Source organism: Pelodiscus sinensis, chromosome 2, assembly GCF_052426305.1.
Source record: "Pelodiscus sinensis isolate ZL-2025 chromosome 2, ASM5242630v1, whole genome shotgun sequence".
In the NCBI taxonomy this organism is placed as follows: domain Eukaryota; kingdom Metazoa; phylum Chordata; order Testudines; family Trionychidae; genus Pelodiscus; species Pelodiscus sinensis.
Genome location: NC_143053.1, coordinates 52,269,689 through 52,413,867, shown reverse-complemented (window position 1 = coordinate 52,413,867; position 144,179 = coordinate 52,269,689). Strand labels below are relative to the sequence as shown.

At 42.5% G+C, this 144,179-nt stretch overlaps 1 protein-coding gene across 2 annotated transcripts; it reads left to right on the top strand.

Annotated features, from left to right (window-relative positions):
- Nucleotides 1–78,171: 78,171 nt before the first annotated feature.
- On the top strand, nt 78,172–139,318 carry PKIA (cAMP-dependent protein kinase inhibitor alpha). 2 transcript variants are annotated; one of them, XM_075920487.2, is made up of 4 exons: nt 78,172–78,616; nt 132,202–132,379; nt 132,608–132,677; nt 137,517–139,318. In XM_075920487.2, exons 2-4 carry the CDS (start codon nt 132,229–132,231, stop codon nt 137,521–137,523), a joined length of 228 nt encoding a protein of 75 aa, XP_075776602.1. In that variant the 5' UTR covers nt 78,172–78,616; nt 132,202–132,228; the 3' UTR covers nt 137,524–139,318. The 2 variants fall into 2 exon arrangements, with proteins under 2 accessions (XP_075776602.1, XP_075776601.1); XM_075920486.2 differs by lacking the exon at nt 132,608–132,677 and having other exon boundaries at nt 78,209–78,616.
- Nucleotides 139,319–144,179: the final 4,861 nt, after the last annotated feature.

Here is a 144,179-nt window from a genome sequence, read left to right as displayed (position 1 = left end):
GACCTGTGTCATAAATAAAGATACTACTACCCTCTCAACTCATCTGTGAGGTCCTCTGACTTATGCATTGTGCTTACTCTCTTTACCATACCTCATCTTACAAGCATGACCTACATTTTTTGGTTCTATATGTATAATCTGGCATTTGGTTATATTAAAACTCATGTACATCCAATGAGTCAAGAGATCTAGATCAGACTATATTACTTACCTATAGTTCTCTTTGAGGGAGAGCCATCTATTTCCACAGGTAAGAGAGAAGGCAGGAGGGAAACTGTCTAGCCTAAAACTCTGGCAGGTCCTTGGACTCACTCACAGAAGAAGTGAGATCAGACCAGACACAGGAGGGCATCTAAGGACGTCTGTTATTCCTCAAAATCTGTAACTCTAGTACTTTTTAAAAGTAAAGTGACAGTAGCTCAAAAATTTATTGGCTAAGGCTACATTCCTTGCTTTCCTGTTAGATTGTCCCCAAAAGGGTCAAACTAGAAATCAGAATACCCACAGATACACAGAAGTCTAAGTGAGCATTTGAAAGCAAACAGGAGCTCCGAAGGTATGTGGCATTGAATCCAGGTCTTAGGCTATGTCTAGACTGCAGGCTTCTTTCGAAAGAGGCTCTTTCGAAAGCATCTTTCGAAAGAGCCTCTTTCAAAAGATCGCGTCTAGACTGCAGGCGGATCTTTCGAAAGAGAAATCCGCTTTTTCGAAAGAGAGCACCCAGCGAGTCTGGATGCTCTCTTTCGAAGACAGCCTCTTTACATTGAAGAACGCCTTCTTTTGAAAGAGGGACTTTCGAAAGAAGGCGTTCTTCCTCGTAAATTGAGGTTTACCGCCATCGAAAGAAAAGCCGCGTTCTTTCGAAATAATTTTGAAAGAACGCGGCTTGAGTCTGGACGCAGGGGAAGTTTTTTCGGGAAAAGGCTACTTTTCCCGAAAAAAACCCTGAGTCTGGACACGGCCTTAGAGTGGCTGAAGTGCAAAGTCCAACTTCTAAAGAAAGAGTCTTAGCCTGGGTAGGTAACTTACAGAAGAAAAGCTAGGAACAGTGACCAGGCTAAGTCACTCATGCCTGAGTTGACAATCACATGGTACGGGGTCCATTCATAACAGACTGGTGACTGGTGCCATAAAAGAAATGTCCCACACTATAAAAACAATATATTGAATAGCATTGAGCTATATGCAGATCCCTGAAGGACCCGACATGAAACACCTCATCAGAAAGATTATTCCCCAGTTACAAATACTTTGAAATCTATCATTTAAACAGTTTTTAATCCATATTGAAACCAGGAGCTAGCAGAAAGCTCCAGAATTGGGAGAAGCAGACAGAATGTACTGGTGATTCTAACACTAAAATTAAAATTAAAAAATAAAATAAAGACTTCAGATTATTAGAAATATCTGAGTAACAGTGTTTAGGGGTCTCTTAGGGTATGTCTACACTACCACCCTAGTTTGAACTAGGGTGGTTAATGTAGTCAGTTGAAGTTGCAAATGAAGCTCGGGATTTAAATATCCTGGGCTTCATTTGCATCTTGCCGGGCGCCGCCATTTTTAAATCCCCGGTAGTTCGGACTCTGTGCCCACGGCTACACGCGGCACGGAGTAGGTAGTTCGAATTAGGCTTTCTAATTCAAACTACCGTTACTCCTCGTGGAACGTGGAACGGTAGTTCGAATTAGCGTAATTCAAACTACCTACTCAATGCCGCGTGTAGCCGTGGGCAAGGAGTCCGAACTACCGGGGATTTAAAAATGGTGACACCCGGCAAGATGCAAATGAAGCCCAGGATATTTAAATCCCGGGCTTCATTTGCAACTTCGATTGATTACATTAACCACCCTCGTTCGAACTAGGGTGGTAGTGTAGACATATCCTCAGTTAGTTTTCATGTATTACATTTGTAATTCTAACAACAAACATATTTCCACATAAAAGTTGCTTTAAAATGGAGTTATGGTTAAAGAGCATATCAGAAATTAAACTGAAATGCACTACAGAGATACTGTAATTATCCCAAAATTACCCATTATGAAACCAATAAATGCAGGGTTAAGGTAGGTTAACTTTTAAAGAAATCCAGAGCTGTGGAGTGTAGAAAATATAGTTAATACACCAAACAACCTTAAGTACATCCCTTGGAGGCAATGGAGGAGAAATAAACTCTAATGTGCTGGCTTGGTGACAAGGGGAACTAGAGATTCAAAGGGGCCTGGAGCTCCCAGCAGCCACTATTACTGCTACTGCTGAGGATTGGCAGTAGGAGATCATGCCACAATCTGGACAGCGCTAAGGGCTGACTGCCTTTGGCCCTCTTTCTTCTGCCCAAGGCTCCACTCATCTGGCCACAGAGCTCCCACACTTTGAGTGCAGACGGTGGGGACCTGCAAGAGACTTTAAAATTCTCTGACACTAAAGGCTTCTCCCTATGGACACAGATTCCCTAACCTTGGCTGATACGTTGCCATCACCCAAATGCAAAACCCCAGATGCACTTCAGAATTTTTTCCTGTGGGGTACCCTCAAGCTCCTTAGCCATCCTTTGAAGAAAGCTTGAAAACAAACTGTAATTTCTTAATAGCAGACCTTTCTGTCTCAGGCACGTGCTCACAGAAAAACCCTACCATCTTGGACACAAGAATCAGAACATAGACTTAAAAAAATGTGATTGTATTAGCAAAACAAAGAAGACATACTTGGTAAAGCATATTTGATTGTTAGGTGTTACAGAGCCACTGAAAAAAAGCAGATTAAAACACATAATTGCTTCTCTGGGACTCAGTTTAAAGTTACAGTATATGGGACAGTGGGGGTACATGGCCACAGCGTGGAGGAGTTCAACAACACCAAAAATAAAGTAATCTGATCGCCTCTGACTAAACATTCCCTATTCTACTTACATATCTTTTTTTACCAAGTTTTAGTCTTTCCGTAGGCATGGATATCACTGGAAATTCCATACCTTGTTCGTGGCTTAACTCCTCTCTATCAGCTCTTGCTCTGATTACATAAAGACTACTGCAGGAGAGTTCTTCTTCAGTTCAAAAACTCACACTCTCTTTTCATTTGCTCTCTTGGCTCTCTGACAATGGACCCCTCTATCTCTGGTTTTAATCCTTACAGGTAATTTAGTGAACTGAATGGCTGAGATGTCCAGAAAAGAATAGTACTTCTCCCTTTCAACACAGGATGCAACAAATAAAAAAGTAATGAGTTAACACAGCAACCTTCATCAACATCATGTGTTTCCTAAATACTAAACCTTTGTCCCTCAAAGGCCTTCTTCAAGTTTCATGATTTCAGTTGAAACTGAGACTGATCAGATCCCTACTACCACCACCCAAGTTGAAGGACTGTTAAATACATGGCTCTGGTTGCGCTAACTGAGAAACACAAGCATTAAAACATTGTTTTCTCTGTTTTCTTTTTAAAGCCCTGTTACTGGGGAGTAGTGAGCCATTGCTTGGACATAATAGCGAATGCCCATAAAACGTTATGGGAGGGAACATTATTTAAACCACTTTGTTAATAATAATTCACAAAAATTCTTGAAGAAAAATAATACCTCTCTAATGACAGTGCTTTCTATTTACCCTAATTATCGTGGAGTATGAGATTTCACAGGCCCAGGTATCAGAGGAAAACTAAAAGAGCTTTCAGCGGTAATGCTGCATATGTGTGAGGTCAAGAGTTTTTCTAAAGGCTTCTGAAATACTCTCTGTACAGAGGCAGAGTGGAAATGTGATTCCCTCCTCGATGGGTGGTAAATAGGAAGTATAGGAAATTCTGGGGGAAATAAATGTTTCTGTTTAGGCCTCAGTAGCTCTCAGCAGCCAGAATATCTGAGCATAAATTGTACACATTTTGAAATTACTTTATATTCCCTCTATTTACAATGGCAAATATGATATCCCTTACTTTTGGTCTAAATAATTTTTGTGGAAAAAATCCTGTCCCCACTGAAGTCAGTGTGAATTTTGCCATTCACTTCAATGTGCTCAATATATTACCCCATATTTGTAATGGAGCTATACTTTTCCCATTTAATAGGAAACTAAGGGGCTTCACCCCCTGCTCAATACACTCACCAATCCCCCTCTCTCTGGGGGTAGGTGTCTGGCCAAGGGAGAGGGTGCAGGAACAGGCTGGAGCGCAGGGTCTTGATGGAAGGTGTGAGGGGGTTGGAGTGCAGGATCTCAGTGGAGGGTGTGTGTGAGGGGAAAGGGGTAGCAAGGTCTTGGCAGGGTGATAAATGAGGGGGGATGGAGTGAGAGATTTTGGCAGGGTGGTGACTGAAGGGGCTGAGGTACAGAGTCTCATCAGGGAGGTGAGTGAGCAGACTGGGGGTGAGGGGCCTCAGCTGGGGAGTATGAGTGAAGGGGTGGGGTATGGAATCTCAGTGGAGGGCGGGAGTGAGGGGGCTGAGGCTACCGGGTCTTGTCAGGGTGGTGAGTGAGGGGGCTGAGGTGCAAAGTCTTGTCAACACAATGAGTGAGGGGACTGGGGGTGCAGGGAATCGACAGGGTGGTGAATGAGGGGACTGGAGGTGCGGGGTCTCAGCAGGGCAGTGAGGGAGCAGGCTGGAGCTATGCTAGGAGACCACTGCCCCCAAGATGAGACCCCCTGCCCTCCCAGCCCTCATCACTCTACCAGGCAGGGGAGAAAGCCTCCTTGAAGTGCATCCCTGCACTGTTGTTCCCCCAAACCAGGGGAGGGGAAAGGGAAGCGGCAGCACACGGGGAACCTCGGGGCTTACTGCACCCCATCCTGCAGGAAGCCAGTGCTGGTGCGTAAACCTCATGGGGGAGGGGAGAAAAAGGCTAAAGTGCTAGTGTGGGCCCCCTGCTGCAGGAGGAGCAGGGCGGAGGGCTGAGCTGGAGCTGGTGAATGAGGGGACTGGGTGGAGGGGCAGGAGTGAGGAAGCCGTTTCACTGAGCTGCACACTCAAGAGTAAGCCCAGCCTTTTCAAACAGGCTGCTGGGGAATGTGTAACACTGTGTGAACAGTCTTTGGGGCAGGTTTGCTCTGTGGTGAGCCCAGGGAGACAGGAGTGCAGAGCAGCCGCTCCGGAGAGCTAAGGAAGCTGCCAGGATGCAGTGTAACTGCATCATTCCCAAAGGGCCAGGTGTGGGGTGTGGCCAAGACCTGCCCAGCTTACAGTGGGCCAGGGAGAGCCCATCTGAGCCAGAGGCCTTGCCCCAGGTCACGGCACATGCTGGACCACTTGCTCGGGAGAGGCCTGTGACATGGCATTCTCCTGGTGCTCCTGCTGCAACATAGGTCCTGCCAGGCAGGACAGGCCTGGCTGGGTCCTGCCTCTGTTCCAGGTGCGAGTAGGCTATGCCCCAGGCCTCGCACCTGCTGAAGCAGCCAAAGCAGACTCCTGGGCTGGGGGACAGGCCACCTGAAAGGCTGCGGCACAAGCTGAGTAGACAGGACCCTTGGGGGGCAGAATCTGCCCAGGCCAGGCTGCCAGGCAGCTTTGCCGGAACCCAAATAGTGTCTGGAGCAGGGAGCCGATGCAAGAGCAGAGCCTGTTGACACTGATAACATGATGATGTCATTCTGTCATCCAGCAGAAAAAATAAATTTATATATAGCAAGAGATTAACTTCTAGTAACAGTGGTGTACATCACAGATGGATAAATTATAGACAGAAGTTCATAAACCCTGGAAACTACATTCACTTTTTTCCTGGATAATTTCAATTATTGACATTAACCCTTTAAAAGAAACCAAATTCCTATGACATAACTCCCGTACACCCAGCATGTATTTCTTATAGCTTGTTCCTCTCGGTGTCTCTCTTCCCATTATAATTTTCTCTTCTAATTTTGGCTACGCCAGGAATAAGTGCCACTTCCAATGATGGAGTTCTGGTTGAACCACACAAAGAAATAAAAGGGAATTATTTTGTCCATACTGACTCCCAAATTTGTCTCAGCCCTAAGCTGGAGAAATTGTTTGTAACACATTGAGAGAGTGTCACATTCTCACCACCATTTTGTGTGGTGCAAATATGTGCCGTAAATCAAAGCATTAGTTCCCTCATATGGTTCACCAAAGATTTCAGTCACTACTGAGCAGCTTGAATATTAAGCCACTTTTATTTTAAGTACCTATATGAAATTAGGTTTCTAACTTAAATTTAGGGATGGCAGCCTGGTCCTTTGTGGCTAGCACTCTGGATTGGTAGGAAGCCAAGTCTCTAATTCTAATTCTACAACTCAATCCTTGTTATACTTTGGACAAGAGACTTCTCTATTCCAATTTCCTCTCCCACCCTTTGTCTTGTTCATTTAAACAAAGTTCTTTAGGACAGCGAGTGGGTATGTCTCGCAGTGTGTTTGTGAAGAGCCTAACACAATGTATCCCTAAGAGGGCATCCCTGTAGTACAAAGAACAACAACAGTTACATTTCAAAAAATGTAACTTCCTAGTGGAAGAGATTTTCTACAGCTTTTTCTAGACTCTAATACTTTTGATTTTCCTTGGCTCTTTTACAGTTTTCAAATACAATGTCTTCTCTGAGTGTTGTTAGGATTTTGAACAAGTATTTTTCCAAGAGTATTTCACATCTCACACCACTGGAGGGCAGTTGAGCTTACACAAATTTCTATTGCAGACCAGCTCCAAAGTTACTGTAGACAACAGAATGGTGTTAAAAGAGTATGCAACATTAAACAACAACTCCAAAGTTTAGCACTGTATTGTATGACTGATAATGTACTAAAAATATGTGAGATTTGAAATTCTGAAACAGATTTCAGTGGTCAGTTTCCATAAAAAGGATAAGAGAATTATATACTATGTAGATGCTTACAAATCAGGCACTGCAGAATCAACTGACAGTTGAAAGACGCAGACTAACAATAGTTTTTCATGATTCAATGGGCATGGAATCATTATCAACATAATTGTCTTCATCCTTCTAATATGATAGGTTGAATATGGGCAGAGAAACAAGGAAATATTTTTAAAAAAATTATCCAAATACAAAACTCACAAAATAGATGGTCCTGAACTAAGCTGTGTCCAGAAAGCATTAAAAAATATGATTGACTCCATATAAAATGGAGGTAGCATTTTTAACTCATGGTGACTGAGTCCCTTTTCTATTTATGTTATGCTGGTATTTGATGTTGGCATTGTATCCACAGGAATGTGGCCATTCCAGCAGAGTATACAAAATTACATGCTTAATAAAAGAAAGTTCTTCTTCACATAGCGTGTAGTCAACCTGTGGAACTCCTTGCCAGAGGAGGCTGTGAAGGCTAGAATTATAATAGAGTTTAAAGAGAAGCTAGATAATTTCATGGAGGTTAGGTCCATAGAAGGCTATTAGCCAGGGGATAACATGGTGTCCTTGGCCTTTGTTTGTCAGAGGCTGGAGACGGATGGCAGGAGACAAATCTCTTGATCATTGTCTTTGGTCCACCCTCTCTGGGGCACCTGGTGCTGGCCACTTTCGGCAGACAGGATACTGGGTTAGCTGGACCTTTGGTCTGACCCAGTACAGCCGTTCTTATGTTATGTTCTTATGTTACCAATTAACAGAAAAGAAATGCAGGCTTCTGGTTTTTGATAACCCTTTTAAGTAATGTTAAAATAGTACTGGTTATCATTTTTAACAAAAGTCCTAGCCCAATGATGTAGTAGAAAGAAGTGCCTTCAAGCAAGCCAGCCAAAATGGAGGTGTAATGGCTCTAGAGCTGGCCTAAATGAAAACCGACTGGTAAGTGTTTGGGTTAAATTGTCAACTGTCTTTTGTTTCTGTTTTCAGTTCTCCTGGCTTTGCTTAAAGAAATATTTGAAACCTAAAACCAAGTTTTACTGTGGCTTTGATCATCACAAAGCTTTTTTGTAAAAAGTATTTCAAACAGCTTAACTGCAATATACTTCTGGGATAGCATAGTTATTCAGGCCAAGGACTGGTACATAACCAGAAGACAGGGTTCTCTTTGTGGATCTACCATGGAAACATGCATGAAATTGGGAAAATCTCTAGCCCAAATATCATCCAATGTAGATCTCTAAAGTTAAACATACCAATTTATATTTAGATAGCTACATTTTAAAAAATGTATGGGCCAAGATTTTCAAGTGACTAGTGATTTTGGGTGCCTAAATATGTGTGCGGTCAACTTTACACAACTGAATGACTCTGATTTGCAGAAACAGCTGAGCATTCTTCCTACTTTAGTTATTCTATATCATTTATTTAAGTATGTTCATAAAGCTCCCATAGTGTGTCAACTGGGCAATACTCCAACAATTAAACCAACATAAATATTCTGTTAACATGACCTTACAGTTGTGTACATGTCAAGCACATACTCTTTCTGTTGCTCCAGCTGGCATGAAAGTTCCAGGTTTTTCATCTTTCAAGTGAAGTGTAGACAATAGGATCTGGCTGGATACATCTAAAACTTGAATCAGTAATTGAACTCTTTATACATATAATAAACATGATTTCTTTGTAACTGTATGACAGTTGATAGATTTATGAAAAAAATCTATGAACAAACACCAACAAAGTAGGGATGTTTTGGTGAGTGTTAAATGGGGGGCTACAGTGAAGGGTCACCTGGTGTATTGACTCTTTAAGGCTAGTGAGGAAAGTCTTGATAGCTAGCATTACCCCATTGCTGGGTTTTACTTTGGGAACACAGCTGTGGGACAGGGGCCACAGCAGCTGAAGGAAAGGAAAATGTCCCATGTGATCATTTGTGATTAGCAGGAAACCCAGCCTGCTGATTCTGACTGGGACCAGACACTGGGACCAGAATGCCGAATATAGAGTAGTCTGGGACTTTCCTCAATATTCAGGAATTTCTGGGGAATTCTGTTCTCTGTCACTAGCTGGAGACTTGGCTTAGAGCAAGGTCTGCTAATACAAAAGACTACGTAACCCTGTCTTCTCCCAGAAGAGAGCATGAGAATAGAAAACAGCCCAAAGGGATGAAAAGTCTCTCCTCTAAGAAAGGGCAAGTCACTACTTGTTATGTTTCCTATTTGCTCATTTGAATGCACAGAGGCTTATGGTTTGCTCCAGTAGGTAGAGATTTTTGGCCAAGTATTTCTGACGCCATGAGTTTTAATGCAGAAAGACCAGTACACAGAGCATTGGTGAAGAAAGTGACTCTTGCTGAGAAGAAAATATATTAACATCCACCAGTTAATGGGATAAGTCTGTTACACTGAGGGCTTGACTGGAAGCCAGAGAAGTTAGGTTTGGCTAGTAATTGGAAAGGTCTTGGTTTCAAGTACAGTCAGAAGAAATTTTAAAAGGAAAACAAATAATGGGCTGCCAGCAAAGCAGGCAATTGCAGATCTCCCTTTTGCATACAGATAATTATTTTCATTTTGATACAATTAAAGGTGCTATACAGTTTATTCTTAACTGAAATGGGTGTTAACAGAGGAAGGGAGAAGTGTTTGGGGCCACTGTGCCCTGCGCCTTGGTGGGGGAAGGCACTAGGCCACAAAGGGCATGGCCCCACCGGACACAAGATATATGATGCACAAGACCACAAACAGGACTGACATGGACAAAGATGTGAAGAACATGATCGTTAGCGCAGTATATTTGGTACAGATTATGTCAATCACCAGCTAGAGAAAAAAAGGTATGTCCTACATATTGTCATCAGTCCACTGGCTAAATGATAATGCTGTACCTTTAATGGTCGACACATTTATGAATGGATAATGGTGAAAACACCAAGATTTCAGTATAGTTTTATAATAGTCATGGTCTAAACTCCATTGCTGTAGACTTTTAAAACTGGATAAAACAAAGCATCAGGCCACGTGTTGTAGACAATAATCCTGTGCTGGCAGAGGAGTGGATTAAAATACTTAGATGGGCTTTTCAGCCTTTAAATATGTAACTACAAAAACCTTCCTGTCAAAAATAATTTCTCACAATCTGGGATTTAATGATCAAGTTAGTTAAGATATAAACCATGATCCAGTAAAGCTACGTCTAGACAGCAGGGCTATTTCGGGATACCGAAATAGCAATTCCACATCTTTAAGTGTGCTCATTATTTCAAAATATATATTTGAAAATATATTTCGAAACAATGGGCACCCTATTCCGGCATCCTTGTACCTTTGTTTCCTGAGGTTTAAGCGACTTCTCGGAATAGCACTTTATTTCAAAATTACCTCAAAATAAGCTATGCAGTTTTCTTATTTCGTGGTAAGGGTGCTCTGTAGATGCACCCTTAAGCACATATAACTTTAAGCAAGTGAATCAATGGGGCTAATTGCATGTTTTACTTTCACTTTTTTATGTTCTTTCCTGGATTGGGGCCTCACAAACTTATTACATCAGAGACTACCTCAAGCCTATTCACAGAGCAAAATAACAACCAATGGAAAAGGTCAAAACCTAGGCAACAGCAGCTAGGAAGCTAACTATTATTATCTTTAACACTGCTGGAAAAACTCATTCCAGACTAGTATCTGGATTTTTATTATATAGGAAAAATGATTCCATTAAATTATTTCTTAATACTGTAGCCTTTTCTAAATGAAATGCAATGTTAAAATGTCACCTATATGAAAAAATATGTAAGTGTATGTTAGAGAACACAATGACAGAATGTGAAATATCATGGGAATTCTATTATAACTGACAGAAAATAAATAGGCAATTCTATGCTGGAAAAAAGTATTCAGTGTTTTTATTATGTTTAGGTGAACTGCTTTAAAGGATGAAAGCTTATTAAAGGCTTTGATTACCACAGAAAAGTGAGTCATTAGCTCATGTAGAAAGTTGTTTCTAGATTAAGAAGCAACAGAACACTTAACACACATTCCATACACACAGTATTTATTTGTTTAAGAATTCGAGTGGTTTTAGAAAGGATAAAAAATGGAACTGCTCACCATGAAGTTATCTCCATTTTCCTGTTGGGATTGGATGGTTTCCTTTGGATGCCCAGAGAAAAATCTGCCTCACTTCCCAGAGTAAATTAAGTTCTCTACAATATGCCCATATAAAATAGATCAATTTTACATAGCTCCTAAGCCCATCTAGTGCCAGCAGTCCTGCTTCTTGTGTTGTTCCCAGCCAGCAAATTCTGCCAAATTTTCCCCTGGGGTAGCCACTGACATTAATGAGATGAGTCACCAGAGATTAATTTGGCCCACTGCTTCTACAATCTGTGTGCTGCTGGCAGTGAATAAATTGATAGAATAAGGAAAGTCGACACAAGGCCTACTGAGAGTCAGTGAAGTTATAATTACTGGACTCTAAGGGTGATGCGGTTCGTGCCAATGGAACATTGCCTAGTTCTACTTCTGTATGAAGTAGTGCCAAGTCATCTTGATGATACAATAAGGTACTGCTGCCATTAACAAAATGATGCTTTTTGGAACTGGGAGCACCTACAGAAACAGAATATGCTTTTGTGAAACAAGTGTTGTTGACCAGAAATCCATGACAGGCCTTTTACTAGAGAAGTTGGAAGCTAAGTAGTAAATGAGACAGAGGGATGTAGAATGAAAAAGGAGGGTCTCATGGTTAAGGTAGCTGAATGCTGCCCAGGAGAACTAGATTCTACCCTGCCTCAGTCACACAATCCTATGTGATGCCGAGCAACTAATTTAAATCAAATTTTTCACAGGTGATCTCTATTTATGTGTTCATCATTTTCCAGGTGCCTAAATTGAGACTCTAGGATCTGATTTGCAGAAATGATGAGCACTGAACTGCAACTAAAAGTCTGGGATCTATATATGAAAGGTGCTATACAGTGCTACAGAGTCTGAAAAGTAAAATTCAAAGCATCCTGAATTAGAGAATACTTTTGACCATAATCTCTCCATCTCAGTTCCCCCTCTGTCTACTGTGGATAACATCCATTCATCTCACAGAGGCACTGTTGTGAAAATTAATTAATTCATAAATTTTTATGAAACACCAAGTGCTATAGTGATGATCACCATGGAAAAGCCCATGAGGAAATTATTAATTCTGTGTTCACAGCAGCATTTGAATACTGGGAAGACAGTGAGCAATGGGACTACAAGCTGAACAATGAGAAAACAAAATACTAAATAACTGCTTGCCAAGTGAGTGCTCTGGGAAAAATAATATGTAATCATGTAATTAACCATTGTTTAATAATAAATGCAAAGTTTTGGAAAAGGAGGTGGGAATCAGTTTTCATGGGAAATCTTAATTCTCGGTTGTTCTAAATTCTGAGTGCTTGACTTTGCAAATACAGTGTTATTTTAGTGTAGTTTTGCGTGGGTTATATATACACACACAATAATAGAAAAAGATGGGGAAACAATCAGCAATCTATGAATAATTGTAGGATATTATGAGCAATTGGGAAAGGGAAAAATCTATTGTAATACATGGGATACCTAATGGAACAAAATCAAGAAAAAGGAAAATTAGACTGAAACTCTGCAGAACACCTTGAAATTGAGAATCACATTTTGAAAGAAGCAGTAAGTCATGTTGCTTGAGACGTTTAATTGTAGTCAGTCAAATCACTAGAAAAAATCAACTAAGTGCCTAAATCATCTATTGAAAATGAGATGTAGGCTCCTAAATCTGTAAGGGATTGTCATGCTCTACACAGCAATGACTACATGTCTTTACTAATCTGAAACTAATAAATGCAAAGACAAAGGAGAATCAGTGTTGGGTATAACTTCTCACAAAGAAATGCAAAAAATGAAACCTGTCCCGGTGACTGTAAAGATCTGTGGAATGTCTAAAGACATTTTCCAGTTTTTAAATAGGATAAAAACAAAAATCACCACTGTTAAGAGAATGGATACGTTTGTTTGCAAGCATTCACACACCTAGGTTAGATGTTTCGAGATCTCACAAGAAATCCAAAACTAACAGTGATCATATTTCCTGATGTTGGTTCAGAAGTTAGCTCAGAGACCTCTTCTCTCTTAAAGGAGTATTTAATTGTTTAGGAAGTAACAACATCCACTGCAAGGTCATAGTCTTTAAAAAAATAAATCAGGGACTTTTTAAGAAAAAAACCTTTTGCTTTGCTTCAATTAAAAGGAAAGAAGTTCAGCACAGCTAAAACGGTTCAGTTACAAGATCCTATTTCATACACATCATGGTAAGCATAATATGTGCATTAAAAACCTAAACCTCTGTTCCCTAGTACAGAAACATACAACAGCTCTGATCTCGAGACATGAACAAGCCATGGTGCCAGATGTACAGATGATATTATCATTATATAACCAGGACCACCAGTCCAGTTTGGAAAGTGATTAATGTATAATATCTCAAAGATGTCAGGAGAAGGAGAAAGCAGAATTTGGCACATTATAGTCGCCCATTCAAATAAATGGCATTTGATATGGTGGTAAATGAAGACAGAATTTGGCCTCAGGTTTTGTATTTTCTCTTGCAATTTAAAACAAAAAGAAAAGTAATCCATGTGTATTTCACTTGGAGTATTTGTTTGCCAAATAAAAGACAAGATCTACAAGAATAGGAAGGGGTGACATTATTTTCAAATTTCCAAGGGCCATATTGTACTATTGAACATACACAAATCCCACTTATTTTAAGGACTTACTAAATGGCAAGGTATGATCCTGAAATATTATAAAGTAGAGATGGACCTGTATTTCAAAGTACAATCCTGGTTAGGTATCAACATTTCCCTGAAATCTAGGAAGTTAATTCACTATTATAGGGCTGGATGTCAGATCTGGATCCAAACTCCCTTCCTATACCCCTCAAAAATTAGGGTGTTCAATTCTGTATTATTTATTCTGCCCCATCTCTTGTTTGATTTATTTTTAAGTAAGTGGGAAGTGTGAATGAAAGAACAGAAGAGAAGAAAGATCAGGTAGAAAAAAATATTAAGTCTGCATGACAGTTTATCTTTTAACGGGTGTGTCTAGACTTTAGGGTTTTTTCGAAAAAAAAATTGCCTTTTTTTGGAAAAAGCTCCCCCTGCATCTAGACTACTGCTGCATTCTTTCAAAAGTAAATCAAAAGAACGCAGCAGTCTTTTTGATCATGGTAAACCTCTTTTTATGAGGAATAATGCCTTTTTTCTAGTGTGCTCTTTTGAAAAAAGGCACTATTTAATGCAAACTGTGCTTTTTCGAAAGAGAGCATCCAGACTGCCTGGGTGATCTCTTCGAAAAAGCGGCTTGCTTTTTCGAAAGTACTGGTTGTAGTCTAGACGTTCTTTTTCGAAAGAGGCTTTTTCTAAAGTATCTTTCGAAAAAGCCTCTTTCGAAAGAGGCTTGCAGTCTAGACTTAGCCCCGATCTGGCTCTGTGGTTGTCCTTGAGTGGGATCACTTGGATTCAATATGAAGTAAAGCAGTTCCAAAGCTCTGAATTTCAGGAATCTCTGGTGCTTAATATGTGCTGACTCTGAACCTCAGGACCTTCAGGGTTTGCAGTTCACAGACCCAACACATATGGGCTCCCAGCTAGCAGCAGAGCTAATGCTAGAGGTGACACTGATTTCAGAGCTGAGTGACCAGAAAACCAGTGACTGTTGGCTAGACATCCATTTCTGAAGGTAGTAGCAGCACAGAAAGGCATGATAGTTCATGTTCAGTGTGTGAGAAGTCACACCGTATGCCATTTTGTTTTGCTTGAGTCCTGGCATATCTTTCACTACAAATTAAGGAATCCACAGAAAGCATAAGCATATGATAGTCCAGCCAAACACGTCTACACTAGGAAACTATTTTGAAATTACTAAATTCGACTTAAGAACATATTACTGTTACTTCAAAATTACTATTTCAGAATTAGCATTATTCCTCGTGAAAAGCCGGAGTACAGAGTTCGAATTCTGCAGCCCGTTATTTTGAAATAACGGGCTTGATAGTGTGGACTCACTGCTTATAAATTTAAACTTGGGTAGTTTTGGAATACATTCCTAGGGGAGACCAGGGCTTAGATAGTATCCCAAGCAGTTTGCTTATGGGAAAGTAAAATAATGCTGTGGATATCTGCAATCTCTCAGTCATATTGGACTTTTCAGGCCTGTGTTTAAAAAAAAAAACACAAAAAAACCAAAACTCTAAAACGTGATTTGTAGGGAACAAATGTTAAAGTTCTCCTCTCATTTACATTTTTGGAATCAATGACATTACACTGGTGAAAATTTGGCCCAAGACACTCAAAACTGAAGTTTCAAGCTTCGGTAGCTGGGTGGTAAACTTAAAACATTGCGAACATGTTACTGCACATACAGAAAGTGTTGCCTGTCTTTGGATCAATTGCTATTTTTAGACTTTAACCAACCTAGACCTTGCATTTGGAAATCAAATTACTTGAAAAAAGAAAGGAAAAAAATTCCTTAAATATGCAGGACTTAATTCTGTCATCATTTTCATCCATGCAACTTTTGCTAAAGCCAGTTCAGTTGATAGATATCAGACAGCCAAAGTTGGTTGTTGGGGCTAATTAGCAGAATAGATCGTTTAAAAGAACAGTTTTCCTTATTTTTCCCTTTGGTCTTCAAAACTGGCTGGCACCGTCCCAGAATACATTGTGGTTGGTTTCCTCAATATGGAAATGTGAGGCAAACTTTGCATTTTGTTTTTGCTTTTCAACATTGTCTTATTGTTCTCTCCCCTTACATGGAGGTACATCTTGTTCAAACAAAATATGTACCATTTCCCTGTAGAAATAAACCTAAGCACACTCATGAAGAGAACTATTCATAGCACAGACTTAGAAGTAATAAAAATATGTCCTTGTGGTAATAGCAAAGACCCTCATTGAAATTACTCAAGCCCGATACTCTTTTCTTAAAGAGCTACAGTTTTAGAGCTCTGTGGGTTAGACAATTAATTTCCCCCCTTTAAATACTGACATGACCATTTATTTTTGCTCAGTTTGTTGCAATTCACAGAAACAAACTCATACTTTCCTACTGTTTTCACACTGATCCTGTTAATTCTACTGGGCTAATCTGTGTTTAATGCTCATGGCCCTGCAGTGGAAGTTGTGGAGTGCATAGCCTCAGAGGAAACCTGGTACAAAGATGCAATTTCCCCAATTTTCTCACCCCTTAGGGAGACTAGAGTGCACACTTCCCATTGTGATTGGCCAACTCTAATCCTGCTAATTTTACTAGTTATATCCTAACCAGTAAACTTAAAACTTAAGAATTTGTTTTATTCTTGATTAGCTACAGAACTGGAGAGCAACAGAGACATGAGAGCAAGTTGCTCTATCATGAGATAGAGGCACAAATTCAGCACCAAGACATAAGCAGCAGTGGATGTTCAATGTCCATGCACTGGTCTGTCTAGTCAGCATGTTATTCGGCCTAGCTGGAAAGATTTTAGTAAGTCTTACTTTATATTTTGTGAGACAAGGGGAGTGAAGTAATAAGAATATACAGGGCTAATTATGTACTCTTATTGGTCCCTCATCTACCTTTTATATCTAATATCCTGAGACTGACACTGAAATATCCTGTTTTGTTGTAGACTATGAGTCAAATTTTGTCCTTAAGTTTTCCATATGTGCCTGAGAGCAGAATTTGGTCCTCCCTACTGACTCAGTGAATGACTGTACATATATGTTACTACACTATCTTGGCCTACAGTAGGGAATTGGACCAGACATTTGTAGAAGGTAAAGCTTGAGTTCCTACAGTTTGAACTAAACAGCCAGGCTTTGGAACTGGGATCTGTCACAGACTGATTCTCTATAGATCATACATAAAGGGGACACTGAGCAAACTGATGAGTGAGTTATATATGCACTACTCTGACTGCTTTGCTGTCACTGAAGTCAGTTCTCACTAGCACACCAGTGGTAGCAACCTAGTACATCCGTGTATCCTATGCCATCTAATGTGGAGCTTCTCTTCACTCAACATTAGCCTCTGGTGTTATAATCACCATTCAACTACTTGTATTTGGCTATCTACTTTGAGAAAGTAGTGGAAGTATCCATTGATGGAGATGATGCCTTTGCTAATGTGTATTTTTTCACAGCATCAACATTTTGAGAAAGTACCACGAACAAGACTAAAAGTGTGAAAAATATCCATATGGCAGGGGTGCGGATTCTTTCTTGGGTCGGGGGCTGCTGATCCACAGAATAATCAGTCAGAGGCCACACACAAGTGAGAAGCAAAAAAAAAAAAAAAAACCCCACTTCTCACTGACATGGTCCCCGCTAAGAAGAAGGATGCTACCATATTTCCCTTACACACCAAAACCTAGGGGGCCCAAAATAGTAGATTTTGTGTTCTCCAGCCCTGCACTGGGGAAGCACGGAGGCTAGAGCACCAGCGTAGGCTTCTCAATGCCAGGGGGTCCATGATCCTCAGGGGCTGGATCCAGGCAAGCCAGGGGCCACATCCAGCACTCAGGCCTGAGGTTCCCCACCCCTGCCATATGGGAAAGCTTCCATAGTACCCCTCATTAATTCCTTTTACTACATTGGCCTTATTGGCAGTTAAATGAAACCACTCTTATGGCACATAGTTTTCTACTTGGATTTACATTTGTTTGGTGAGGAACTTTAAAAAAAAAAAAAAAAAAAAAAAAAGAGTTAACCAAAACCTCAGACTGGGTAGGCTGATGACAATAAATGGGGCAACCCGCATATTTCAGTCATAAATAATTAGCGCTGTGTCCAGTTTCCAAGCTGATTTCTCATAATGGCAGACAGCAGCCTATCGAGTTAGAGAAGGCATTTGTCTAAATAGCAGGCCAGGTACACAATCATTTCTGCGGCCCTATAGTGGCGGTTCTCATTTTCAACCACAGTTCAGACACCACTCAAAAGGATTAAGGGGAAGTCATCAGCTTGTTTCAAGGGCTAACAAGTAATTAAATTTTACCCTTCTGCACTGGATTTGGTGGCATGAGGTTTCTAGACAAAAGTCTTTTCCTGACCAGGTAGCATTTCCAGAAGACCATCCTATGGCTAGGTCTACACTACAGAGTTTTTGCACAAAAATGGCCGTTTTTGCGCAAACACTTGTGGAGCATCTACATCTTAAGTGCGTTTTTGCAAGTAAAACAAAAGAACGGAGGGGTTTTTCCGGTGTAGGTATTCCTCTTTCTTTGAAGAATAACTCCTTCTTGCACAAAAGCACTTGTGCAAAAAGCTGTGTGTGGACGGGGAACAGGGTTTTTTTTCCTCAAAAAGAGGCAATCAAAAAAAGCCCAGGTGCGCTGGTGGCCATTCTGCAAATAGCAATCAGAGTTTCCTTTTGAGAGAGCATCCATGCAGTCTGCATGCTATCTTTCACAAAAGTGCATCGCTTTTTCAATGTGCTTTCACAGTGTGGACATGCTCTTGCACAAGATGTTTTTGCAGAAGATCTCTTCTGCAAAAAGTTTCTTGTGCAAGAAGACTATAGTGTAGACATAGCCCATGTGATTAAAGAAGGATGGCACTTGATAAAGAAGGTGCCTTTAGATGAATCATAGAATCATAGAATAATAGAACTGGAAGGGACCTCAAGAGGTCATCGAGTCCAGCCCCCCGCCCTCAAGGCAGGACCAAGCTCCACCTACACCATCCCTGACAGATGTCTATCTAACCTGTTCTTAAATATCTCCAAAGAGGGAGATTCCACCACCTCCCTTGGCAATTTATTCCAATATTTGACCACCCTGACAGTTAGGAATATTTTTCTAATGTCCAATCTAAACCTCCCCTGCTGCACTTTAAGCCCATTACTCCTTGTCCTGTCCTCAGAAACCAAGAGGAACAAATTTTCTCCTGATGGACTGATGCAAAGCTCCCAATAATATGGCCAGAACAGCAGGAGTTAGTGTAGAACGAAATGTGAGGTGGTAGCAGCAGCCACACAACATGGTGTCATTCAAATACTGTCAAAGTGTGCCATTTGTGCTGGGCCAGATACAGTGGTGAATTGAGTGACAGACTCAATAACCTCCTTGATAAATTTAGAAGCTCATTCTCAGACACTAATAAATCCCAAGTAATATCATTCTGAAAAAAAGCAGCTCATGTAAATCTCAAACATCTAAAACATCATGATGCAATCACCTGAAATCAACATTCCTACTGGGAGATCCTGCAAATTCCAGAGTGTCTCTGTAGCATTTTTGACATGAAGTATATAAAATTTATAAATACTGCTGAAGCATTATGGCAATTTCAGGTAAACATATTCATAAATAATTGGCATTTTGCTTGCATGAATATTCATGAACAAATATGACAAGCAGTCTGAAATTCATTTCAAGTTAAACAAAATAAGTTTAGGAATAAGCAGAAATCAAGTAATAGGAATCATAGTATACAGTGATGGAATAATGAATAATGGAAAAATGAAATAACCAAAAGACAAAAAATGATAACGTTTCACAGGAAAAATTATTAAACTAACCCAAAAGTTTGCAAATAACAAAAGATTTTTCTATGAATAGAAGAGAGATGTTCTGAAAATTCTCCAAATCTTACTCATCCTCTAGCTTAATCTGTTGAACCAGATTTGCTTTTTTTCTTTCTCTAAGTGGCTGTGGCAGAGAGAGAAAAGGATTAGGTGATTGTATTAGGAAAAAGACCAGAAGTAAGAATGTGAATTAAAATCACCTCATTTGTCTTCAGTGTGCAAGCAGGATCTGAAGGAATGCTTAAATTTCATTAAACCTAGCTGGAATGGGTAAAGAATTATGCTTGGGTGTGTCTGTAAATATAGTTTGTTCCTGCTTTGCTAGATTTGTTAGATATTCAGCAGATGGAATGGTATTTTGCTCATTGTAATCAGCTTAATTTGTGATCCAACACCAGCTGTGTTTCTATTAAATGTAGGGATAGCTTAAATATGGTTACTAACAGAGCTTTTTTTTTTTTTTGACAATACTGCCCAGTACACAGTACCGGCACCTCCAGATGCAGTACCTGTACCTCCAATCTTTAAATGAGAATCTTTAAATGAAAGGAATAGAGTTGATTTTGTTTTGTTTTAATTTTTCAAATAAATATTCATTGAGAATGTTGGCATTTTTTCAGTAAATTAACAGTGAATGAGACTTTCTGTTATATAGTGAGAAATGGGGGGTTGCCCTTTAAACCACTCATTGGAGTAAACGTGGTTGGTTTTCTTTGAGAGAAGGTAGGGTATTAAATAACGCACATAGAATTTCTTCAAACAGAAAATAGTTGATGTGTTAAATGGGGCATCTATGGCTGCAGATGCAACAACCAGCAGAGTTTAGAAACTAAGATCATATATGTATTTGCAGAAAATACTCTTTCAGCCTTGGTCTACACTAGGGGGTTATTTCAAAATAATCCCCCTTATTTCGAAAAAATAAGCAGAGTGTCCACACTATCAAGTCCGTTATTTCAAAATAACCGGCTGGTTATTTCAAAATCTGTACTACTGCTTTTCTTGGGGAATATATTTATTTCAAAATAGTTATTTCAGGAGTTATTTCAAAATATACTAGTGTAGACATGTGTATTTCCTAGTGTAGACATGCTCTCAGGGTGGAGGCATTTACTCAAAAAAGTAAATCAGTCTAGACAGGTTTCTGGACCTCTTACCAATAATTTGGATTCTAGTGCCTTTTTTCTACAGCAAGAGTGAGGCTATGTCTACACTACAAAGAAAAGTTGGAAAAAGATACGCAAATTGCAAATTGCAATTTGCATATCTTTTTCCACTTTTCTTCTGAAAAAGGCTTTCTTGACATTTAGTTCATCTACACTATTTTTTGGAACATCCCTTCTTCCTTGTAGAATGAGGTTTATAGGGGTGCCAAAAACGCATCTGCTTTTCCGATTTTTTTTTCTTTCAGAAAAGCAGATGCATTCCTTGGATGCAGCAGAATTTTTCCAGAATACCTCCGGTATCCCGGAAAATCTCTGCAGTGTAGACATAGCCTGACTCCAAGACAACAAATGTATGTGATTTTCCTGTGAACTGCATGTGTGGGGAAACAGTTTATGTGGACAAAAGTCTAAGATTAAAGTATGAATTTCATTCCACTTCAGTTGTAAGTACAAGCAGGGACTGAAATGAACTGAAGTCTCTAGACCACAGAGCCTTAATGCAATCATCCATATAGCAAATTACCTGGAATGATTAGATTGCTGAAGTGTACCCATGGGTCCCAACCATTATGCATGGAAGTACTGGAATCTCTGTTTCAGATCTGGATGAAAAGAGGAGCTAAAATTAGATAAGATATTACTATTGTGAAGAAAGCACCATGACCACTGCAGTGTCTAATCCATGCACTGCAGTTCCCCTGTTCCTTTTCAGTTTTTGTTTTAAGTGCTGTGTGTCTGAAAGCCTTTTACTCATTCTTTGTGCTGAAAGTAAACACAGCTGTAAGATTTTAATGGCCTGGAGATGAGTGCACATTTTTGTTGTTTGGGTATCACAGACTGTTGACTGAATTTCAAAGAGAGCAACAACAGCAAAACAGTGAGCAATTGTTCTGACGCAGAATATATACAAATCCCCAGACCATTTTAGCAAATATACTGGCAACATATGAAAGGGCACAATCTTCCGAGTAATACATTTTCACAATTTTAACTGTCATTCATGTAGGCAAATGGCGCTACCGAAAGTAAATTACCAAAGGGACAGGCACAGATTATACACATGCTTCGGGCCTTGAATCCCCATTTGCTAAGTCAGATGTTGCAGCCAGGTATAAAAGTATTAGAGAAGCAATAGCCTCTGTTAAAACTATATCAATAAATGTAATCGTGAGATGCTTATACATGTGATTTTAGAGAGTATACTATGTATTTTACATTAACATTCTACAGCACACATCATGCTATTAATAATAGGCGGATAGAGAGCCCAGGTAGAGTTTAGACCCAAGCAACCAAACAATTGAAGAGTCATATTGGTCCAGCTGCAGTATTTCTGTGCAACTGGTCACCTGATGTGTGTAATATGTATGTCTAAATTATATACCTAATTACTGGAGAGTTGTACATAAAAATGTGTAACTGCTCCTAGGACACATTTGTGTGCATAATTACTGGCATAAGTGAGTTCAAATTCGATGTGCAATTACTGGTATGAAATGCCTGGAGACTTTCACAGCTAACTTCTCTGAAAAGTTTAAAACATCAAACCAAAAATTTAAAAAAAGTATAGTTTCAATATACAAACACAACTTCATGAGCCTATGACTCAGGACCATCTATCCCAGGGCTGGGCAAGATATGGCTCCGCAAAGCTATTTGATCTGATCTATGACCCGCCTGCCAAGACCCTGAGGCTGTTCAAAATGGATGGCAGCTTCCCTCCACTAGGGGCATGCGGCACATAGACCGAGCTGCCAGCTGTTCAAAATGGCTAGTAGTTCCCTCTAGGCCAGGACTGAGCAGGCCAAATCCAGCCCACCAAGCTATTTGATCCGCAGGCTGAATCAAGCCCACCAAGCTATTTGATCCGCAAGCCGAACCCAGCCCACCAAACTATTTGATCCAACCCTGCCCTGCTGAGACCCTGAGGCTGTTCAAAATGGCTGGCAGTTCTCCTCCACCAGAGGCACATGGCTCACAGAGGTAGCCACCAGCTGTTCAAAACAGCTGGAGGTTCACTCTAAGTGCTCCAGACCTTGGTTGGGAGGAAGAATCTGGGTACATCTAGACTGCAAGTTTCTTTCAAAAGAAGCTTTTTTGGAAGATATCTTCCGAAAAAAACTTCTTTTGAAAGACAGCATCCATGCAGCAAAAGTGCAGTGAAAAAGCGATCTGCTTTTTCAAAAGAGAGCATCCACACTGAATGGACACTATCTCGCATTTAAGCTGTGATTACTATGGATGGAGTAGCCACCAGGGCACCTGTGCTTTTTCCTGGAGGCCTCTTCTTTCAAAAGACCTCCCTCTTCTACATCCATGCATGCCTTTTTCCAAAAGAGCTCTTTTGGAAAAGGCGTTCTTCCTCATAGAATGAGGTTTACCATTGTTGGAAAAAACCCGGCGTTCTTTCGATTTTCTTTTGAAAGAACGCAATAGCAGTGTGGATGTAAGTGAAGTTTTTTTGGAAAAATGGCTATTTTTCCAAAAAAACCTTATAGTCTAGATGTACCCTTTGTGGGCTCCCCCAACCCCATGCCTCACTCCCACTGTGATGATTGGCCGGGGAGCAGGGAAACATGCGTGAAGTCTCTAGTTCCCAAGGGACTCACGGCCCTGAGCAGCACATAGAGGGAACCAATGTGGCTGGAGCTGCTGCAGGAGGGATCCTGCCTTGGAACCCTGTTGGGCAGCTGGCTGGGAACCACCTAAGGTAAGTGACTCCCAGCCAGAGCCTGCCTCCAGCATCCCAGCTCCTGTCTCATGCACCTCATCCCCTCCAACTTCTCAACTCCCTACCCCAGCTCACCACCCCCTCGTGCTCTAGGTCACCACCTAAATCCTCTGCACACACATCCTGCCCCAGGTCACAATTCCCTCACAGACCTGCATCACTGGTTACACCTCCACAAAGTCAAAAATCACTCCTGCATCCCTGCCTCAGGCAACAATCTCCTTCTTTACCCAAACTCTCTCTCTCAGACCCTGACTCCTCTCCTGCACCCATGTCCCCTATCCCGAGCTCCCTTCTGCACCCAACCTCCTTAACAATCCCCACACCTTCTCCACAGAGAAGTGTGACCCTTGACCAGTTAGCAAAAATCTTGGGATGGCCCCCATCAAAAATTATTGCCCTCCCCTGATCTATCCATAGAACATTTTGTTGAAGAATATTAGAAGTATTGATATTATTTGGCTCACCTTCCCTAGGACATGTTTACCAAAAACGTTTTTAAGAAATGAAGACTGGAATTAATATTCTGACTTGTTTTTATACAAATATTTCACAAAACAAAAATAAGCTTTATACTATAATATCTACCAAATTAGAATACCTTCAAAACTTATGCTTATGTTTGGGCTTTATCATCCTCAAAAGATTAGCACATAAAAATATATTGTCTTGAGAAATTGAAAAGTCTGAATCAGCCTTAATTATGGCCTCATGACTTCTCCACCAAACCACTCAGGAAAAAAAAAGAAACAAGTTGGTTCCTGATTGCTATCTCTGATTCTGCAGCCCTAATTCTACTTTTCAGATCCAGGAAGCTGCACTTACGGGAAAACCTCTCTTTGATGAGCGAGCCATTATCTCAACATACTTTTCCCTCCAATTGTTACTTCAAACTTTGAAATGAAAACATTTTTATTCAAATTAGTTGAAATGAATCAAATTAATTTCTTTTTCCAATAAGCAATATTCAGACATTTTGTAATTCCACAGACACAAATAATACTCTGCATTCCCAATGTTATTCTTTATATGTATTTTAGCATTAGCCCCAGACAGGAGATTGTGCATACAACAGAGATGAGAAAAGCATGTTAACTTAAAAATACCAAAACTTGAAGGGAATTTGGATCTAGATCCAACATATATATGTGGTCCCTGTCTCCATATTGGGCTCAGCCAAACCCCAACCTGACCATATTCTGAACTTTGGGGAAGTTTAGACCTGTGTCTGAAAGCCTGAGCTCTAGTCCCTCTCTAGACTAATCCATTTCCTTTTCATTGAAATGTAACATGGTGTTTGAAGTCCTACTTCTTGATAATTCACTGAATTTCAGATCCAGCCAGCACTGACTTAAGTGGAAATTATGTAAAGTCTGCCATCTCAGTGACATCCATAATCAGGAATACTACCTATCCTAATGAAATGACTTCCTGTGGGAGTTAATTTGTCGGAAGAAAATTAGAAAAACCAAATGCATTGATGTTAATGCACAAACCATCTGAATGACAGCTAGAAAGACCACAAATAATCAGGAGCATTTCCTCTGAAAACTATTTCCATACCAGCAAGATGAAGTAATTAGCTAATATAGATGTAATTGTTCACGAACAATTTGAATAATTCCTTTTTGTTCTTATGTTTAAAAGTAACTAGAATCAGTTCTGAAGCCTTTTTATGGGTCTATAGAAGACTTTATAAACCAGACATTATTACACATTATAAAATTTTCATTCAAATAATAAGATACACAGTATCTAGCAGGAGTCCTGTCTTACTTAGCAATTCTCATAGTGGAGGAGCCACCATAATAATGGCAATTCAAGTGGACAAACAGCAGGAATACTGAACACACGAATCTGATTACAATAGAATTCCTGCTGGCAGGACAAAAGGAATACAACAAACAAGGCACAGTGCTGAAAAGACAAGAAACCTGCAAAAATAATGAGTTTTTAAATTATAAACATACTGGCAGTGTTCCTCTTTAAACAATGTAAAATGGTGAATCTAGAAATTCAGTTATATAAAATGTGAGGGAAAAAAGCTATGAATAAAAGCACCTTAAACAACTTATTATAAAATGAGAGCTGTTTGCTGCATGGTTGTCAATGAAAATGTATTGCTCTTATATTTTTTTCCCCAAAATTAAAATACTGCAACAGGGACAGCTATTGACTGATAAGGAAGAACTGCCTGGATTTCAATAACATTATTTCCTTGCAACAACATGTAGAAGTTAATTTGGTTAAAATGAAATACATCCACAGAAAATGGACATAGAATGAATTAAAAGATGTTTCTTCTTTAAAAAAAAAACCACAGGTTTTCATTGTGTTTTAGCTTCTATTTCCCTGCAGTTTCCTGTAAGAAATGTATGTATTTTAGACAATTCCCTCCTGTTGCAAATTCTGATAATTCTGATGTAATGACAGTTGAAGTCATTAAGAGAATATTCTATATGTATTTTGATGGAACATTTCACATTCTGCATCCTAGCTTTAAAGGGTTTATATAAGTTGAGTGAATATTAGCCAGTACACGATTTGCCTGGAAATGGACCAATAGCCACACCTTTGCTGTCATTTGTGCACAATGCCTAGGGATTTAATGGAATAGAATACCTGCTGTATATTAAAAAAAATCTCATTTTACAACAAAATGAGATTTGGTTATTTTTGGCCACCTAAAATCAAAAGCAAATCATAAACAAATCAATTTCTCTTATGTTACTTCTGAAACAACTCCTCAAATCTAGACTTTTTTTTCCTGGGAAATGTGTAGTTTTGTTTTCAATTAACTTACAGAAACTCAATAGAACTTATCTGAAATATTCTCCTCATTGAACATTGCCTAAAATTCTGTGAGAACAGGGATTCATTCCCACCATTCCCAGAGGAAATCATAATTATATATTGCCATGACAAGTTGAATTATTAAGACACTCATCGCTGTATAATTCTACAACTTTCTGATTTCAATTATGCTGAATATAAAAGGGCTTGAGATTTGGCAAAGATATGAAAAAATATACCAGGTATTTAATTATTAAGAATGAGCAATACATTTCTTTCCAATTTCGAAAGAGCTCTCCAACTGTGGTGGTTTTGATGAAGTGTTACATTTGAGATACTGTACTCTAACTTGATCCAATTTCTAGTCCTATGAAATGGCATTTATTATTAATTATAATTATTTTATTTATAAAGCTCATCCCCCATACATTAAGGTTCCCAAACTAGATTGTACCAAATATTTATATCATAAGTTAAAACATTATACACAGAAAAAACTACATTAAAGGAATATTAAGATAGTAAACTGAAGCATTCACAAAAAATGACAGGATATGACCAAATTAAGGCAGCCAGATTAACCTTAACGCTGCTCCTGTGGCATATGCATTAGAATCATAGAATCATAGGGTTGGAAGAGACCTCAGGAGGTCATAGAATACTGCCTTTTCCTTTACATGATCACATACAACCTTTTAAACAAAAAGCATGTCTCCTCAATTCAGTGTAAAGGATGGTCCTCAGAGAATAAAGTAGATGTTCTATATGTCATTTGAGATTCCTGATTAAATGTGAGCTTGAATGGATCATTATCTAGACACCACCAAAATCCTCCTCAAATAAGGATTTTTCCCTTTCCTGTGATATCCATTTCTGTGGATCTGAATTCTTATTATTAATGGATTTATCTTCAAAACATTCCTGTAAGTTCAGAAAGTATCATCATTTTACATTATCATTTTGCAGATGGGAAACTGAGATATCAAAAGATTAAATATGAACTTTGTACATAAAGACAGGAAAAGGCAGAAACAAAACCCAGATTTCCAGTGTCCCAAGCAAATGTTTTAAGCACAAAGCCATCCTTTCTTTTCCTGCATACAGCTGACTCATTCACTAGATATCATCCCAATACTGCAGTGGTTAAGACAGGACTGCTACATGCAATAGCCTCATTCATGGGCCACCATAATACAAGCACAGTGAGTGAGGCAAGAACATTTTGTGCATCAGATCAATTCAGTGCACAACCTAGTCTTATTCACTTTCCAGTATGTGCACCAAGGCCTCATCTTAAGCAACTGAAGTCAATGAGAATCATTCCACTGAGTTCAGTGTGATTTATCTGATCTTGAATGAGCCTGGGGGTCCTATATAAAATGTGATCCTGTAAAGTGCTTTCTTCCTGGGTCCAAGAAGAAGGGGGATTTCACTTGATGGTGATAGCCTATCTCCCAAGGCCAGGGAATCTGTGACCTTGGAGAGTTTTTTAAGCAGAAGCCTATAGAGGCAAGGTATTTAAGGTCTCTTGCGGGACCCCACCTTCTGCACTCGGAGTGCCAGAGTGGGGAACAGCCTTGATATGGTGGCAGTGCTGGTGGGATCATTTTGAACCAGGAGCACAGATCTCAGGATTTTAAAAGGTCACTTTTATTTATATTTTTTGTTTGGAAGTTTGGGAATTTTTTTTCCTTCTGCTGTCTGAGGGGAGAAAGACACACAGAAGGTTAAACCTGCAAAGCCAGGGATTCCAAACCAAACAGTTATTTGGGAGAGAGGGGGTTCTAGCTTTTGGGACAACTGGATAGTGATGCTAGAGTAGGGCAAGGAAGTAGCCCAGTGCATGCATTTGTAGTTGTGCAAAGTAGCCCTGGAGCAACCAGCCTTCCCTAAGTAACTCACAGAAGTGAAACCAGCCTCAGATCAGGGTGAGATATCCACATTCCGGGAAGATGCGTACAATGAAGAGGAGGGACAGAAGATTGTCCCTGTGAGGCCAGAGGGGAGTAACCTTGTGGGGGCAGGAACAGAGGGTGGTGGCTGTGCCCTTCCCCCACCACTGTCTTCAAAGTGAGAGAGTGTAGGTCTACACTACAGCTTTTTCTGATTTTTTTTCAGAAGAGACTTTTCTGAAATTTGACCCATCTACGCTGGGCCAAATTTCAGAAAATCACTCTCTTTCAGAAGATCCCTTCTTCCTCATAAAACGAGGAAGACAGGGTTTCTGAAAGAGCACGTTTGCTCTTCTGCAAAAAAAAGCAGAAGAGCAAATGCGTTCCCTGGGCGCAGCGGTATCCCAGGAAAAACCTGCAGTCTAGATGTACCCAAAGTGTCCTTAAGGCAGGCAGACCTCTAACTGAAGATGAGATGGAGTTCTTCCTGCAGATGAGGTGCAAAGAAGCAGAGGAGAGGCAGAAGCATGTAGAAGCAGAGGAGAGGGAGAAGCAAAAGCGTTTGGAGTCAGAAGTGAAAATGAGGCAGTTAGAAGTTGAACTTGAGAATGCTAAGAAGCTGGGTACTTCAAATACACTGATAACACCCTGCTCCAGCTCATGCTCCCCAACCCAAGAAGTAGCCAGTGTACCAGGTAGGAGATCATGCAGTGGCCTTCCTAGTGAATTTCGAAATGGTCTGTCTTGTGTACAACATCCCAGAGACCAGTACATGATGGAGCTCTAAGACCACAACTTCATGGACCCTTAACAGAAGTGACAGCTGAAATGCCTGGGAACATATGAATAATTATTAACTTTTCAAACAAGAGGCCAGAATTAGGATAGGGCTCACCATCAAACACGCCCATCACTGTTTCAGAGCTCTAAGGTGGAGACCAGATGTGGTATTGCCCCAACATACCTACCAGAGGTAGTATGTTAATACTACTGAGAAGCATGGATATCAGGAACAAATGTTAAGACTATGGAAAAATTATCTTTCTTGATGCAAATGGAACAGTTCCTAGAGGGCAGTGTTCCTGCTAAACTGCGTGGCAGCACAGCATCACAGGTGATTAATCAGAGCCCGGAGCTGACTGACTGGGTGGGGCTGATTAATCACCTGTCAAGCTGTGCTGCACTGCAGCTTAGAGGGAACATTGCTAGAGGGAATTCCTAAAGAGCTCCAAAGATACATCCAAGATGGAAAGTCCAAACCATAACAGAGGCGAAGAAAATCAAAGCTGGGTGGCTGGAGTTGATAGAGAGGGACAAAACTGACAGCCATTCAAGGGGGTATCAATAGGGGCATCCAGACATGGCATCCCACCACCCGGGACAATCCAAGGGCCTATCTCACAGGGAGGAGCCCTCTCCACCTCAAGGGAAGCCACAGACACCCTCTTACCCCCAACCCCATTCTCTAGCAATCTACCTCACTCCCGTGACAAGCCACTTGGGTGATGTTTTAAATGTAATGAGCTGGGGCACATGAAGGCCACCTGCCCCAAGAGTACACCAGAGTACAGTTCATTACACCAGCATCACACCAAAAGTCCTAAGGCCCAGATGCCTCTCAAATACCCCCAGAGTAAAGAGAAACTATGAATGTGGGTGGGAAGAAGGTTATTGCTTGGAAAGACACTGGAGAATCGTTGTCCATGATCCACCACTCAAAATCATCAACCCCGACGCTCAAGTAACTGTTCAACCCATCGAGGCTGACTCTTTTGACCTGCCTACAGCCAAGTGGCCTGTTATGCTCAAGGGCTATTCAGGAATTTGGACTTTTGCAGTCTATGATGATTATCTCATTCCTATGCTGGTAGAGAGAAGACTTAGCCAACCATGTGAGACAAGCTAAGAAGGTGGGAATGGTCAAGCTAAGAAGGTGGAAATGGTTACCCACAGCAGGGCTAAGCAGGCCTCCATGCCTAACCCTGTTCTTGAGCTTCTACAGGGGCCCAGTCTGTATCTCCAGACACCCCAGACCTCAGACCAGCATCTACAACAACAGCAGTGGATCCAGTACCTGGAATCCAGATGGAACCAGCCCATGAGCCAGAAGGTGAGGAAGCCAGTGCCAGGGATCAGAACCAGTAGCAGAGGGTGCTACAGAGCCTGCAGCAGCCATTGAATATGCACAAAAGGCACCACCAGAGCCTGCAACACAACCCACTATACCAGTAGAGAGCAGTTCGCAGCCCGCAGAGACATCCACATCACCCGCACCACTTCCAGAAAGCAAGCCCAAGTACACAACCCAGCAGGGAGCTGATGTCTCCAACATCAAGGGAGCAGTTCCAGGCAGAGCAGGAAGCAGATGAGAGCCTAAAGGGAGTTTGGATGGTGGTTCAGAGTGAGCCACTACCTCTCAGTTCTTCTAACAGGTTTGGGTTTGTGGTAAAAAGAGGACTTTAATACAAAGCGACTCTTTCTGGTGGGCAAAAGAACTGGCATCGTCAGAGACAGTTGGTCATTCCAACTAAGTACAGAAAAAATTCTTGAGCTTAGCCCATGATCACCCTAGCGACCTCTTTCTGCAGCTGAAAGCAACTCAGCCACTTTTGGTAAGAAAAGCTTTCAGAAGAAAACTGGCTCTCCATCCAACAGCAATCATGCCAGATCTTTGAGAAAGTTGTAACAAGTAAAAGTGACACGTTAGAAAGGAAGAATGAAAAAGCCTGAGCAATCTGAACTACAGGTTGGACCTCCCTGGTCCAGCACCCTCAGCACCTGACTAGTCCCAAAGGAAATTTTGCCAGACCAGGGGAGGTCATTTCTACCCCCCTGCCACTAGCCCCCTAGCCCAGCTCTGCTTCTGGCCTGGCCTTCTGGCAGGCTCCCCACTTGCGGCCTGTCCTGCTGCCCTGCCACAGCAGCCCATGGTCCCACCACTGGGGCTCTCCACTTCTCCACAGCAAACCACTGCTCCCAGCCCTGCCAGACCACAGTCCCATTGCTGGGGCTTCCCCAGCTCTGCAGCAGATTTCTGCTCAGGCGCCAGGGTTCCCAACCCTGTCATTCTTACCAGGACAGCATTGTCCCCACTGCTGGAGTTTCGGGCTCCTCCAGCTCTGCTGCAGGAGCCCCGTAGTCCCACCGTTGGTATTCCTGACCCCACTGAAGCTGACTGCTGCCCCACCGGAGTCCACTAGCATTCCTGCCACCCTGCCATCAGCTCAGCCAGACTCCCAACCTTTGGCCTCCCTTCAGCCAGCCTGACTGGGCTCTCAGCCCCAGTCTCTGGCCCTCTACTGGTCCTATCAGATCATGGATGTTGCCAGACCAAGGAGTTCCGGTTGAGAGAGTTTCTACCTTTAGAACATAAGAATAGTCATATTGGATCAGACCAATGGTCCCTGTACCCCACATCCTATCTTTTGACAGTGGTCAAAACCACATGTTTCAAAGGGAATGAACAGAACAAGGCAATCATCTAGTGATCCATCCCTCTTCATCCAGTTCTTGCATGTGTCAGTCAGAAACTTAGGAATACCCAGAGCATGCTGTCGCATCCCTAGTGAACTTGGGTAATAATCATTGATGGACATATCCTCCATGAATATATCTAATTCTTTTTAAATCCCATTATAGTTTTGACCTTCACAACATCTGGCAATGCATTCCACAGGCTGACCATGCATTGTGTGAAGTACTTCCTTTTCTTTGTTTTAAATCCACTGCCTATTAATTTCTTTGGATGATGCCTGATTCTAGTGTGAGGTGAAAGAGTAAATAACACTTCTGTATTTGCTTTCTCCATGCTATTCATGTTTTTATACACCTCTCTCACATCTCCCTTTAGTCATCTCTTTCCCAGGGTGAATAGGCCCAGTATTCTTTCCTCATATGAAAGCTGTTCCCATATCCTTAATAATTTTGTTGTCCTTTTCTGTACTTTTTCCATTTCTAATCTCTTTCTTTTAAGATGGGGCAATCAGAACTGCACACAGAATTTCAGGTGTGGGTGTGATATGGATTTCTTTAGTTCCATTATGATATTTCCTGTTTAATTACCTCTCCCTTTCCTAATGGTTCCTAACATTCTGCTGTTTGAATCCCACTGGATGTGGAGTGGAAGTTTCAGAGAATTATCCAATGATGCCAAGAACTTTCTGGAGTAGTAAGAACTGAGTTAAGTGCAGTCATTTTATACATATAGTTGGGATTATGTTTTCCAATATGCATTACTTTACATTTATCAATATTGAATTTCATCCTCCACTTTGTTGCCCAGTCATTTAGTTTTGTGAGATCCCTCTGCAATTCTTCACAGTCAGGTTTGATGTAGCTATCTTGAGTAATTTAGCAGTGTCTGCAAACTTTGACACCTCAAAGTTGCCCCTTTCTTCCAGATAATTTAGGAATATGTTGAATAATACTTGTCCCAGTACAGACCTTTAGCAGACACTGCTATTTGCCTCTCTTCATCATGAAAACTGCTCATATATTTCTACACTTTTTTTCCAGTCTCTTAGCCAGTTACTGATCCATGAGAGGACCTTCCATTTTATATCCCTTGACCACATAATTTGCTTATAAGCCTTTGATAAAGGATCTTGTTCAGAGGCTCTTAGAAGTTCAGCTCTACATGGAAAATATAACATGTCAAATGCTAAAATGTTCACTAAATGCCTGATTCCATAATAAGGTCTCTTGTATGTTTAACTGTTTTGGGACAGTAGGGCTCCAGTCATGCAAAAGAATCTGCAAAGTGGATCACTGCAACCACTGAAGTCAGCAGGGGCAGCCCACATAAATCCTTTTCAAAATTTGAATCTCAACTTTTACCTCTTCAAATAGGTGTTGCAATTATTATTTGGGATTGAAAAGGTGTGATGGGAAATTCATCCCCATGCTAATCTGAAAAGGATTCATCTGGCTCAAAGGACACACCAGAGGAAGAATTAGGCTTGATGACCAAGCTTAAATGAGGATAGAGCACAGTAAACAAGGGCAGGAAGAACTAGTATGAAGCAAGTGTCAGAAGCCTGTAGTCTCTCTAGGCTAAGAGAGAAAAAGGAGAAAATCCAGGGGGAGAGCAGAACCCCTGCATCATGGCTCTGATGGCTTTATGCAGAAGAGTGGTGCAACAGAAGCCTGAAAGGGGTGGAATAGGAAAAGGCTCTGAGATATGGCAGCAAGGGGTCAGATTTTGAGCATTAGTTCAACTGTCCCTGAGCTGGAACCCAGAGTAGTGAGCAGTTGAGCGTGGGTTCCTCTGTCAAGCATTGGGGAAGTGACATTGCCTTGGACTACTGAGCATAATACATGGTCAGTCACTTGTGCAACTCTTTGGTACACCAGAAGGCAAAAACTTCAGTAACCTGGCTGGAGAGCCAACCCATGAAGATGGAATACCTTGCCTCACAAAGAAAAAGCATTGGAACTCTTGGCGTATGAGAGGTGTCATGAAGCAAATGAGACAGAAGGAGGCATCAGACTGAGTGGAGCTGTTCACGAGAAGTAGCTACAAGGAGGAGCCCCAACAGGGAGCGCATAGTCCTGAGAAAGAAGAGATTACCTGAGGCTGTGCCCAGAAAGATTATATTCCATAGCACATATAAGAGTTTAAGCCACATCCTTGTCTCATTATGGCTATGTCTACACTGCAGAGCTTTTCTGAGATAATGGAGGTATCCTGGAAAAGCTATGCCGTGCCCAAGGAATGCGTCTGTTTTTTTGGAACAATTTCCGAAAAAGTGGACACGTTCTTTCACCATCCCTGTAATCCTCATTGTATGAGGAAGAAGGGATGTGCTGAAAGAGGAGGTTTTTCTGAAATTTGGCCTTGTGTAGACGGGCCAAATTTCAGAAAAGCCTCTTCTGAAAGAAAAGTGGAAAAAGATACGCAAATTGTGATTTGCAATTTACATATCTTTTTCCTACTTATCTTTGTAGCCTAAGTCAAGGAGGCCTTTGCCTCTTGTTTTTCAGAGAAGGTGTAGAGTATAGTTTCTGGCCAAAACTGAAACACTAGCACTGCCATGAAGCAGCAGCGAGCTAATAGCATTCTGGGCAATAACCAGCATATCAAGTATCCTGTATGTGTCCATTACTTCAAAATTTCTATACACAAATAACTGGTTTTGGTTTTACATTCTGTGTGAAAATATTAGCTATTTCATAGTTATTTCCTACCAAAGTGTCAGTCAGTCCCTTCTTCACATATTGTCCTTGCAGAAATCTGTGCTGCAGAAGTACAGCTAGAGAGGTGTGGGTTTTTTTAAATTTTTGTTAATGCTACAGCTTTATGGTCAAGAATAACTTTCACAAGCATCAAATACTTTCACACAAATATTTTAATGTCCTGGGACATCCTTCTTTCTGTACAGAGATAAAAGTTTGTGTGGCATGGAATATGCAATCTTGTTCCATACATACCAATATTGCAAACAGGAGGGAGGTGGGAGAAGAGACTGGATTTCAGGATTGACTGTAATTTTTTAACCTACTATGCCACCGTGAGGCCAGAAAACAAAATACAGCCATAAATGCTAATTTCTGAGGCAATGGTCTGGGAGGAAAATAACATTTGGCAATATGAGAATGTAAAAGTTCATCAATTTTCCAGGATATAGTCTCAAATTCAAATATTTATGAAACAGAAGGAAAGAAATACTGTGACTGAACTCACACAACTAACACATTTCTGTGAAAAACACAATGTACAGTTCACACAGATTGCAAACATTGGCACAGTATGTAAATTTGTAGTGACTTACAAATCTGCAAGCAAATATAGAGAAGAAATACCATAGAACTATACTCATTCTGGGATAAGTTTAGAAGTATATGTAAATTAGACCAAACACTAATTTACAATCCTTTTATTTAATTTAGACTCACTTAGGGTATGTCTACACTTGATTTCTCCTTTGAGGGAGGAATGCAAATGTAGACATCCAAAACTGCAAATGAAGCAGGGATTTAAATATCCTGCCCTTCATTTGCATAAGCACGGACTGGCGCTTTTCCGCAATAGCACTATTGTGTGATCAACCACTGTTAATCTGTGATTTTGCAGCCACAGTGGATCTGATAGTGTTAAAAAGGCTGAAGCATTTGTAGGGCACACAGAAATATACATGTCAATATTATGTGACAAACTGTCAGAGATCAGAAAAGATGCAGGAGAGGCCGGCTTTACTTTCTACTGCAATATGTCAGAGATACCTAGTTACAATATGAAAAAGACATGCCTTAAAATTTTAGAGTGTTCCATGCAACTAGACACTACTTAATAATGCTAAAGGTTTGCCATTCTCTGGGTGGTACTTCCTTCAACACTGAGGAAAAAAACTCCTCGAGGAGTAACGGTAATTCGGACTGGGAAGCCTAGTCCGAACTACCTAGTCTGTGCCGCGTGTAGCCGCGCGGCACGGAGTCCGCACTAGTGGACATTTAAAAATGGCGGCGCCTGGCTTTATGCAAATGAAGCCCGGGAAATTCAAATCCCGGGCTTCATTTGCAACTCTGGTTGCCTACATTACCACCCTAGTTCGAACTAGGGTGGTAGTGTAGACATACCCTAAGATATTTGGATATTTCATGTTTGCCAGAAACATGAACCAATTGTTCTGTTACTCATCATGGAAGTTCAGAGTAACTAGTTACAAATAGTCCAATGTTTTATGGGACAATATTCTAAAACCTTAAAGAAAGGTATGGCCCAGATCCTAAAAGAAGGGTGACCAGATGTCCCATTTTTAAAGGGACAGGCCTGTATTTAAGCCCTCCTGCAGGTGTCTTGGCCTTTTCTTTAAAAACTGGCAAATTGTCCTGTATTTTCTGCCTCTTCCCTGTCAGTACTGACAGGTCCTTCTGCTGGCTGGGTCCCTGCTCTCCAGTCATCTGCCCACTAGTGATGAGTGGGAGAGGGGAAAGATCCAGTGGCCTCTGATGGGGTTGGGTGTGCAAGACTGGTGGCAGAACAAAACTACAATACACAGGGCCAGGCTGCTCCCTGTGCTGGTCCATCAGTACAGCTCCTGCTGCATGCCAGCTTTCAGCCAGCAGCGCTCTGCACCCCTGTCCCATTTCTGGCTGGCACAGACCGTGACGTGAATTATGATGGCTGGTGAGTGAGGCTAGGCAACAGTTGGTTACATGTCACCTCTGCTGCCCATCTATCCTTTAGAAGCTCCCTCCTCACTCTCTGGTTTGCCCCTTCACCACCACCCTCCCCTGGACAGAATGCATCTCACTCCCAGTGCTGAGAGTTGAAACAGCCCTGGATCAGAGCACTCAGCTCACTAACAACCTCTCAAGCAGATTCCTTCCTTCCCCCCACAACCTCTGGGAAAGCCCGGGAAAGTTAAAGACCCTTTGGCACAGGGCACTGGCCAGGAGAAGCCAAGCTCTACATGCACCAAGCCTGGCACACAACTGGCATGGGGAAGCCTCTCCACCCTTCAGCTAAGCTCTAGAGTGTGTGGGAAAGTGATTTTCAGTCTGTTTGCACTACAACCCTGCAGGCTCCACAGCAACCTCCCAGGCTGGGGCTTAGCACCCTCTTCATCTGCCCACTCTCTGCCCTGGGTTCTATCCCCAGGCAGAATGCGACTGATCCATCCTCTAAGCATCTCCTTCTGGTTAACCCCTTCTTGCCTGCACTGTAGCCAGGGAACAGGAGGTGGTTGAGTTATATCATTGGCCAGCAACAGCCTGGAGGAGCTAGCTGCTTTTTGACATGAGCGGGCAGGCAGGATCAAGTTGCTTCCAGCCACAGGAGAGGGCAAGAGACAGGGAGAGAAAAAATTAGCTCTGCAAGGACATGGTCCAGGCAGAGGCAGATGAAAGTGCCACGGGGCCCCGGGCAGTAAAATTTTGCGGGGCCCCTCCTTTGACACAGCGCATGGGCTGTGGCACCATGGCGCATGCATGGGGCCTTGGGAAGCGTGGGGCCCGGGGCAGCTGCCCTGCTCACCCTGCCCTAAATCTGCTGCTGGGTCCAGGTCAACTCTTCCCCTTCCCCCACAGCTTCCATGGCTGGGAGCATCTCCCATTTCTTCCTTCTCACACAGTGTCGAAAGCTGCTGCTGGCCACATTCTGGTGTGAAACCCAGCAGAAATTTGGGGAGGGGGGCTTGCGACCCTATGTGCTCTCCCCCTCTCATGTGTTGCCTTGGGAAGACATGGAGGCAGTTACCAAGAGAGATGAGTTCATCTTGGAGGCCCAGCCACACATGGAGAGCAGAGAGTGGCAGCTGGGGAGGGGGAGAGTCAGTCAATCACCATCCATCCACTCCACCTTGTGAAAGATGGGTGTGTGAGTGTGTATCCTCTCCCCATGTGAACCCTAAAGGTTTACAGATAAGAAGGCAAATAGAATCCAACCAAATTTCTTTTAATAAGGCGTTAGTCAACTCAATGTTACATTGCATGTTTGTACTGCATGGTTCTCATTGATTGCCATTGAACTCACTTGAAGATGAATAATTTTACCAAGTGTCCCTGTAGTAGTTTGTGTCAGTAGGGAGCCCCACTAACTCACTACAGGCCTCCAGAGTCTGGGACCCAGACCTGGCTGCAGGCCAAATCTCAGTTCTAAAGGCCTGGCCTTATGCAGGGCGAGGCAACAAACAAACAATCAAACAGTCTCTGGTAATCCAAGCGGCAGTCTAGAGGCCATGCCCTAGTTCAGGGCAGGGCAGTAAACAAACAATCAAGCAGTTTGAATAAGCCGGTCAACAGTGTATAGGCCCTGGTCCTAGGTCAGGGAGGGGCAACAAACAGTTTAGCAAATAGTCCACAAGATAAATAGTAACCAGTAAATAGTCTAAAAGGATTTATGGCACCAGCCTTTGTACAGGCATGGTCAGGGATTGGGTTTGGTAGCACTTTAAAAACTAACAAAACATGTAGATGGTATCATGAGCTTTTGTGGGCACAGCCCACGTCTTCAGATAACCGGCGTGTAGGATGTCTAGGACCAAAATACATAGGGAAGACAGGAGGGGGGGGGGGTGGAAGAAGGGAAAATTGGGAAGGGGGACGACGACAAGAAAAGGCAGTGGATAAAAAATATATCAAGGGAAAGCCAAGCTGGAAAACAAATAATCTAAAAGCACCTAAAGACTAGATAGTTAAACCAGCTACCCCCTCAAGCTTTATTTTTAATATGTGTGGTTGGAAATTTGCCATTAAAAACTGTGTTCATCCAAAACAACGCCTGAAACTAAAATATTTGTATTTGGAAATGATGCTGCAACAACTCATAGGAGTTGGTGTTCGGTTACTGCATCAGATACTATGGCAATAAGTGCAGTTTAAGAAAATACACATAATTTAGTACAGGCAGTCCCCGACTTACGCGGATCCGACTTATGTCGGATCCGCACTTACGAACGGGGCTTTCTCGCCCTGGAGGTCGAGGTGGTGGATTGCTACCTGCGAGCTCTGGGGCGAGAAAGCCCCGTTTGTAAGCTGCTCCGGTGCCCCTGGTCTGCTGGAGACCGTCTCCAGCAGACCAGGGGCACCGGGCGGGTTCCCGCGCTTCTGAGGCTTTGCCAGAGCAAAGCCTCAGAAGCGCGGGAACCCGCCGCGGCTGCAGCTTCAGTCCCAGTGCCTGTGGTCTGCTGGAGACGGTCCCCAGCAGACCACAGGCACAGGGACTGAAGCTGCAGCCACGGCGGGGTCCCGCACCTCTGAGACTTTGCCAGAGCAAGGCCTCAGAGGCGCGGCACCCCGCTGCCACTGCGGCTCTGCTCCCCGTGTCCCTGGTCTGCTGGGGGGGGGGGGGGCACAGCTAGTGTGCCCCCCCCCAGCAGACCAGGATTTTGTTTTGGACCCTGGGGCAGAGCAGCTGGGGCGCTGCCGATTGGTCCTGCAGCACCGCTCTGGGCACTACTGGACCAACCCGGCAGCACCCCAGCTGCTCTGCCCCAGGTCCTGATTCAGCCGCTGCTGGTCAGTTTCAGCAGCGGCTGAATCAGGACGCCTGGGGCAGAGCAGATGGGGTGCTGCTAGGTTGGTCCAGTAGCACCGAGGAGCGGCGCTACTGGAGCAACCCAGCAGCACCCCAGCTGCTCTGCCCCAGGCGTCCCCAAGTCAGCTTCTGCTGAAACTGACCAGCGCTGACTACAGGAAGCCCGAGGCAGAGTTGCTCTGCCCCTGGCTTCCTGGAATCAGTTGCTGATCAGTTTCAGCAGCAGCTGACTTGGGGACACCTGGGGTTCTTAAGTTGATTCTGTATGTAAGTCAGAACTGGCGGTCAGTTTCAGCAGCGGCTGAATCTGGACGCCAGTTCCGACTTACATACAGATTCAACTTAAGAACAAACCTACAGTCCCTATCTTGTACGTAACCCGGGGACTGCCTGTAGTGTGTTTTAAGACGGCATTTCTCTCTCTTTGCTCTCATGCTTATTTGCAGTACATCAGTCAGAATAGATGTCTCACAGTGCTGTTCTGAGTTCCAGATAGGAGGAAGCCCCTTTAAAACAATGGAAAGAAAGTTGGAACTCAAACTGTGTAGTAGTCTATTTGTTATTTGTCTGTAGTTACAGCTGCTTTCTTTAACAAACAGCTTCCATTTCCGATAGACTCTAATTCCTTGTACAATACAAGCAGAGTTATCCAGCCCTGTACCAACCAGAAATGCCAACTGGCATTTCTAAACTTAATTGAAAGTCTGGTTTTTAGTTTGGTTGGTGCGGAGCCAGCAGGCCACCTATCTGGTTCCATGTGTCTCCTTGGACGTGATGACATGTCCCTACTACTCCTAGATGTCACACAAGCAAGAAGTCACATAAGCAATCCCCTTAGACACTTTAGCTTTTCCTGTGCCACAACCAGTACCACACATTTACACAGATGAGAGATTGTGAAAACGAATCTCACCAAATCCGAACAGGTTCTACTGTTCCCAAAAGGCCAGCCACATTCCCAGGTTAATTTGTACCTCAGTTCCTACCCAATAGACCACGCTGTACTAATCCTTTAGAACCTAAAATCTAAACATTTATTAATAAAAGAAAGAAAAAATTGAGAGTAGGGATGTAAGTGACTAGTCGATTAGTATACAACTAATTGCTTCTCTCGCCCCTTGCTACCTCTATCAGAGAAAGGCAGCAAGGGGGGAGCAGGAACTGGTGCTGGGGTGAGTTAGCTTAAAAGCTGGTTCCCTCAAGTACTGTCTCGTGGGGGGCTGGGGAGGTAGAGGCACAGCAAGAAATGGTGCTCGCGCTGCTTCTGCTGCGATTCTGCTTTTGAAATGTACAAGAGCCCCAAAGAAGAAGCCCCACAGGAAGTGTAGGGCCAGCGGGGGACTAGCCCCACACTCCCTGCAGGGTTTCCTTTCAAAATGTACAAGAGCCCAGACAGCGCTCTTGTGTATTTCAAAGTCTCAGGCTCCGCAGGGAGCCTGAGACCATGGGGGAGTCCCCCACTGGTCCCACACTCCCTGTGGGGCTTCCTTTTGAAATGTACAAGAGCCCTACTGGGGCTCTTGTACATTTCAAAGGCTCAGGAGCTGCAGGGAGTATCGGGTCAGCGGGGGACCAGTGGACAGGGGGCCCTGAGTCAAAGGCCAAACACAGCAAGCTGTCCATCATAAGGAAACAAAGTTTTATCTCCCCATTCTTTTCAGCTCTAGATTTTAATACTGGATAGAATTTGCACATTGGGAAATATGAGATTCCCCAAGGTAACAAGTGCCACAGGAGTGGCCCTTGCTCACTGAGATCACCTCCTCTCATGACAGGCAACACTTAAATCCAGGAGAATGAGGCATACTGTCAGAAAAGGCAACCCTTCCCAAGAGTGGTGTTGGTGCAGGAGGACTAAAAACTATGTATATAAAATCTTTTAAAAAAGAAAACCTAAAATAGCCACTTATTACTAACTACTATAAAAAGCTAAGACCACAGTTGAGGGGGAAAAAAAAGCCTTCCACCTCAGACAACTAGGTGGGACTCTTCTCTAGCCAGGATGGTTGAGATGGAACTGAGGATGGTTAGCTCACAAAAGGCATGTCTACACAGCATGGCGAAAGCTGAAATAAGCTGCTTTTTTCCGCTTTTGGCACTGTCTACAGAACAGAAAGTCCGAGGTACAGTACTCTTCCCCGGACTTCCTTTCTCCTAATAAAATGAGGATTACAGGAATCGGAGTAAGAAGTCTTCCAGTTCAATATTATTTTGACATTATGTCGAAATAATTGCTAGTAGTATAGATGCAGACTATGTTATTTGGAATAACTCTAGTTATTCTGAGGGGTGTATGGGGTGTTCAGGGAGGGGTAGCACCTCTGATGTACGGGCATGTCTTGTCCTTTTAGGGCAGCTCGTCCACCTTTGGTCCCCACTTGTCACTCAACTCTCACCTGTGGCTCCTAGTAGCTGTAGCATGTGCAGCGGCCACACCCCGGGCAACAGCTTCGACAGGCTGGCTAAACCAGGTTGAGAGTAGCCGTCGGGTCATCGACCTTCGGTGAGATAGAGACTTGTCTATCCCGAGCATGTGAAGACAGACTCCGGCGGATCGAGCGGATGAGACCTACTAGAATAGGACCAACGGTCATGAAGGTGGTTTCTGCAAGCGATGTGGTACGCTAAGAGCACGGCAAGACATGAAAGATGCCCTGGTCAACCACTGCGCCCAGCCCATCTCCAACCGTCTCGACTTTAGTCCTGCCATTGGAGTAAGATGGAATCTGGGAAGAGAGAGTGAGGCTGACTATGCGCACCTCTCCCTCACTTTAATCCAATTCACGCGCAAGTCTTGACATCTCGACATCTCCTAAGTCCTGTGGCGACGGGCGAGCGACGAAGCAGCAGGTGTGGATACACTGGGAGCTGTAGCCGCGGACCTGCACACAGGCGGCTCAGGTCTAATGGTCGTCTTCTTGCTGGTGGAAGCAACAGCTGGATTCGGCGTCTACCTGAGTGACTGAGCAGCCCTCTTTAGGATTGCACTGCTCACCTCCGTAGTAAGAGGAAGGGGCTAGAAAAGGTGCCCTAAACATTGTTTGCTTCACAGAACCCTGGCCAGCTTACCGCGGCTGGAGGGGATCCCATCTCATGCGGTCGAACAATAAAATTTCGAACAAAATGCAAGGTGACACCACTCACTATTGGCACATGGAACGTACGCACGCTTCAGGACAACCCTTTAGCAGACCGCCCAGAAAGAAGAACAGCCCTGGTCGCCAGAGAGCTCACAAGATTTAACATCGATATTGCGGCACTGTGTGAAACTCGTCTAGCAAATGAAGGTCAGCTCATGGAAACAGGAGGTGGTTACACATTCTTCTGGCGTGGACGCAGCAGTGACGAACGTCGTGAATCTGGAGTTGGCTTTGCGGTTAAGAATCATCTTGTCCGCAAACTTGCCAGTCTTCCCAAGGGCGTGAATGACCGACTCATGACACTGCATCTTCCACTACCGAGAGGAAAGCAAGCCACACTGATCAGCGCTTACGCGCCCACAATGACGAATCCGGATGAAGTAAAGGACAAGTTTTATGAAGATCTCGATGCCCTACTCTCATCCGTGAAGCGCACTGACAGGCTGATTCTACTTGGCGATTTCAACGCGAGAGTAGGATCTGATCACACTGCCTGGGATGGCGTCATTGGAAAAAATGGAATCGGTAAATGTAACAGCAATGGCCTACTATTACTGAAGACATGTGCGGCTCATGATTTGATCATCACCAATACCATCTTCCGCCTGCCCACTCGCAAAAAGACGTCCTGGATGCACCCACGCTCTAAGCACTGGCATCTCATTGATTATGTCATTGTGCGGAGGAAAGACAGACAGGATGTAAGGGTGACCAAGGCCATGCCGAGTGCTGACTGTTGGACTGACCACAGACTTATCATCTCCAAATTAAGCTTTCGCATCAAGCCAAAGAGACGTCCGCAGGGAAACAAAGCTGTGATGAAAAAGATCAATGTCAGTAGACTGAGGAACCCCAACACAGCAACTTTACTAGCAGAAGATCTTGGCAACCAACTTTTAGAGCTGCAATTAGAGGAAAATGCTGAGAAGGACTGGGAACGCTTCCGGGATATTGTGCACTCTTCTGCACTAAAGGTTCTTGGACCCTCACACAGGAAACAGCAGGACTGGTTTGATGAAAACGATGAAGAGATCAAGGCCATACTTGCTGAAAAGCATCGCCTTCACCGTGCTCACCAGAATGACCCATCGTCAACAGCTAAGAAAAATGCCTTCAACAACATTCGCAGGATCGTACAGAACAAGCTTCGTAAGATGCAGGACTCCTGGTTGAGTGCCAAAGCAGATGAAATCCAGAAGTTTTCTGATAGAAACGATGCCAAACGGTTCTACGAAGCCCTTAGATCCTTGTATGGACCTCAGCCCTCAGGGAGTTCCCCTCTACTGGACTCAGATGGTGCAACTCTCATTACTGAGAAGGCTCTGATTTTACAGCGTTGGGCTGAGCACTTCCAATCCGTACTGAACCGCCCATCTTCCATCAATAACGAGGCGATTGATAGAATGCCCCAGGCGGATATCAACCACAGCCTGGATGTCTCACCATCAGAGACTGAAACCTTACAGGCCATCAGCCAGCTGTCCAGTGGCAAGGCCCCAGGATCTGATGCGATTCCAGCGGAAGTCTATAAGGGTGGTGGTGCAGTGCTTGTCAACAAACTCACTCAGCTGTTCCAGTCCTTCTGGAATCAAGGATCTATTCCTCAGGAACTGAAAGACGCGTCTATCGTACACCTCTACAAGAGGAAAGGAAATCGACAAGTTTGCGATAATCATAGAGGAATATCACTGCTTTCCATCGCAGGTAAGATCCTTGCACGAGTGTTGCTGAATCGTCTGATTAACCACCTGGAACAGGGTTTATTACCCGAGACACAGTGCGGCTTCCGCAAAGAGCGTGGCACGGTGGATATGATCTTCGCAGCCCGACAGCTTCAAGAGAAGTGTCAAGAGCAGAATCGTGAACTGTACACCACCTTCGTGGATCTCACCAAGGCTTTTGACACTGTCAGTCGCGAAGGTCTGTGGCGCATCATGTCGAAGTTTGGGTGCCCTGACAGATTCATCTTGATGGTACGTCAGTTCCACGACGGCATGACGGCTCGTGTTTTGGATGATGGAGAAGCTTCAGAGGCCTTTCCCGTCACAAACGGCGTCAAGCAAGGGTGTGTGCTGGCACCGACCCTGTTCAGCATAATGTTTTCAGCCATGCTGTCAGACGCCTTTCAGAACAGTTCCTTGGGAATCAGACTGAGATACAGGACCGATGGGAAATTGTTTAACCTGCGAAGACTCCAGGCTGTCACCAAGATAAAAGAGACTGTGTTACGAGATCTCCTTTTTGCTGATGACTGCGCCCTGAATGCTGGATCAGAGCAGGAAATGCAAGCCAGCATGGACAAATTTGCAGCAGCATGCGACAACTTCGGCCTTCTCATCAACACAAAGAAAACCGAAGTGATGCACCAGCCAGCTCCAAAAGCTCAGCATCAAGTGCCCACCATCACAGTGAAGGGACAAAAGCTGCAAGCAGTGGACCAATTTACATATCTTGGCAGCACCCTCTCCCGCTCAGTGACAATTGACATCGAGGTCAACTGCAGAGTCGCCAAGGCAAGCTCTGCGTTCGGCAGACTGTTGACCAAAGTGTGGGACCGCCGTGGAATAAGTCTTGCTACAAAGCTTAAAGTCTATCGAGCAGTAGTGTTAACTACCCTGATGTACGCCAGTGAGACTTGGACTGTATACAGGAGGCACGCTAGGCAACTGAACCACTTCCACACGATTTGCCTCCGCAGACTTCTGAGGATCCGGTGGCAGGATAAGGTGCCAGACACAGAAGTCCTTTCTAGAGCAGGTCTGCCGTCAGTTTACACCCTGCTGATGAAAGCTCAGACACGCTGGGCAGGCCATGTTGCAAGGATGCCAGATCATCGCATCCCTAGACAGCTCTTCTATGGTAAGCTGTTTCAAGGGAAGCGATCGCACGGGGGACAAAAGAAGCGATACAAAGATACGCTTAAAGCCTCTCTCAAGTCCCTGCATATTGACACCACCTGCTGGGAGACCCTGGCACAAGACCGATCAACATGGCACACGCTGATCTACCAAGGCTGTCAAACATCTGAAGCCAGAAGGACAACCATAGCACAAGAGAAGCGAGCACTCCGTAAAGCCAGAGTTGCAAAAGCTGCAACAGTGGTGCCCACACATGTCTGCCCGACCTGTGGTAGAACATTCCGTGCCCGTATCGGCCTTATCAGCCATTTGCGGACACACCATGAACAGTCCATAACCTGTTAGATGTCAAGGTCCTCTTCGAATACGATGGACGAACAACAACAGTTATTCTGAAATAACACTGTTGTGTGGATGTACCCATAGTGAAATATAGCAACAGCATGGGGCAAGAGGCAGAATAACACACACACACAGGCTTTACACTGTTTTGTGAAATCTCCAATTGAAGGCACAGGGAGCATAAGCAGAGTGGAACATCCACAGGACACTGCTTGGAGATCAGACTGTCATTACTTATCACTGTCATAATGGCTCCTAAAACAGAAAAAACTCCTGGCACACTCACACCTTGAATACTCCATGCAGTTTCTGTCACCCCTTTTCAAATAAGACGTTAGAATTGGAGAAAAGATGTAAAGAATGGCAACAAAGTTATTAGGGACATAAAACAGCTTTCATATGAGAAGAAATTAAAAAGACTGGGACTCTTCAGCTTTGAAAAGAGACAACTGAAGTGTCTATAAAATCATGACAGGTGTGGAGAAAGTGAATGGGAAAGTGTTCTTTACCTTTTCACAAGAACTAGGGCTCACCAAATAAAATCAGTAAGCAGCAGATTTAAACCAAAATAAAAGGAAGTACTTCTTCACACAATGCACAACCAACCAATGGAACTCATTCCTCCGGTATGTTGTGAAAGCCAAAAGCATAACTTGTTCAAGAAAGAATACAAGAAGTCCATGCAAAATAGGTGCATCAAGGCTATTAGCCAACATAGTGGGACACAACTCCATGCTCAGAGTGTCCCTAAGTCTCCAACTGCCAGAAGCTGGGATTGGATGCCAAGAATAGATCACTTGAAGTTACCCTATTCTGTTCTGTTCATTCCCTCTAAAACATCCAACACTGGCCACAGGATACTGGGCTAGATGGAGCATTGGTCTGATGGAATATAGCCTTTCTATTTTCTTACGTAAATTGTGGGCCAGTGACAAATTGAAGTTTTGGTATCTCATGACTAATCAGAGCTACAAAAAAAAATCACCAGACTTCCCCATTTCCCCAGTCTTCCTAGTAATATAATGTAATTGTGTATAGCCCAGGTCAATCTCAAAATATTGGCCCTCAACATTAATTATATGTATAAATATTATTTGATAGTTTTGGTCTCTCAGGGTATATCTACACTTGCACCCTAGTTCGAACTAGGGATGCAAATGTAGGCATTCTAAATAGTCAATGAAGCAGGGATTTAAATATGCCGCACTTCATTAGCATGACCTCATCGGCGCGTTACTCCGATCAACAGCTGTTTCGAAAGTGAAAGTGCATGCCGGGACTCATTAGTTTGAACCAAGGGGTTTGGTTTGAACTAACGCACCCTGGCATGCACTTTCACTTTCGAAATAGCTGTTGATCAGATTTACGTGCCGGTGAGACCATGCTAATGAAGCACGGGATATTTAAATCCCCGCTTCATTGACTATTTCAAATGCCTACATTTGCATCCCTAGTTCAAACTAGGGTGTAAATGTAGACATACCCTTAGAGGCTTGTATGGATGGACTCTTGGGCCATGTCTACACTAGGAAACTATTTCAAAATTAGTAAATTCTACTTAATAACTCCTGATTTAACAGATTTGAACTAGCATGTTCACACTACAGGAAAGCCTCAAATTAATCCAAGGCTGTCTCCATTAATGTGGATGCGCAACTTCAGACTTAGAGCCCCAGGAAACACTGGGAAGTAATTAGTTTGAATTATTCTGGGGAATAATTATTTCAAAATAGTGGCACCAGAGCATCTACACTGCCATTATTAGCAATAACTATTTTGGAATTAGCATTACTCCTGATGAAAAGCATGTGTACAGATTTCAAATTCCATAGCCCGTTATTTCAAAATAATGGGCTTGGTTGTATGGATGCTCTACTAATAAATTTGACCTGAGGGGGGCATTATTTCAAAATAAAGTCCTACTGTAGACCAAGTAGCCTTACTCTGCATATGGAGAAACAAAAAATGAGTGCAGATGCTATTTTCAAAAGTTCTGAAGTATTTCTAGATTAGTTTTCCTGTATATGATGGTGGGCTGTGTGGTATTACTTTTGTTTTTACACCCATTTGGGCTGAACTGCACTTTTGGATTTACAGCTGCTGAGTAACAGTCATCCCAAACAAAGACATCCTTCCTTCCTTCCTTCCTTCCTTCCTTCCTTCCTTCCTTCATTCATTCATTCATTCATTCACACACATACACACACACACTTATTTGTTAAGCAATTAAGGACATAACTTCTCCTCTCACAGGCCCATATGACATTACTTCCACAATTCTACTCTACATGTGACACCCTTAACTCTGCCCCTTTATCCTGTATTCCTGCCCCTTTCTAAGCCATTGCTCACACAACTATTACTTGTGGGTGTGACATTCTGTACCTTGTAGGGAAATCCGTATAGCCCCCATATTCCTTCTCTGTACTGTGATATTGCATATAAAGCATACCATGTGAGGTGTCTTGGAAAGGTTATGATCTGCTGAAAGACATTTTTCGAGCTAAATATGTATATTTTAGTGCATATGAAGTTATGAGATTGTGTTGTACAGCTGTCACTGTAGCTATGTCTACACTATGCAGTTTTTAGTTATATAGATGAATCAATACAGCCTGTAACTGACAGTCAGTGTATGCAAATCCCATTTGTCTGCACTTTTGCTGATGAAATACTTCTAATAAGCATTTATACTTGTACTTCCAGTGGTCAAAACTTTTGTTTTTTGGGGGTAGAAGGCTATGCATCCATGAATGAAAAAAGTTATCATTCAATTGCAAATGTAGACATTGTCCAGCAAGGGAACTACATTTCAATGGTTCACCCACACAATGACACACCAGACAAATTGCTCAACCTTCCTGGGGACTCAGCAGAAGTCCACCCGACCTGCCTGGACTTGGGTTCTCCAAGCATATGGGACTAAGAGTATAAAACAGAACACAGAGGTGGCATGTTTGACCTTTCTCCTTCCCTCACCTAAGCTGCAAGCCACCAGTACATTGAGGAGAAGATTGAGGACTCCCACAAAGGGGGCTGGCCCAGGTTTCAAGGGCAAAATCTCTATACTACAAACTGGTAAATTGCTCGGGTATCAGAGGCTGGTGTATATCCACTTTGCATTGATGGTATGGCAAAATAATTAATAAATTTGTGTTGCTTATCTTGAGAAGTGTAAAATGGTATATTTGTGAGGTACAGTGCTGGAGAGGGTGGGGGGATTTGGGCTGTTGCCTTTCTCTGAGTGATTTGTGAGTAGCTTTGGGATCATTTATGCAATCTAGCTCAGTGCAGGACTTCACATGCAGTTGTGCTGAGTAATAACAGCACCTGGATGGGTTGTTGCTTGTCATTAGCAAAGCATTGTGGAAGTGAACCCAGGCTGGAAAGTTAAAGAAGTTCCACAGTCCCAGGCTGCACCCCAGGCATCCTGTCACAGTGCATGATGGATGTAATACTTGCAAGAGGTATGTATCATTTTGAAGAGGGGGTTACAGAGTATCCTGAAGAGTTTATTTTGGTTTAGGGTTTGAAACCTCAGCCTACATCTATGAATTTAGTGTTTATGCTCCAATAGGTACATCCCTAATATTCATCTACTGACAGAAAACTTAATGAGAAACTGCATATTAAACTTTGCTGCTGTAGGATAAAAATCTAACAAAAATGTAGCCTTTAATGAAGATTTTATCTGCTGGATGCCTGCTACACAAACTCCCAGTTATTAGAATTAATGACTAAAAGAATGCTAAATTTGAAATATATGACTTGGGGTATGTCTACACAGCAGGGCTTAACTCGAAATAAACTATGCAAATTGACCTACGTCAATTGCAAAGCTTATTTCAAAATAGCTTATTTCGAAATTGGGAGCATCTACACAGCACTTATTTTGAAATAAAGCACTCTTCCTCCAATGTTCCTTACTCCTCGTACAATGAAGGTTATGGGTGTCAGAGTAAGAAATCCTCCAGCTTGACAGTATTTTGACATTATTTCAAAATAACTGCCTGCTGCTTAGACATGGACTAAAGTTATTTTGAAATAACCCTGGTTATTTTGAAATGTTGCTGTATAGACGTACCTTTATATAGATATAGATATAGATATAGATATAGATATAGATATAGATATAGATATAGATATAGATATATCAGTTGTACCAGACCTCCTCAAGAGTCACCTTGCTTCCACTTTTTGAGTAGACAGGCAATAATTTAAAATAGTCTAATTGACAGTTAAATTTCATCTCTCTATACACCCGCTTATTTTCAAACACTTCTTAATAAACATGTATGTGAAGAAACCCAATATATGAACAGAAAAAACAAAGGACATAACAAATACTCTATGACATTTCAGACTGCAAAGCTACCTACATTAGGAAAATCTCTCTCCACCCCTCAAAAAAGTATATGTACTCTTAAGTCCATTTCAGAGCTACATATGGAGTGGCAACCTGCACCTCTATGACATCACAAACAATAACGAAAAAAGTCGCTTTCAAGGGTACTCAAATTTAGATATACCAGCTGCAGTCTGTTAGAGCATTTCACCACAAGAGGGCAGTCTTTAAGTGTCTACCAAACACTGACATTTAGAAATAATTTCCTACAGTTGTTCTTAGTTACACTGAATTGAGTCATTCATTCAATGTTATATATAAATAGCATAATAAAACAAATACAAAATATTTGTACTAGAAGGAATCTGATTCAAAGCCCATCAATGAATTTGGATCAGACCCAGAATCCAGATCAGTATCCTTGACTTGCATTGTTTTCTGAGCTGTAGTAGTTTTCATCATTGAGCTGAAATAAAGAATAAAAGCTTATGACTTAAGCTCTAGAGAGCATCATGCATCCTTAGCTTGAAGGTAAGGAAGCCACTATGAAATTCCTTTTGGCATTCTCAATGAAAATGTTCTTTTTGAAAGGCTTGCGTATCTCAGTCAAACTCCTTCAAGGCATCATGTAAATCTACCCCTTCCTGCTTATCCACCTCTGCCAAGCTTCACATTGCCCCTAACATCTCTGTTCTATTACGTGTGCATTCACTGCTCATTCAATGCACTCCAGAAGTTGCCTCCAAGACTTCATAGCTTGGACAGAGGTCATCTGGATGATCTCCCTGAGTTCACCTCAACATCTCAACCCTCTCCATTGTTAGATTCACTCTAGGCAGTAAGATTTTAAGAGGAACTTACTTTTCATTCTCTTTCCCTAACTACTTTGTTAGTCATTAGATTGAGAGTACCTCTGAGCACAGATCATCCCTTCTTGTATTTCTAGAGGGTATTTAGGTAATTATGGGTGCTACAGTAACAAATATTTATAATTAAACATTAGTTTGGTCTGAACTTTGGCATTAAGTTTCAACTTGTGACTGCTTCTACCATATGACTTTTCTTTAGAAAAATAAATCTTATCTCAAGTTCACATGTATACTTGTACATGGGAAACAATATAATTATTTTTTTCAGATTATCCTTATTCATAGTTTGGTGATATACTGCCACAGTTGCATAGAGTAGAGGCATGGATATTAGAGCTTGTTCTCCTTATGGGCCCCAGTAAAGCCTGCCTTGCCCCGGTCTGAAATAATCCTGGTTTACCAACACTATAGGACCACAATTTTTTTCTCTCCACCTGATCTTTGATGAGAATTTGGAAGGCTGAAGTACTGACTAGTGTGCTAGGCTTTTATTTGTATTTAGAGCTACTGCTTAGCAGGCTGTGGTGAGGTGATTAAAATTGGCATTTGGATTTGCTATTTTAAGTAACTGGCAGAGTGCCCAGAATCTCTGTACTAGGGATTTGTGTTGTCCTAAATCAAAATAAAATGCAAAAAAATACTTTATGGTATTTATTTAAGTGATGTATTACAGCTTTTCAGCCATTACCATGGTATGAGGCCAATCATCACAGAAAGCTCTCTTGGAAGCCATTGCACCAGCCAGGAAAGTTTCTGCCACCATTTTTTGAAAGGGCAGAATGTGCCTTCTGTATATATTGACCCAGTTGTCCTGTCTATTGCAAACAAATGTGGCCACTGTCCCACTCCTTGGATAGAACTAGCTTCCAGCATTTCTTGGGACTGGGGGGAGTAAACGATGCAACTTTAACTAGCTGCTGTGCAAGCTCCCGACAGAGGGAAGTTTTTATGACTATGTAGTCTACATAGCTATGTTCACAGTCTGTCCAGTATTCCTCATATTGTCCCAATGTAATGATACCGTCGAGTAATGCAGCTGTGATGTGTCCTTATATGTGTTTGAGTAACACTGAGCACAATGGATGAGATACATGAGCAATATAAACAAGTGGGATTTGTCAATAGTGATTCTAGCAGTTACATTAAACATAACATATTTTATTGTAAAACATTTCTAGTCATGTTGCAAATTAGCCTGATCCATTAGTTCTTTGCACCAACATTTTTTTCACATCTCATTTTGCCCTAGTATTCATCTCTGTACAAATTTCACTTGCCACTGAGATGAAATGTGTTGGCAGTCCATTGCAAAACTAACATGCAACTGGTGAGAAGAGCTCTATCACCCTCAAAAGAGGAGAAAATGGATGTGACGGGACCTAAGAACTATCTAAAACATTGACTAGCTACTGACTGTTTTGAAAGAAGACACCCTTCTACCCTACACACCACAATATTTTGGGGGATATAATGTGGAATATTCAAATTCCCAGCTAATGTAAGTTTACCCCAAATTATGATCTGGCACACTATTTCCCTGATGTATGTAGGCAGGATTGTAATATTAAACAAACCCAACTACAGAACGAAGTAATTCTAAATTGCTTAAAGAAGGGTCTAGTTTTAGCCATCCGAGCATGATTATATGTTTCTTTATAAAAGTCAAACAAAACCACTGATTTCTACAAGAAAAATAATGCTTATAACAATAAACCTAATGGTTTACAGATGAAGAACCTACTAAGAAAAGTAGAACAAGAAAAGAAATAAATTATAATTCTCATGGTGAGGTGAAAGGAAAATTACAAGTCATTATATATTGTAAAAGGCTAATCAGTTTAAGTTTAAATCAAAATCCAAAAGTAGAATTAGAAGTTGGGACATTTAAAAAATTAAGCTTCTATATCATATTTCTTACTCTTGTCAGTCATCCTGCTTGTTTTAGCAAAGTGTAGCTATTTAATGGGAATACATGTCATATTTAAAAGTTAATATGCATTGTTTAAAGGAAATAAATCAATGTTGAACACGTCCTATTGGTGTTAATTCCAATTATATTGCCATTGATTAGTTGGCTGACATCACAAATATGTAAGCTTGCCAAATTTTAAACCAATGTTCATAATTCGTGCAAATTACTAGAGATCTACAATCATTCCTGGGGACAAAAAGAAATAGGCCAAACAGAAAAGAAAGGGAAATAAATTAAATCAACTCATTCCCAGCTCATTCTCTGTCCTTCTCCTCTTGGGTTTCTGAAGACTAGACAGAAGCTTTTGCAGATATTGACAAGCAGACAGATTCCTATTAGGCTGTAGCAACACTGTGAAAAACTTACTATGCTGTTGGCTCTTCCTACAACATGATATGCAATATGAAGCTTGATTAAGATATTTCACATTCACCAAGCAGACAACTGTATTATCAAATGAGTTCCTGGAATGTGCTTCAGCCATTCATCTGTGATGGAACTATATAAGTCTAAACTGAGTAAGTAGAGGGGATATAACCCCATGCAAGGATCTAAGGGGATGGTGAAGAAGTTTGAAATTGGTACAATGGAAGAGGTCCAGGAGAATGCCAGGATGGCAAAAACATGATCATGGTATAAACTGAAAAGGGCACCACTAGATAAGCCAGAGAGAAGGATATTGAAATGATCAGGCCTGAAGAAGAACATTAGCTGATGGGATAGAGAGTAAAGCGTGGAGCTTAGATGTTGAGGAGAATAAGTCTGGATAGAACCAAAGTATGTGAGGGTTATGAAGGAGTCAGTGATTACTCCCGAATTAATACTTTTGGTCATCATATGTGATCAGCAGTGATGGGAAACAGAGAGCTTTAGAAGAATAATCAGTAGTTGAGCTTTGGCCATGTTAAAACAAACTGGTAGTAAACCATCCATATTTGGGGGTATTATTATGCCCATACAAAGCACACAAGATCTTTTATAGGGAGAAGGCAGTACACTGCATTTATTGAGAATACCACAGTTACAGATGCTTTTCAGTCACAGACACAGACACACGCACTGCACACAGTCCCGTTAGTCGATGTTATAGTTACCAGTCCAGACTCTGGCTCAATCTAGTGTCCAGCCAGATTGATTGCAGAGGGGAGCTGGGTTTTGTTGGTCGCAATCTGATGCTCCTGGAGTTGGTGGCAAGACAAACCCAAAGTCCTACAGCAAAGCACCCTGCTCTTATAATCCACTTTTCTTTGTTGAAGTTTATGGATTTTGCTGTGTCAGTTTATGACCAGTTACTCCTTAATTGGTGTTATCTTTTGATGTTGACATTCCAAAACACCTCCGAGAGGGTCATCCTGTTCTGGATTGAGTTAATCAATTGTCTTAAGGGGTGCCAGCTGCACCTTAGAGTCGTCAATCTGTCCTTCCTTAATCATGGATACGCGCTGATGGTTCACTGGCATCAATAAGTCTCTTTGCCCCTTCTCTCTTGACCATCTGGTTTTAAAAACAGCCTTCACACCTTATCTTTTTCTGATCCGTACATTCCTCATTCACACAAACAGTCTTTTACAGAAACCTTCAAAGGTATACAAACAGCAGTGTTTTATATTGAGCAATAAAAAACCATTGTAAATTAAACCTTACTAAATCTTGTAATCAAAACAGTTCACATTGTGGCCTGGGCCTTCAGCATTCCTCTAATCTTATTAACATCGATACAATACAAGATCCTGTCTTTTACTAACTAAACCTTAAAGCAAAGAAATGTATATTTAACTAAAGGGCCTATTGGTCTGTCCCTGCCTTTAACATCGGTACAGACACTGGCAGTCTGTCAGATGTGTTTCTACCAATGCCCTAGAGGGTCATTAAGAGGGTGGCTGGCAGGATAAAATGAAGCCATACATTACTACATTATTAAACCTGAAATATAAATATAAAATCCCACTTCTACAGTATATCATACTTTTTGCCTTTCCTTAGGTTAAAAGAACACATTGTCTTAAATTTTAAGTGACTTTGGCACTTGGGCTATGTCTAGACTGCAAGCCTCTTTCGAAAGAGGCTCTTTTGAAAGATACTTTTGAAAGAGCCTCTTTCGAAAGAGAGCGTCTAGACTGCACGCGGAATTTCGAAAAAGCAAGCCGCTTTTTCGAAAGAAAGCACCCAGTGAGTCTGGATGCTCTCTTTCTAAAAAGCCTGTTTGCTTTCAAGAACGCCTTCTTTCGAAAGAGCACTTTCGAAAGAAGGCGTTCTTCCTCGTGGAATTAGGTTTACCGCCGTCGAAAGAAAAGCCGCATTCTTTCGATTTAATTTCGAAAGAACACGGCTGCAGTCTAGACGCAGGTGAAGTTTTTTCGAAAAAAGGCTACTTTTTTCGAAAAAACCCCTGAGTCTGGACACAGCCTTGTTGAAGATTTTAGACTGACAACCCTCTAGACTAAAGTAGTCCTTTTTAGCTAAAAATAAATTTAGTTTTTGAAGCAAAGATGCAAATTTTCTCTTCCACTTCAGGGTTGGGGCTTGTCTAGGCATCAAATGCTAGCTCAGGCTTTGTATACAGTTAGGACATTTTGCTGAAACTGTCAATAGGAATATCATTTATTGCCTGCTACTGTTTGAATGATTTCATGGTTAATGTGCTGAATGGACATTTAGCAGGTCTGGGTTCAGAATCCAACTCTGCCACAAAGAGCCTACGTGAGCTTTGGCAAGTCACTTAGGCTACGTCTAGACTGCAATCCTCTTTTAAAAGAGTATCTAGACTACAACCAGTACTTTCAAAAAAGCGAGCCGCTTTTTCAAAAGAGAGCACCCAGGGAGTCTAGATGCTCTCTTTAGAAAAAGCACAGTTTGCATTATATAGTGCCTTTTTTCGAAAGAGCACTTTCGAAAAAAGGCATTATTCCGCATAAAACGAGGTTTACCACGGTCGAAAAAACTGCCGCGTTCTTTCAATTTATTTTCAAAAGAATGCAGCAGCAGTCCAGATGCAGGTAAAGTTTTTTCAAAAAAAGGCCACTTTAAAAAAAAAAAAAAAAAAAAAAAGCCTGTTTAGACTACTTTCTCTGACTCAGCTGCCAATCCATAAAATGTATAACAACCTTCCATTCCTAACCATTGTTAGACTGTAATATCTTTGAATCAGGAATGGTCCCTTGTGAAGTGTTTATACAATACCATGTCCAAGCTCTGTTGTGGCTATTAGATGTAATAATTAAGGCCCTTCTTAATTTGCAATATTGTAGGAATTGCAGATCCTACAGTATTAGATTTGAATTACCATTTTGATTTGAATTAACTTACTTTGCAGTCCACACAGCTACAACACTGCATTGCTTTAAATAGAAATAAAAAATCTCATGTATTTTTCATGGTTTTTTCCCTTACACAAAACAATTTTCACAGCCTACTGTACCAGGCCAGACAAATCAATCTTAGTTATCCCCTAACTAGTAGGTAGTTAATAGGCTAAAATTACTGCTGTGTGTTTTTCAAAACATGATAATCTCACAGTTACCTGTTTTGCATATAATTGCTGTGTTTCATCATGTGCTAAGATTGCAAAGCTGGGATTATAGCTCGACAAAACTGGAGGAGGGGAGGAGGGAGGTCATGACATGTTTGGTTTTTACTGTACTTTATTCTAAAAAAATTATTTCTGTTTTTTTTTAAGTGATTTGAATTTTAGGGTTTATCATCCTTTCCCCCATACTATTTCTTCCCCTACACTCCCAAAAAGTGAAAAAACAGATTTTAAGAGGTAAAGAAGTGACTGAGATTATTTTCACTATGATTTTGTTTGTTTGTTTGTTTGTTCATTTGTTTAAAAAAGAAGAAATGCCTCTAACAGAAATATGGGAGGCCTAGTAAAAAAAAGTTGAGAATGTTTTTTCCTTTCAGTATCACCTTTTAATTGCCCATCCTCCCCACCAAAAAATCCAAAAATAAAAATGTTTCTACCTCGTAATTTTTATTTTTTGCCTGCTCGTTCTTTCTACCCCACCCCTTTCAAGGGTATAAAGGATATGGGGACACAAGGGAGAGAGAGAGAGTTGAAATTATGAAGAAATTCCAAACAAAAAATTACGTATTCTCCCATGAATAATTATGTTTTCCAAAAAGCCCTGTTCTTATCTAAACAAAGACTGTCCAAAAGATTTCTATCAGAATTACCAAAAATGGTCTATTAGATGTCTGTACAGACCATGAGTAAGACCTCCAGCTGCTACTGCAACACTAGTACACTAATAATTTTCTCTGCTTGATTACAAGCGATTATTACAAAAGATTGTGTTGTCAATCAAACCTTTAATTTTATTTTCCCCACATACATGCGCAATAATGTCATTTGAGATGTTCTGATATTTGAATTATACAAAACAGAGATTTTATTTCATTTTGGCTACAACCATTTTTAATTACTATTATGATTAATACGCTTTGATTCATGGCTATGCTGTAATCACAAAGAAGAAAGAAAATGTGTAAATCCCACACCATTAGCATTGGCTTTAAACATGAAAGGAGACCCAGAAAGATTGACATCTACCTCATTCCTCTGCTGTTCCTATAGCAGGATATTGCATTAAATCTTTTCACATGTCACTGTTTCCCCCAGTTCAAATACAGGTATATTTAGTAATGACATTGGCACTGAGATACAAAGAGAACAATAGAAAATCAGGCATAAAATCAGAAGGTTATCCCATGGACTTCACAGTTCACGAAAAAATTGCTATTTTAAATTTACTTTACACAGAGGTTTTGCTTACAGTTAATGGCCCTTTTCTGGACATGTACATCTGGAGACATTTCTTCAGCAGAAAATTAGGGTCTTGATTATGAACGCTGTCTTTCAGTCAGGCAAGCAGACAGACTCGCCGGGCACCTGAGCAAGGTGGAACGAACATCTGGCCCTCAGTGGTGCATGGACTGGTTCTTTTTAATATCGTCATCAATGATTTAGATGATGGCATAGAGAGGTTGGTTAAACACTGGAATAAATTGCCTAGGGAGGTTGAGGAATCGCCATCACTGGAGATATTTAAGAGCAGGGGACTGGACTTGATGATCTCTCAAAGTCTCTTCCAGTTCAAGGATTCTATAAGTCTATGGAACATGTGCCCACCTCCAACCCTGTCCAGAGTACCCACCCAGGGCTCTGCAGTATGCTGTGTGGTGCTCTGGCAGGGATTTAAAGGGCCCAGGGCTCCAGCCACAGCTGCTTCACCAGTAACAGTGGGGGTGGCCAAGATATTAGTGCCTCTTGAATTGCCAAGCCTGGGGACAGTTTCCCCTTTTTACCCTTCCTTCCCCTGCTCCCCTGCTCTGTTATTGATCCTGCTTTCAATTAAGGCTGGTCAAACTTAAGCAGCTTGATTTTCAAGCACACTCTGAATACTTGGATTTGAAACTGGGAACACAATTCAAACATTTTGATGTGCCAGTCCCATACAGAGCTAGCAAAATACCAGCTGCTGCTATGTGCGCCTGCCAGTGCTCTCTGCACCTGCACTTAACAAGTGAAGGCAGCATTTTGGAACCTCCATTAACACTGTTTTATTTAATTTTTATTTTAGAGGAAAAAGCAGCTTGAACAGCAGAGAAAAGAGCTGACTTGAAATATTCTTGCACATCTTGGATACTTCCCTCCCTCCTACTATCTCTGTTCCAGCCTTACTCCTTATTCCTCCCTTATGACGTCTTTTCTCATTGTAGGCCACTCAGAATAATCTTAAGCAATGGATCTTCTACCCTTTATAACAACTGGCTGGTGGGAAGTGAAGCTACAGAAGCAGATCTTGCCAGGTCCTGGAGGGTTTGTCAAGAGAAGATTTTATTCTACACTGTTCAGGAGAGAAAGGAGGGCTCTGCAGTGCTCCATTACACTTTAAAAAAACCTGATTGGTTGCTCATGCCCTAGTTCTGCTACTGCATCTAAAAAATGGATAAACACATTAGCTGGATGGTTCTGCTCCAGCGATCAGCAGCCACCATATAATTTTAGCTTCCTTTCATATGTCTCAGGGAAGTGATCCAGAAGAGATGACAATTGCTCCCAGCTAGGGAGATAACTTGATACTGCCTGGTAATGAACTACCATTTTTTGAAGAGTAGATGATACACAGGACTTCCTCCCATGAAAATCCAACAATGGAGCCCAGACTATTGAGACCCCTGGTAAGGAAGGAAAAGAATATGAAAAAGCCTCAAAGTGGGTGCAAATAAAAATATTCACATCCCTTTTCAGGGGATTTTTGGATTTTGCTGGATCCAAAATTCTCACCTTTAAGGGAAGGTCACTTGGCTACTGTACTTTGTGTGAAGGATGAGCTAAGATCAGTGACCTTCCTTAAGGCACAAGGAAGGAAGGTTCACTGAGACTCATCAGATCATGGAAGTTTATTTAATGAATTTAAAAAAAAAATCTGGTTGATTTTCTGTAACTTTAGGGGAGGGAAAGATTCACCATCAATTTATTTTCATTTAAAATCTTTTAAAAACACATTATCAAAATATATCCCAGACTTGATCTTGTATTGTATATTATTTTGGGCTATTTCATTTTGGCATTTTCTTGTTTTACTGCTGAAATTACTGACTGTGCTTCCAGCTTCTACCAAAGACAGACCAACATTGTTCTGGATTTATCCTTGTTGCTCTTCCTATACATTAATCCTCTTTCCCACCTCCAGACAGTTCCATGGTGTACAGCTCACAAGAAATAATTATATTTCACTTTAGACTGGAAGTCGGATTAAAGCAAAATTCCTCATAGAATCATATCAGTAAGTTAGCCACCCTACTCCTCACATTCAATATTGGAACATGGTTGGTTTCTCTGAAACTTCTACATAACAAAAACTGTAAGCAGCATGATTATTGTGGTGTTTCTGGTCTCATTCTCATTTCAAAATCATGGTGCTCAAGAAAAAAAGTTAAATTCCTCCCCAAAATTTGTCTTCTCATCTGCATATTAGTACAGACTCTACAACTATATTTGGAAATCAAATCCCATCTGCTCATTTTAATGAACTTTTTTATAATGAACCAGTAACAAAATACAAATGCTGGTACAAGCCAGTCCTTTACAGTGCTAAACACTGGATCTACAGAGTTCAAGACAATATGTGTACTGAAAGGATATTCATGTAGTATCTTGACAATATACACATTGTAAAGCAAACAAAGGAGAAAAGAAATAGCGCTCTTCAGCCCACTTAAAAGGAAAAACTGAAAGCTATTGGGTTTATATAGAATTTCTGAAACAAGGAATGCTGAGTAAGTACTAAACTTAGTCTTGGGGTAATTAAATGCATCAGCTGGATTTTCAAATTTATAGTCATTGGCTGATTTTCAGTGACCTTTGAATTAAATGCTTGCTATAATTGGTGGTTTCCCACATGGGAAGATTTGAATCCCCACAGATAACAGCTGTCTAAGCTATAATTAATAGTTTTTTTTATATCACACCAGATATGTGAGAGAACATGAGTCACCAACATGTTAATGACAACAAATATTAAACAACACAAAACATTCATAAAGGATGTAATTGCTCTCCAAGTTCTATTACTATTTATTTCTGGAACTGCCCACAATGTTCTGGGACTTTCCAGTCATAAAAGGAGGCATAAGGCTCTGAAACAACAAACAAAACAAACAGATAAATGGTAGGAAAAAAAGGATGGGAAAAATTCCATGCACCAGACAAATAACATAATTCCTATCTACATTTTTAAGATCTTAATGTGATATACAGGCAGTCCCCGGGTTACGTACAAGATAGGGACTGTAGGTTTGTTCTTAAGTTGAATTTGTATGTAAGTCAGAACTGGTGTCCAGATTCAGCCGCTGTTGAAACTGACCAGCGGCTGACTACAGGAAGCCCAAGGCAAAGCTGCTCTGCCCCGGGCTTCCTGGAATCAGCCGCTGATCAGTTTCAACAGCGGCTGAATCTGGACACCTGGGACAGAGCAGCTGGGGCGCTGCCAGGTAGGTCCCCACAGCGCCGCACCTCGGCGCTGCGGGGACCAACCCAGCAGCAACCCAGCTGCTCTACCCCAGGTGTCCCCAAGTCAGCTGCTGCTGAAACTGACCAGCGGCTGACTACAGGAAGCCCGAGGCAAAGCTGCTCTGCCCCAGGCTTCCTGGAATCAGCCGCTGACCAGTTTCAACAGTGGCTGAGTCTGGACACCTGGGACAGAGCAGCTGGGGCGCTGCCGGGTTGACCCCGGCAGCGCCCCAGCTGCTCTACCCCAGATGTCGGCGAGAAAACCCTGGTCTTCTGGGGGGGGCGCACTAGTTGCGCCCCCCCCCCCCCAGCAGACCAGGGAGACGTGGAGCAAAGCCTCTGGGGATGCGGGCGGCGGGACCGCCAGCGTCTTCCTGGTCTGCTGGGGGAGGGGGCGCAGCTAGTGGCCCCCCCCATGTAGACCAGGCTTTTCTCGCCGCGGAGGACGCAGGCGGCGGGACCGCAGCGTGTCTGGGCGGTCCGCCGCCCGAGTCCTCCGTGGCAAGAAAAGCCCCGTTCATATCTAGGGATCCGACATAAGTCGGATCCACGTAAGTCGGGGACTGCCTGTATATTACACACACCACACACACACACACACACACATTTGCTGTGTACATTTTTATGTGATTTTGACAATCGGTGTTTTAACAATTATAAAGCTTTAACTCTTTGGATCTCAGAGTCCATTCTAAATAAATATTTTTAGACCTCCCTACTCTGACTCCTCATACTTTCCTGCAACCATGAAATGTAAAGATAGAATTAAAAAGTACTTTAAAGGCATTAACTAAATAAGAATCAAATTCTGCCAAGCCTGTTTAAAAGAGGGGACAGTAGTGAGTATTCAGGCTAAAATATTTGGACATCAAATAAGAATTCTAAATGTCAAAGCACCTGCCAGTCCCAGTGAAATCTATGAGAGCTACACATGCTCATCACTTATAAATCTATGGTAGCTGCACATGCTCATCACTTTCCCCTTTATTCGGCTTTGGTGAGGCCACATCTGGAGTATTGTGTCCAGTTCTGGGCCCCCCACTACAAAAAGGATGTGGACGCATTGGAGAGGGTCCAGAGGAAGGCAACCAAAATGATTAGGCGGCTGGAGCATATGACTTATTAGGAGAGGCTGAGAGACTTGGGTCTGTTTAGTCTGCAGAAGCGAAGAGTGAGGGGGGATTTGATAGCAGCCTTCAACTTCCTGAAGGGAGGTTCCAAAGAGGATGGAGAGAGGCTGTTCTCAGTAGTGACAGATGGCAGAACAAGGAGCAATGGTCTCAAGTTGTGGTGGGAGAGGTCCAGGTTGGATATTAGGAAAAACTATTTCACTAGGAGGGTAGTGAAGCACTGGAATGGGTTACCTAGGGGTATGTCTACACTACAAAGTTAATTCGAACTAACGGATGTTCGTTCGAATTAACTTTGATAGGCGCTACACTAGCGCTCCGCTAGTTCGAACTTAATTCGAACTAGCAGAGCACTTAGTTCGAACTAGGTAAACCTCATTGTACGAGGACTAAGCCTAGTTTGAACTTACTAGTTCGAATTAAGGGGTGTGTAGCCCCTTAATTCGAACTAGTGGGAGGCTAGCCCTCCCCAGCTTTCCCTGGTGGCCACTCTGGCCAACACCAGGGAAACTCTATTGCCCCCCTCCCGGCCCCGGACCCCTTAAAGGGGCACGGGCTGGCTACGGTGCCCGTGCCAGGTGCAAGCCTGCCAGCACCCAGCTAGCAGACCCTGCACCTGGCATGTCTTGAGCCAGCCACCCGATGCCCCCCAGCCCTCCCCCTCTTCCCGGGACCAGGCTGATGGCTCCCAGGAGCTTGCCCGGGACCGCAAGAGGCAGGCACCCGCCTGGTCTAGTGCGGACATCGTGGACCTCGTCCACGACCTCCGCACTAGGCACAGGAAAGTGGCCGTCTAGGGCAGGAGAGCTGCCAGCCTGGCCACCCAGGAGCAGGTGTGCATGAAAATCAAGGGGGTCCACTGAGACCCCTGATCCTGAGCCCTGAGCTTAGAATGGCCATACTGGGTCAGACCAAAGGTCCTTCTAGCCCAGTAGCCTGTCTGCCGACAGCGGCCAACCCTAGGGACCATGGAGGGGATGGACCGAAGACAGTGACCAAGCCATTTGTCTCGTGCCATCCCTCTCCAGCCTTCCACAAACTTTGGGCAGGGACACCACTCCTACCCCCTGGCTAATACCACTCCATGGACCCAACCTCCATCACTTTATCTCAGTTCTCTTTAAACTCTGTTCTAGTTCTAGCCTTCACAGCCTCCTGCAGCAAGGAGTTCCACAGGTTGACTCTTTGCTTTGTGAAGAACAACTTTCTGTTACTAGTTTGAAGCCTGCTACCCATTCCTTTCCTTTGGTGTCCTCTAGTTCTTCTATTATGGGAACTAATGAAGAACTTTTATTGATGCACCCTCTCCACCCCACTCATGCTTTTATAGACCTCTACCCTATCCCCCTTCAGTCTCCTCTTTTCTAAACTGAAAAGTCCCAGTCTCTTTAGCCTCTCTTCATATGGGACCTGTTCCAAACCTCTGATCATTTTAGTTGCCCTCCCCTTTCCCACCCTCTCTCTTCCCCTCTCCCACCTCCTTTTCCCAGTCTCCCCGTGTTTTGTTCAATAAAGAGAGATTCTATTTTTGACCACACGTTTTCTTTATTTTGTACATCAGGAAGGGGGGCTAGGGAAGGGTAAGTGGAAGGAGGTGAGGGAGGAATGGGGTACAAGCCCCCGATGGGGAGGACTGGGCTTCCTCTGCGGGCTTCTGGGGGTGGAAGCTTTCCTGCAGCCCCCCAATTGCCCCCTCTCCCCAGATGGCAGCCTGCGGCAAGTGCAGCCGGTCTGATGGCCGAGTGCTGTGATGTGCCCAGTGTGGACACTCAGGGCACTCCAAGACAGGACTGCTTTGCAAGCGGGGCACCCCTGAGAACTGTCTATCCGGGGTGGGGGTCGGGTCCCTTTAAGCACAGCCCTCGGCTAGCCTGAGGCAGCAGCTCCACGCTCTAAGTCCTCATCTGATGCCCTGCCGGCACTGCTTCCGGCCATCCTTAACACTGGTTCAGGGTCCACTTAATGTGGACATGCTAGTTCGAATTAGCAAAATGCTAATTTGAACTAGTTTTTTAGTCTGGATGCGTTAGTTCGAATTAGCTTAGTCTGAATTAACTAATTCGAACTAAGTTAGTTCGAATTAGCGCTGTAGTGTAGACATACCCTGGGGAAGTAATGGAGTCTCCATCCCTAGAGGTGTTTAAGTCTCGGCTTGATAAAGCCTTGGCTGGGTTGATTTAGTTGGTATTGGTCCTGCCTAGAGCAGGGGGCTGGACTTGATGACCTTCTGAGTGTGGTTTAAAGTAAAAAGTTCGGAAATGTGGCTAGTCCCAGGAAGGCGCAAAAACAGGCAAACTATTACTAAATATCTTTTAAACTTTTATTAAAGGGCTTCTACGTATAAATTATGATTTTATCAATTTCTTACATACGTAGGCACTAAACAATTATTAGAATGTCCAATAAGCAAAATGCAATACAGTGAAGAAAATTCTTTGAGGTTTCTCTAAATCCCAATAGTTGTTAACAAGGGACTAGGGATTATTAACAGTTACATTTACATCAGTCTTACTTATAAGACTAATCATTTATCTAAAACTTTTAACACTACTACTTAACAATACTGCTAAACAATTTCAGATAACAATACTTACATTTAACAAACACACAAACTACAACAACAACATATTTGGTATTCGTTATGTTTGGTATACGTTACGCTCTACAGGAACTCGTTTGGTTCGGTGAGCGGGAGGTGACCCTCGGGTGATCAGTCCTCGGACCTAGCTCATATTCCTCCATCCAATGTTTATTCGGGATTCCTCAATTTGATACAGGAGGGGAAACTGTTTTATAGAGAAAGCTTTTGCGTGCTTTTTGTGATAGGCTAGCAGACCCTGTCTGTTAAGTGACAGGAGTAAGGGGGTCAGATGGTTTCCTGTTTTTCCTTTTCTACCTTATTGGGCATGGCACAGTCAGCACAACCAGCACAAACTTTACATGAACTTGTTGGGTCTGGTTTTGGTTCCTGTTCGTCGCTGATCTTTAAGGGTGTGTCTAGACTACATGCCTCCGTCGACGGAGGCATGTAGATTAGCCAGATCGGCAGAGGGAAATGAAGCCGCGATTAAAATAATCGCGGCTTCATTTAAATTTAAATGGCTGCCCCGCTCTGCCGATTAGCTATTTGTCGGCAGATCGGGGCAGTCTGGACGCGCCGCGCCGACAAAGAAGCCTTTCTTGATCGGCACAAGTAAACCTGGTTTCACGAGGCATACCTGTGCTGATCAAGAAAGGCTTCTTTGTCGGTGCGGCGCGTCCAGACTGCCCCAATCTGCCGACAAACAGCTGATCGGCAGAGCGGGGCAGCCATTTAAATTTAAATGAAGCCGCGATTATTTTAATCGCGGCTTCATTTCCCTCTGCCGATCTGGCTAATCTACATGCCTCCGTCGACGGAGGCATGTAGTTTAGACATACCCTAAGTTACATAGTTTAAGGGTTTTCATCAAGGGGAAGTTGACCTTTCGCTTGGATGGCAATACGCGCAAGAGGCCTGGCCAGCAAAGAGCCTGCTTTCACACTGAGGTCTCTTCCAGTTCTATGATTCTATGATAAAAAAATCATACCACTGTAACTTAGAAGCCTAAATTTAACTACCATTCCTACTTGAAATGCTTGGTCTTTGAATCTTAACTACAGGAGATTTGTTGTCCTGGAAGACATGACAAAAATAAAAAAGGCTGCATTGCAAAGGTAACAGCTAAAACCAAAAATACTTCAGTTTTAGACGTATTTGTCATCTATGCCTCTGAGTCAAGACAAGCGGGGGGGGGGGGAGGAGGGGGTAAGACTAGGACTAAATTTAAAATAAATCTGTGCATCTGCATAACAAAGGAAATCTAATCCCAAGAACAATGTACAGCAAATGCTGACTAATCACAGAGCTCTGGGGAATACCAGAGAACATGACAGAAAGGGAACATTTGAAAATAAAGGAAACATTAGAAAGAGAACTAACCGCACACAAATGTATTTTAGGGGAGGCTGGTAAGGTTGCCCAATATTTCCCATTAAAATACAGAAGTCCCTCAATTTCTCATATATGTGGGTCTCTCCTGCCCCCCCATTTCACCTTATTCCCTGGCCCGGGGGTGGGAAATGGCCTCAGAGGAGAGCCTGTTGCTGGATGGCAGCAGTTGTGGTCAGCCCTTCACCCCCACTGAAGCAGCTGGGAGTCACAGGCAACTCACCACAGCTCACGTTCCCTATGGTGAGTTCTCTGCAGTTCTTGGAAGCTGCAGTGAGTTGGGGAGCTCACGATGGTGGCCAGCAGCCACCGTTCCCAATATTCACAGATTTTGCCATTTGCAGTAGTGCCTGGAAAACAGCCACTGCAAATGGCAAGGGTTTATTGTATTCACTTTCCAATTTATTGTAACTTTGCTAGCTTCAACCCTTTGAGCTTAAACTTTCCATGCTGGGTGTCTGCCTCAGATTGAACATTTTAGGAAAGAGTCATTCAAAATGTTCCACCGATTTTTGTGAACAAAGGGGAAACATGTTGTTTGCCCATGTTAACAAATTCTAGTGTAGCCTTAACTTTTAACCTTTAGCACCTACATGTTTTGGAGCACGGACTTCAAATTTGGCAGAGGGAGACCTTTATATCAAGGATGTGCCTTCCACAGGCCCTGTGAAAATGTAGCCATGTTATAAGTCTTTTTTTAAATTCAGCTTGGGGGTGTTCAATATAGACTGATTTTATCCACTAACATGCCATCTGCACTGGGTATGCTATAGCCCGGGCTGAACTGTGAGCAGGAACATTCTTTTCTGTGCTGCCAATAACACTCTGCTGGGAGACTCAGACAGCTGGGAGAAGGAAGCTGCCTGGTCTGACTTCAGGGAAGCCAACAGACAACACGTTGGGGCAGAACTGTGTTTCAGGGAAGAACTGACAACCTTAATGCTGGAATTTCCTACCTTTGTGTGCTTAACCTAGCAACAATTATAATGCCCTTTTAATGCCTATGTGTGTCTCACACAAGGAGTACGGTTCTTATAAAAGCTTACTATGTATCACTCTGTGATTAAGCAAACAGCTGCAGAGGATGAGACCACCTACAGGGGTTAATAGGTAAGAATCTGACTTTTATTAAATCCTTTAATTGAACAATGTATTAGATCTCCAGGCGAAGAAAGAGGAAGGGACCCAACTGCACAGAAGCTTCTTCCTTCCATCTGCCCTGACAGTACCAGAAGGGAAGACAAGGAAACTAGTATCTTCTTATCTGGATTGAGTTTTTTTCCAGGCTCAGAAAAAGGCTGGTATCATTTATTATCATTTTGGGACATGAGGAATGGTTGTGAGTGTATCCTAATATGGCTCAACCAACTGTTAGGAATGCAACACAGAAACTTCCCGCTAAAGAACAGGAAACTGACAAATATTTGTTGTCATTGGTCAAGGTCTGTTATTTTTTGGTATGTAGGCTTCTTATGGGCCCTGCCCAGAATAATCTAGAATACCAATATGTTTTCGGGGTTAAAAGACTAAACATATACTTGGTAATCAAAGATATGTATTTGTATGAAAGGTATGGAAAAAGAAAGGGATGACAATGTAGAAAGGTGGATGGGATTGACTTAGTGAGTTGATTCAGTGTGTTGATTCTCCTCCTTGCTAAGGGAAGGCAAAGCCAAAAGGTCTAAATGCTCTATACCTAATCTTTAATCTCTAGAACTATGTCTACACTGCCCCCTCTTGTGAAAAAAAAATCCAAATGAGGTGAAGAATGGAATATCGCCATGCCTCATTTGCAAAATTAATGAGGCTCCGTTTTTGCACAAGAGGCTTTTGCGCAAAAACCCCTCTTGTGCAAGAGCCATTCTTTCTGAAAAAAAGAGGAAGAACTGCTCTTGCATAAGAAGGGGTTTTTGCTCAAAAGCCTCTTGCGCAAAAACAGAGCCTTATTAATTATGCAAATGAGGCACGGCGATATTTCATGTTTGCTTCACCTCATTTGCATATTTTTTGTGCAAGAGGGGGCAGTGTAGACATAGCCTAGAACTAGCCTAGAACTGGATCAGGATTTAGTGGCAGTTAAGTTTCAGTATAGAGCTCTCTTAAGCTATGTCTACACTGCAACGCTATTTTGGGATACTGGAGTATCCCAAAATAACTATCCCGTGTCTTCACAGCAAACCCATTATTTCAAGCTCGCTATCCCAATGTTCCTGTAAACTTCATTCTATGAGGAGTAAGGGACATTTTGGAATAGCTCTTTATTTTGAATTTTGGTGCTGTCTGGACAGCACCAAATAACAAAATAAGCTATTTTGAAATAGAAATAAGAAATTTCTACCTTATTTTGAGTTACGGTTAGATATCTATTTTATTACCAGAACTTGACAAATTAACAATTTTATTTTTATTTTGAAGTTAAAATACACTATTTTGGGTAACAGGTACCCAATATCTTTTCTTCCTCCCATCATCGATTCAGAATCTGACCCACATTTTCAAGCAAAAATTAAATTGAGAGACATTCAAGCTTCCATGTCTGACTTGACAGTGTCATTTGGTGGATATGATACTGTGGGGATAACATATTAATGTATTGAAAATGATTCCTCCAAATGGAAGTGACTCCCCATAATTTGTTCCCCACAACTTAAAGTGTTTAGATTTATTAGGATTCTTCTTCTTATTATTATTATTATTTGTTAAGATTGTTAAATGTTTAGATTTATGATTATTATTGTCCCTTTAGAATATAATATATTAGGTCATGTAACTTAGAACTGTTAAAAGTATTGAAAATGATTCCTCCAAATGGAAGTGACTCCCCATAATTTGTTCCCCACAACTTAGTGTTTAGATTTATTATTAATTCTTCTTATTATTATTATTATTATTTGTTAAGATTGTTAAATGTTTAGATTTATTATTATTATTGTCCCTTTAGAATATAATATATTAGGTCATGTAACTTAGAACTGTTAAAAATATAATCCTAACTGTTAAGAATATAATCCTATGTAGCCAGAAACAGCCCCCCCCCCCCCCCCCTCGCGCTCCAGGGCATACTCAAGCTTGTGCAAGGGGCTGCTTGAAATTGACATTGCAGAGATACATTGTAACAATGCATTGTCAAGCCACTAACTCTGCTATGGGAACCAAGCCCTGTAATTGACTTAAGGGCATTGTTACTTAATTGAGGCCTGTTCTCTTTAAAACATTGTAACTTTATTCAGCACTCAGAGAATGTTTTAAGCAATACCACCCAGAAACTTTCTGTAACTACAACTTTTATTATTATACAAAATACTGTATGAATGTATGAGAGAGTGCTTGGATGATGAGTGAATGGTTCTAAGAGGTGCCAGCCTGAGAATACAGCAACAAAGGGCTGAAGAAGGCGTCAGGTGCCAGTGCAACCAAAAGGTGTCAAGTGGAGAAACTGGAGGTCCACCCGATGAGATCACTGATGAGCACCTGGCAGCCACCCTGGAGACATCAGCATGATACAGCAATTTCCATAGACTGGCATAGGAAAAAATTCCTATATAAGAACTGGACTAAAAAACTATGGAATCAGAGTCCAAGGTTCTGCTGCCAGCCTACCAGGAGCTTCAGATGCGCATCTGATCAGGACTTCGCTCCCCACTACCATCACTTGTGTACAGAGTACCTGGCCAGTATCCTGTCACAAGCAACTTCCAGGCTGGTAACTATACACAGAACTTGAATGAATGGATGTATGAATGAATGGTTATATATATATATATATATACACACACAAGTGTATAAGGGTTAAGTAGTGATAGGAATAAGTAGTTAAACAACGTTGTTTGCTTCTATCTTTTCTTTATTTTTTTATTATTATCTTTACAATAAATGTGGCTTTTTGCCTTATCCCCCTCATAAGATCCTGCTTGCTTTTATTTGGTACAACAATACCAGGCTGGGACTTAAAAGACCTAAGACCCTTACCACTGATCTGCTGTGTGAATTTGAGTAAATCACTTCTGTGCCTCTATTTCCTTTTCCTTACTACTATAAATCTGAACAGTGTCCACCATTCCTTGCTGCCTCTGTTTCAGTTCCTGTACTAAGGAAGAGGTAGGCTAGTTTTCTGGAACTGGGATGTAGGTTTCTGTTGGGAAGAAATGGTTTGCGGAATTAGAGATTTGGAGATTAGTGAGATGGGAGTTGGATAGGATTAAAGGATTTGCTGAGCCTTTGGGCCTGTGGGGAATTCAGGAACCTTGAGGATTAGATGAGTTTGAGAGAGACAGTCATGGCAGAAAAACAAAGAGGAACTTCTATAGTGTACAATAGGTGCTAAGTCATGTTTAAAATGTATTAGAACAGGGTGGTTTTTTTGTAAACACCTATTTTACCTTCCAGACACAACCATTCTGTTTGCTTTCAAACTCTTAATCAGGAAGGGGAAGCCTGTCACACTTGCTGCCTATCCACCTTTCTTCCTGTTGACATCAGGAGAAAGAGGGAATAAGTTCTATTCTTATTCCTGGTCAACTTCCATTAGGTCAAATGTTCTAGCTGAAGTTAAGAGCAGTCTTATGAAAAGAGGCAGGACATTATATGGGAGACCTGAGCCATTATTGTTGTGTTGCAGTAGTGCATAAAGGTTCTGTACAAACCCAGAGCAGGACATGGCCCTGCTTTGAACATCTTACATCATACTTTATGACAAGATGCAATAAATGGCTTTGACAAATCCTAAGAAGGAAGAGAAAGGAAACAGTAATGCATTTATGCAGTGCTGTAGGCTGGTTGTATGCAGAACTCGATAGTTCCATTTGGTTCTACTGTTTAGACAGTCACCTGTGATATCCATTGGAAGCTCTTGTTCTTGAAGATTGGAGTCTGATGTGACCTATATAATTGAAGAAGAAAAAGTCCACCTTTGTCTAAATGATTTGTTTGTCCTAATATACTTTACACTTATTTTCTGCAGTTGAGGGACTTCATGTAATAGGGCTTGTTCTGTAGGTTTAAAAAATCCATTTTCAAATAAACAAATTCAATCTGCTAAATCTGTTCAAGATTAACTTTGTTTACTTTTGTTTCCTGGGTTTAGTTTAAAAAAGTTAAGCGTATGTATATAGAGAGAAATGTCCAATTTTTCTGTTGATTTGTTACTTTAAGTAACAACTCTATTTTATACTGAAACAAAACACTAATCAAAACAAATACAGAAGTTATTTGTGTTCTAACAGTAATAAGTATAATGACTCTTGCCTGTGTTTTTATGATTATATTTTTCCCCTGCTGGTTTGGAGTTTTCAAATACAGATATATTTTTTTCTGATTATAAAAATGAGTTAAAGTATTTTCATCATTTTGGCCATTTCAGGAAAATCTGTACCTTGTGTTCAGACTTTATTATACTTCCTCATAATTGAACCTTTTAATAGGCAACTTACATAGATTCTGTATGCATGGAGGGGTCATAATTTAGCTCAGGGAGATCTTTTTTTTTTCATCCCATTAAAGACAAAACAAAATTTAACAATGGTAAGGAAATAAAAGATTTAACTTCCAGATGTTTAAAAAAATACTTTTAATTAAGTGGACACAAAAAAGGTTCAGTATAGTTTGCTTAAAACAAATCCAGCATCCATGATGCTTCTAATAATAAATAGCTATTTAAAGTCACTTGCTTTATTAACAGTATTCTTTTGCAAGAGTTTCTCTTTGGGACTCCTATTGTCTTTTGTGGAGGCAGAAATAATTATATAAAAGTTATTTTGCCTAAATGGTATAAAATAAATTTGAGTCCACTTGTACATTTTCTGCTTTCACCACAAGCAGACACACAGTATATTGCAATGTACATGTGAGGGTGAAGGCAGGAGGAGAAAGACTTTAGGGAGAGAGGATGATAGGGGATCCTTCTCTACATCAGCCTGACCCCACTGAGCCTGTAAGCAAGTGATGGAAATTTGGCATTTAGTGAAAGTTTTCTCATTTGGATTGTAAGGATTTTCTATGAGTGCTCCTAACACCCACCTCTTGATATTATTCTGCAAGCTGTACAAGCACTTGGATCAGAGACTGTCTGAAATTTTCAGAGGAGGGAAGAACTGGATGCAGAGTCAAAATAACAATCAACATTCTGTTTGACAAGCTGAAATGAATGGTGCCACACAGCATTAATAAGTGTTCTTAGAAAAAGCAATGTAATCTTACACAGCACTTCAAAATATGATTTCACAATGTCTTTATATCCAGTATGAGTTGTACTTGCTATACAAACCTTAGGAATTCTAACAGTCTGTTCTGTGTCTGTTGGTGTGCTATAGATGACCCACTCATCAGTCAATGCACTTTGTCATGACCTGACATGGTGTAGCAGCCTTAACAGTTCTGGTGTCCCATAATAATCAATCTGAGCATGGGGCATCTTACCCCTTTTCACAACTAAATTCTTCCACTAGATCACTTATAATCCCACCCTTTCCAGGGTAATAAAGAGTCTAATAAAAGCGGAAGTATAATAAATCTGCCCCAGGCCTTCAGCTCCCCACAATAAACTCAAATCTCAACAGGCCTCATTCTGCTTTGTGTCTGGGTATATTTTATTTCCCTTTCCTATAGGTTTCAGTCAAAGGACCCTGTATTATGTAGCAAGGGTCTGCTTCCATATAATCACTGCTGCTTCTCTAGTTTAGACCACTTGCTCGCTTCAGGTCAATGCTGAGTCACTCCCCACCACCGCTCCCTGCCAACACAAAACCCCTCGACTTCCTCCAACACTATGAAAAGTTCCTCCCTAAATACCTCTTCCTCAGAGCTCTTCTTCTTTGTAAGGGATAAAGAGAAAGACACTGGGCTGGTTCTCAAGGCTTCTCTCAGCTGTTGCTGGTCAGTCACTTTATCACAGCGAGGGAAGTAACTGTCTGTCCATTAACACTTTGTGTCTACTCCAGTTTCCTGCTTGTTCTATAGGCATTAGGTATACTGGTTGTCAGGGGCAGATGAGAGTGCCGTGGGGCCCAGGGCAGCGCTGCAGGGCCCCAGGCAGCAAAATTTCGCAGGGCTCCCCCTTGACACAGCGCATGCGCCATGGTGCCAAGGCGCATGCGCGGGGCCTCGGGAAGCGCGGGGCCCGGGGCAGCTGCCCCACTCACCCTGCCCTAAATCCGCCGCTGCTGGTTGTCTATTTTGTGGTCTTCATAGAAAGTACTCTGACAGTGCATTTGCCTCTGCCCTATTAGATTGTATTTCTGTTATGTTTCTTTGTTTTTAGTTTTGTATTTAATATACATTCATGAGATCTACTGTATATTTGAGTTTGTCTGTCTATTTGTTCAAGGACTCCTCTAAATGGTAAGACCTAGAACCACCAAATTTGTTAAACAGCTTCCTCTTATCATAACTTAAAGCAACATAAGGTTTGGTTGTACCAGGAAAATGGGATGTGACTAGAATTGGATTGCTTCTCATAAAACCATACAGAAAAGAATCACCAAGCAGCTGGGGAACTCCTCCCCCACCCCAAGCCTCTCAGTTTTTAGGTATCCTTTAGAGAAGGTATGTGTGGGTTCACTACTCCCCACCCCAATTCATTCAGGAACGTTTCGGGCTGTTCCCTTTCATCATGTAGTGAGGGGAAATTGCACAGTTTGCTGCATTCTTCACTCTATCTGGGAGTGCAAGGGGCAGACAAACTTGGACCTGCCTCTGCTGGTGGGGGATATGCAGCCCTCCCCCAATTGTGCCTGCATCGGCTATAGAGAGGCGCTTCTCATTTGGCCCTAAGCTGCTGCAGTGAGAGAAGGCTGAGGTAGTCGTCTCTCCCCTGGGAAGCCTGTGTGCTGAACTCCTCAACTGCCAGCCCCAACCCAGAGCAATGATTTAAATGAAGAGAAACAAAAATTAATTAAGTTAAGGACCTAAACAACACTGAGTAAATCTTCTAATACCTAATATAATTTATTTTTAAAAGAATTTGATAAAACTCAGAACTAAGTGGCTAATAGACCAAGTTTTCCTGAGCAGACGATGTTAGACCAGGTTTGGAACTGACCAAAGCCAGGTTTTCCCACATTTTCAAATTCCTTTGAGTTGGACACGGTGTTTCTTGATCTTTTCATGCAGAAAAGGTATTACCCTTCATGACATAAGCCCATGTAGCACAGGCACTAACAATGGACAAAACATGGCTAACATAAAGCAAAACTAAGCTATGAGCAAGAGGCAGGCCCCTGTTCACAGCACTTGACATGAACAGGGCTGAGAGTGCAAATTACTAACTGGAAATAGGCCCAGGTATAGAATAGTAATTGGTACTGGCCAGAACTGGAAAGCACATGGTACCACCAGCTTGTTTAAAAAGATTGTGGTACCCACACTCCCCACAGATACAGACCCAGGTTCAGAAAAAGGTCTAAAATGACAGCATGATGGATAGAGATGATCTAATCAAACCATGAGTTAGTGGGTGATAGGTGGTATCTAAGAAGCATCAGAGGGTGACCTGACAACATCAGGAGTGATGTGTAACATGTTTGTACCTGCATATAAAGTAGTGTCTTGTGGGGACAATTTTTGTCTGACCTGGGGGCAGTGAGACCTCTCACAGGATTGAGTCAATCCATTGTTATGGATTACATATGCATAGAATCTACTGACAAGTATTATTGTACTTCTCATAACAAACCTGGCCAGGCACCTTCTATCCTTATCTGATTTGTGGTCTTTGGGGGCTCTCTTGAAGTCTGCTGTGTTAATTAATGCATAAATCAACATGGCGTACACCATTGAGAAGACACGCAAGCAGCCTTCTGGTTATCATCATCGGTGGAGCCACAGACATGTCAGGAACTCATCAGGAGTACTCCACGGCTACGTCTAGACTGGCATGATTTTCCACAAATGCTTTTAACGGAAAAGTTTTCCATTAAAAGCATTTGCGGAAAAGAGTGTCTAGATTGGCACGTACACTTTTCCGCAAAAGCATCCGTGACCAATCTAGATGCGCTTTTGCACAAAAAAGCCCCGATTGCCATTTTCACAATCAGGGCTTTTTTGCGCAAAACAAAAATGAGCTGTCTACATTGGCCCTTTTGCGCAAAAGCTTTTGTGCAAAAGGACTTTTACCCGAACGCGAGCAGCATAGTATTTATTCAAGAAGCACTGATTTCTTACATGAGATCGTCAGTGTTCTTGCAGAAATTCAAGCGGCCAGTGTAGACAGCTGTCAAGTTTTTCCGCAAAAGCACCTGCTTTTGCGGAAAAACTTGCCAGTCTAGACGCAGCCCACCTGACTGACAACACAAGTGGAGAGAAGTAAGGCAAACACAACACAAATAGGTCATTCCTGGACAGAAAAATGTGCATCAGGACACATACACAAGAATAAACATGACAAAATAGGCCCAGTATGAAGTGAAGCAGTGCAAAAAGCAAAGCAACAACAATAGGTGGGACTGTGAGCTTTTTCTAGGTGTTTGAAGGTCACTGGTAACTCCAAGGCAAAAATAGACTCTATCCAGGTCACTACTGGTTAATAGGTGCTTACACGGTGCCAGGACAAGCTCACTGCAAATGTCATAGGTAAACTAGACTATAAGGATCATTTACTCTTTTATAACCCATATATTTCAAAAACACATATTTTCTAAAATGTTGTATTGTTGTCTCAGCACCAGATTCCATCTCCACATTATTGCAACCAGTTCCATGCAGGTGAACCCCAATGCTCATTGGAGAACCCGTGCCCTACTCCAAAAACGTAATTCAGCTGAAATCAAGGAGGCTACTTGCATAGTACTTTGTATTCAATGCAAGCAAGTGTGATAACATTTGACCTTTATCTATTTTCTGTGGTTAGATCAGCTTTTCACAACTATTTACTAATCAAGCAGTTTATATGTTCTTTATGGTTTTAAAATTTATAGTGTACATGAACATGCAAGGTAAATGCTCAGCACTTACGATAGGCCAGATTTTCAAAAGGACTCAGCAAACAGCAGCTCCCATTGGGACACTTTGTATTGCCAAGAGGCAAAGGTTCTTTCATTAAGGGATTCAGAGGCAATAAGCATACAAATTGGGTGAAGGCTTAAAGATTTTACTAAGCAAATATTAAGGTAAAATACAATGCTTAATATCAGAGTAAAGTACAATGCTTATTAAGCAAATCTTAGAATAAAATACAATACTTATTAAGCCTAAGCAAACTTCAGAATAAAATGCAATGCCTATGTCCCTTCTGTTGCCGGGAAGCCCCTGAAGAAAGACAGCGGACAGATAATACCCCTCAACCCTCCCACAATGGCCAGTGCATAGCACCTCCTGCAGCTTTGGTCTACACCAAGGTTCCAATGTTAGGAATATCCCCGGCACTTATATACTGTTGGATCTACAGCAATTGCACCTTTTTTTTTTTTTTTTTAAGAACCTAACAAGATCGTTGATACACTGCATATTTTTCCAGGCCAAATAATTAGCATTATCAAGTGTGAAATATTCAGCATAGATAGCTATGTGATCTTCCTAAGAGCTCCTACACTCCCATGCCAGGTGGATGGCCTTGGGGCCTGTCCCAGAACTTGTTGAAAGTCAACAGTGCATTCCTACACTGTACCATCTTGAGCAAACAACTAACTCTTTGAGAATAACAAAAAACAGTAAGAAGCAAAAAGCACAAATGGCTGCCTCGAGCATCCAGGCCTGTAAGAAAATGCAGGCACAAAAGGAACAATTGTGGTATACCACCTAATTTCCTCAACCTCACGATTGTCTTCTACATTTCCACTACACACTTATGGCCAGATTTTCCAAAGAATTGTTCACTCTATGTAATGAAATCCTTCATGCAGAAATCATACCACTTATTTTGGTACTCAATGGCAGTTGATCTCTTTGGAAAGTTAAGCTGTGAATCTGGGGATTGAGCTCTTTTAAAGGGCTCTTCTGTCCCAGTTAGAACCTCTGAATATCTTTAAATGATACCAATAAGACATTCTTCCTGTAAATGACTTAAATTTAGGAAGGTGTTCCCTTTGGGTTGTGGGTGTGGGGGGTCATATGGAAGGGTATTGGTGTATTTTAACAGTTTTGGGCCAGGAACTTTTTCTTTTTTTTTTTTTTCCTGTTTGGAAAGAGCCTCACATTTCCATGCAAATAGAAAAATAACTAATACATTGTGTTTGTTTAGCCACCTCACTTATAGTGTTTCAAATTGCTCAGTGAATCGTTAATTGAAATCCAGCCAATTTTACAACGTGGCATGCATTCTGTTCTGCACTGATTGAAAATAGTGCACAACAGTCTTCAGGGAAAGACTAGAAAATTAACTGCAACAATAACAACAGAGGGACTTCTTAGGAAAGCAGATTATAATAATTCAAAATGGATTTTAGCAAGGTTAAACCTTGTGTTCTTGCAAAGAGATAAGATGGAATTTTCAACAACATGGAAGATCTGGTCTTAAAGTTACTTTTCATCTGAAAGATCTGGAATCAAAGTGAAGGAGAGCAAGAGGGCAGAGGGGACATAGGGAAACAGCTTCCCCACTATCAACGAAAAACAGAGAGATGGGATCTCTCATGTCTCTTTTAGCTTGGAAAGGGGGGAAGCAGTTCCCACTCCTATTTCAATCTACTTTAACCACTGTGAAAAATGGCACCTCCAGCAGTAACCTCCTTTCCAAAACTCTTGTTGGGGGTATCAAGTAGCTACTAGTCCACTGTCAATCAGCATTAACACCTGCACTCACAGCACTTGTGTTTTCTTGGGAGTTCTCCCAGCAAAATATTGACCAGATATGACCCTGCTTAGCTTGTGAAATCTGAAGAGCTCACAGATGAAGATGATATGGCCACACGCATATTTGAACAGGACAGCCTGTTGTAAATTTTACAACACCTCAGGGTTTTTTGTTGAACTGTTATTCTGCATATGGAATCAGTTCATGTGATCCTATGCTCTCTGTGGCAAGAACTTGGACTTTTTAGTGAGTTTGTCATTAGCCATGTAAAGATATGACACTCTATAAATAACAGAAATAGATCCTGCTTGTGGATCATAAAATTCCCCAGCCACTTTTATGAAGAGAAATTTGTCTGGTGATTTTAACCAACAATGTCTCTTCACTACTCTCTACTTCTATTGTGCAAGGAAAAGAACGTTGGCAAAACTGCTGCCTTCCACCGAAGACACAGCTGCATTTCTAACTAGGTTGTTTCGTGCACGTTTTATTAGATGCTTGGGCATCCTTTGGAATGCATAGTGCTGCACAAAGAAGCAACATAAGTGATGTTCCTCCAATACAAAAATCTCTTCCTGGGAGACAGGCGGAGGCTTTCCATGGGAAGAGCCAAACACATTGAAATAGTGGCACAGAAAGCAGCAATGCGGTGCCTCTCCCCCAATTCTTGCCTAGTAGTGGCCCTAGGCTTGCAGCGAGCCGGAGATAAGACCACAGCGACTTTCCAGGATAGGCAGAAGGGTGCAGTTTAGCAGGTGCGGACCTCCTACCCCGAATCCACACTAGTGCAACCCAGCTGGCACGAACGCGGCAGTCCCCGCCCTCCCGCTCCAGAGCTAGGAGAGGGGAATTCGGGAGGGGAGCGATCTCGCGGCACGGAGCAGCCCATCCGGCAGCACAAGCCGGGGGGGGGGCGCGGCTGCTAGGCACCGCCGCCAGCCCCCACGAGCCTGCACCCTCCGGGGTGGGGGGCGGCTCTCGCGTTGTCACTAGCGCGCTCTGCAGCGCAGCCCGCCGGGCAGGGGGAAGAGCGAGCCTCGCGCCCTGTCAGCGGTGTAGAGCCGGCCCGCCGCTCCTCCCTGCGGCTGGCTGCGAGTGCCGCGGTCCGGGGGAGGGGGCGGCGGAGGAGGATGACTTCATGCCGCCGGAGCGCTGTGAATTTTGGGCGCCTCCGCGGGTGCTGGGCTGCGGGGCGCGGCAGGAGAGCGTGAGGCGCGCCCAGACCCCCCACCCCGAGCTGTGGCCGCCGCGGGGCGCCCGACGCAGCAGCAGCAGGGCGCGCGGGCGGACGATGCGCTGAGCCGGTCGCCGGGCAGGTGAGTGGTGGCGGCTGGTGGCCACTCCCGCGAACTGGGGGGGACGGAGCCTTTCCGCGAGCGGCGAGCGCGCGCCTGGGACCTACTCGGGGCTCGCCGCCGCGTGGCCTCGGGAGGAGGCAGCCGGCGGCTCCGAGCAGCAGCGGGCCACGCCGCCCCTCTCTCCCCCAGAGTGCGTGTCCCTCAGCCGGGCCCAGCGCCCTGCAGTCTGCCCGCCCGGGGGTCCCTGAGCCAGCCGCGGCTCGGCTCCAGACGCTCAAAGGGGCCGCGAGCTGCCAGGCCCGGGGGGGGGCTTCCCTCGAGGCGGCCGAAGCTGCCGGGTGTGAGCCCCCCAAGTGTCCAAGGAACGCTGGGCGGGTTTGGCTGAGGAGCCGCCGGCTGGCAAGTGCCTGGCGCTGTTGTTTGGTTAATTTGTCACGTCCCTCCGGCAACAGACAATCCCTCCAATCGAAACATGGATTCTTTTGCGCCAGAAGGTGGGATGTTTGATGCCAAATCCCCCGCTTCTCAGCAGGGCTGCTGGTCACAAGCTAGCGGCTCTTGAGGAAACGTTATTCATTTGGTTTCCCATTGATCAAAGACATTGAAGGTAAAAGACCTATTGGAGCATCTAGCCCCTCCCTGCCACAGGTGCGGGATTGTTCCTTGTTGCTGTTGTTTCTAGGGCTTTCGCAAGGCTGCTTTTAAATTTCCCTGGTGATGGGAAACAGCAGTTCTAATGTTCGAATAGAAAGGAACCTTAGACGTTGGTTTCTTGGTTTGATTTCCTAAATTCGGAAAGTACCCAAAAACCCAATGTTGTAAAGTTACAGGAGGGATTCTGCTGCTCTTCCCTGTCTTTTAATCATATTTTTTTATCCCAAACATCAAGGTAAAATGTAGGATACCTGAAACAAATGCTAGGTTCAGTAGACGAAAAGGCTGGTGACCTGCTGCTTGACCCTATATACCTTTTGGAAGAGTGAGAGCAGCCAATCTTGTTCCTTTTAGTACAGCCATATTGCAGCTTTGCTATTGATGTTGTATCTTGCTTGTGGAATACAGGTAGACCTTTTTTTTTTTTTTTTTCAAAAAATTGAGTCAAGGGAGAAAATCGTGAGAGTGAGTGAGCGAGCCTATATTTGTTCTGTTCTGATCAAAATATGCCCCAAACAAGAATCTTTGTTCAAATAAAGAGATGTATGCAGAGACAGATCATTAAACTGGGAACAGACTATGGGAACTACTGATGAGCAACTCTATGTGGGTTGGAAGAGGAAACAAAAGATGTTTGTGGGGGACTAAGAGGGAGTGCGAGTTTTTTATTTCGGAAAAGAGGCATTTCTGAGAAGAAGATGATAGAAGTTCAAACTGCAATTTTATTTATATTTTCAAATGAAAGGCCCTTGATTTGGCCTGTTGCCTTACGTTTGTCTAATGATTGCTATGGTTGAGTACTCTAGATACTATTGTAATTAGATTAAAAAGTGTAGGAAATAATTTAGGTTTCCTCTCTTTCTGGGATGATGGATTTAGCACTGATATAGAGACTAGAGCAGAAAGCCTAGAGTTTCAGGGCACACTAATGGATTCATTGGTTTGGGAACATAAGAACAGGTGTACTGGATCAGACCAAAGGTCCATCTAGCCCAGTAGCCTGTCTGCCGACAGTGGCGAACACCAGGTGCCCCAGAGAGGGTGGACCGAAGACAATGATCAAGCGATTTGTCTCCTGCCATCCCTCTCCAGACTGACAAACAGACAAACACCATTTCTATCCTCTGGCTAATAGCCTTTTATGGACCTAACCTCCATGAAATTATCTAGCGTCTCTTTAAACTCTGTTATAGTCCTAGCCTTCACAGCCTCCTCTGGCAAGGAGTTCCACAGGTTGACTACACGCTGTGTGAAGAAGAACTTTCTTCTGTTAGTTTTAAACCTGCTACCCATTAATTTCATTTGATGTCCTCTAGTTCTTCTATTATGGAAACTAATAAATAACTTTTCTTTATCTGCCCTCTCCACACCACTCATGATTTTATAGACCTCTATCATATCCCCCCTCAGTCTCCTCTTTTCTAAACTAAAAAGTCCCAGTCACTTTAACCTCTCTTCATATGGGACCTGTTCCAAACCCCTAATCATTTTAGTTGCCCTTTTCTGAACCCTCTCCAAGGCCAACACAGTGATTGGTTAACAGCCATATTAGAAATGAATTCAACTGACCCAAGTATTGGCTGTGAATAACTTGCATTAAGTATGACCCATTAATTTAGTTTCTAAGGTATCCCTTTCAAAACTCTCATATTTAAAAAGCTAACTGGATAAATGATATAGTTGTAAATATTTAACTCATTAACAGTGTGGCTGGGGTTCCACAACTGGAGTGGTTCCATTCACGACATACTGGGAAGAAGGGGTGGGGGAATTCCTCTGGCCAGCTGGTGGTCCTGTTGTAGGCAAGGAGAGAACTGCTCAGGTTGCAGGCGAGGGAGTAGGACTGCTCTGGCTGACCCAGAGTTCCCCTGCGTTGCAAGGGGGGGGGTAGGGATTGTGGAGGAGCAGCAGCTGATCCGGCTGGCTAACCTGGGTTCCCAAAGCACTATGGGCAACCACGGGAGGAAGGGCTTTTAAGCTGGCTGCCCCAAAACCAGCTCCTTGCTCTCTCTGCTCTCCCCTTCCCCCTTGCAGCCTCTAGGCTTATCTGGTAGTCGACTAGTTGCTTGCATCCTTACTGCTGAAGAGAACACATTGCAATATTTTTCCATTTTATGTTTACATAGTATTGAAAGACATCAGTAGTCACATATTAACACAGCATTCTGCCTGGAATGAAGCAGTATTTGAAGGCAAGTCTTCCATTGCTTATCTTAGTGCCCTAACAATTAGGCTATGGGACATGCTAGAGTAGTTCTCTCTCAATCTCCCCTGTTTGAAGTTATTCTGTACAGTGTAAAATACTTAAATCACTGAGGCACAAAAAAGTGGGGATTGACTCCATAGCCCAGCGGTTAGCAGAGTCAGTTTTGAGGAGCTGTTTGTTAGTGATCATTTACACATAGTGGAAAAGCTTTAAAAGGATACTGAGACATACACATCTTAGTGGTGAGAGGACTCACTAACACTGTGTGAAATGTCAGTTGAAATTCCTGCTGCACATCAGGCAGAGGCAGAGCTGGCTTTAGGCTGATTCGACCGATTCCCCTGAATCGGGCCCCGTGCCTAAGAGGGCCCCACGCCCTAAAACTGGAAGTGGGCTGGCATGCCAGGCACGCTGTGGGAGGGGGTGTCGGCCCTGGAGGAGGAGCGCGGCGGCTTCCCTGCGCCGCAAGAGAGCTTAGTAGGGCGTAGGGGTTTCCCTGCGCCGAGGGAGCAGGGGGTTGGCCCCGGGGTTTGGCGGGAAGGCAGGACATGACTCTGTAGCTGGGGATTTAAAGGGACCGTGACTCTTTCTTTGTGTAGGGGGTTTTTGTTTTTGTGTTTGGGGTTTTTTTTTCTTTTCTCAACAAAAAAAATTGGATTTAGAGCTGCAGCTCTCACATTTGGAGTGGGTACGCTAAGAAATATAAGTGTGGTGGCAGAATCTTCTCCTCTAGCTGTATCTTCCGTGATGCCCAATCCAGTAGTCATGCTCTGAGTAGACTAGTGGTTCTCAAAGTGTGGTCCACAACTAGGCATGTGAAAGGTTAACTGGTAACTGGTGGGGGGCTGGACCAGCTCCCTGCCTGTTCTGGGTATGGGGGTATTCCAGCTCTTGTCTGGAGTAGCCTCTGTTCGTGGGGAGCGTGGGTGCCCCGTGGACATGGGATGCTCTGGTGGGAGCTGGAAGCTGGGAGCCGGTGACAGGTCCAGTGCAGGGCGGGGGGCTGCTACAGCTGAGCTGAAGTGGTCCCCAGCCCATATCCTATTTAATCAGTAAACCAATTAAATGTTTGTCAAATTAACCTTTAACCAGTTACTGAATAACTGGGATTTTACACCCCTGTCTGTGACCATGTTTTAAGTAGGCCACAGGCTTGGGGCTCACTCCTTCCCTGTAGCGCGGAGTCTGTGCTAGCGTTCCAGCTCCCTCCACACAGACCTACAAGGGTGCAGCGCCAGCTTCCCGCTGCAGGAGGGACCAAGCCTTGTGGACTGGTTGGGGAACAGCAACACAGGAAACTGCTTGCCTGGAGGCTTTTCCCCATTGCTCCCATTTGGCTGGTATCACAACCTATGGGAACAACAGAGGGCAATCTTGGAACCAGTGGGGTGGGAAGCACAGAACCAGGTAAGCATCCCTCATCTGCCTCATGCCCAGACTCTGCACCCAGCACTCTGTTCTTGCATAGTTAGGGTGAGGCTTACCAGATAACCATTCACATCCTTAGTGTAAATTCATATTGAGTGTTTGTTTTGTAAACCTCATTAATTCGGGTAAAGGGCTTGTCTTTGTACAAGATAGCCTGTGGAAGGTATTTCATAGCATCAAAGCAGAGAGCTTTGACACATTCCTAATGCTCTCCAGGAAGGAGAAATCTATGCATAAATTCATCTGATGAGTTCAGACTCTGGAGTGGAGGGAGTAAAGATCCCTGACAATGAGAAATTGAATCTCTTTAGTGCAGTTCGGACTTTCAGGCATGAAGATTTGTAAATACAAGAAAATAGATGCCTAAATTGTTTGTGTGGGTTAGCCCTGAAAGACCTTTTGAATTCATAGATTTCTACAACTCTATCATCTTTTGGATCACGGACTGAAACTCATTTGCATGTATTTGCTTGCCTGGTGTAAATCATTCTCATTTCTTTTTCCTGGTTAATAAACATTTTAGTTAACTACAGAATTGGCTACGTTATCTTTGTGAGATTTCAGGTGCAAATTGACCTGGGGAACTATCTGGTCTCTTGGGACTAGGAGCAACCTGAATACTTTGTGATCTTTGGTGTAAATGACTATTTATCACTGTCATCTTGCCTGGATATCAAGATAGAGTGGAGCCAATGATTAATTTGTGCCAGAGCTTGCCAGGATAGAGCCCCAGCACCTCTAGTCTTGATAGTCCTGCTAACTCTGGGCTGGCTGCATCAGTTATGAATGTAGAAAAATTTACTTACACCATGGCACCTCTTATTACAAATTAAGTGCTGATTGGAGTGCTCAAGGAGGGGACTATCTGTGATTCCATAGTAAAACTGTCAGAGTGCTCCAGGACTTTCAGTCCAGTAGAACATTCCACCAGTTTAAGGTATCTGCCCTGCTTTTCAGCAGCTTGTCCTGAGGATGGCCTTCATGGTTCTGAGCCACTCCAGACTGTGTGACAGCATCTCTGCTTTTGTAGGTTTCTAAGCTGCTAAATCATCACTATTTGTGGAGTGTGTAAAGTAGCAGATTCTGAAAAAACTATGGGATTTGAGATTCAATTGCATCTCAAGCTGTAAGCAAGTATGCCCTCTTCCAGTAGTGTTCTGTCTTCAGCTGTCTTAACCTTGATCTTGTTCTAAAGCCAATACTAAAAGATTCTTGACGGAATCTAAGTTACCTTGGCAACCCTAGGTATCCTGTAGAGTGTCTCAAAGCTCCAGTCCCTAATATGATTATACATACTTGTTTAATATATAATTTTAAAATGTGCTTATCTGTTTAGTGTACCTCTCCCAGGAATCACCATTTTACACTTAAGGTGAACAAATAACCATTGGAAAAAGAGCTCACCACCTGCTGTTTTAAAATAACACAGATTGTTAACTCTCCTCCCCCAAACTCCTCCTTTCTCTTTCTAACACTTAGTTCAAATGAGGTTTAACATCATGTATCCTATTGGTCAGAGCTTCTAAGAGAGGATATTATGGATGGATGAGCAGAGGTAAAGGCTTAATTATGGCCTAGCTTCAAGAACTCCATTTACCTGTTGGTCATTTGGCAGAAACTGTTTAGAAGAATATTTGTTGTTTATAGGCCCTGATCACCATATGACAGTTGAAGCCAGTGGCACTCCAGGTGGCTGCAAGAAATCTGCCCATCTGAGTTCACAGCAGAATTAAGGCCATAATGCTTTATTTCTTTTTAAAAATTATGATGCAATATGACTGACAATGGTAGAATGCTGTGCTGAAGCAATAAAGGAGGCTTTCAAAAAGGCTGTATTTTGCAAATGTATAAAATCTTTAAAAGCATAAAATATGGCCATTTATGACCTGGGAGACCAAGAGGAAAGTTCTGTCTTAAATCTTTTTTGTTTCATATCTTTTTGGATGTAGTATAATTATATGATTGCATTATTCATGAGCTGATTTGGTGTTTGTGGGCTTAAATACAGTGAGAGGAAAGACAAAATGGAGCAAAATTGGTTAATATGTAGATTCCATTCAGTCTAACCACCTGTCTGAGTCCTTAAAATAATATGGACCAAGTAATGTTAGCACAGACCTTCTAGGAAAAACATGAAGTCTTGATTTAAAGATTGCTGGTGTTGAAGAATCCAGTGCAACTATTGATAACTTGTTCCAGTAATTAAGTGTGTTAAAAAATGTACAACTCATTTCCATTTTGAATTTGTCTAGCTTTAGCATCCAGCCATTGGATCGTGTTATGCCTTTCTCTGCTACACTGAAGAATCCATTATCAAACATTTGTTTCCCCGTGTAGGTATTTATAGACTGTTACCAAGTCACTCCATAACCTTCTTTTTGTTAAGCTACATATACTATAAGAACTAGTCTACCACTCCATGTGAGAAATGGAGCATGTGAAAATGTTAGCCTCTTAAGAGGCTGACTCAGTGTGTAACACTAAGAAGAAAGTGTCATGTCTAAATATAGAATATTGAATTTTAAGTAACCTTTATTTGTAAAGGTTTGTAAAGCCAATGTCTGACATGAGAGATGCATGGATAATACGTGATCTGAGGAGGCAGCTCGGCTTGAAAAATGGGCATGATTTCTATAAAAATAGAGGTGGCATACATTGGAGGCATAAGCGCATCACAGTTCATCACCTGGATAGGTGGTGGTGGGGGGGAATTAACCTATACTCTTTAGATTTCTCAAACTGGGGATCCTGGCTTAAAAGGAAGTTGATTGAGGGGGTTGCATTATTGCTACCCTTACATGCACTGCCTTCAGACCTGGGTGGCCAGAGAGTGGCAGTTGCTGACCAACCTCTGAAGACAACTGTCCTGAAGTAAGGTTAGCAGTACTGCAACCTCACCTCCCCTATAACCTTGTAACAGCCCTCTCCACTCCTCCTTTGGGTCAGGACTCCTACAATTATAAACTGAAACTTCAGATTTAAATAGTTGAAATCATGACATTTTATCATTTTAAAAATCCTGTTACTGTGAAATTGATCAAAATGGAATGTAAATTTGGTAAGGCCCTCCTCATGGTTTTACTGAGTATGGTGGTACCAGAGTGTGCTCTGAGGCAAAGTCATGGTTCAGCTAGCATGGTGAAAAACAGTAATGAAGAAACTAAGTGGGGAGTAGGATGTGCATTTCCTCCTTAGAGTGCGCAGCATTTCCTAAGTGCCACACACTCTATCATCTTCACATCAAGCCACTACATGCATAAGAAAGTATGGAAGCCCAGAATAACTGCCACATTTACTTGATAGATATGTACCAGCAGCGAACAATGGGACTTGTTGGAGGCAAAGGAGGAGCAAGGGGAGAGTTAAAATGGATGTGTTCTTTCTCACCTGTTAATGATGTTTTTTACATAACATAAGAACGGCCGTACTGGGTCAGACCAAAGGTCTATCCAGCCCAGTAGCCTGTCTGCCGACAGTGGCCAGCACCAGGTGCCTCAGAGAGGGTGTACTGAAGACAATGATCAAGCGATTTGTCTCCTGCAATCCCTCTCCAGCCTCTGACAAACAAAGGCCAGGGACACCATTTTATGCCCTGGCTAATAGCCTTTTATGGACCTAACCTCCATGAAATTATCTAGCTTCTCGTTAAACTCTATTATAATCCTAGCCTTCACAGCCTCCTCTAGCAAGGAGTTCCACAGGTTGACTACACTCTGTGTGAAGAAGAACTTTCTTTTATCAGTTGTAAACTTGCCACCCATTAATTTCATTTGGTGTCCTCTAGTTCTTCTATTATGGGAACTAATAAATAACTTTTCTTTATCCGCCCTCTCCACACCACTCATGATTTCATATACCTCTATCATATCCCCCCTCAGTCTCCTCTTTTCTAAACTGAAAAGTCCCAGTCACTTTAACCTCTCCTCATATGGGACCCGTTCCAAACCCCTAATCATGTTAGTTGCCCTTTTCTGAACCCTTTCCAAGGCCAAAATATCTTTTTTGAGGTGATGGGACCACATCTGTACACAGAATTCAAGATGTGGGCATACCATAGTTTTATACAGGGGCAGTAAGATATTCTGGGTCTTATTTTCTATCCCTGTCTTAATTCCTAGCATCCTATTTGCCTTTTTGACCACCGCTGCACGCTGTGTGGAAGTTTTCAGAGAACTGTCCATGATAACACCAAGATCTCTTTCCTGATTTGTCATAGCCAAAGTTGCCCCCATCATACTGTACGTATAGTTTGGGTTATTTTTCCCGATGTGAATTACTTTACACTTATCCACATTAAATTTCATTTGCCATTTTGTTGCCCAATCACTCAGTTTGGTGAGATCTTCTTGGAGTCCCTCACAGTCTGCTTCTGTCTTGACTATCCTAAACAGTTTGGTATCATCTGCAAACTTTACCACCTCACTGCTGACCCCTTTCTCCAGATTATTTATGAATAAGTTGAAAAGGATTGGTCCCAGGACTGACCCTTGGGGGACACCACTAGTTACCCCTCTCCATTCTGAAAATTTACCATTTATTCCTACCCTTTGTTTCCTGTCTTTTAACCAGTTCTCAATCCAAGAAAGGACCTTCCCTCTTATCCCATGGCCATGTAATTTACACAAGAGCCGTTGAGGGACCTTGTCAAAGGCTTTCTGAAAATCCAAGTATACTAGATCTACTGAATCCCCCTTGTCCGCATGTTTGTTAACCCCTTCAAAAAACTCTAATAGATTAGTAAGATAGGATTTCCCTTTTGGTTCCCTAAACTGTTAAAGTGCTATCCCTTCCCTGAGTGAGTGCAGGAGAATGTCTGAGGTGGACACCAGAGGTGGGAAAACTCTGAGGTAAACAGCAGAAGTAAACAGTGCACACGGCCCCCAGCAAGGAGTGCACATGGCCCCAAGAGGCCCAGAGACTCAGAGGCTGCATGTGGCTGATCCTTAAAGGAGAGAGGGACAGAGACATGGTAGGTTGACCATCAAACGGAGCCTTCCAGAACGCCCTCTGCTCGGGTCGCCTGGCCAGCTAGCTGCAGGGTCGGATAAAGCAGAGTGTCGGATTACCAGGTGTGGGTTAATTTGGACTCCACTGTATTCCAAAATGTCTCTTAACCCTCGTTCAATGAGCTTTACAGGGAAGGACATTGAAATAGCGAGTCTGTTATATTTTGATATAACTGGCTTGCTCTTAAGACGTGGAATAGCTATTTCTAGATATTGGAGGTATCCCAAAATAGCTCCGTGGTGTAGATAGCCTTACATCCCTAATTCTTATGATATGTGGTGTTTTTCTTCAAGTCCCATGTCTTGGAGTCATATGATTTATGAAAATCTGTTTTTTTTGTTTTTTGTTTTTTTTTTTTAAAGAAAGGTAAACTTGTAGCCATGTGGCTGCACAGAAAACCTTGAAAATGTGATCATACCCGAAGAAAATTAAATTTTATATATATATATATATACATACACACACACACACACTTTATTTGGAAACAGTTTGGTTATTTTGAGTGATCCTGACTCTTGAATGCTTAGGGGTGGCAATACTGATGCCATTTAGGGCATAATTTGGCTTGCAGAACCTTTATTTTCTAGTAATTCATTTTCCAGCATTCTCATTCCTAAGCATTAGCTACTTAGTATAAACATTAAAAGATGTGCTTTTGTTTTGGAGGGATTTGATTAGTTTGTCCTTTGCAGAACAATGGTTCATCATTTCTGCAAAATGAAAATGCTGTCCTCTAAATGTGAGTTGCTTTTGATTAGTCAACAAAAGAGCTCTGCGGGAGACTAGTGTTTAATGAGCCATTATTGCAGCTCTCCATTGGATCTCAACTATGCATTGTCAGGAGCCTTTATCCTTGGTATTATTCTGCTTCTCATATGGCTGCTGAATCTTAGTCTTAGGCTTTTCCCTTGGGTGTGTCTGCACTTTTTTGAAGGATTTCTGTGTCTGTTTGCATCAGTGTCTGCCTTCTGACGTGAAGCCTTTGGTTCCCGATGGATGTGGAAGTGGGTTCCATCTCATGAGATGTTTCTAGTCATCCTTTTTCTCCTAGTGGAAGGAGATTGTGACTGCAAGCTAGGGATGTGAATGGGTAACTGGTTAACCAGTTAGCATCACCCTTAACAGTGATGCTTTCCAAGTAACGGTTAACCATTGCCCAGGAGCAGCCCTGGGGATTGCTGACTCCCAGCCTGGGCCAGAAACAGCCAGGCTGGAATAGCCCATGCCCACAGAGTGGGGGCTGGTCCAGTCCCCGCTCACCCCTGTTTAATCAATTAACTAGTTAAAGATTGTTTCACAGGCTAACTAATTAAATGAGATTGTACATCCCTATTGCAGACATGCAATCCAGGAAATATGATCTAGAGCCTCACAACTGGTCATTGTATTGGGGGATGGCAGACCGGATCTTCTTTAACCAGCAATATATCACTTTGCCATTTTCCTGAACTCTAGGTCAATTCATGACACTAGGTAATGATTGGGTTAGCAGAGGATTAGGTTAGGAGAGGGAGGTTCTAAATCAGTGTCACTGGTAGCAAAAGTCTGTGGAGAGATGGAGGCATCTGAACCTAATCCGTGACCCAGATAAATGTGTGCTTTTTTTTTATTTATTTATTTCATACAGCCAAGGCCAATTTCATGGCACTGAGCCACTGGCTTCCAACTGTTGCTGAAAACTGCGTACATTGTTCCATCCCAACTCGGGCCGTTTTACACAATTTCATGTTCTATGTACAGGCAGTCCCCGGGTTACGTACAAGATAGGGACTGTAGGTTTGTTCTTAAGTTGAATCTGTATGTAAGTCAGAACTGGCGTCCAGATTCAGCCGCTGCTGAAACTGACCGCCAGTTCTGACTTACATACAGATTCAACTTAAGAACCCCAGGCGTCCCCAAGTCAGCTGCTGCTGAAACTGATCAGCGGCTGATTCCAGGAAGCCTGGGGCAGAGCAACTCTGCCTCAGGCTTCCTGTAGTCAGCGCTGGTCAGTTTCAGCAGCGGCTGACTTGGGGACGCCTGGGGCAGAGCAGCTGGGGTACTGCTGGGTTGCTCCAGTAGCACCGCTCCTCGCTCCTTGGCGCTACTGGACCAACCCAGCAGCACCCCAGTTGCTCTGCCCCAGGCGTCCTGATTCAGCCACTGCTGAAACTGACCAGCAGCGGCTGAATCAGGACCTGGGGCAGAGCAGCTGGGGTGCTGCTGGGTTGGTCCAGTAGTGCCCAGAGCGGCGCTGCAGGACCAATCGGCAGCGCCCCAGCTGCTCTGCCCCAGGGTCCACAACAAAAGCCTGGTCTGCTGGGGGGGGGCGGGGGCACGGGCACACTAGCTGCCCCCCCCCCCCCAGCAAACCAGGGACACGGGGAGCAGAGCCGCAGTGGCAGCGGAGTGCCACGCCTCTGAGGCTTTGCTCTGGCAAAGTCTCAGAGGCGAGGGACCCCGCCGCGGCTGCGGCTTCAGTCCCAGTGCCTGTGGTCTGCTGGGGACAGTCCCCAGCAGACCACAGGCACCGGGAGCAGCTTACGAACGGGGCTTTCTCGCCCTGGAGCTCGCAGGCAGCAATCTGCCACCTTGACCTCCGGGGCGAGAGAGCCCCGTTGGTAAGTGCGGATCCGACATAAGTCGGATCCGCGTAAGTCGGACTGCCTGTATTCCTAAATTTCACCTTTAAGAGAAGCTGAGACTGGATATCAGGGGATAGGTCACTTGAAAATTGCCCTGTCTGTTAATCATCTGGTACCAATGGTCCTATCTGACAGTGGCCAGTCTGACCCAGTGTGGATGTTCCCTCCATGTACACATCTATCAGCTGTTTTGGCAAACTAGCTCCCTCCATGTACACATCTATCAGCTGTTTTGGCAAGTCAGGTTAAGGTCTTCTGAAAACACCACATTAATACGGACCTGACAGAACAGCTGAAAACCCTTTTGGAACTCATTTCCTATTACCTTAAGATCATTTTTTGTCTGAAGTGACTTCAGCACCCACTGTAAGTGAGCTTTAAAGACTTTTTATATCAAGCTTTTCAAGGTTAAGTTAGCTCTGAGAATTTTTCTGAGATTGAATTTTTATGTTAAAGGTGGAATCAGTCTTCATGACCCTATTCATGGCTCCCCAATAGGAGACTTTTTGAATGTTTATAGTGTGTGTTAACTTGAGATATATACACTGAATGTATCACTTTGTTACCTACTTCATTTTTATTACTGATAGTTTAATTCCATGCATTTTTGTTTGGCTTGCATTACTACTCACCTTAAATCCCTTGTGATTAAATGCTTGTGATTATATTTTTGTGTCTTGGAACATTTGAAAGGATCAGCTTTCTGTGTTGGGCAATGACAACTTTGGTCATCTTTTATACTGTCTGCACTCAAGTTCAGTACAAATTTGCCTATTTTGAATTCAATGTATTTTTAGCAAACTTTTTGTTGTAGACAGCACATTAGTATAATTACCTTTCAACATTTTCCCATATCCCCTGAAATTCAAGTGATATTTAAAGTTTAATTATCCACTCAATTACCCAAATTTTCTTAAGACTAGAATTTCGTTGCTCTGAAATTTTCTAGAATAGGAACAACTTAATAAGAGTGCTCTCTGCGGCTATGCCTAGGCTGCAGGCTTCTTTTGGAAGAAGCTTTTTTTTGGAAGAGAGCTTCTGAAAAAACTTCTTCCAAAAGAGCGTCCATACTGTAAAAGTGCATTGAAAAAAGCAATCTGCTTTTTCGAAAGAGCGTCCAGACTGAATAGACGCTCTCTCGCATGTAAGCTGTGATTGCTATGGACGGAATGGCCACCAGGGCACCTATGCTTTTTCCTCTTTCCTCTTCTTCCGAAAGCACTCCCTCTTCCCTGTCCACACATGCCTTTTTTCAAAAGAGTTCTTTCACAAAAAGGCTTCTTCCTTGTAGACTGAAGATTACCAATGCTGGAAAAACCCTTTAGTTCTTTTGATTTTCTTGTGGAAGAATGCAGTTGAAGTGTGGATGTTCCTCAAGTTTTGTCAGAAAAATGGCCGTTTTTCCGACAACTCTGTAGTGTAGACATACCTGCTAGTGTGAAGAGATAACACACAAGTAAATAGGGCGCAGTCAGAAACTTACTGTCTTACTTCTCAAGTCATAAAGCATAAGAAAATGAAAGTGAAACAAGCAGCAACAATTATAATTTGATGTTTAAAAAAAGCTCAAGGGAAAAAAGCTTTCCACAATAAGGTGTAGCTAGACACTTAAAAAAAAATTACGGGTAAACTGCTATTCTTTGACATCATTGCCTGAATGAATTCTGTCTGTCTGAAAACCATGTACACTTTATCCTCCAAAGAAAAAAGCCTTTGCAACCCAAACCTATTTAGCATCTCTGGTTCAGACTTCTCCCCCGACCCAATTTTTGAAAGAACTGAGAAGAAAGTTCCACACCATTTGTAGAGGGATGCACATGTGTGCATGCTACATATTCACATCTATGGCCTATCTTCTTGATTCTTTTCAAAATCATGTTAAGCTAAATAGCAAAGCCTTTGTCATATCCTATAAAAGAGACCTCAATGTGAGATCTTGGGTTTTATTAAGAGACCTTACTTTCTTATTTCTTCTCATATCCTCATGGAATTTCTGCACTTTGTTTAAAAAAAAAAAATCTGGACCACTTTCTTTTAATTGATTCCTGTTCATTTTGTGTGCTTTCTGTGGACCGGCTTCAATTAAATACCTAACAATAGGCTCACAGACCAATGTGCACTTATTATGAGTGTGTTTTAAACCTATCTCCTAATCTCATTTACATTGACACACTTCGCCCTGTGTCTCAAGATCAACTCAAGATGCACAGCCATGTCTCTTGATCAGACAGCAGTCTTAAGGGCAAAGTTTTCTTTGTGAAATTAACAGTTAAATATGCATCCCCTCTTCAAAACTTGAGCATGTAGGTAGAGCTAATGAGAATTTAAATCCCACACTTTATCCATTTAAGTTAATTGAAAGTGGTTTATTTCATGTTAGACAAATGTATGTTCTCATTTGTGGCCTTAATTTTATCAAATAATAGTGACCTAACCAAATCTGAGGCCTTGGGGGGAGAGTGGTTTTATTGGTTCAAGACAATTTTTAAAAAATGCATCCAATACTTATGATACTCAGAAACAATAAATCTGCTCTGCTCTTCTACAGCAGATAATTTCAAAGATAACTACATTAACATCAGTGTAGGTACATGAATATAAAACTAGTATGAGATCAAAATCAGTACTAGTATGTAGCCAAATGAATAATGGATATTTAACTATAGATACCTCACAAGCATCCCAGTAAAAGATGAGAGGTTTTACTCTGTGATGAGGGCCAGCAAACTCTGATTTTCAGATTATTGGAGAAAGCAAATTGTAGAGTCAGGAGCTCTTCTTTGTGATATTCATGAAAGCAGCATTACGTGCTCAAATCTAGGGACTTACAGCAGATGCAATATTTCTGAACAGGCAAGGCGAAACACAGTCCATCAGATAATTAAACCATAGCCAAATACAGTAAAACTCCGTTGGTCTGGCATTTGATGGTCCGGCACTCCTGATGGTCCAGCCTGATCAGGAACCCGGAAGTGCTCCGGGCAGCTGGACCATTGGAGCTGCTCTGCCCCCGGCTTCCTCGATTCAGCCGCTGCTAAAACTGACCAGGGAATCCGGGGGCAGAGCAGCTGGAGTGCTGCCGGGTAAGTCCTGTAGCGCTGCCTCTCGGGGCTGCGGGACCAACCTGGCAGCACCCCAGCTGTCCCCGATTCAGCGGCTGCTGAAACTGACCAGCAGCTGACTCCAGGAAGCCCGAGGCAGAGCTGCTCTGCCCTGAGCTTCCTGGAATCAGCTGCTGATCAGTTTCAGCAGCGGTTGACTTGGGGACACCTGGGGCAGAGCAGCTGAGGTGCTGCCGGGTTGGTCTCAGTGCCAAGAGGTGGCGCTACCGGACCAACCCGGCAGTGCCCCAGCTGCTCTGCCGCAGGTGTCCCCAATTCAGCCATTGCTGAAACTGACCAGCAGTGGCTGAATGGGGACGCCTGGGGCAGAGCCAGACTATCGGAAGGGGGGACTTTGAGGGGTTTGGGGTGGCATCCTCCCACCCCACCCCAGACTCCTCATACCCCCCCCCCCTTCTGATAGTCCGGCATATTTGATAATCTGGCACCCCCTGGGTCCTAAAGGTGCCGGATTATCGGAAGTTTACTGTACATCTATATGAGCAAAACTACCTGCAGCAATCACAGTAATATAGAAAAGAGATGAATTTTGAGACCTCTTTAAAGAATGTCCATTGATAGCTACCTAAGCATTTCTTTGGCAGCTGCAGGGCAAGAGACAGGGAGGCTGATGTTATGGCAGTATTGCATTTGATTAGCAAAGACCTGGAAAAACAAGCCCAGAATAGGGATGGTTGGTTCTGTTTAACTTCACATACCATCAAGTGCAAAAGGCAAAAGAATGATTGTGAACTAAGTACTGCTTTGTAGATCAATTAATTTTTTTAATTGCCCCAGCACACACATGAGGATCCATTTCAGTCTTAACTCCTAGTAGGATCTCTGACAGGGAGAGCATAACATAATCTGGTCTTGGAAGTTGTGTGCAAATAACATAATAGCCTTCCTGATCTGCTCTCACCTTGTGTTGAGTGTCTGTCCAGAGAAAGCTGAACTAAAGAGCCATCTAAACTAGCTGAATCATCTTCATGGGTTACGTAACATAAATGGAAAAGTAGTGTCCTCTGTCAGCCAATACCCTTTGCATTGGAAATATTTTTATAGTACTTTGAGTCATAAATTAGTCAACCCTAGATATAAATCGCGATTTAATCACCAAGAAAAAATCATTGTTTTACATCGTTTCCAACTGATACTACTTCACATTTCTTAAACAATGGTTCAGATCTGATCACTGAAGCACTGAAATAGAAATAGAAATATGAGTTTTTCTGCTTTTTAAATTCCCAGTTGATTTCTTAGGTTTGAGTGAATAATATCAAGCAATGAAAATATTCTCTGTACCTGCAGAGGAAGATACTTCTGTGAAAAGTTAGCTTAACAACTGAAGTAACTCTGTTTCAGAATGTATGGCTAATGATTCCCACAGTTCAAGGGAGTGACTTTGTTCAAAACATCAACAGTGAACATGCACTGAGTACTGTATATGGTTTTGCTCCCGCCTCCAGCCCTGAAATTTATTATGTCTGGAATAACTGAGGAGTGATTTTTTTTTTTGAGATTCCCATGCCATGAATTGGCAGTAGCATCCTCTTCAGAAATTTGGCATCCATCTTTATATCTAAGATTAAGAATGTTTGCAGGAAAATAACTGTGGAGTTAGTGTTTGCCTGTAGTCTAACTTTCTGGTGAGGTATTTCTTTTGTCAATGTTTCTTTAAATGTCTGCCAAATTTCTACAGCATCAGCAAGGCAGGAGCAATTTCTGTGAAGTTTGTTTCAGGCTATGGATAATAAGTTTTAGTATACTGAACCTACATTCATCTTTAGTCCAACAATCTTAGATATTTTAGATGAGAGATTTCCATCTATTTAATCACCTTATTTCCACAAAGTTTTAAAAGAATAGGCCAATTCTTAATAAATTGTTCAAAATAATCAACCACAGAATTACATTGAAGGAGAATTTAGTTTGGATCCTCCGGCTATTATGTTATTTGCACACAACTTCCAAGACCAGATTATGTTATGCTCTCCCTGTCAGAGAGCCTATTAGCAGAAGCATAATGGGTTTTTACGGAAGTATTTTGTGACTTCATAATTTTCGTTTATTACTGAAGAAGACTTAGACTCTGCCAGAACGTTAGCGTCATCCATTGGCACTTTTAGCTGCAGTGCTACAACTAAACATATTTCAGACAACAAAGTATCAGTAACAAACAAAAACCAAAACCAAAAAAAAACCCACAATCACATATGGTACTAACAATATGCTGGAGAAAAGTTATTTTGAATAGTTTTTCTCGGTTCTTCTCACTTTTTTAACAAGGATGCAGATCTGATTCCAAGTTACCCAAAAAGCTAAGGTTTACTGTTCTTAACGTTCATTTAATTTTGGCATAAGCACCACTGAACTCACTAGCAATTCAGGGTTTAGAGAGAAGGAAATATAGGATGGGGTTCCCTTGGGAAAGCTGAGTTATGCTGAAGTAAAATAGGAAATACACTTAAGGCATCACCATTATGGTCTCTAGCCATGATCTTCCAAAATAAGAGGCAAGTATTATGTAATATAAGAAAATGATACTGGCAATTTCTACATTTTATTTCCTGCAGCTTTCTGTACTGTGTATTTAGGTGATACCTAATTAACCAAGCTACCTTGATTTACAATCTATAGAGATTAGCTAAGAATTTTTTTTCCTAGCAACATCCAACAGAGCAAATAGCTTGGGAATTTATTTGCTAGATCACATTTTATTCTAAAAGGCATAGAGCAGTGTTTCTTAAACTTTTTAAGACCGAGGAACAGCAAACAAAAAAATTTTTTTATGAGGAAAACCAAGGATTTTTTGTTGAGCAAAAAAAAGGTTGGGGGGAGGGAGGAAAGTTATTGAGCAAAAATAAAGGCTGCCTGCCCCTTTAAGTGCAGCCATTTTGAACTCTGTTGTTCTCTGTGGCACACCTCCAACTGCCTTGCAGCACACTGGTGTGCCCTGGAACACAGTTTAAGAAATACTTGCATAGAGAGTCTTGAAGAATGATGCATTGCAGAGTGAATTATTTAAATTACTAAGTAGTTGATCCACATTATTCTTCAATCATATCCACATCTCCCAATAAACAGTTTTCCTTATTTCATTGTATATTGAGGCCCTGTATCTTCTTGCATTATTTATACTTGTTGCATTTTCCTCTTTTACCCAGAGAACCTATTTCTTCAAAATATTCCCAGATAGGGTCTCTTACATCTAGAAGCCATGATGGTTTTTCTGTGGAAAAAGTGTGGGGGAACATAAGCAGCTGTGTGTGTGCTCAATAATGTCTTCCTATTTTCTTTCCAGTCTGTTCCACTGTAACTTTTTATGCTGCTATTGTCTTTTCCTATACATTGTCGTTGTCTTAAGATCGTGTCTTAACTAATTGTTCTGCTGGGTGTGATTCAGATTCGCCACCACATAAGCACAGCACAAAAACAATCCTATGCAGCCAGTGTCTTTGTTGAGAAACAGAAATTGAAACCCTAAAACTTTCAAGAAGCAAGAACTGATAATTAGACTGGACAGACTAGAGCCATTAATTTATTTTTGAGCCTGTAAATGTAGGTATAGTGTACTTGTTATGAAATTTAAATGTAACTTATTTTTAAACAAATTTAGTATTTTATTTAAAAAATTCTGATTTTATTTTTTAACATTGATTTTTTTTTTATTCACCTTGCTTACATTTGAGTGTAAAATATTATTGGCCAACTTCCTATCACTGACTTTAACACAAATATAGTGTTCCTTTCTCAGTACAAAATGCAAACTGCAAAAGTCTAGCAAAAGGGTGAGGAACCATTAAGAATGTTTAACCAATTAAATGGGACTTTATATCCCTGTAATGATTAGAGAGAGTCGGTCAGGGAGCAGCCTCTGCTTGATAGTATCAGTAAATTCCCCTGTTTGAGAGATGCTGATTTTTGTATCTAGCTATTGTAATGGGTATGTTTCAAAAATTAGATACAGATCTTTGCCAATACTTGTGCAGAATACAACCCCATCTTTCCTCCTGTTCCCACGCACGTACGAGAGAGAAGTATGGCATGAAGCCTTTACTTACTGATATCAAAAGCTAGATAGATCCATATATCAGAGGAATCTAGGTATAACTGGCATCTGTTCATAACCTATCATCCCATTCCCCACTCCCTCCTCCAAAAAAACACACTGCAGGATTCAGACAGAATGAAAGTTATTGCCAATAGATGGCTTCTTGAGTGTTTTATACCCAGTTGTTGGAAAGCAATAGGCAGCTAGCTTTACTGAATGCGGATAACCAATCTCTTCGGTAATGGTCCCATACTATGTATGCTGGCTTGTCCACAAAAACTGGTATAAATGTCTATTTCACTTACCCAGTGTGTCTAAAGTTTTCCAGTGAGACCCAGAAGAGAGCGCATGTTTGCCTACATTCTCTTGCTTTCATACTATGTTCCTAGTTCTACATTTCCATGTACTTGCTTTATATTGAGAATAACTTTTCAAAATAGGTGAGACTTTCATTCTGATCTCAATGTGCTCCTTTACACATGGACTTTCACTAAACTGGAGTTCATTTTAGTCTTACACTACGCATGGTAATTTTACAATTTGTATCTGTATGGCTTTGCTAGGAAGAACTCAATCCAGACTTATAACAACTAACTTCTATTGTTAAGAGCAGGGCTTGACAAATACTCTCGCCCACGGCGAGTAGATATTACCAGCTGGCGAGTAGCTACAGACATAGGCGTGTGCACTACGGGCGGCACGGCCCAATCTGCCGGCCAGGTGGAGAAGCAGAACGCCGCTGGGGAGGGGGAAGTGCGGCAGTTCTCGCCGCCGGGTTGCCTGCGTGCAGCTCCGGCGTTAGGAGATGGGGCGTGAGCCAGAGGGCGGGACGCCAGCAGACGCCAGGATGCTGGCGTGACGTGGCATCGTGACATCACGGCTGGCGACCGCTGGATTAGAAAAGGCTTCTGAAAGGCAGAAGCCGGGGAGGGGAAGAGGGAAAAATAGAGAAGGGGCTTGTGCTGAGGGGAGGAGGCAGGTCAAGAGAAGGAAGGGGAGGGCACCAAGGGACAGGGTGGAGGAGAGACAAATGCCAGGGGGCCAAGTGGAGACAATGAGGAAAAGGGCAGGAGCGGAGGTATCAGTGAGAGGGGGGACAAGGTGATGCTGGGAGAGGAGAAGGTAAGGGCATTGCAGGTTAGGGGGGGGATGGGGAGGTGCTGGGAGAAGGCTTGAAAGAAGGGGTGGGCATGAGGAAGGCGGGGATGGAGCAAGGCATGTATGAGGGCACAGGGGCATGAGGGGAACCGGGGCAGAGGGTGGTGAGGGGGTGGGCATCATGGAAAAAGAGGGAGGCACCAGGAAGGTGGAGGTGCCAGGGAATGAAGCAGAAGGGCAGACACCTGCAGGGGAGGGACCAGCACCAGAGGAGAGAAGCAGGGCAGGTGTGTAGAGGGATGTGTTAGGAGAGGGGATGAGGAGGGGTAGCTCACATGATCAGAGTGGGGCTACTGGAGGAGAGGGCACGAGTGAGAGAAGGGCTGGTGGAGGGGGGCAGGTCTCAGGAAGGCTGAGGGCAGTGAGAAGGGTAGGAGTCAGGACAGCAGAGAAGGGTGAGGGGTTGGGGACAGAAGGCACCAGGGGAGCTGATGGAGCAAGGGGAGGAGACATGGCAGCAGAGGGAAAAGGTAGAGGTTTATAAGATATTTATTATTAACTTATTAGTAATTACTGTTCTTATTCTTATTAGGAATTTATGACATTAAAAAAACACTTTTGGGGGAGGGAGGGTGAGTCCCTTTTTTGTCCTGCGAGTAGGGTTTTGCGTAATTTGTTGAGCCCTGGTTAAGAGGATTAACATTTATTAACTATGCATTACATTAAATCTAAATTATAAAAATAGATGTGTCCATCACACTCTGTCACAGAACATTTTGAGAAGACTTGAGAACTTTCTAGGAGGAGGCAGGCTCCCAGCCCCACCCCTTGGCTGAGGTCACGCCCCACCATGGGGGGGAGTGGAGGAGAAGGAGGAGCAGCAATGTGCAGAGTGTGCGTGCCCCAGCATCCCCAGAGCAGCAGTGTGTGTATATATAAGAGGACACATGCCCCTGCCCTCATCTCCCCCTGCCCCAGGAGCAACAGGGAGGGAGGAAGCCCCAAGGTCTAAGCCAGCCCAAGGTTCCCTGCCTCTGGGAACAGCAGGGAGGAAGGAGGCCACGTGTACATCTACTGTCAAAACAGGGCAGATAATGCTAGTATATATAAATTTAAAGACTTTTTTTTGTTCCTAGAGACATCTTGAATTTCCTAGTTCAGGATTCTTGTAGTAACTACAGGCAGTCCCTGGGTTACATACAAGATAGGGACTGTAGGTTTGTTGTTAAGTTGAATCTGTATGTAAGTTGGAACTGGCGTCCAGATTCAGCCGCTGCTGAAACTGATCAGTTTCAACAGCGGCTGAATCTGGACGCCAGTTCTGACTTACATACAGACTCAACTTAAGAACCCCAGGCATCCCCAAGTCAGCTGCTGCTGAAACTGATCAACAGCTGATTCCAGGAAGCCCGGGGCAGGGGCTTCCTGTAGTCAGCCACTGGTCAGTTTCAGCAGCAGCTGACTTGGGGACGCCTGGGGCAGAGCAGCTGGGGTGCTGTTGGGTTGGTCCAGTAGCGCCGCTGCTCCTCGGCGCTACTGGACCAACCCAGCAGCACCCAAGCTGCTCTGCCCCAGGCATCCTGATTCAGCCGCTGCTGAAACTGACCAGCAGTGGCTGAATCAGGATGCCTGGGGCAGAGCAGCTGGGGCGCTACTGGACCAACCCAGCAGCACGCCCAGAGCGGCGCTACGGGACGAACCGGCAGCACTCCAGCTGCTGTACCACAGGCGTCTGAAGCAAAGCCGCAGAGCACGGGGGCAGTGGGACAGCCCAGACGCGCCGTGGCTGTCCTGCTGCCCTTGGGCTCCGCGGCTTTGCTCTGCTTTGCTCCCCGTCTCCCTGGTCTGCAGACCAGGGAGACGGGGAGCAAAGCAGAACAAAGTCGAGGAGCACGCGGGCAGCGGACAGCCCAGACGCATCTTAATTACCTGCTCCAGGGAAGATAATGGAGCAGGTAATTAAGGAAATCATATGCAAACACTTGGAAGGTAATAAAGTGATAGGGAATAGCCAGCATGGGTTTGTGAAGAACAAGTCATGCCAAACTAATCTGATAGCTTTCTTTGATAAGATAACGAGCCTTGTGGATAAGGGAGAAGCGGTGGATGTCATATACCTAGACTTTAGTAAGGCATTTGATACGGTCTCACATGATATTCTTATTGATAAACTAGGCAAATATAACTTAGATAGGGCCACGATAAGGTGGGTGCATAATTGGCTGGATAACCATAGTCAGAGTGGTTGTTAACGGTTCTAAATCCTGCTGGAAAGGGATAACAAGTGGAGTTCCTCAAGGGTCTGTTTTGGGACCCGTACTGTTCAATATCTTCATCAATGATGTAGATATTGGGATAGAGAGTACGCTTATTAAGTTTGCAGATGATACCAAACTGGGTGGGGTTGCAACTTCTTTGGAGGATAGGGACATAATTCAAAATGACCTTAGCAAGTTAGAGAAATGGTCAGAGGTAAACAGGATGAGGTTTAATAAAGAGAAATGCAAAGTGCTCCACTTAGGAAGGAACAATCAGTTCCATACATACAAGATGGGAAGCGACTGTCTAGGAAGGAGCATGGCAGAAAGGGATCTAGGGGTCATAGTGGACCACAAGTTGAATATGAGTCAACAGTGTGATGCTGTTGCAAAAAAAGCAAATATGATTCTAGGTTGTATCTACAGGTGTATTGTAAGCAAAACTCGTGAAAGTCATTCTGCTGCTCTACTCTGCACTAGTTAGGCCTCAGCTGGAGTACTGTGTCCAGTTCTGGGCGCCACATTTCAAGAAAGATGTGGAGAAATTGGAAAGGGTACAGAGAAGAGCGACAAGAATGATTAAAGGTCTAGAGAACATGACCTATGAAGCCAGGCTTCATGAACTGGGCTTATTTAGTTTGGAAAAAAGAAGATTAAGGGGGGACATGATAGCAGTTTTCAAATATCTAAAAGGGTGTCACAAGGAGGAAGGAGAAAATTTGTTCCTCTTGGTTTCTGAGGACAGGACAAGGAGTAATGGGCTTAAAGTGCAGCAGGGGAGGTTTAGATTGGACATTAGGAAAAAATTCCTAACTGTCAGGGTGGTCAAATATTGGAATAATTTGCCAAGGGAGGTGGTGGAATCTCCCTCTCTGGAGATTTTTAAGAACCGGTTAGATAGACATCTGTCAGGGATGGTGTAGGTGGAGCTTGGTCCTGCCTTGAGGGCTGGGGGCTGGACTCGATGACCTCTTGAGGTCCCTTCCAGTCCTATGATTCTATGATTCCTCTCCCTGGTCTGCTGGAGACCAGGGAGAGGGCTCTGTTCGTAACTGCGGATCCGACATAAGTCGGATCCGCGTAACTCGGGGACTGCCTGTACTTATTTGTTTAAGGGAAAAGGTGCATTAGAGCCGAATGACATGTTACAATAAGAAGCACTACTTTTGATGTAGACACTGTGAATTATATTTAAAAGTTACATTTTTACTTAGAAATTTTACCAGGTTTTTGCAGCCTTGGTTGAAAACTGTTTGGTGCAGAGATCATCTTTGTACTGTGCCCTGCGCAGTAAAATCCTGGTCAATGACTGGTATTCTTATGTGCTATGATAATATAAATAAATACACAAGACCAGCAAGTGGAAAGTTAAAGAAGGAAAAGTATGAAATATAATCAGGAGCTTAGAATAGAACGGTATTTCTGAACCAATTGCAACAGTGATCAGGGATCTCGAAGGGATCATATGCTATCCTGGCTGCATAGAAGCTCAGTGTAAAAATAGAAAATAATTTCCAACCTGTTGTTCTAATACTTAACAATCAGATTTTAACATGTATTACTCTGGTTTGAGTAAATCAGGATGGTGATTAGTTTCTCAATGGTGGTGGTCATCTTGTGGTTTGTTTCATGTATGTGTCCAAAAACCTAAATATAACTCAAAAGTTACCATGGAAAAATATTCAGAATAAGTACTTTTTAATGGTGTGGGGATTTTGATTTAATATTAAAAAAAAAACCCTGTTATGATCTCAACTGTGACTTTGAATTTATTGATGTTAGCATGAAGAGGGAGTTTTTTCAGATTTCACCCATTCTTCTAAAGAATATCGTCATTGCATTGTCAAGCTTTGTCGGAACCTAAAAGTTTATACATGTCCAGAAACTGCTCTTGTCTTTAAAGAGCAAAATGTAACCACCATCTCTTTGTCTGCAGTGAGTTTGAGTTGAGCTATACATATTGTTTCTGCCTTCTGCTAAAGCAGCGAGGAGTCCTGTGGTACCTTATAGACTAACTGAAGTGTTGGAGCATAAGCTTTCGTGGGCAAAGACCCACTTCGTCAGATGCATGTAGTGGAAATTTCCAGAGGCAGGTATAAATATGCAGGCCAGAATCAGGATGGAGATGAGGTGGATCCAATCAGGGAGGATGAGGCCCACTTCTAGTAGCTGATCTGGAGGTGTGAATTCCAAGAGAGGAGAAGCTGCTTTTGTAGTTCGCGAACCATTCACAGTCTTTGTTTAATCCTGAGTTGATTGTGTCAAACTTGAAGATGAACTGTAGCTCAGCAGTTTCTCTTTGAAGTCTGGTCCTGAAGTGTGAGTGTGTGTGTGTGTGTGTGTGTGGTGTATGTGTTTTTTTTTTTTTTTTTTTTTTTTTTCTTTTCTGCAGGATGGCTACCTTTAGATCTGCAATTGTGTGTCCAGAGAGATTGAAGTGTTCCCCTACAGGTTTTTGTATGTTGCCATTCCTAATATCTGATTTGTGTCCATTGATTCTCTTATGTAGGGACTGTCCAGTTTGGCCGATGTATATAGCAGTGGGGCATTGTTGGCACATGATGGCGTATATTACGTTAGTAGATGTGCAGGAGAATGAACCAGTGATGGTGTGGCTGATCTGGTTAGGTCCTGTGATGGTGTTGCTGGTCTATAGATGTGGGCAGAGTTGGCATCGAGGTTTGTTGCATGGATTGGTTCCTGAGTTAGTTATTATGGTGCGGTGTGTAGTTGCTGGTGAGCATATGCTTCAGGTTGGCGGGTTGTCTATGGGCAAGGACTGGCCTGCCTCCCAAGGCCTGTGAAAGCGAGGGATCATTGTCCAGGATGGGTTGTAGATCACTAATGATGCGTGGGAGAGGTTTCCTCAGCTAAAATCTCTGTATCCACTGATGGTAGAACAAGAAGTCCTAGGCTTAATGTGCATCAAGGGAGATTTTGGGTTAGATATTACAAAGTTTTTTGCTAACTGTAAGGATAGTAAAACTCTGGAATAGGCTTCCAAAGGAAGTTTTGAAAGTTGATCATTGGAAGTTTTAAAGAACAGATGGGTTATACACCTGTCTGGAGTAGTCTAGGTTGACTTGATCTTGCCTCAGTGCAGAGGGCTGGACTTGACGACCACTGATGCCCATATAAAGTGACTGTAAGAAATGGTGGCATTTTACTGTCTGTGCATGTAAATGATTATACAAGATGCAAGGCAATAAAGAATTTGGTCCATTGACTGTAAAAGAGGAACCGCAAGATAGATGATGCAGTAGTGTGTGTGGCTTAAACAAGAAACAAGTTTCAGAAGTACAGGTTGACCTTTTTTAGTCCGGAACCCTTGGGCCTTGACCAGTTCCAACAAGATAATTTTCTGGACCACGGGAAGTCTGTATTGTCTAGCACATGGGTTCCCAAACTGGGGGGCATGAAGAAATTCCAGAGGGGGCACGAGGCAACCCAGCCCCCCCCCCCTTCCCATTAATCCCACCCCAAATTTTGCTGCTACTTTTGTTTTTCAGCTCTGGTCAGTTCCTTTGTTTTGTTTGTTTTTCCTCAAGTTTTGCTGCTATTCTTTTGGGGGGAGGAGGGAGGGTTTCTCAAAAATCCAAAAGTGGGTATAATGCCAAAAAGTTTGGGAATCACTGCTCTAGCAGCATTACCAACACTATTTCTGCTTACTGTGCTGTTAGAATATTTAGGGCTAAATTAGAACTAGGTAACAGCACAGAACACTGAGAGCTATGACTGGTGGCTGTAAACAAACTTTATGGGCTTTGAGACCATGGGAAACTTGTCCGCTTTCCATGGATGAAGCCATCTGGCTAATTAAATTTTTCTGGACGATGGATGTTTCTGGATGAGAGTGTTCAGAATTTGAGAGGTTCAACCTGTACTGAAATCCACCAGAATGCCTATGCTACCTGGTAGCCTGGCTGTCTCCCCTTGATTTTTGCCTTGACTTTACAGTGTAAATAATTTCTTTAACAGCACTCTTTTATGGTATGTCATATCCTAGGGGGTTTTAACACCATTTGGTTTTAGTCTTTATGTATACTTGTAACAATCATTTCTCTTGCCCCTGTGGGACTTGAATCCTGAAATTACAGCATTCTTCTTACTGGGTCTATACAACGTACTATATTAGCTGGCAATGAATAGGAGAAGGCTGTTATCCTTGCACAGTTTGGGGGAGGGAAGATGATCCTATGTATTGAGTTGAGGGGATTGTTGAGGGAAGACTGGTTCTCTCTTCAGAAGGGGAATTGGAGGAGCATCTTCTCCATAAGGTGTCTGAGGGGGTGAGGAGTGTATGTTAGGTCTAAAAGAGGAAGCTTCAGGGGATTAAAAAGTCAAGCTCTCAAAACCTAAGAAATGCCTGATCTATGGTTGCCTGGGCAACCTTAATTCTACCACTGTCTTTTTATCTATGTGCACTCTCACAGTTTTTTTCCACAGGTTTTATTCGGTGTTTGTTCAGGTTGGATATGCTATGAGACAAAAGTACAGTTTCCATGTAACTTTCAATATTGTAGCTTTCATGTGCATTCTGAATAACTAGTATAACACAGATATTTAACTTTTTTAAAAGGGAAGGTTATTTTGTTTGTGTTGCAGTGTTTTCAGCTTTAAACTGTTAACTTGCTAAGGTGAAGATAATCCATTGATGGCAGTATCCTTGATAATAAGAGGAAGCTGTAACAAGGAATTTCTTACTGCTGTTTTAATGGTTTTGCAGTTCATTAAGCTGACCTGTGAACAATCAGTATTCCCCTTTACAGGCCACTGATGAGAGAGGAGATTGGTGGAGGTTTGGAGAGGAGCCCAGAACTAAGTGTTGGGGATAGTGGCAGGCTGAGAGAGGGTAAAGATGCAGCCAGGGAGAAAGGGATTTCTAAATTCCTTGTGCATGGCTGTGTGTCTGAATATTTCTGTGATGGAACTGGGATGGCAGCTGCTCAGTACAGTAAACTCTCCAAAGCTAATATTATACCTATCTGTGTGAAAGATTGGAGACTTGGGATGAGTTTAAGCCACAGTCAACTCCTATGGAAATCAATATAAGTTGTACTCCTTTAGTTCAGAGCTGAATTTTGGGCACAAACTATTTGCCTTTTTTGGGGGGGGGGGGAAATCCATTCTTGGCTACATTTTATGGTGCAAAATTAATACTATTCATCCCTAGCAGTCTTTGTTCTTTGACATGGAAAAACTCTAATTAGGGATCATCAAACAGTTAGCATCAAGTTTGAAATCCTTTTGATATGGGTGTATTTAATCATTCTGAACTGTTCTGCAGTATCCTAAAGAGCTAAGGCTACTGTCTAGGTCAATCTACCCAGAAGAGAGAGTCTAAAAATGAGACAACAGAAGGATTACTGGAGCCCTGTTGGATTGGAAAAGAGCCCTGAGAGAGCCACACTGACTTAAAGCAAATAATAGTTTTGGTTTTTTTAATTCGTTCATCTAGTGGATCTACTCCAATCTCAAATCCATTTGCCTCTGAGTCAAGTAACCTGCCTCTTCTGCAGCACTGGGACCCAGAAATTCTCTGTGGTAACCCATTCATTTGGTAGGGTTCTGACACTGAAATCCCAGAGTGTAACATATATTAGGAAATCTTCCTCCCACATACATTCTTCTAGACCAAAATAAAGTAGAGGCTGGAACTCCCTCATCTGGGAAACCTGAGTGGTCCCAAACAAGGAGATTTGCTGAACGAGGGGAGGTCCTTCTTAACATGGCCCATGCTGCTAGGACTCTAGCCGAGCCCTGCTGCTGCCTGCTTGGCCATGGCTCCCCAGGCTACAGCTCCATGGCTGTCACAGCTTCTGCAGCTGCCAGGATGCCATGACTGCCACAGCTGCCACGACTCTGCAGCCACTACCGGCCCCCCTGCTACTGCCTAGCAGCAGGGTCCAGAACTCCCTGCTGCACTTTCCTCCCTCAACATGGGGCTCCTGGCTGAGTCGCATGCCCCCTTCTCCTGTTCCTGCCCTGCGTCCTGACCTCCTTATACCTGGACTACTATGGTCCAGGAACATTGCCAGACCAAAGAGACCCGGTTAAGGTACAACCTGTAGCATCTTCCTTAGAATTATGGAGAGGAGGAATAGGCTGATAACCCTTCCTGTCAATATCTTACAGTAGGTGAGAGAAGGAAGGGCTGTGGTACTTCAGGTAAGTGGGGACTGCTCCAGCTCAGCCAGCCCACCAGTTAGTCACATTGACATCCCTACTATAAGGTGTGTCTATGTTAATTGTCTTATGAACTGTGAATTTAACACCTAGTCTCTGTAGGCCACATTTACAAAGGCTCTTTAGCACATACTCCATTTGTACATGTGCAACTGTTACTTTTTGTGTGGAAGGGGAGGATGTTGTTTACTTGCTTGTGCACAGCCCATCATCTGTGTGCACAAGTTCTTGCATATACTATCTCACACATACAGATTATTTTAAAAAATATCTGGCCCTCTGAGACTGTCCAGCAAAAAAATCATCTATCAAAGTTTCTTCACCTAATTTTTGTTGTAATGCACCTTTGAAAGGAGGTTTTAGAGACTAAGATGGAATGTGGTCTGCAGAAATATTTTGGGTAACTGTTTCCTTGGCATGAGTACAAAACATCAGTTGTGCACTGATGTTATTAATTATATCATGCTTGGCAGACACCAGCGTGCTGTGAGAGAATCAAGGAAGTTTTGCCTAGTTGCAGTAGTGTTGTCTTTGCATCTTTCTTTCCTTCCTTTCATCATGCTACCTTCCTGCTTCCTGTCCACTCTTCTCCCTCTTCATATTTTCTCAATAAAACATTACAAAACCTATCTATTTTTTAAAAAAATAGGCTCTGAATTTTGCTGAAAAGTGAGACCATAGTCATACTTGAGACTTAGTCAAAGCACAAAACTAATACCAATTTTATGTAGAGCTCTAGAATTTACACATTCTCGTTTGCATTGGTCTAAAGGGGACTGCCTTTTGCCATTATGCACATTGCTGATGTATGAGTGCTTATATTTGCTGAATGACATTTATCTATCTAAACTATAGATATTACTCCTATAAACTATGTAATAAAATACAGCTGTTCATTAAACATTTGTTTGCAAGTCATTTCTTGCCTGCCTGATGCGAAGGTTGCAGATCTCTCGCAACATCTAGATAGACTTGTGTAGTGCTGGGGAGTAGCTGGTGGTCATGCTTCATGTAGGTACCAATGACCTAGGGAAGGGTAGGAGAGAGGTTCTGGAGGCAAAATTTAGGCTGTTAGGAAAGAGATTGAAATCCAGGATCTCTATGGGAGAGTTCTATGCTTCCAGTTCCACACACAGAGCCAGGCATGCAGGCAGAGCATCAGAGTCTCAATGCGTGGATGAAACAATGGTGTAGAGAAGAAGGATTTAGATTTATTAAAAACTGGGGAAACTTTTGGGATGGGGGAGCCTATACAGGAAGAATAGGCTCCACCTAAACCAAAATGGAACCAGACTGCTGGCACTTAGTTTAAAAACCACTCTACAACCTTTTTAATGTTAAGGGCTTGCGGGAAAGCTGATGTGAATTGGACAGAGACTTCTCTTAGACGAGGGTCTATTTAGATCCCCTATGTTCTTCTATTCGGGAGGAGAGGATGGAAGTATGGATCAGATCAGATGACACACAACCAAGTGAAAAAGTATAACCTATCAGGAAATGGCAGACAGATAAATAGTGACATTTTTAAAGTGCTTATATACAAATGCTAGAAGTCTAAATAATAAGATGGTTGAACTAGAGTGCCTTGTTTTAAAGGAGGATATTAATATAATAGGCATCATGAAAACTTGTTGGAATGAGGACAATCAATGGGACACAGTCATACCAGGATACAAAATATATCAGAAGGACAGAACAGGTCATGCTGGCAGAGGAGTGTCAGCATACATGAAAGAAAATGTAGAATAAAATGAAATAAAAATCTTAAATGAGACACACTATTCTATAGAATCTCTATGGATAGTAACTCTATGCTCCAATAATAAGAATATATCAGTAGAGAGATATTATTGACCACCTGATCAGGTCATAGTGATTATGAAATGCTAAGGGAGATGAGAGGCTATCAAAAAAACTCAATAATAATGGGAGATTTCAACTATCCCCATATTGACTAGGTACATGTCACCTCAGGATGGGATGCAGAGATAAAATGTCTTTATACCTTTAATGACTGCTTCTTGGAGCAGCTGGTTCTAGAACCCACAAGGGGAGAGGCTATTCTTAATTTAGTCCTAAGTGGAGCACAAGATCTGGTCCAAGAGGTCAATATAACTGGACCAGTTGGAAATAGTGACCATAATGTAATAAAATTTAACATCCCTGTGTTGGGAAAAACACCTCAGGAGCTCAAGACTGTGACATTTAATTTCAGAAAGGAGGTTAGTTAAACAGGAATTAAAAGTTACAGACACAAAAATAAAATCTTTGCAAGCTGCATGGAAACTTTTCAAAGAAACCATAATAGAGGCCCAACTTAAATGTATACCCCAAATTAAAAAAACACAGAACCAGAAAAGTGCTACTGTGGCTTGGCTTAACCAAGTAAAAGAAGCAATGACAGATAAAAATACATCTTTTTAAAAATGGAAGACAAATCCTCATGAGGAAAATAGAAAGGAGCATAAATTTGTCAAATTAAGTGTAAAAATATAAGAAGAAAAGCCAAAAAGTAGTTTGAAGAACAGGTAGCCCAAAACTCAAAGTAATAGCAAAATGTTTAAGCTCATCAGAAGCAGGAAGCCTGCTAAATCACCAGTGGAGCTCTTGGATGATCGAGATGCTAAAGGAGTACTCAAAGATAATATCATCATTGCAGAGAAGCTAAATTAATTCTTTGTTTGTTTGTCTTCACAGCTGAGGCTATTGGGGAGATTCCCAAACCTGAGCCATTCTTTTTTTAGGTAACAAATCTGAGGAATTGTCCCACATTGAGGTGTCATTAGAGAAGGTTTTGGAACAAATTGGTAAACCTAACAGTAACAAGTCACCAGGACTAGATGGCATTCATCCAAGAGTTCTGAAAGAACTCAAATGTGAAATTGTAGAACTATTAACCATGGTTTAAATCAGCTTCTGTACCTAATGACTGGAAGATAGCTAACGTGATGCTGGCAATTACAAACCATTAAGTCTAACGTCAATACCGGGCAAATTAGTTGAAACTATAGTAAAGAATAAAATTGTCAGACATGTGGATGAATATAACTTGTTGGGGGAAGTCAACATGGTTTCTGTAAAGGGAAATCATGCCTTACTAATCTGCTAGAATTCATTGAGAGGGTCAACAAACTTTGGACAAGGGGGATCCAGTGGATATAGTATACTTAGATTTTCAGAAAGCCTTTGACAAGGTCACTCACCAAAAGCTCTTAAGTAAAATAAGTTGTCATGAGATGCGGGGGAAGATCCTTTCATGGACTGATAACTGGTTAAGACAAGAAACAAAGGGTAGGAATAAATGGTAAGTTTTCAGAGTAGAGGTAACCAGTGGGTTTCCCCCAAAGGTCTGTCCTGGAACCAGTCTTATTCAACTTATTTATGAATGATCTAGAGAAAGAGGTAGGCAGTGAGGTGGCAAAATTTGCAGATAGTTAAAACCAAAGCCACCTGTGAAGATCTTCAAAAAGATCTCACCAAACTAAGTGATTGGGCAACAGAATGGCAAATGAAATTGAATGTGGAGAAATGTAAAGTAATGCACATTGGAAAACATAATCCCAACTATACATACAATACGATGGGAACTAATTTAGCTGTAGCTGCTCGAGAGAGATCTTGGAGTCATTGTGGATAGTTCTCTGACAACATCTACTCAGTGTGCAGTGATAATCAAAAAACCCCCAGAATGTTAGGAATAATTGAAAAAGGGAGAGAGAATAAGACAAAATATTTTATTGTTTCTATATAAAACCATGGTACACCCACATCTTGAATACTGCATACAGATGTGGTAGCCTCATCTCAAAAAAGATGTATTGGCTTTGGAAAAGGTTCAGAAAAGGGCAACGTGGTTTGGAACGTGTCCCATATGAAGAGAGATTAAAAAGACTAGGGCTTTTCAGCTTAGAAAAGAGGAGACCGGGGGGGGGGGGGGGAAGGGGGAGGCAGGGCAGGTGGGATATGATAGAGGTCTATAAAATCATGACTGGTGTGGAAAAAGTGAATAAGGAAAAGTTATTTACTTGTTCCCACAATATATGAACCAGGGATCACCAAATGAAGTTAATAGGCAGCAGGTTTAAAACAAACAAAAGGAAGTTTTGGTTTGTTTTTTCTTCACTCAGCAACCTGTGGAAATCCTTTCCAGAGGATGTAGTGAAGATCCGGACTTTAACAGGGTTCAAAAAAAAAAGATCTAGATAGATTGATGGAAGCTAGGTCCATCAATAGCTATTAGCCAGGATGGGTAGGAATGGTGTCCATAGCTTCTGTTTGTCTGGAAACGGGTGACAGGAGAGGGATCATGTGAGGATTACCTGTAGTGTTCCTTCCCTCTGGAGCATCTGGTATTGGCCACTGTTGGCAGACAGGATACTGGGCTAGATGGACTTTTGGTCTGACCTTGTATTGCCATTCTTATGTTCTTAGTTTCTGTCAGCACACAAACTTATCAGTATTGTAAATGAGACAGCTTGGATAAATACCATTTGTACAATGTAGGATTGCCAAAAGTCTTGTGTTAGGTCCCTAGAATCAAGTGATTTAGGTTAAAAAGAGACTTTTCAAAAAACAGTGAATGTTGAGACTTTCTTTGCCTTGGTTTTGAGCCTTTCAGATTGATGCTTTCAAATTTATCTATGCAAACATTAACGATTATTATTATGTTTTTTTTATTTTTTGAAAGCTGAAATCCTCATGTAATCATGTAGTAAAGTATCTGGGGTTTTGAAGAATAACAGCCGATTTTACAAGCCTTGTAATAATAAATTCCTAGATGACAATATTGAAAATGGCTTAATCTAAGCTGCAATTTGAATGGCTAGTTGAAGATGGTTTAGTTTCAAACTATGTAACTCCGTCCCAATCAGATCATTACTCAACATTAACATTTTTCAGTCAACTGAGCTGTAGGAACTGTGGAGGCATGGAAACTTCACACACCTTATTTTTCCTTTGACCCTTTCCTTCCCCCATATGATTTGGAGACCGAACTGAGAGATTAAATTGCTATGCTAGCCCATTCACTTGTACAGGCATCCTTTAAAGGCTTTTTGCCTGATGCCCTGTGTGACGGCGCGTTGGGGGTTCCCCTGTCTCCTGCACCCCGAAATGGCACAAACAGACTCCACCAGCCAGTGGAATTGAGGGTGGTTTATTGCTCCTCCAGGATACAGCATAGCACAGATGTAATCTGGTTACAGGAACTGGGGCTAAGAGGCCTCAGTGCCCCCCTTGAGATAGGGGAGTCCCAGCCCCCTCCCCAGCTCCTTCTCCCCTGCTTTCCAGACAGGAACTAACTCTACCTCTCCCAGCCCTGCCCCCAGCCAGGGCAGCATTCCACCTCCCTTTGTTTCTCCCCATGGGGGGTAGCTGGTTCAACCGGTATGGTACCTTTGCATAATAAGGTTTTCCCTGATGGGTCTTGCTCCGGACAGCAGAGGTCACCACAGCCCAGCAAGTACCCCCACTACATCACACCCTGTTAGGAAGGAAGAGAAATTACAAAACTGATACAAGTCTGATTCACAATAAAAATGCCCATTTAGTATGAATACTTTTTAGGATGTATACACCAATTATATTGCTAGATTTAAGAATTATTTTCTTTTTCATAGGGAATCTCTTAGTCTGAGACCAGATTGAATAATCACACCTACTCACACTTGCTAAGCCTGCTCACTGTACAGATTTTTGGTACCCAGATGAAACCCTCTATAAGACTGGTAACTCCACCACAAGTGTGGCCTTTATTTGGGTGGGGAGGGGGAGAGATTGATGCAGACACCGGAAATTGCAAATGAAGCAGGGATTTAAATATCCCGTGCTTGATTTGCATAATTGCGTTATGGCGCTATTGCGAAATAGTGCTATTTCAAGAGGGGGGAAAAAAGGGATTATTTCGAGAATAAACACTTCCCTCAAAATAACCCTTATACCTCATTTTTTGAGGAGTAAGGGTTATTTCAAGGGAAGGGTTTTATCTCAAAATAACCCCCTTTTTCTCTTGAAATAGCACTATTTCACAATAGCGCCATAATGTGATTATGCAAATGAAGCGGGGATTTAAATATCCCATGCTTCATTTGCAATTTCTGGTGTCTGCATTTGCATTCCTCTCAGGAGAGAGGAATGAAGTGTAGACATACTCTGTCATTCTCAGAGAATGCAAGATCCAAAGTTTTAGGCAAACAGTGAGAACCCCCCCTTCTCTCTTTCCTTTCTTTGGCAAGCTGCAGATCAATAAACCCGAGCAAGGAATTTGGAATATAGCTACATGTTGAGCCCCACTTTGTCAATGCATTTCACTCTCACTGGTTATAAAGAACCTCTGTGCCCTCCGCCTCAGTTTTTGGCTGACCCCTGACTCTCCGCAAGAACATGAGGAAGTGGCACATATTAAAAGGAATGATGCCCTTGCCCTGAAGAGAGAGACAGACTGGGGAATGCTCATAGATTTTAAGACTATGGACAATCATTTCTGTCTCTATTATAGCCTAATGATGGTGTCTGTTTCTCTCTTCTGGTATCAGACCTTCCTATATTGTTCTTAGCCTAGTGGGTCTTGGGGGACTTAGGTCTCTGGATTAAATCTTCAGTTTGTCTGGCTTGGAACAACAGTGAGATGAATCAGTAACAGAACAGTAACTTGTGTATCTGCCACATTACAGCATTGAATTAGCTTAAATAAAACGAGAAAAACTCCAGTATGCACACCCCTGCCCTCCCAACCAGCAGTACTAGATGACGTGAACAAAACACCATGTCTGTGTGGGGGAGGCATGAGCAATTGACAGGGCAGTGCTTCTCAAGAGCTACATGAAAAAGATTACCTCCGAAAGCAAATATAGCTGGGACAAGAGGGAATACTGAAAGAGGCATATTCCATATTGATTCATAGTAAGGAATAGTTGGAGAAAATTGGTCTAACCTATGGTTGATTTTTTTTTTTTTTATCTAACAGGGATCTTTTTTGATGTTGGTATGATTCTCTAAACACTGCCTTAGACAGTAACCGATTATAATGAAAAGAATCTCTTTTTTCATATAGAAATATTTGGTATTCCCACTTACACTTTGCCAGCTTTCCTCCAAAGAAACATGTTATCCAGGGATACGTACTTCTCTGCGCTTACGGGAGAATGAATGCCTTGAATTTTGCCTTGAATTTTGCAAGTATCCTAGATAAAAAAATAAGTCCCTGTAACTATCAAGTTTTTCAGGGTGACTATTTCCTACTATTATGGTCAGAGCCTTAATGGTCCATTGTTAAGTGCTAACATATTCTTGCTAGAAATGGATCTAAAAAACAGGCACATTTAGATAATTATTTCATCAGAAAGTCCTAACTAGGCTAAACTGTTGCTTAGCAACAGGACCAGGCAGACTTGAAAATTTAAAGCAGCCAGAGAACGCATGGGAACATGGGAACAAAAGGCAAAAATCATTGACACCTTACAAATCTAAGTCTCAGACTAAGAGGGATGTCTGAGGTAGTGTGCACAGTGTGTATATACATTACATTAATCATAATAGGAGGATCCTGTATTTAAGTGATGTTACTAAGTGACACAAAAGCTAAAATAGTCAAATTGTATCCTTTTATAATTTCCAAAGGATACTTAGAACAAAGTCAGATTATCTAATGGCTGGGGGGAACTAATGCAAATGTAAAATAGAAGTTAAATGCTTGCCACAGAAAAATTGCTTAGAGTTTGAATTATTAATCTGAAAATTCTTCAGATTCATAAATGAAATATTTATGAATGTGTATGAAAAGATTGTGGTTTAATGACTTAAATACTTTGTTATAATCTTTTAATTTTAGTTTTAAAAACTGTTTCCATTCACCAGAATTATACTTGTAGAGAAATATCTTACTACTAAGAAATCCATAGAATTATTTATCTTCGTAAATGCTGGAAATATTAAGTCCTGCTTGAGTGTATTCTTAGCATACTCCATATTAGCATGTCAAATATGAATGTAAGCAATATCTTGTCTGCATAAAGTGGTGGAGAATTACCTGGCTCGAGTTGTAATTTATTTTTATTCAGAGGGGAGGGGAGAGCAAACAAATTGCCTCCTTCTTGTAACCCACAGCAGCTGATTATTTTGTTGGCAGACAAGCATACTAGTTTTTGCCATTGTTCCTTTCACTACCCAAGATGAAACAGAGCTCTTCTGCTCTGGGTACTGATACACATACTTAAATGATGAATCAAAGGGCTGATCTGTGTTTTTAAAAGGTCACCAAATGCTATCAGTTGCTCTATGGCACTGGAGTGTTCAGAGGAAACCTGTCCCAAAGATATCTGGTATGGAAGAAATCCCGTGCTGCTGTTATAGTCCAGTATACAGTGAGACATGAGGGAAAATGTGTGTTTAAAAAAAAAAACAAACAAACCAGCAAAATGGATTTTTTTTCCCCACATTGACTCAATAAATGTGTTGGAGGCCATACTTTAATAACAACCACTGCAGCTGACAGTTGAGGATATGTATTCTGCAGATATCCTTTACAAAATTAGTTCCTGCACACAATGGGATTGAAACTGTGCTAGAAGCAAGACCGTTGCTAGCATGGCTTCCTTGATCTCTATGGGTAGGACTGTGTATGCAAAAATAAACTAATTAGAGACAAGTAGTCGTGTGGCACCTCAGAAACTAACAAAAATATGCATATAGTATCATGAGATTTCATGGACAAAACCCACTTCTTCAGATGAGCTGAGCTGTGGGAGACTCACTACTCTCTCCTCAGCATGAAGCTGTTGATGAAGTTGAGGGAGATGTGCCACTCCATCAGCCAGACAGCTCTGTGCAGGACCCATGAACCCCTGGCTGGTAGGGTTGCCAGGTATCCGGTTTTGAACCTGACAGTCCAGTATTTGAGCTTTCTGTTTGGGAAACAAATTGAGAAAATATAAATGTTCAGTATTTTCTAAATACTATAAAATGTAATGTAGATTGTGATGTAATGTCAGGTGTATCCGGTATTTTTGTTGAAACCATCTGGCAACCCTATTGGCTGGGCGTGGCTTGTTAAGCAGCTGCAGGGCCATACTGCCACCCAGCTCAGAGGGAACCTTGGTGGTGACAGTGCCAGCCCGGGTCCTCAACTCTCCTGCCCAGTGGATGGATCCTGGATGCATTCCTGAGGGAGTACTGTTCCAAGCCCTTCCCCGCTTCCTCAAACTGATACCAGATGCTTTAGACCAGGGCTAAGGTGCTCATTTCGGTGATTTCCAGATGCAGGGTTCGTGGATCACATGGGAAACTTCACATAAATGTCAAGGAGATGAGAGCAGTTTTCAAGGCGGGCCAAGTCTTCATAGACTACATAGCTACGATGTTCTATGTCAACTGCCAACAGGGAGTCTGGTCAGGCATGCTCAGTCAGGAGGCTGTCTTCCTCCTCTGAGACTTCTGCATCCAGCACATTATTTATCTGGAGGTCCACCACCTCCCAGACATGGGGAAATCTCCTGGCTGACAAGCTGAGCAGGGTGTTTTCCTCTCTCAGTGAGTTGGCTTTCCATCCGCAGGTTGCTGCTATGCTCTTCCAGAAGTGGGGCACTCACAGGCGAGCCTCTTTGCCACAGTGCAGAACACAAAGTGTTGCAGCTTCTGCTCCAGGCACCAAGCAGACAAGGGATCCCTGGGAGAGGCCTTTCTCCTCCAGTGCTCAGGTGCCCAGTTCTATGCATTTCCCTGATCCCACTTGTTACCAAGGTCCTAGGGAAGGCCAAGCTGGAGCAGCTCTTCCTGCCTGTGTACTCCACCCCCCTCCTTCTCAATGGGTCCTTTAATCTGGTCCTCTTCAGCCTTACCGGGCTGTTCTTTGAACTAATAGCCATGTGCTCCCTTCTTCACTGGTCCAGGAAGGTGGTCTTCCTTGTGACTATTACATCAGCTAGATCTTGACTTCAGAGCCCCCATACGCAGTTTTCTATATAGATAAGGTACTGCTGTGAACCCACCCTGCTTTCCTACCTAAGGTAGTCTCCACTTTTCATATGGATAAGGATATTTTCCTCCCAGCCTTCTTGAAGGCTTCATGTAACCGCTGAGAAGTGGCGACTGCATACCCTGGATGTTTGCAGGGCCCTTGTGTTCTACATCACCAGAACAAAGCCATTCTGTATATATCCACAGCTCTGCATCCCCTATGCTGAGCGTATAAAGTGGTTCTGGTATCCACCCAGTGCATCTCTAATTGGATAACCCACTTGCATTTGAATATGCTGTCTGTTTACAGGTGCTAAGCCACCCTGTCAGGGTGCAAGCCCCCTATTGTGCCTCAGTGCCCCCTGACTGTCCTCATCTAGCCCGTCTCAGGGCAAGTTACAGTCTGTATGGGTTGCTCATCATTGGCATTGGGGTTGTCTCAACTGCCCTGCTTACCTAGTCTGCCTTGTGATCTGCCTCCAAACCCGGGGCCTTGCCTCCGGCCCCTAGCCAGGGGGAGTCTTGGCTGGCCCTCTCCCAGCCCTTGCTGGCTATCCCCAGCTCGTCTCCCTTCTAGGAGCTCCTGCTTCCTCCGCAGTCAGCCCTTCACTGGCTCTTCCCTAAGCAAACTGTGCTTCCCTATTTATAGCTGGCAGCTGGGCTCTCACTCGCCCTAATGGCTTCAGCTGGGCTTCTCCAAGCCAACCGGGCTTTTCTGTGTAGCTGACAGCTGGGCTTTCATTAGCCCAACAGCTTCATCTGGTCCCTCATGTGTAACCTTAACATGATTTTCTGTGGTATTAGACCACAGTGAATCCATGATGCAACTTTTGTCCTCTGGTTGGCGTGACGTGTAGTTGAAAAATGAAGAGTCTCTCAGCAGATTTGTCTAACTTCTTTCAATTAATTGTTAGCTTTATTGACATTTTAAGCCAATAGATAACATTAGCAAGACTTTCATATTGATTTAAAAAAAAAGCTCACACAATTAATGCATGCTAAATTTCTGATAAAGGATCTGTGACTAGGTATTACAGGAGTGAGAGAATGTAATAGAATGTGTACATTCCTTGTGTTGTCAGCAGCTTAAAAGAGCCTGAATTAGAACTCTTCATACAAGGTACTTTTGTCTTTGTTAGAAACTATGACAATTATAAGAAAGCACTAAGGGTACGTCTAGACTACATGCCTCTGTCGCCAGAGGCATGTAGATTAGGCTACCAGACATAGGAAAATGAAGCGGCGATGTAAATAATCGCTGCTTCATTTAAATTTACATGGCTGCCGCGCTGAGCCGACAAACAGCTGATCAGCTGTTTGTTGGCTCAGCGCGATAGTCTGGATGCGCCGGTATCGACATCAAAGGTATTTGTTGACCACCCAGGTATGCCTCCTGGGATGAGGTTTACCTGGGTGGTTGACAAATACCTTTGATGTCGACACCTGTACGTCCAGACTATCGCGCTGAGCCATGTAAATTTAAATGAAGCGGCGATTATTTAAATTTATAAATATGAATACAAGTTGTCCTGCACCATAAAGCTGTATTTTTACTTAAAAAAAAAAAAGAAAAAAAGTGCAGCACAAAATGTACTATGTATCTTTTGTATGCTATTTCTATTTTAATTCTCTCAAAAATAAAACAGTTTCTCTTTTACCTGTTGTCTAAAGCAGTGGTTCCAACATATCCAGACTGCTGTACCCTTTTTAGGAGTCAGATTTGTCTTTTGTACCCTAAGCTTCACCTCACTTAAACTGATTGCTTACAAAATCAGACCTCAAAATACGAGTGTGTCACAGCACACTGTTACATAAAAATTGCTTGCTTTCTCATTTTTACCATATATTATAAATCAGTTATACTTACTTTTCAGTGTGATACTTGAGATTTGTCTGAAGCCTGAGCCCCAGATAGCAGGACTGAATTATGTAACTTAGCTTTCTAGTGCCCCCTTGTGGCATGGGGCATTGTGGACTTGCCATTCTTGCCATTCACTAATGCTGGCTCCAGCACTAATGCTGCCCCACGCCCTGCGCTTAAGTAGGCTCCGCGCCAGCGCTGATGTTTTTTACAGGGGTGGACTTGCCCGGCAGGATACCAGGAATTTCCCGGTGGGCTGTCCACCAAAGAGCCGGCTGGCTGCTGCTAGAGGAGGAGGGGGATTTGTGATGGGGCACTGCAGCCCCGCACTTTAAATTTCCCGGTACCGGCCAGTACGGGGCACTGTAGGGCCGAGGGAGCGCATGCGTGGCATGCTGAAACACCATGCAACAGCTTGGAGGGGAGACGCCTGGTCATGGTGTGACGTCACGGCCCAGGACTTTAAAACCACACAGCCCAGCGTTGCACCGCACGGTCTGGCATGTGGGTCTGCAAACTGGAAGGAAGAAGATGGGCGTGGGCTTGGGCTTGGGGGGAAGGGCACTAAGGGACCGCGTGGAGGAGAGAGAAATTCCAGGGGGTCAAGTAGAAACAATGAGGAAAAAGGCAGGAGGGGAGGTGTCAGTGGGAGGGGGGACAGGGTGATGCTGGGAGAGGAGAGGGTAAGGGCATTGGGGGCTGGAGGGCGAGGTGCTGGGATAAGGCTTGAAAGAAGGGGTGGGCATTAGGAAGATGGAGATGGAGCAAGTCATGGGAAGGTGCAGGTGCCAGGAGATTCTGGGGGTGAAGTGGAAGGGCAGACACCTGCAGGGGAGGGACCAGCACCAGACAAGAGATGGTGTGTAGAGGGGTGGGGGTGTTAAGAAAGGAGATGAGGAGGGGTAGCTCACCTAATCAGAGTGGGGCTACTGGAGGAGTGGGCACTCTAAATTGAAACTAATAAAGAATTACTTAATATCTACTGTGAACCAGGAGTGTTTTGTAGGTCTTTTGATTATGTTGATTGAAAACAACCTGTGTAAAGAAATGGGCTTTAATGATGTAATTGAAGAATGTGCTGCCAAAAGAGCTAGACAGCTATAATAGACTTAAATACAAATGAAAATTATTAATGCAGAATTTTGTTTAAGAATGAATTACAATATAATTAAAATAAAATTATCCAACTAAATGAAGTTTCTATCAAATTTACCCAATTCACATTTAATATGAAAATAGCCTTCAGTTTGCACATTTATGCCTTTTTTTCTATTTTTTTCTCCAAAGGGGGGCCCTGCAAAATTGTGCTACCCTGAGCCCCGTAAAGCTCTCATTTGCCCCTAACTGGCTCTGTGAAATTCAACCTAAATCCATTCTGCGACCCCCTTGAGGCACATAAACCCAAATTGAGAATCACTGTCCTAAAGTATTTCTAAGACTGTTTTAACACCTGTGAATTATTCATAAGAACAATATGCATTTACAGTTACAAAGATGTAGATCACACTAGAGAGAAAAGGTTTGTTGTAGATAAGAATCTATTTGCAGAACAGTAGAAATCCAAGATGAGAAACAGGTGTAATACCTTTTAGATTATCTACTCCCTGATGGTGCAGAATGCTTCCACAGGAGGAATAGAAAATCTGAGTTGCAGAAGGTGAGCTAGGCAGCTATTCCATTGCTAGGATTTGCTTTTCTAAACATATTTAGAAACTGTCATGTGTGGAAGTGGCTTACGGTGATTTGGATATCCGCAATATGCTACAAAAATATGTTATAATTTTTAAAAGACCTCAGAATGTTGGTTACCTTTTGTATCATGGAACCTGCCTTGGTCTAGTTCCTAGAAGATAGGTTATTTAAGTGCTGATACCCATTATTGTGCTCCCCAGTATTGTGAGGCTCCCTGATACCACCTGCCCTTAGCATAGGGGAGCCTTGTCTGTGCCTGTTTTTGTTTTGGATCCCTGACTCCATTGGCCATGTGTAACACAAGCCCTCCCTTCTAAGCCTACATTGCTAGATTTCTGTGCTTACTCTCTCTCTCTGTCCAGTTATTTCTAACCATTCTCTACACTTAAGACAATGAGTGTCTCTGTCTTTATCTGTGCTATGTTGATTAGAGAAGTGGATGGTAGTTCAGTAAAGAGGATGGTTTATGTTTAGGGTTGCCAGGTGTCAGGTATTTGTGCTCTCTGTCCAGTAAAATCAGAAAATACCAGACACGTGCAATGTCCAGTATTTTCTGATTTTTTTCCGGCTGAGCACTGGATGGAAGCCTGGCGTGAGCGGGGCAGAGCAACTGGAAGGCAGGGCCACGATCGGCGCTGGGATCCTGTGATTGCGCAGAAGCCTGGCAGGGGCGGAGAGAGTGGCTCGGAGCCGCGATCACCGCTCTGGGCACGTCAGTAGCCTAGCAGGGGTAGGGGGAGTGGCTGGGAGGCGGGGCGTGATTGGTGCTGGGAGTTCTATACAATCATTTCAGCTGCAGGATAAATAGGAGTTCTTCTAAATTCTTCTATAGCCTTAGCTTTAGAGGAATAGAAAACAATGAAAATAGCATGCAGATTTTCACAATTACTTGTAAGCTTCTTTACGTAGAGATGATGTAGGATGAAGACTGTTTATTATAAAGTTAAGTATTAAACATAGCGTGTGTTAGTGGCAGTGGTTTTGTTTTGCTTGACAAATTTTTAGCCCCCATGTTTGGTATTTTTTGGGAGACCATCTGGCAACCCTATTTATATTGGCTGAGGTACTTAAGATGAATTATCTGATAAAGGATATGTACTCAAAGCATTTGTTTTACCCAGGGTTTTTCCAGGTTTATAATCAAGCTAGTAGATATAAGGTGAGAGAACTGAATTCTGGCAGATGTTGTTCAGGATTGCTTTCACCAAACAGACCTTTCCAAGATTTATGGCTTGAATGTATAACACAATGACTGTTATAGATAAGAGTGAAACTTCTGTACCCCAAAAACCACAGCTAGTTGTTCTCATTCTAAATTTTTTTTTTTTTTTTTTTTTTTTTTTTTTTTTTTTTTTAAATGCTGGAACTAGTGACCTCGACACATAATTAATGGGATGCTCAAATCCATCTGACACTGAGTGGGCTAATACCACTCCTCACCTCCCACTTACCCAGCACGGTGAGGCATCACAAAACAGTACTACTTTTAATAAATTCAACATTTTGATTACATTAGCAATTTCTTTGCGTAACAGCTTCTGCAAAAGCTGACTCTTTTACTTTTTGCGCACACTGGAATTTTATCCTTTTCTGTAACATTTTATGCACTGGAGCCATAATGGATGCTAAGTTAGATAAAACCTTGTCATAATAATTTAGTATGCCTAGAAAAGATTTTAGTTTGAATACTGATTTTGATGGTGGTGCCTTGATAAAGGCCTGTACCATCTTTTCTACTGATGTCAGCCAGTTGCATCAATTTTTGTATCCCAGGTAAATTATTTCAGCAGCCTGAACAACACACTTCTCCCTCCTAAAGATGCATCACCTGTGCCAGCCAGTTTTTACAGCACCCAGTCAAAGTTTCTCTTTCTGATCAGGTCCCCTTATCTTCCCGATGTCCTGGTCCGTGGATGGGCTGCCCCTTTTCCACATTCCCAAGTGTACCCTTTTTAAGTGACAGGCCTGTGCATCCATTACTCTTCTGAAGTAGGCTCCAACTGCTTTTCAGCAGGATCTCTTGGGTTACATTAAGTGTCCCAGCAGACTTGGCAAATGCTAGAGTTTCTTCTTAGAACCCTGTGGACAGTAACCATATGCAGTGACGCAGAAGCAATTGCCTCAAAACAAAGTGTGATTTGTCAAAAGGTGCACAACACTCGGAGAAATTAATTTAAAACAGCAGAGGTTCCTCAGACAACCAATTGTGCTTTAACTCTATAGCAAGTAACCATAATCAATACTGTTTAACTTTTTCATCAATGGCCTGGAAGAGAACATAAAATCATCACTGATAAAGTTGGCAAATGAGACACCAAATTGCAGGAGTGGTCAATAATGAAGAAGACCGATCACTGATTGCTGTGATCATGTGGATTGCTGGTAAGCTAAGTGCAGACAAATAATGTGTGTTAACATGGGTAAATATAAATGTACATTTGAGGGAACAAAGAATGTAGGCCATTCTTACAGAATGGGGGAAAGTCTAGTCAGGAAGGAATAACTCCAAAAAAGTTTTGGGTCATGGTGGAAAATCAGCTGAACATGTGTTGACCATGTGATGCTGTGGCCAAAAGAGTTAATGTGATTCTGGACTACATAAATAGGGGAATCTTGAGTAGGAATAGATAAATTATTTTATGTCTGTACTTAGCAGTGGTGTGACTGCTGGTGGAATAGTGTCCAGTTCTGCCTACTGGTGTTAAGTGAGAGGGCTCAGAGAAGAGCTCTGTGAATGATAAAACGATTTGAAAACATGTATTATAGTGATAGACTCAAAGAATTCAACCTATTTTGTGTAACAAAGATTATGGTGTAACTTGGTTACAAGCTAAGTATTAATTGGTGAAACAAATATTTAATAATGAAACCTTAAAGCTAACTAAGAAAGATATATCACAATCCAATGGATGGAAGATGATGCTAGACAAATTCAGACTGTAAATATGGTGTACGTTTAATGGTGAAAGTAATTAACCACTGGAACAATTTACAAGGGTGGTGGTGGATTCTCCAATCCTGATTTTAAAATGGTTGGTTAGTGATGGATGATTTTCTAAAGCTCTGCTCTAGGAATTTGAAGGAAGATATATGTTCTGTCCTTCTATAGAAGGTCATACTAGATGATCTGACCTTAGAGTCTATTATTGGTTCATGTGGAAAATATAGTCCTAAGGGAAAAGAGCTTACAGGGAGACTGAGATTTATTTGCACAACTCCTCTATTGCATGCATAACAGTAAGGATACGGTTTTGTTCCTATATGAAAACTGAATATAGGTTTGATATTGCTACTCGGGTCATGGCACACAGCTTACCTGCCAAAGCCTGTGAATTTTAAAGAAAAAAAGCTGAAAAATCCACTCTTCTTAGCTTTGTGAATGCCAGAGAAAGGCAGGAAGGATTGTCTTCTGAGTTTTTATATGTCAGTAATTTTTAATGCGAACAAAACTACCTCTTCTTGCAGCTGGTAACACATGCCACATTCTACAGTGAAGGCATTCAATATAGGCGCTCTATATTTTTATCTTCATATTACAGTAAAACTCCATTAGTCCGGCATCCAGTGCTCCGGGACTCCTGATGGTCCGGCACCATCAGGAACCCGGAAGTGCTAGGGCAGCCGGACAGGCTTCCCCCATTCAGCTGCTGCTGAAACTGACCAGCAGCTGAATCAGGGAAGCCGGGAGCAGAGCAGCTGGGGTGCTGCCGGGTTGGTCCCATAGCGCTGCCCCTCGGGGCTGCGGGACCAACCTGGCAGCACCCCAGCTGCTCTTGGGGACGCCTGGGGCAGAGCAGCTGGAGTGCTGCCGGGTTGGTCCCGCAGCGCCAAGGGATGGCGCTGCAGGACCAACCCGGCAGGACCCCAGCTGCTCTGTCTCAGGGGTCCCCGATTCAGCCGCTGCTGAAACAGATCAGCGGCTGATTCCAGGAAGCCCGGGGCAGAGCTGCTCTGCCTTGGGCTTCCTGGAATCAGCCGCTGATCTGTTTCAGCAGCGGCTGACTTGGGGACCCCTGGGGCAGAGCAGCTGGGGTGCTGCCAGGTTAGTCCCGCAGTGCTGAGGGGCAGCGCTACAGGATCAACCCGGCAGCACCCCAGCTGCTTTGCCCCAGGCATCCGGATTCAGCCACTGCTGAAACTGACCAGCAGCGTCAGTTTCACGAGCAGGCTGAATCCGGACACCTGGGGCAGAGCAGCTGGGGTGCTGCGGGGTTGGTCTCGTAGCGCCACCCCTTGGCGGTGTGGAACCAACCCGGCAGCACTCCAGCTGCTCTGCCCCAGGCGTCCCCAAGAGCAGCTGGGGTGCTGCCCGGTTGGTCCCGCAGCCCTGAGGGGCAGCGCTACGGGACCAACCGGGCAGTACCCCAGCTGCTCTGTCCCAGGCACCCCCAAGAGCAGCTGGAGTGCTCCTGGGCTGGTGCCGTAGCGTTGTCCCTCGGCGCTGCGGCAGCACCCCAGCTGCTCTATTGCAGGCATCCCCGATTCAGCTGCTACTGAAACTGACCAGCAGCGGCTGAATCAGGGACGCCTGGGACAGAGCTGGACTATCGTAAGGGGGGGCTATGAGGAGTCTGGGGTGGCATCCCCTCCCACCCCACTCCAGACCCCTATTAGCCCCCCCCTTCTGATAGTCCGTCATATCTGATAATCCGGCACCCCCTGGGTCCTAAAGGTGCCGGATTATCGGAAGCTTACTGTATTTCTTTTCATTGTGATAGTAATGGAAATACTGACAAAACATGGATGTGAGGCATTGACAGGCTAAAAACAATTAACTTGTCAATAGAAGGGTCAGTCTCTGAAACACCCTGGGTAACTTTTAGGCATTATTTTTTAGTGTCCATTGAAAAACATTATTTAGTATTGGCATAATTTATGCTTTCATTTCCAGGTTCTTGAACAGCAGTAAAGTCCCTAGGTAAAGTACTGCCCTTTAAAGTAAATAGAAAGTTTTGTCATTAACTTCAGTGAAATCAAGATTTTACATTACATTCCAATTAAGTGTCAAGCTGTGTTCATTTTCCCGGAAAAACCAGATTGTATTGGAGAAAGACATGTTAATGGAAAGGTAACGGTTGCAAGGAACTCTTGAGACTACTATAAATGGTATATATAAAAGGCGGATGAATATTAACCCATAAAGTGAGGTCAAAGGAAGGCAGCAGACAAGAGTCTTCAAGAAGGTATTTGAAGGAACTGCAGTGAAGCACCAATCTGTGCACCTCTGCAGCATGTTATGATTGAGCTTCTCTTCTATTCCACCTGAAAATCTCAAGAAGTCTCCTCTTCTGCCTGAATTCCATGGGGTCTGATTTTGCTCCCTGTGACATTCAGTTGCTCCCATCAGTTTCAGTAGAAGCAGGCCTTATATCTATGTGGAAGCTATAGTTTCCAGAATTTCAACTGACTATGTGTATGTCTAAACTACTGCAGTAAGTATTCACATAGCTGGAGTCCACATACCTTAGGTTGTGTTACTACAGGGGATCAATTGGAGAAACACTCCCATCAACTGACCTTACCCTTGTTGGGGGCAAGACCAATCTGTGGTCGGTTACGCAGGTCGTCACTAAGACCTGCTAAATCGACTACTGGTGGATCTATCTCACAGCATCAATCCTGACTGTAATGCAGACCTGCCCCATGTGAGCATTCTGTCTTAATTTTTTATCACTATCAGATTCACTAGACTTGTGTAGTAGTCTAAATTTAGTGAGGTTTACTTTCTCTTCCCATTAACAAAACTAACCTATAAAAGAGTACAATTAGATACACACCTCAAGATTTGATGGGGAATGTAACTTAATCCTACTGTGAAGACGAATGAAAGATCACAAACTGTGCTTTGTTCAGAGGTCATCTTTAAAGTAAACATGTTAACTCTTAGTGTCTTGAGGAATTACGGGTGGAGGGATGAATTAAAATATTTCACTGTAAGGATACATCTAGACTACATCCCTCTGTCGGCAGAGGGTTGTAAATGAGGTGCTTTGAAACTACAAATGAAGCAGGGATTTAAATATCCTATGCTTCATTTGCATTATTGCATCATGGAGTTCTTTCGAAAGTAAAACCACGGTCTAGACAGCAGGCTTTTTTGAAAGATCCTGTACTCCACAAAAAAATAGCCTCCTGCAGGATGGACTATTTGCTCTCACCTGGGAGAGATCAGCAGAAAGCAAAAAGGTTCTCTGGCAGTACAGTCAAGGTGGTGGCAGGCTAAAGAAACTTGCCAGAATTTAGGTACAGTCCCTCAAAAGAGAGAACACTGTACCAAGGGCAGAAGTGCTTCAGACCCTGGAACAGAGGCTATGAAAACCCTGGTAACTAAGGAGAAACAAGACAGAAAGCCTGGCAAGGGGAAAGGGTGGTATTTATGATATCCTATTGATGAGGGAAGTAATCTGGGAGCACAAGCACACTTAGGCTATAGAACTACAATGAGTTAATAAAATGAATCCAAGAGGAGAAACATTAAGTAAACTCTTGGGTTCATGTGAGTTGATGGAGAAACAGCTGAGGTTAGTGTAACAGCTGCCATGATGTGGGAGTGGTGTGTTCTAACTATTCTCTACAATGGGCCTGGTATTTCACAGTTAATGAATGCTTTCCACACCCCTTGATGGCGAAGTATCCACAGTCCCTACTCAATAACTATTTTATGAGTAATATGTGAATAAGTAGACTATAGATAAACTGGGTCTTGGGTCAGCTTTAACTGTCACGCTGGGAAGAGTAATGTACTCCAGCGAAAGGGGTGAAATAAAGACTGTGTACGTATCTCCTGAACACCTGGACTGGTATGGTGCTCACATCTGGGGAAACCACCTCCCTTTTTGTTGTCATCTAGTAGATGTGGCAGAAATGGAGATTTTTGGATTCTGGCTGTACCATCTGTAGATGAGTAAATACAATGAGACAGGAGGCTATATAGTAGCACTATAAAAGATGGCCACTTGTCACTAATTTCTTCCCTTGACAGAGAGAACATCCCAGTTTCTAAATTCTGAGGGAAGGTTAAAAGAATAGATGATCTTAAGCTATGAACCATGTTAGCTCTAGAAATTGCCATAACTGGTATTGGGGATAAAAGGTAGAGAGCTGTGTATTACAAACACCTATGGCAAAACAAAGTTGAAAACATTCTAAATGAAATTGAGTAATACTATGTGCTTCATCATTTTGTAAACAAATCCATTGTGATCAGCAAAGTGACGTACAGCTTTCTGCAGAATGAAAGATGGCTCTTTCTGGCAGTGTGCTGCTACTGCTGCACTTCACAGATTAAGGTAGCATCCTGGCAAGAAACAATTGCTGTGTAGACTTTTATTACTTAAGTTGCATTAAAATCAAATATAAATCTGTCTTCTGATCATGTCAAGTTTGACATATTTTGAAAGAAAGGACAGCCTACTCTGAAGTCTTTTGTTGGTTAACCTGACCTGTGGCTTCTAGTTGACACCATCACCTTCATTCTCTCGTTCCCACCCTTACGCTTTTAATCAATTTATTTAATTTGCTTAAACATTTTCAGGTTGTTGCTGAAGTAAAGAGTAAATTTAGTGAAGCAGTTGAATAGCTTACTGTTCCACTTTGTAATGAGGAAACAACATGCTACAGGAATCAGTACATGTTACCCTGACATGGGTTACTGTGAACCCCCAAGAAAGCTTTTGGTTAACTGAAAGGCATGGCAATATTTTGCCTATATTGGACAAACTTTTGGTCACTGCTGGCTTCTCTTAATTCACTCTTTTTCTCAGCAGTTTTCCTGTTTCATGGGTCTCATTCCCAAGAATTAAATTGTGAGCCACTCAGCATTTGACTTGTGACACAGCATCACTAGTTCATTCTCTGAATCTTCATAGTCTTGAAATTCTTTATGGATAAATCACTCTTAGAATGAATATCGAATGATATTCAATATGGCTATACTAAGCCAGATAAAATAATGTACACCATCTCTTTTCTCTGGCGTGTCAAACAGCTCATCAGTATATTTCAGTATGGCACAGTAGGCCGATGGGCTGGCTATATGAAGACAGAGAGGGTTAAAGAACGAAAACAAAACCAGGGTGGGAGTGGACAAGATTTGTGAGGCTAGCATTTATCTTATAAATGCCCATTCATTTTAAAAAACAATGAAGACGAATGTTTAGAGAAAGTTCTTTCTATCTATGCTAAATGATTGAATAAATATTGGTGTTGGCTTTTAGGAAATACTTCATCATATGCAGTAATAACAGCTGCTTCAAGTTAACAGTAATATGTCAATGAAGATTTTATATATACTTTGGAATCTTTTGGCATCAGCTGCTGTAGCTTCAGTCCTGATAGTTAAATCTTACCACTGTGTGAGCATTTTTACAGAGAGAGAGAATACAGGCAGTCCCCGAGTTAGGTACAAGATAGCAACTGTAGGTTTGTTCTTAAGTTGAATTGGTATGTAAGTCGGAACTGGCGTCCGGATTCAGCCGCTGTTGAAACTGACCAGCAGCGGCTGAATTGGACACTCCTGGGGCAGAGCAGCTGGGACCTCAGCACTGCGGGGACCAACTTGGCAGCACCCCAGCTGCTCTACCCCAGGCATCCCCAAGTCAGCCGCTGCTGAAACTGATCAGCGGCTGATTCCAGGAAGCCGGGGGCAGAGCAGCTCTACCTCAGGCTTCCTGTAGTCAGCTGCTGATCAGTTTCAGCAGCGGCTGACTTGGGGATGCCTGGGGCAGAGCAGCTGGGGTGCTGCTGTGTTGGTCCAGTAGCGCCGCACCTCGGAGCTGTGGGACCAACCCGGCAGCCCCCCAGCTGCTCTACCCCAGGCGTTGGCGAGAAAAGCCTGGTCTGCTGGGGGGGGGGGGGCTCACTAGCTGGGCGCCTCCCCCCCCCCCCCCAGCAGACCAGGGAGACGCAGAGCGGCTTTTCTCGCTGCGGAGGACGCGGGCGGCGGGACTGCGCAGACATGCTGCGGTCCCGCCGCCCGCGTCCTCCGTGGCTTTGCTCTGCGTCTCCCTGGTTTTCTGGGGGGGGGGTCCCCCCAGCAGACCAGGGAGACGCGGAGCGGCTTTTCTTGACGCGGAGCGGCTTTTCTCGCCTCGGAGGACGCGGGCAGCGGGACCGCCACGGCGCGTCTCGGCGGTCTGCTGGGGGGGGGGGCGCAGCTAGTTCGGGGTTCCCTCACCCCATTCATAAGTAGGGATCCGACATAAGTCAGATCCGCGTAATCTGGGGACTGCCTGTACACTGGTTTCTTTTTTTAACAGTGTCATTTTCTTTAATATACTAACCCAGTGAGGCTCTGGCCATACTTAGCACCTGTTCTTCATAACTTCTTCAGCACAAGGGAGTCCCAAAGAGTCAGGTGCATTTAAGATCTTCCCAGTATATGTGTTGGTTTTTCCCCCTGCATCTGCTAAACTATACCACCTGATATAATCTGAGTGTTTTATTTTAAGTCTGTAGCAGCCAGGGAAGTGGACACCCACCATTTACCCTTCTGTGGGTTTAAGACTTAAACTTATATATAATCTGTAGGTTTGCATGGTCTTTTACTAGTGAAAGAGCTTTATCTAGAAATATCCTTAACCTCTCAAAACAGAATGCACACACTAAGCATACAATGCTCACCACTTCCAGTAACACAGACAAACTTTTCCAGCTGGCTCATCAGAATCAGGTCACCTAGGGACTCCAGCTTCTGCACAGTATAGTTGGCAGGGTATAAAGTTCTGGCAACTGTGATCTTGGGCTCTGTCCTCAGAGGCAGCAAGAGGGGGGTAGTGCTTGTAGTCTACAAGATTAACCAATAAGCCCAGCCTTATTGGTTAATTGTGTAGTCAACTGCATGTTGACATCACAACCTATTATATTGCAAAACAAGCAATTCTGTGCATCACCTCAGTTTATCTACTTGCAAAATTTGTTTTGGCCTGTTACATAACTATCAAAGAACAAGGCAGAAGCTCTACAATAGAGAAGTATGGAGCATAAAGGCAAAACAGTAAAGTGGTAGGAATTTCACACACACAACTGTTGATATATCGTTCCTTGCCAGACCGAATGCTATCGAAGGTTCTTTAAACCTCTTAAGACTTGTGTCTTTTACCTGGTGATTGCGGGTACCATTAGAACAGGACCTCCTTATTGCATTATTTTGATGTAATTTAAATGGAGTGTGAAGATGCGACTTTGTTTCTTGGCTCATGGTTGCTGCTCTCCTAATATGGCTGCACAAAAAGGCCTCAGACCTTATAGTTCAGAGAAGGAAAAAATCCCGTATGGTGTGACAGTAGCATTCAGTCCTGTGCAAGACACAGCAGGCAGTCCCTAATATATAATCTGAATCAACAATATGAACACTGTGATGTCCAGAAGATGGTCCTATCTGTAGGGCATTACAGGGCACCCCAAAAAGTCTTGGTAATGGATGAGTGACATTGGTTTTTGTTGTAGATCTTTTCAGTAAGTTGGTGCCCTGCTAAGTGGCCCAGTTTTTCTACTCTTGCTCATTCTTGTTGAATTGTTAATGTACTTTCACCCACTGAAAACTAGTAAGGTTTAAATTTGCATTAGGGACCCAATTCTTCCATTGGTGGCTTCACTGGAATAGCACCAATGCAAAAAGGGCAGAGCTATCAAGTGTTGGTCTAGCAGACTCAATTGGTCTAAAATTTCTTTACTAATACCTAACTATCTAGATCTCTGCAGCAAGCATGCTAATAGAGTTTGGGTACGTAAAATAAATGCTTGTCAAAACGAAGCCTAGAAATTGATTTTTTTTCAAAAACATTTGTAATAAAATTCCCCTGTAAAGTAAAGGGAGAGGAGAGGTATTAAACCACTAGGAGATGATGCAGATCTGGTCCTCAGTTAATGGAAATCTGCATAACTCCACTGACTTCAGTGGCTTTATTGCAATACATTTGCTTTGGTGCCAATTCACAAAGCAAATTAACTGAAGAAGCCCTAATGGTATATACCGTACCAACATTATCAAAGCATAACCTCTCCACTGCAGGTAGGGACATTAAACATGCAGAAACAAAGCAGAACTTGACTAATTCAAAGTCTGTTAATCTATGTGCTTTGTATTTCACGCAGAAAAGAACTCTTTCCAACACCCACTGTCCTCCCACTTCCCAGTAAACACTAAATAGCAGAGTTCTTATGTTACTAAATTTATCATTTTTAAAAATACACCTATGAATGTATTATGAACTATTATTTCAAATATTTAAACTACAGTTGTCAATAGTTTAATAAAGAACATTTGTTGTTTAACACCCTGGAACTATTTATTTTTGTTAATTTTGTTTTCTAATAACTTTTCAGTAGTTTGAGGGCTCTCCTTATTACTACTGCAAATCTAGCAACTTTTAAAGGTTTCATTCTTCATGATGGAAGGTATCTATTCCTCAACTTCCGCCTCCCTGTCATTTTTATCTTTTCTGTGTTTTAAGTATGGGTGTCTTTTTTTGCTTCCTGTGTAGGTACTGCTATGTGGATATTTGTTAGCAATGACTGATGTGGAATCTACATATGCAGATTTTATTGCTTCAGGAAGAACAGGTAGAAGAAATGCATTACATGATATCCTGGTGTCCTCTACAAGTGGGAACTCTAGTGAACTATCCTTAAAGTTATCAGAACTTGATATAAACAAAACAGGTAAGCACTTGTATTCTTTTATTTTAGCTATTTACAAAAAAACACATTGAAGAAATGAATAACTTAGTAAATCTGGCTAGTATACACACGCATTACTTCCCATGGGTAAATGGATAATCTCCAACTCTTCATCTGATGTTGCACAATCAGTGGATTTTGCTACTTGTACAGAAGCTCAGATTTTTAAATGGCTTCTCTTCTCAAACTTGTCACTACTCATTTTTGTAGTTGTTTTGCTTATGGAAGATCAGACGTTCCTTCTGTTGCAAAAGAATAAGAAGATTAAACAGTTCAGAAGGTAATTGTAAATGCCCTTATGGTGGGTTGTTAATGTAATTATCCTTGTTTTATTTGAAATTTCCCCCCACACCTGTCGTAAATATTGACACTTTTTCCTTTGAATCTAATGGTCTTGACATAAACCTATAATTGCTGCAGATGGAGTAAGTTGTTTGGCCCTAATGTGAGGAAATGACAGTGAACCTGAGAAAGCTGCCTGTGATTGGCCTGTCCTATCCTGTAGGGTTACACGTGCTTTTTCAGCAGGGACAGAGAATGATTTGGGAGTTTCTCTCCACATTGACTAGATCAAGGATCGAGATTGTGGAGTTTGTTTATCTTCTGGGACTTCTGTAATAAGCCAACTTCTATCCTTAGTAGAGCCACCTCCAAAGCAATTGCCATATACAGCCTTCTGGGGCTATATTTTTTCAAAAGGCTAAGTGTATTTTTAGTAGCACGCTCGCGCACACACACACTCCCTCCAAAAATCTCCAACCCTACTGATGTGGCCCCCAACTGAGACACCTCATGCCTCTGGTGCTCCAGCCCCTCCTGGGGAGGGACATGGAGGACTGAGGTTCAGGGTTTCCCGTAGGCCAGATTTACTCTTCTGAGGTTCCAGGGTTAAGGATTCCCCGCCCTCACTCCCCAGGCTCTGAAGTTAGGACAAAAATGGGGAGGGGCATGTCAGTGTGCAGGACAGGGCTGCCAGTGATTTGTGTCAGAGGGGGGTGAGGTCTGGATAGGAGGTAGGATGCAGAAGCAGGCTTGAAGTAGGGTGCCTGGCTGGAGGGAGAGGGTAGGAGCAGGCTGGAGATGCTGGCTCTCAGCGTGGTGGAGGTGCATGAGCTGGCTGGGAGTGCAGAAGTCTGGGCATGAAGGAGTGGGGGGCATTTAGTTGCCTAGGTGCCCTGTGTCAGTCCCAGGCAGCGCCTCCACTGCTCCCATTGACTGGAGTCCATTGGAGCTCCAGCGTTAGCTTCCTGCTTGGAGAGGGCAGGGAGCCCAGAGCCTTACTACAATGATCCAGCCTGTGGAGAAGAAGGGCTGCCCACACATTGCTGTTCCCTCAGCCAGGAGAGGTGGAAGGGGAGCGCTTATTCCCGCGAGCCAGATCATACAATGAGGTTCGGGGCTTTCTTTGCCCCCTCCCCAGTGGGAAGCTGACACTGGTGCTCCAACTGCCCGAGGTGATGCTGCTGCACCCTGGGAGCCAGCTCCTGTGTGGCAGTTCAGGGAGCCATAATGTATCCCAACCACAGCCCCCAGAGCCACCACAAACAGCCAGCTTCAGCTCCAGCTGAACCTCTGCTCTAGATTTACTTCAAATTCCTACAGTTAAGATTCAACTTATCCCTTTAAACTTTCTTCCTACCATACATTTACATTTTACAAAACTGCAATTACACAGTCAAACTTCACTGTTTTGACTATATTCAGTATCTCTTAATACTGAAGAAGCAATTAGTAGCTAGAGTTACTTTCTCTTGTGATCATTCAGAGGAATTTTATTTAAAAATTCATATTAACATATTTATCACAGATGCAGTAGGCTTTGCTTTGTTGAAAAGGAGACTTGAGATCCTGAATCTTCATATATTCTGAGAATGGCTAAACTTTTATAATGATTAGTATAAGTTTGCTATGATTCAAGATTGTATTTAGTTTGAAAGCTCTCTTGCTGCTTATATAAAATGTAATTTCAGACAACTTTTCAAAGCAGTCAATAAAATCTTATTAGGTTAGCAAGATACATGGAAATGGCATTGTACCTTCTCTTAAACTTCTGCACAGTTGGATATATTGTTAACCTTCTGTATTGGGAATAGTTTGGATTTTTTGGAGAGTTGTTCTTTCTCCACTTCAACCCCCAACTGATTTTGCAAAGTGAATGTAGTTCTTTTAAAGATGCCAAATCAAAAGCCTCAAACTGATCTTTTCTGCAGTGTCCCTTGCACTGTTTCACCAATGGCCCACCATGCCTGTGTCAAGGTGAGAGAGTAGATCACTTTCCAGGTCTGTGAAATACCTACTGTTGTTCGTCAATTTTGGCAGCTTTCTAATGCAGCTGCTGTTTGACACACAGACTTAGCTTGCCAATCTACATGTTGGCAAAAAGATGTCAGGCAATTTATGCTCAAACGTTCTTTTGTTAGATTACACCAATATAGCAACAAACTCAACTAAGTTGGTAGGTCCAAAATTTGACTCATTTTCTACTTCATATTTATTTGCAGAAGTGCAAGTATAAGGATATTTCTTCAAAACAAGTACTGCAGTATGCTAGCCAAAATAAACCAGCTGTAATCTGCAACCCCCCCATAACCTCAAAGTGGGCATATTTAATTAAGAGTGTATTTAAAATAAAAACATAGTCAGTTTTTTGCAGCAATGTGACTTTTGTTCCCAATCCACAACAAGAAACTTGAAACACCTGTGTCCTCAGTAATGGCTGACAACAGAGAGCAAGGCTTTTATACTTGTGTGCTCATGGAAAAGTTGTTAGCTCAAGTGAGCTGAGCTTTCACCTTCTCAGGATAGACCATGAAACCCAATTTGAAGTGCGTATTTTGCCCACAATTCAGCACAGATTAGCTCAGCACCTGACTTTAACTAAAGTGATCCATATACCAAGATTAAAAAGAACAAAACATGGTCTGGTAGCACTTTATAGACTAACAAAACATGTAAATGGTATCATGAGCTTTCATGGGCACAGCCACTTCTTCAGATGACAAGAGTCGTCATGAGCTGTGCCCACCAAAGCCCATGATACCATCAACATGTTTATTAGTCTATAAAGTGCTACCAGATCATAGCCTGTTCAGGAAAAAACAAGAAAACTTGGCTACTCCTGAAGCTTAAAAAGAACACTGAGGAATGTTGTCTTTTTGAGAATAGATGGATACAAATGGCTCGGAAAAAAAAAATTACAGATATGTGCAGTTGCATCATAGAGAGTTAGGAATAGAATTGGAAGGTGAAAAGTTGAGAGGAATGCATCCTTGTGAAAACTGAGGGTCCAAACATCTCAGCATAAAACAGAGAAGGGGAAGAAAGTTGATATAGGCAGAGTAATACAGAATTGGAATGATAGTTTTAAGTTTGGATCAGTAAAGATGAGAAGAAAAGAAATTTTTTTAGGATTAAGTCAGTGATGTAATCTGAGACAGTTGGTGGACTATAAGAGGATAAGAATATCTGGAATTACAAATTGATCAGAGAGGCCATTTGCAGCCATATTGAAAATATTTCTAGTATTGTCAACTGTCGCAGTTTTATTATTAGTCTTGTGATGTATTTTATTTCTTAAAGTCCACCTGCTAGAATCAACATTGCATGAGAATCTCAGCTTGCTTACTTAAAAAAAAAAAAAAAAAAAAAAAAAAGATTCTGGCCCCTGTGGATTCAGGGAAAAAGTTTGAAAATATGGTCCAAGAGCACCATAGAACCTTAAGCTGGAAAGTAACATAGCATTCATTTTTTTACATGATTTTTGGATGTAATGCCATATCTTACTCCATGAGTCTGAGTAAAAATCAGAGCCACCTTGGCTTTCACAGAGGAGCCTTCCCACTTGTTGGTTCCAACTCCATAAACAGAGCTTTGTCAGCCTTCTGGTGAGGCCCAGGTATCCATAAACTGCCCAGGCCTTCTTTAACCCCTCACACGACCAGGCTGGGAAGCACCTAATTAATTAGGCCAATCACACCTGTGGCATATCTCACATTAAAAGGGGTGCTTTGATGTTAAGGCTAGAAGGCTTAGTCCACTCTGACCTCAGCATGATGCAAGCCATAGAATTTCACTCAGTAATTTATGCATCAAGCCCAATAATTCATGCTGTAATTCTAACATTTATTTTAGGAGACATTCAGTCTTTAGAATGGAACTGACAAATAACTTGCCAAGCAAAGTGGTGGATTGTTTCAGTGGTTAATTACATTATTCCAAATTGAATTTGTCTAGCTTCAACTTCCAACCATTGCATCTTATTATGCCTTTTATCTAGCTGGAAAAAGAGCCTTTTACTATCAGATCTGTTCTGCGCATGTTGGTACGAACAGGTCATTATGAAGTCCCCTCTTAATCTTCTTTTAGGTTAACTAAAATGACTGAACTTTGTAAGTCTATCAATGTAAAATATATTTTCAAGTCTGAAAATCATTCCTGTGGCTAATGAGAGAGCAAAAGTAGTCACATATGTGGGGTGTGATTCTTAGAGAAAGTATTACACACGGTGTATGAATTTTTAAAATGTTACTATTGTTTATGATTATGGTAGACAAATATTTATAGCCCATCAAATATCTCTATTTAGGCTTAATACAATCAATGATTTTCTTATAGTTAAATGAACATGGTAAACAAACCTGGAAAACTGTTAACATTAAGATTACTAAAACTTAAGATGTTACTTGCAATGATAGATAATTATCAGCCAGAAATAGGTTTGTCAGGGTGTTTTTAAATATGCAGTCTTGCTTTTTCATTAATATAGGGTATCTTTAAAACATGTTTGAATTAATTGCAACCCCATTATTTTTTCAGTATAGTAGTTCTCCTTTTACCTTCCTTTCTCTGATATTTTGACACTGGAGGTGAGGCAGTTTTCTTTATTAGTCCAACTTCTGAAAGGTTATCTCTTTTACCAACAGAAGTTGGTACGGTACAAGATATTACTACATCTGTCTTCTCTTTCTAATATCCTTGGACCAACATTGCTACAATAACATGACAAATTTTAAATTTGGCAGAGGATAAAATTTATTTCAGGAGCAAAATACAGATCTAGAATGGGACATCTTTAAAACTTTTTTTCAATCATTCCCCTCATTTTTTTTTTTTCTTGCAGAAAGTGAAGGAGATGCACAAAGAAACCCAACTGAACAAGCTGGGGAGACCCAGGGGGAAGCAGCAAAACAGGAAAGCTGACCTTCAACTTTGACGGACAGGAGCAGCTGCTGCATGTTTTCAGACTGCAAGAGTTTGCTGGAACAAATTTGTTTCCATGAGCAAGTTGGTGGGGAAAAAAATGGATGTGTTTCATTGCTGGAACTTGCTCAACATAATGCTAAAAATGGGAACACAGGTTGTGACAGCAGATGGAATTTGCTCTACCTCTGTCATTAGCAATGGTTGAAATATTATTAATCGTGGGACATTGACATCAATTAGATGGATCTTTTCATAACTACTTGATGGGGATGCTTGTAGAAAGTAGAACAAAGTAGACAATTCTTGTAGAAAAAGGTCTTTGAAGCATCAGAGGATTTAATTGTGTTATGTGGCAAAGGTTTGAGTGATCCTCAGAGTTTAACATTCTCTGGAAAGTTGATCACCGAGTAAAAGAACTACGTAGAAAGCACTGTTTTTAGAACTCTGCACCTGTAATTTACAGCTCTGTTGTTTACAATGTTTTGTATTGTACTACTTAGATGCTCCACCTGCCCTGTTTCAAATGCTCATTAAAAAATTTTCTGTTACTGTGAATTTTTCTACCACTTGTTTGAAAGGGCTGTTTTTTTTTCTTTGCATAATGTGGTGGTGTGCATGTGACAAATTAAAATGTCAACCGCTAAATTGATTATGCCTAAAATTAATGACTCATCAACACTCCATTTTATTACTAGATGAGCCTTTAGAATGATTCACTAATGTGAATATTTCCTCAGTTCTGTATGTTTTTTGTGTTTGTGGTACAGTTTGGCCACTTTGACTGTAGTTAGTTGCAGATCAGGGTTTCAAACCAAATCTTTACATTGGTTTTCTTTTTTTTCCCTATAGTTCTTTCTCAGATTTATTTATCTTGTTCTAAGCTTTTTTTAAATGAGAGAGTCCAATAATTTTATTGTTGTTGTTTTAGAGTAAACTTATAACAAGTATGGTTTGAAAAACATTTGGAAATAATGAGGCTGTTGGTGCTGGTGAAGCTGTGGTTCCTGCTATTAAACCTAATTCTAGTCTACAATGTAGAGAAATTGACCAGGTTGGCTATTCCAATATAACGGTTCTGGAATAACTATTCCAATATAATTGTAGCTATTCTGAAATAACTCCCCTCTGTGGACTTTCAGTTCTGGAATTAGTGATTCGATTCTGAACTAATTTATCTGGTTTTCTGAACAGACTAATTAATTATTCTGGTATAAAGTCACTATGATTCCAGGTTACTGTCTCCACCCAGGTAAGTTACTTTGGAATAATATTACAAAATAAGGTGTTTTGCAGTAGCTATGATGGTCAATTTTTCCCTTGGCAAAAAGGCCATAGATTTACACTATTGCTTAGTACTGGGTCAATTCCATGTCTCCCTGACCTAGGTAAATGAGAAGAATGACAAATACTGTAGCAACTGCATGGGAACCTATCACAGAGTAAAAAGAAAAGAAGGCTTTTTTTTAATTGACAGTGTCACTTTTTTCCCTTGATTTCAAATGTGCACTTTTTAATGTAAATTATTACTGATTACTAGTGTGATTGCTTTCTGGTATATTAGTCATTAGTTAATGAAACATTCTTTATTGTTATTGCCACAGCTGTTGTTTCTACAATATGTATCCTGATATTTGTCACATGGAATTTTTGTGAGACATGTAAACTCTCTGATCAGTATTCTGAGCTCATTTATTAGTGTTAATAAATAACAAAACAGCAGTTTGCTTGTGGTTCATTAGCACAGTCTGCCCCTTTTACCTCATGTTGTCTGGAAATTGGATACCTAGCTGTCAAACCCACAGCATTCTTGGTGTCTGCAGGAATAGCCTGTTTCTTTTAAGCTAAATTCTGATAAACTTATACAATTATGCCTTGATTAGTTTCACTGGGAGTCCTTTTGAAGGAAACTAAATTGTTGTTCAAACGTTTACCCTCACTTCTGCATCAGGACTTGAAATTCGGGGGGGGGGGGAATGTGATTTTTCCCTTGTGGCATGAAACAGCTGAGTCTGCCAGCATGGATAGATGCCACAGGCCAGAAGATGTGGGAATTGAAGACCTAGACCAGGGGTAGCCAACCCGTTACAGATACAGATGAAGAGCCGAAATAGTGGTGGATACAGCGCAAAGAACTGAGTGGGGGAAAAAAGTTGAGGTGGGGAGGGGGAAAGCCCTGGCCGCCACATTTGGTCAAGCAAAAAAAAAAAAGCACAGTTTGCTCTTTTAAGAGCAGAGCAGGCATTGGCCATTTTGAAGTTTGCATGGGACACCATGACACTCTCTGTCTTTCACACAAAAACCTTGAAGAGGTGCGGGAGCCGCAATTTTTTCTTTGAAGAGCCGCATGCGGTTCACGAGCAGTGGGTTGGCCACCCCTGACCTAGACCTTCCTTCTGTGTCTGACACCATTAAGGCAGTCAGAGATCTGAAGGAACTGAGCTGATCCCTGATCCCTAAGCCACGGCACCATGCTCCTCAAACTGCAGTATGAGCCATCGTACCATTTGTAGAACTTAGATCCTGTGATAGTGTTGCTTCTATAGGTATGGGGACATTTGTTACGCTTATAAAAGCACATGGGATCTTCTTAAGGGAAAAAGTTATGCACTATGTGTGTTAATACAAATAAAGCAGCTAATATATGTTCAGAGGGCATGTCTACACAGCAGGGCAAAACTCGAATTAAGATGCACAACTTCAGCTGCATCAATTATGTAGCTGAAGTTGAAATAGCTTAATTCAGCTATTGGTCCTGGCTAAACAGCAGGAAGTCAAAGGAAGAACACTCTTCCTTCGACTTCCCTTACTCCTCGTAAAGTAAAGGTTACAGGAGTCAGAGTAAGAAGTGCTCCAGCTAGACATTATTTCAAAATAATGGCTTGCTGTGTACACGTGCATTTTATTGTTTTGAAATAATGGCAGTTATTCTGAAATAATGCTGCTGTGCAGACGTGACCAGTGTGAGAGGGATACACACTGTCCCACCAGTTGTAATAGTTACCACTCGGGTGGCCAGCCATATTGATCACAGGTAGGATGAAGCAGGGCTCTGTTAGCCACGACATGATGTTCCTGGGTAGCGTTGGTAGGCCAGAACCCAAAAGATCATGGCAAAGCAGCTTCTTTTATAGTAGTTTTCCTTCATTGGCATCAGAAAGTTTCACACAATCGTGCTGTAATCAATTGCCATTTGACAAGTGCTTATTTTCTTCTCATATCATAGCTATCTTGTCCCAGAGGATAGGTGCTTGCCTTATATTTTAGAGTCCTCAATCTGCCCTTCATCCATACCTCAATGGGGATGTGCAGCAATCTCCTGGCACCTTTACTTCTGTCCTCTGCTTTGCCCTAGAATATCTGGCCTGGAAATGGCCTTCACACTTATTTTCTAACACCCATTCCTCATTCACACAAACAAAACAGGGTTGATTTCTTTGTTACACAGAAATAAAAATGTGTGAGCAGGAATATCAAATACAATTTAAAGAAAACAATCATCTCACTTACTTCACAATGCTAATTTTAAATCTTAAAACAGTGGTGACTATAAGAGTCTATTGCTGCCTTGGAATCAGCTTCACGACACAAGATTCTGGTGGATGTACCTTCGCCCAGGGTACACATAGACCATTCCTTTCTTCTTTCAAAAAGGGTGGCTGGCAAGATACAAGTCATACTCATAAAATACACCAATACATTTAATACCTGAACTACTACATTATTATTTTTATTCTAACTTATACATAACCTAAAATAAGATTTCTCTACTACATATGGACACATCAATACAAGTGACACCATCACAGCACCTAGCCACATAAATCGCATCCTCAAGGGCTCCTCCACCTGCATATCCACTAATGTGATATATGCGATCAAGTGCCAGTAATGCCCCCTGCCATGTATATTGGCCAAACTGGACAGTATCTATGCCAAAAGATAAATGGACACAAATCAGACATCAGGAATGGTAACCTGCACACATACCTGTAGGGCAGTGGTCTCCAACCTTTTTACACCCAAGATCACATGGAACGAGGAAAAAAAAAAATCATCCCAAACCCCCCCCCCCCCCCCCAAGCCTCACTAATGTGGCCCCTACTGTGCTGGTGGGAGCAGGGGACATGGTACTAAGGAAGGGTACTGGGGCAGGGGACAGAGTGCTGGGATGGGGGCAGGGTTCTGCAGCAGGGCACAGGGGAGAGGGGACAGGGTTCTGCAGCAGGGGACAGAGTGCCAGTGGGGGCCGGGAGTCCTCTGCACCAGCCTCTTCCCAGGACTCTGCCCCTTCCTCCTCTTCCCCCCCCCCCCCCCCCGGCAGAGGAGGGCAGCCCCTGTGTGCGCCTCCTCCGGGGCCAACTCCCCTTCCCACAGAGGAGGGAAGCCCCAGTGTGAACCTTCTCTGGGGACCACCTGCTCCCCCTCCTCCTGCAAGTTCCAGCACACCAGATCTGAGGGAGGGTCCAGATGATGAAGATGTCATCGATGTAGTGTAGGTAGAGAAGGGGCATAAGTGGACAAGAGCTGAGGAAGCGTTGTTCCAGGTCAGCCATAAAAATGTTGGCGTATTGTGGGGCCATGCGGGTGCCCATAGCAGTGCCACTGGTCTGGAGATATATATTGTCACCAAATCTGAAATAGTTGTATGTAAGAATAAATTCACAGAGTTCAGCCACCAGTTGTACTGTGGCATCATCAGGAATACTGTTCCTGACAGCTTGTACTCCATCTGCATATGGGATGTTTGTGTAGAGAGCCTCTACATCCATGGTGGCTAGGATGGTGTTTTCTGGAAGATCACCAATGCATTGCAGTTTTCTCAGGAAATCCGTAGTGTCACGGAGGTAACTGGGAGTGCTGGTGGCGTAGGGTCTGAGTAGAGAGTCTACATAGCCGGATGGTCCTTCAGTGAGAGTGCTAATGCCCGAGATGATGGGGCGTCCAGGATTTCCAGGTTTGTGGATCTTGGGTAATAGATAGAACAATCCTGGTCAGGGCTCTAAGGGTGTGTTGATTTGTTCCTGTGCTTGTGTAGGGAGTGTCCTGAGCAGATGGTGCAGTTTCTTAGTGTATTCCTTAGTGTGGTCTGAGGAAAGAGGCCTGTAGAATTTGGTATTGGAGAGTTGTCTGCCAGCCTCCTTTAGGTAGTCAGACCTGTTCATGATGACAACAGCACCTCCTTTGTCAGCTTCTTTGATTATAATATCAGAGTTGTTCCGGAGGCTGTGGATGGCATTGCGTTCTGCATGACTGAGGTTACCAGGCAAGCGATGCTGTTTTTCCACAATTTCTACTTGTGCACGTTGGCGGAAGCATTCTATGTAGAGGTCCAGACTGTCATTTCAGCCCTCAGGAGGAGTCCACTTGGAGTTCTTCTTCTTGTGCTGTTGGTAGGAAGGTATCTGTGTGTCATTCTGTCTTTTGTAGAAAAATGGCTACTTTGAAATCCATTACTGAATGACCAGGGAGGCTAAAGTGTTCCCCTACAGCCATGGTCACCAACCGGTCGATCGCAATCGACTGGTTGATCGCAAGGGATCGACCAGTCGATCACGAGGCGTTTGGGCCCCCCCAACCTCAAGAAGCCCCACTACCTGCCTCCAGCGAAAATGGAGGTAGTGCCGGCTTCCTGCGGGGTGGACAGAAGTCCTGCAGCTGTGTGCCATTTCCAGGGATTCCAGACATTTAGCTCACAGACATTTACCTCCCCCCCTCCCATCTCCCTTCTGTTCTGAAATTTGATTTGTCCTTTTCATGTGTGTTCATTTTTTTAAATTGTATCCTTTGGTATATATGGTTGTGACAATTTTCTTCCACTATTTGATCTGAGGAAGTGGGTCTGGCCCACGAAAGCTCATCAGCTAATAAACCGTCTTGTTAGTCTTTAAAGTGCTACATAGTCCTGTTTTTTATTCCTTAAATAGTCTATAAGGTGCCATAGGACTCCTCATTTTTTTTGCAGATGCAGACTAACTCAGCTACCCCCTAGGTAAAACAAAACTATTTATAAATTCTTAACCTCGAGTATCAGGTTATTATGTTTCTGGAGTATCAGTAATTGCCCTCATTAGCATATGTAAAAGTATAAACAGGTCCACATTTCATATTTCTAACTTCACATATAAGAATGATATATACACAAAACTAGAATATGCACATTCAGCAGATCATGACTTAAATGTTACATGAAGTGTTTTACTTAAAGCATCTTTAAGTAATTCATATTCATCAGCCAATTTTCATAAAGCCTGGGAGTACACAACAAATGGCATTTTGCTTCTATAGGCTCTGTCATTTTTCTTCTATCTTTTTGCTCAAAGTCTCTTTAAGGACCCACAAAAGGGAGTGATGGTGGAATAGCTCATCTCATTATTTGTTTACCAGTTGGGCCTAATACACATTTGGTTAATTAATTTCTGGTCCACATCTTCTATTTTTACTAAGCATCAACTCAGTCCCTAAGATATGTCAACAGGACTTTGTTTAGACTAATAGTCTGTGTCTCTTACATATATTTTTCCATTAACATGAGTTATAGGTTATTGTGACATTTTATGAACTTTCATGTACTTTGTACTGC

Coding starts and splice junctions, on each gene's coding strand:
- PKIA (XM_075920486.2), top strand. CDS start 132,229: ATGACTGATGTGGAATCTACATATGCAGATTTTATTGCTTCAGGAAGA. Junction 132,380..137,516: donor ACTTGATATAAACAAAACAG/GTAAGCACTTGT, acceptor TTTTTCTTGCAG/AAAGTGAAGGAGATGCACAA.